This window comes from Mercenaria mercenaria, chromosome 5, assembly GCF_021730395.1.
Source record: "Mercenaria mercenaria strain notata chromosome 5, MADL_Memer_1, whole genome shotgun sequence".
Classification (NCBI taxonomy): domain Eukaryota; kingdom Metazoa; phylum Mollusca; class Bivalvia; order Venerida; family Veneridae; genus Mercenaria; species Mercenaria mercenaria.
The window spans coordinates 42,344,774-42,469,626 of NC_069365.1; the positions used below are offsets into that span (position 1 = coordinate 42,344,774).

The window sequence follows — 124,853 nt, forward strand, 5'->3', positions numbered from 1 at the left end:
AGCTGCCTAGATACAATTTCAAAAGTTTATTGCATGAGGTCATGATTTATATACAGACATTTCTAGATATTTGCTAGGCAAACTGTTGAATGAAACCTGTAGAAGATTGCAAATGGCACTGAAACATGTGTGATTATTTTCCAAGCAACACTGCAATAAAACTTCGCCTGCACAGGGTTAGCTTCAGATCTCTGAACTTCAAAAATGTTCATAGCCCATAATGCAATATTGCAAATAAGTAAATAAGTCACAAATTCGCGCCCTGTTTTTGCTTCCTCGTGCTCTCGTTTCCAAAAGCTTTTCCGCATCGTGTTTAGCAAATACAGCGTTTGCACACTTGCCTGAACACATCTGAGACAGCTTGACAATATTATCAAATGTCCGTAATGTTCAACGTCTGTAAGAATTCCTGTAATGATGTTTGCAATGCACAAAATAAGTACTCCTATAACGGAAATCACTAATAAAGCGTCTTCAAAACGGGACCTTGATCTTGTTCAGGGTAGCGCAGTCCATGCATCCGATGTGGGATAGTGGTTAAAACAAATATTGCAACATCTCCCAAATGGTCCAGAAGAAAAGGTGTATTCATAAATTCGTCTGTTCGCACAAGCACGAAAGGTGTGATGAGAATAATCACGGCAGCCACGAATATTATGATGCCAAAAAACAAGCCTTTACTTGAACTTGAACAATCTACACTCGAGCATTCTTTTGGCACACATTCTTCAGAATTTCGGTCAAGTTTCCAGTCACGTTTGCCCAGATTCAGCCACATCACGAACAAGATTAAAAAATATATCATGACATCAGATTTAAATGTGCAAAATTAATACAAACTATGTAACGTATTCATGATGTGTAGTCCATGATCTAAATTATATATTTCCCCTAATTAAATGGAGTTAACTAACTGGTACGGAATGTGATGATGATGTATAAGGGTACGAATGGGATACATATGATGATCTACAATATACAATTTGGATAATAATAGGGACAATAAATACCTTACTGATAAACATGATGGTACAAAATTATAAAAAAGATTAGAGATAGGTACAGGTAGTAACTAACTGGAACAAAAGAGAAACTTACATGCATATACGAAGAAACTAACTAGATTAATGATACTGTACAGGGTATTATATTGGTACAGAGAGAGACAAGACGAAACTTACTGACACATGATATTGTACAAGATACTACACGGGTAGCGATAGGTACAAGACGATCCTTACTGGAACACATGACGCTGTACATGATATTACACGGGTAGACACAGGGACAAGACGAAACTAACTGACACACATGACGATGTACAGAACATTACACGGGTAGACAAAGGGACAAGACGAAACTTATTATTGCACATGATGCTGTACAGGATATTACACAGGTAGACACAGTGACTAGACGTAACTTACTGGCACACTTGACGCTATACATGATATTACACGGGTACACACAGGGACAAGAAGAAACTTACAGGAACATGTGACCTGTACAGGATATTACACGGGAAGACACAGGGACAAGACGAAACTTACTGGCACACATGACACTGTACAGGATATTACACGGCCAGAATTAGGAACAAAATGAACGTTACTGGCACACATGACGCTGTACAGGACATTACACGGGTATAAACAGGAACAAAACGATAAGAATGTGACGAAACTTACAGGAAGATTTAACAATATACATGATAATACACGGGTAGAGTTAGGGACAAGAAGAAACATATTGGCACATATGAAGCTATAAAAGATATATCACGGTTAGAAATAGAAACTTACTGGCACACATGACGCACTATTGGACAATACATTTAAAAGGTAAGTTATGATGAATATTTTGCTTTATCGTTTTGCATAGTGTCTCGTATGCAATGTCAATATCGACCTGTATACGGAAACCTTTTTCCGGATTATGTACAGTTTCCAATAAATCTCAGCCAGCTTCATAATATTCTAAAAAGTCATCTGAAATATTTTGCATATCGAATCTAATGTCCCTTTTTTTAATTTACGTCAGAATCAACATAAAAATATCATATGCAATGTTACACTGTAAAAAGGAATGGTCTGGAACTCCAACTTGCTGTAAAATATTTGCATTATTTACTTACTCTGTAGATCAAATGACCTTAAAATCAGAATACAAGTACATCTCATCATGACTTACAAGGCAGTAGTCTACTATTGAACATCCCTGTGGCCTGATACATGTAAAGTCATTTTTAACGTAGTTTTTGCCATTGAAGATACAAAAGTTTGCACCAAATAAAAAATCAGTAAAAACATCACTATACTCATTGCACGTATAATCAATTACATTTCTCAATTTATCATAGGTACACGATCAACACCTTCAACGTAATCGGTGTCATCGCCACAACGGCTATTCAAATCACCGCATATACAAATTACATTTTTGTTCTGATATTCATATATGCCACACAAGAGCTTATCATAAAATTTAAATGCATCAAATTAGCCTAGTTGTGTTCTTTGGAGGAACATAACATACACACATATACAAAGACCGATTATTTGCCTTATTTTTTCACCATAGCCAAAATATACCTTCTCCCTTATTATTCTCTACAGATATATCAAAAAAATGAAGAAAGATCACATTTCAACAGAAAATCTACACCACAAGAACGCGTCCAAGTATTAACATGCAAATTGTACCTGTTATTATCGGACCATTTATACTTTTAAAGGAATATATTTCATTATTTTAAGGTGTGTTTCTGCAATGCCTATTATGTCCAAATCAAGGTAGTTAATACAGTCATTTTAATTGGATATTAATGAAGCCCTTATCAGGATTCCATCCATTTAATGAATTTCACTCGAGTTGTTCTTATCAATCCTTTGTGAAGATCATCCGAACTATATTAACCTTCATACATGTGTTACCGTTATGCCGATATATCGTAGTTTGCAGTTGTAGTTTGTACAATTGTTGTTGTACTTATATTTTTCAATTTCATGTTATTATATCCTACAATGTATTTATTAAAAGCAAAGTTATTTTACAGCAGTTACCAGTAATTTAGTTTATTGTGTTCATACGCTATCATTCTCACGACGCCCGATCATGCGAGGAATTACCTCCTTATTATCGAAAACGCAGAAATTTTTCTTCCTTTTATGTGAAAACGCAGAAACTAAACACGCAGAAATTTCTTACACCGTTTTTGGGACCAAAACGCAGAATATTTTGATCGCAGAAATAACCCGATATACGGTATTTACATTTAGTTCATTCTGTCTGTGGTTATTAGCATTACCAAACTTATGTTGATTGCTGACTGAAGAGTTATGTGAATCTACAACACGTGCTCTTAGAACTTCATTCACAAATGGCCTTAACAATTGCACGCCATTTTCCTATCTTCACTGGTTTGATCATTATAGATATAGACTGCACGGCGCTAGCGAGACGCGAGGGGTATTGCGTATTTCATTACCTGTCATGAACAGACTCAGTCAAACCAAGTTTGCTAATATGAAATTAGGCGCTGCCTATCTGACGGGAAAACCTAGTCATACAGATTCTATCTTCTTTCTGCATACATTTTTCTTTTTGATATTTTCAGTTTTGACAGTAAGCCTGACGGTTTTGCTCCTCAGCCTTTTGTTATGAAAATTATGAACAAAGACAAGTGTTTTAAAATGTTTGGTTTAAATGAACGAGATCTAATCATTTCTTCAAATGTAACAAGACTAGACAGACGATGGAAAAATGGTGTTCATCAGTTGAAGATAAGAGATATAGTTGGGTGCACGGAATCTAGTCCCAAAATGCACCAGAGGCCACTAGTCCAGTATATACATACAGTCGGCGCTATGGGCACCAACGATCATGCATTTGCTGTAACAAATAGTTTTAAAAAAAATACACATTAATCCTGCGTAACGTCACGCTCAACCTCATGGCATCAGCACATTTGGATGGTGTGGGTGCAACATCAAGTCAGACGTGACAGTATTCATACTTAATAGCAAACTTAGAAAAATTGTTTTAAAACGTATCTTTTTAAAGAGAAAATTGACACCACAATTAATAGGAAACCAGAATGAATTTAGTTGCTATCTTAATGTCAGAGTTCTCTTGATAAACCAACAGTGCCCTATGAAAATAAAAGAAGTTGTGTTATCGTAAATTAATGGCAATACCTGGTATTACAGATTCTTTTTATGAAGTTTGATGTTCTATTAAGGTATAAACACATGTCAATTGTTTGCATTAATGATAATCCATAATTCCTGAATGTAATATCAGTTTGTTAAGATTCTAAGACTACAATAAAATTAAAACTCAATTTGGCAAAATTTATATTCTCTAGAAAAAGAAGTACGTCTACTACAGCACAAAGATGAGGAGAATTAATTATAACGTTATACGGTTAATCATATTAATTATGATCATAGAAACCAGTTAAATAGAAATTTGTCTCTTTTCGGGTGAATATTTGAAAATAGTGATTTAAATTTTTAATGTAGATATTTAATGTTCTTCTAACAAATAAACTTTTTACATAAACCTGTTATCCTAAACACAGACTATTGCAATTCTTTAAAATGTCATTATTGTCAAATGACATTTTTTAGGACAAATTTTGTCCCGCTAATTAGCTATGGTAAACCTCTTGTGTGGGAGAATGACAAACAACCATTGACACGTTAAAGTCTTATTTCAAATTCATTTAAGAAGTTCTTGACCAGAATTTTATCAAGAACACAAGAACAGTAATCAGTGTATTTAGTTAAATTTCGATCACACTTTGTTTCTACAGTGTAAAATAGTTATTCATCTATGTTTTTTAAATTATGCTGAAAACTGATTGACTGAATAAGTTTGCAGATGAAGTTGTGGAAACCCATTATTCAGGAAGAGCCTAAATTGCACACCTGACAACTTGTAGTATCACTGTATGTTACCTGTATTATAGATTTTAGTGAAGTTTTTTATGGGAGAAAAAAATAGGTCACTAGTTTTTTTATGCGTCTTTAAATAGGACATGCATTCAATGATATAACTTTAGTGTATTCAACGACGCGTGTACGCTTTACAGGAGTTAAAGCGGCTTTCACATCAATTTTGTTTGAAATAAAGTTTTCAAATTAAAAATAAAATGAATTTTATTAGAGTGGTATTCTACAGAATCCCATACCATTTTTTTACAATATCCCTGTATGGTACAAACCATGTTTCGAAAAGATTAATCAGCAGTTTTGAATTTACACACAAAATTTATAAAATGGCTCGGTACTAACGTTTACATACATGTTTTCCCAGTTACCCCGTCTTTCGTGGCTTCTCTGGTTTGTGTAAGGTCATATCGTTGTTTCTACCCAGGTGCTGTTACGTGTCTGATGCGATTTCCAGAGCGGAACTTCGCGTCTTCTTTCACTGAACTAGAATCTATAAAATAACGCTTTTTTTTGGAATAAAAAGTTTTCCTGTGACTAAAGCACACACTTACAAGTTTGCTCTCAGTAATACATTACATATTATATCGAACTGGATCATTTGTAAAATTTTCTGTAAATGAGCGAAGAAGTAGCTTTAACCTATTGGACCTTATTCTTGATTTTAGCTTTGTGCAAATGGTTCTTTTATGACGTATTTGAAATATTTTGCCAAAATGGTTGATGTTTTTCTATTCGGGATTTTCACTGTACTTGCAATTTTCTGGATTCTTAGAAAGAATGGACGGAAAGGAAGAAGGATTCCTGGTCCTAAAGGTCTACCCTTGGTGGGTTGCGTTCTAGAAGTGAAAGAAGAAAATATTCACACGAAGTTCTCCGACTATGCGCATGAGTACGGTGACATATTTCAATTCAAACTAATGAATGACACTATTATTGGTCTGAATTCTGAACATTTAATCAGACTGGCCTACGCGCAAGATGGATATAAGGAATACCTTAACGACAAGCCGGCAACTTTCTACGCGGAAATGTTACTCTATGGCTCTCAAAGTACGGAGTTCTGTAAGGATGGATATAGTGCAGAGCATACTGCTTATAGAAAAGGTTTTACGAATGTAATGAAAATTTATGGAGCCGGAATCGACTCTTCCATTGAGGAAATGTTTATGACAGAAATAAAGAGGGGACTGATGAAGAGAATTGAAGATTACAATGGCAAATATTTCGAGATCGCTTACGAGCTAAAACGTTCACTAGCAAACACGTTGTCCTGCTTGGTAAATATCTCAATTCGGTTATATTATTTTATCTTTAGCCAAAAATAATCTAAGTAAGAAGACCCTTTGTAAGAAATAGAATGAATGGCGAACATTGCAGGTCATGATCAGACTGCACGGATATGCACGGATATGCAGACTGATCACGATCTGCACTGGTCGCAGAGGCAGAATCAATCGTTTCCAGCATGGTAAGGGTTAACTCCATTTTTCAGAATATATTAAACTATAACAACTGTAAATCTATATACGGGGGAGACTTATACGATTGACGATGTCATAGTTAATGGCACTGGCCTCCAGATCGTATGACAAAAAGAAAAGAGAAAAAAATAGGTTTCGGGAAATTAATGCTATATTTCTTAAGAAAGCTTTTAAACTTAATTACTGACAGACTGTATTTTATGGAAAAACATGAGAATTAGCCGTTTACTAATTTTTGCTCTGAAAATTGAAAAGCCTTACAAACGCTTTACTCGAGGTAAACTGCCTTAATTATAAGTACATGTATCGTTTAACACATATTCCTCAGTGGCGGTATTGGTAGAGAAGCGGATTTTTTTTTATTGTCCCGGCGGTTAGGGTTCGATTCCCGGCGCGAGCATTTTTTTTATATTTTTATTTGGCATTTTTAAGGTAGTTCAGAACCAAAAACTCATATTCTTATGTTCATAATATGACCAATCTGATTTTAAAGAAATATCATTTTAGCGAAAAAATCGGTAGGGCAGTGCCTTTAAACAGTATTATTATATCCACCCTTGCATATTGAAATTTACGATATTGCTACAATCCAAAAAATAAATCTATCTTAGCAACTGACAAAGCAATGCACAACAACAACATCTTCGTTTTATTAATTATTGTATACTCTGAAAACGCTTCTATATTCTGTATGTATTTGTTTTTGGGATCATTCAGTTATATTTAGCAATCGGTAGAGTATTTAAGATGTTAAAAGTTCTGAACAGTGTCAAACAGTCTGTTTTGCAAAATTCCGAAAGCTGATTATAACACTAATACCTGGATGGAAAGTTGAAGACATGGACATTGTCCCGTGTTAATGACAATAGCTCTAGTTTTTGATTGTTGTCTAGTACGCCTGTTTGATTAAAAACATCGGGATATGGTGGACAGACATTCACGTTGTCTGACATTTTGAAATTTCGCGCAATATAAACATCATTCGGAACTCGTGATGATCCAAAGGTGATGTACCGAAGGGAGTTAACCGTATACTTCGGGTAAAAACAAACGTTGCTTAAATTAGTGATATGTCTCTATACGACAAGATTTAGTTTAACAAAAGTTCCTTCTAGCGCATATGCAATATTCTGTCTTTAATTTAAAAGAAAATCTGATTTTAGCATCATGTTGCAGATGTTTAGAGCGCCATATTAAAGTAGCCTTCCTGGACCTTTTGTCACGGGATTAACACACACAAACACTTGCATATATCATATAGACACAAAAAATGTACACATATGCATTTATGTAACGTAGGAAAAAGTTCTTGGCTGATTAAAAATGAATGAAAGGAAGCATTTGCAAATTGCATAGATATGTCTGAAGATAGCAAACATCATGTGACCAGCGACTATTTCATTACTTGATTATTTAGCGGGAATTTATTTCTAGATCATGCATAGTGATAATATTAATCTCTAATTAGCCTGGCTCCCTGGCTGCATGGTTATTTTTTTTATATAAATACTGCAAGCAAAATAAGAAAATCTTTAGCCTCTAAAATAGCACATTTTATCTGATGGATGAACCATACCTATGTTCGGAGCCAGGGGCAATAAAAAAAGTCAATGTAGAAACAACCTGCTGGAGTTACTTCCCTCTTAATGAATAAACATATATATGTAGAACAAACATAGGGACGGGAGCCAGTCTAATCTCTAATCTACATTATCAAATATACAATGCACGGGTTAATACTCTATACGAATTATTGTTCCTTGTCGGCCTACTGTTAATAGCTTGCATTTCACAATAGATTGCCATAAAGAAGCATAAGCACACATTGGCATAGAGGCTATTCGTAATGAATATGCATGAGTCCAAGATGGCGGCGCCCTACTGGTAATCAGCTGCCTTTGACAGTATCCTTGTATCTATTACCTGCTCAGTCAAGTGTTCCTTCTCAAGAGAAGGATTTGACTGATTTGTTAAAATTTTATGGAATCTATGCCGATACCCCTAACCCTTTCGTTTTTAATTGTTTTTTTCGAATTCTAGCTTTTTATTATATTCTTGGGTCTATTTTCAAACTTTATGCACGTGCGTACAGGCGTATGCCCGGGTACGCCCCTGAACAGCCTGAAAATATTACACAGAAGTGTTCTGGGCAATTGTCTCCCAAGATTTTTGAAATTATTTCTACTTGTCAAAAACACATGTCAGCTAGAGCTGAAAGAAAAGACTGTCGAAACGCAATTTTCTCCTTACCCACTAGTCTGGTTATCAGGGGTGCAGCTTGGCAAAAGTCAATGTGTAGGCGCCGATACTCATATTCGAGGAAGGGCCTACAGCATAAGTATTATATCCATAAGGCGAACGGGTGGATAAATCACTATTAGGCTGTCTAATTTGAGCGTTTAATTTGTTGTGGGGATTTTTTTCTTGAGATGAAAATTAATGTATGACAAAATTGTATACATGTATTGTAGGCTACAAGTGGCAAGATAAACAGTAAATTATGCAAAAAAAACCGTCTCCATCAGTCTTCTGAGGTCTCAGGAAACGCTCATGAATATTATATTTGATCATTTTAGCTGAAAAGGAAACTGGGAAAGCTTGTAGTCTGACTGTGCTACCCCAAAAGACCTTATTAGGCGGTACTTCAGATCTAAAAGACATATTAATGTACAAAATATATAAAGAAGTTTGTACATGTTCTAGAATTACAACTATGTATTTGACTAACTACAGCAGATATGTTTTGTAACTTACTATTATATGTTATTATTACTATTACTTCTACCACCACTAATAATAATAATTCCCGTCTCGAAAATACGTGTACAAGATATTATTTTCAGTCGAAAATCTCGAAGTAAAACGTCCCTTGGAATTTGAGTTACTGAGTTTAAACTGTAATAGTAACAATTATAATACATTGATCTAGATGCGATTATGTCCTTCGTCGGGAGCATTACACTAGACTCCAACTTGAAACCCTACCTGCAAGACCCTTAGTTTGATTATGTCAGTTCATGAGAGGGATTGAAATATGCAACACCTCTCATTCCTGCTAGCGGTATTATACCGAAATATTAAATGGGCTCCATGATCAAAATGGACCAGAAACCATAATAAAGCTAAAGTTCTTTTTCTCATTTCTGCTATCCATTTGGTTGCAAAACCCGTCCTAAAACATGCAGGCATGTAACTAAGATCCTTATAATTTTCATTCACCATTAGTCACGAAGTGACACATTTCTTCTCGAATTTTGCAATTTTAGCCACTTTTTTAAATTAACTCATAAATGTTTGTTCAATATATTAGGACATGTCTTATATTTGTATTTCAGTTTAAAGGCGAACCTTTCAACGACAATGACCCAAATGCTAGCATCTTTGACGAGTTTTGTGATTGTGTAGACTATTTTGGAAATGCAAGTGTCAACAATGTTTTGACAACGTTGCCTTTCCTTCGTTACATGCCGGGACCTTACGGAAAACAGTTTGCTAAAGCTCTGAAGACAAGAGAAACTATTATCGATATTTTTTTCAAGGAACAAAAGGTGAGAAATACCCTGAATGTCACAGTACACCTTGCATAACCAAAGCTAAAAAATGGTCTTGTACAATTGTTCTTTCACAACACTCAAAGAAACTGAAAAAAACTGTCTCTCTCACCCGACTTGAGACAAAAATTCAGACATAGAGTAATCTATAACAAATTATGTATTATTTTTTTTATGAAATATCTTATTAACATACTCTTAAGACATTGTGAAATAATATTTCAAATATATCGACAAATATTTGAAAAAGTCACACAAATATAAGTTTGGAGTATATTTATATATTAAATTACCTTTGTGACACATTTTTTTTTAAATCTTACTTGTATTACTTTATGTGATACCGTCCGTTCCTTTGTTTGTAATCTAAAAAGTGTAAGTTGACATCTACAAAGACGTGCATGCAGTTTGCAGTCGTTTGGTACTGTAAATGTTACAACAAACAGAAGAAAATCGACACCTCATGCACAAAACCTACACTGATGGCCCAGCCCATTTATGTTATAATACCTAGAGACTTGATGTAACTAAACGTTTGCCACAGAAGTACTTAAAATGTGCTCCTCCTTCCATAACAGAGAGCGTCCTTGAATGTATGTATCTAAAACCTATATAAGTTTTGACACTAGAAAAATGAAAGCTTCCAATTTTTTCTCATTTGACAAAAGATGAACACCCTTAAGCTATTATAAGCCATAATATCATGTAACCTTAGGATTATATTGTACTGTTGTTCCTTTTCATATGATAATATATGTGATGTCCGTAGTCCATCCTCATGTACATGTTTATATATAGAACTAATATAGATGTTGTTGTATGTAGTTTTCCATGTCCTTGTACATATTTGTCATGTTTGTATGTTACGTTTAGCAAATTATTGTATCATGTAACAAGAAACGTTTATACGTTTACGTTACTTAATAAAGAATCTTGAATCTTGAATCTTAAAGATATCGCCTTACTTACGTTGAAGTATAAATAAACTGTTTACCATCACGTGCGTGTGCGATAAACTGTAGCGATCAAATTAATTAATTCGGTGATGATTCCGCGATTGTGAGACAGGATGAGAATAGAAATATTTGTAAACGAGCTTGTAAATCAAACCTTGTTTTATCCATCATTTTATTGTAGTATCCGATGGTTAATATTTATGATTTACAAATGTTGCCATATACACCGTATCCGTGGATCGAACTCGCGAACCCTTTAGTTTAACCATGAATTCACTCTATCTATTGTATGGAGTGACTTCATAACTTGGCATATATACCTATTAGAGTGGTTGAACATTAATTGTAAAATTATTTAGCTTTAAAAAAAATGAAATTTGAACTGACACATAAGTGTAATAAATAATGTACCTTACCCAAATATTCACTTTTTTAGATGTTATCAAATATCGCGTGGGGACTTATATTTGTTTCGTTGTTTTAGTATTTATACATTTCTGATTTGTTTTCTCCTAGAGACTACTCCAATGACCCGACCACTATCAACTGAGTTCAATATCAACCTTTAAATTATATAGATTTAAAATCACTTTTACTCGCGAAAAAAATTATTTCGTGACCGAGCTATATTTTATGAATCTGATGATACCGAGTGGATTTTCCATGGTCAAATTCGATAGATTGTGCTTATCAAATTTAGTTAGTATGATTCAGTTTAAAATAAAATACTTTTTTGTTGTTTTCTTAAATTTATTTTTATTAATGAAACCATATGAAAATACAGAAATGAGCTAACTCAAAAGTATTGATTCGATTAAAATAATGAACTCGTTCGGGTCTCAGTTACGCGTGGTTTCTATGAGTTATATGTTGTCATTTGGTGGTACTTTTACCAGAATCATGCCGTTAAGTTAATACTTAATTTCGATGTATTCCTGTCTGAGGATATTTATTTTAATTATTTTTATCTCTTGGCCTCAATTTCGGTACAGACTTTCAACTAGAAGATTGCATCAAATTATTTATGTCTCATTTTACAACTCGGTGGGTTTAAAGTAGTCCAACACGTAGCATTATTAATATCTAGTACAGAAAAGTCGGGAAAGTAGACAGAGTCACAAGCTGTGACTTAGTGTTTAACGAAGCTCATGTACGACGACATTCGAGCTTCATATTACATGAAAAGACGACATTCTCTCCTGGGTATTACTTAAGAAATGTGTGAACCAGGTTAAATTTCATTTTATGATATTTTCATTTTATTTTGTATTATAAATTTATTTACGGATATCACAAAGTCATTTAATGTTATTATTAGTTTTTTTTTTTCAGTCTTATTTTTATCCCTTTATGTGACACCCTCTGTTCCTTTGTTTGTAAACTTTGAAATAAGCAAATATAGCAATTAGTTAACATTTTAAATAAGTACGGAAAGTCATGTGCTATGTAATACTTGCCAGCTGTATATTTCTGTATATATTGTATGTGTTATTATTACATACTCATTATAAACCCCATTAAATTACAATGGAACCTGAAAGGTTAATATTTTTCCATATTGACATTCAAATTTCATATCGGGTGCGTGACGTCATTTGTGACGTCAGTTTTATGCATGTCGTCGCGTTTGAAAGTTCTTTCACGACGATATTTTAACTTGACTCAGACTGAAGAACAAATCTATATCCTTTATAATATAATTATAAGTGTAATATGTGTATGTAATAAAAAAGATTATTAGATTTGCATCGAAAAATATGAACTCGTTCTTTCGCGGAATAATATTGCGCTCCTAAAGTCGCGCAATATTTCCGCTTCAGAACTCGTACATATTTCTAGACACAAATCTAATAACCTATAATTGTGTGACGATGTACATTGTACAAGTCGTAATTAAAATATTTGTTTTGTTCTGTAATAGAACATTGTATAATGGTTTAGAAATTATGTAGGCTCATCTCTTAGTTGCTGAAATAGGTTAAAACTAATTCCTTTTTTATATTTGTCGTAAGACTTTGTAATTTCAAACCTCCGTGAAAGTCTGCCACGAGGCTAAAATTGACACTATTGGAATATGTTTTCAGTTTTAATTATGCATTACCTCTACAGTTTTAAGAAACAATGTATTGTAATTAAAACGAATTGAGTTACTAAAACGGTTTCATAGTCCGCTTTTTTAAAGATTCGGCATTATCGGGAAAATATAATACACATTTGGAAATAAAGAGCATGTACTATAGAAGTAGTGGCATTAAGAGAAGAGAGACAAATTTCGTTCGTTCACTTTTATTGTGAGAGATGAACATGAAATGAATCAAGAACATGCAAGAATGAATATTCGTTCACATGAAAAGCACAGGAAACGAACCATGAATACTGCTAAAGAGATAAAGAACTAAAATACATGTATAAAAATTTATAGTGAATATTCGCCCTCAAGAAAAGAAAACCCCGCCGTTTGATTTCAAGAATCTCGACTTTTCGCCCAATGCCTCCGCTGTTAAACGAGTTTTCGCTCCGCGTCCCCGCAATTTTAACTTCTCAATTTTCGTGGTTTCTCTTGGCGAGGCCGTGAGGCAAAAGGACGAAAGGCACAAATCAGCACAATATAACATTGATGACCTTTGTTTGCATGTGTTGCAGAAAAGTCATGTACCTGGTGTTATTAGAGGTGTTATTGACAAGTTCCTGGAAGAACAACGGAAAGACAGAGAAGCAGGCCAAGAACCGTTCTTTACAGATGAAAGAATCATCTGCCAAATATTAGAAATAGTGGCTAATGGTAAGTTAATATAACCAATGCGTCCTATAAATGTTGAACAACAGAATCTTATTGTGTCATTGCAAGGTATTGTCCTCCTTTATTTAAACTTTTCATTACTTTTATTCCCACCTGAAACACTAAAATATCATAAAGTTACAAAGCTTTTTACCCATTTCATTTTAGGTATAAGAAAAACTTAAAAGGTTTGATGGATAGTTTTGAGAAGTCTCTGCGTTCTTGTATCATGGCTTTTCCTTGTCTTCTTTCATTCAGTGAATAATGACTGGACATGTTTTATTGTGTTTTACAATTGAGGCTGTCTGCGCGCGCGTGTGTGTGTGTGTGTGTGTGTGTGTGTGTGTGTGAGTGTGTGTGTTTAACGTCTTTTTCAACAATTTTTCAGTCGTAGAAACGACGGTGTCTACTTGTAGCAGTGAGCACAATGCCCAACTTTATAGTGCTGCTTCACTGGAATATCACGCCGTAGACACGTGGCATGATACCCCACCCAGTCACATTATATTGAGAACGGGCTGACCAGTCCTAGCACTATCCTCTTAATGCTGAGCGCCAAGCGAGAAGCTACTAGTACCATTTTTTACGCCTTTGGTATGACGCGGCCGGGGATCGAACCCACGACATCCCGCACTCGAAGCGGACGCTCTACCACTAGGCTACCGAGGCGGTCGAGGCTGTCTGCGATCGAAGAATTCCACAATCATACATTCATTGTTAGTATTTACCTGTGAAAACTGCCGCCTTCATTTAACTGTAAAGTTTTCCGGGAACTTTTTCTCTAGATTTTTATTTCCATTCTGAATCAAGTGTGTTATACTTCTCACACATATACACATGTTACATAATTTGCACTATTTCTACAGCTTTGTTGACAACACGCAGTATCATGCCCAGTACATTTCTTTGTTTGTTGAATCATCCGGAATACCAAGATAAGATGTTTGAAGAACTAGATGCAGTTGCTGGACGCGACAGGGACCTCTGTATAAACGACAAGGCAAAATGCCCTACCTATGAAGCTGTGGAGCTAGAAACTCATCGATATATACCAGTCGCGCCACTAGTTGGTCCTAGGCTGTGTGGAGTAAACTTGGAGTTTGAAGGATACGACTTACCGAAAGGCAGTATGGTAAGTTAAGTTCCAGAATATTCTGTAAATAGATTATATACAGAATGTTACAGATTAATTAATTACCAGTCGTGCCACTAGTTGGTCCTAGGCTGTGTGGAGCAAACTTGGAATTTGAAGGATACGATTTACCGAAAGGCAGTATGGTAAGTTAAGTTTAAGGCATCGCCACAGTCACAACTCAATATCCGTTCATATTTTCAGGCCGAGTATTTTTCTCTTGATAATTGTACTAAAGCCTTAACAGTTGGTCAAATTATCGTCAACATAGAAGCATATGCTGATTTATAGTACATACGCCGCTTGTAAAATGTTTGAGTCTCATTTAAAAGTTTACCCTAAAATATTGAAATCTTACACGCAGTCAAACTCCATTATAACACATACTACAAAGACAAAATCTAGCTCTTTCTTAAGTACAATATGTATACTACAAAATCTTATGGAATTTTGGTCAAAATTGTTTGTTACTGGTTATTGCATTAGACGCAAAAAGACAACCCCATGTAAATTTAATTTAAAATGTTGTTTTGTATATGCATTAATGACCACAGCCAGCTAGGTAAACCAGTACACATCGATGGTTCAACGCAACACTAGGCTAACTACATGTATATTGGTGTATATGGAGATAACATAGTTTTTCATTGAACAGTCTACCTGCTATATCACCTATTTATATACCTGTAAATTGAGTGTACGACAAAATCCCCTGCGGACAAATCCCCTTCGCTCATTTTTGCATAGGCGGACAAAACCCCCTTCACTTAATTTTACAAGGACAAAATCCCCTTCACTGAATTTTACAAGGAGGACAAAACCCCCTTTGCGATTTTCACAAGGAGGACAAAAGACCTTTCATTCTAGTATAAAAAGGGCTAATAATACACTTTTATAATTAAGTGAAGGGGGTTTTTGTCCTCCTTGTAAAAATCACGAAGGGGGTTTTGTCCTCCTTGTAAAATTAAGTGAAGGGGTTTTAAATCTAAATTTGCGTGCATCAGTGAGTTTAAAACTGAATAATTTAGGTTCAAAACCACTTAAAATTTACACTTAATGGAATTTATGATTACATTGAAATTGATACCTGTACCTACTTTAAACAGATTAATCAATTCATTGAAATAGGAACTGCATCGTACATTAACAGATAATATCACTGTAGCAGATAACATCATATGCAGTGTGTACATACCACGTGGTTTGTGACGTCATTTTCGGGTATTACGGCAAGAAAATTTATAAACAAATCCAGGCCTTCTTGGAACCGAAATCAACAGCGGTGTAAGGCACAACAATGTAAAGAAAAGCAATCCTGCATTATCTTGTAAAATACGGGTTTTTCTTGCCGTATTACCCTCCGAGAATTTGCCGAATTTCAGGGTTGGAATCGACCTTTGCAAAAACTGCTTAGAATTTCAGGAAAACTTTGTCTTACGTTTATAGCCCACTATCTTGGCTTGAGCCTCGTAAAAGAATTATTAAAATCGGTGAAAAAATAAAATACTTACGGTGCTTTTAAGTTCTGAATCGACGGATTTGTTTATAAATTTTCTTGCCGTAATACCCGAAAATGACGTCACAAACCACGTGGTATGTACACACTGATATGCAAAGCACATGGAAATACAGCCGCCGTTTTGACTAGCCGTCGTGATTTGACGTTATTTCTTCTATTTGAAATTCTTTGCATATGTAGTCACCAAATAGCCTACAAGTTTCGCTTTATATGCTTTTTTAAAGTATCCAGAATTTTCCGATACCAAAAAAGTGGCACGGTAGCTCTCGTGTCATTTTTTCAATCAACGGAAGTGGATTGAGCCCGGGTTGGAAATGAAAACGCATGCGCACGCCGGGAATTTCGCTCTTTTAACCAGTCCCGGCGGATTTTATTGTTTTCATTGCTAAGCCGGATTCAATCCACTTCTGTTGGTTGAAAAAGTGGCGTCAGAACTACATTGTCATTTTTTTAAAATCATAGGCAAATACTGAACATTTTAAACCAGCATTTAAATTGAAAGCTGTGGATTTGGTGACTATATTTCAGAAAGGAGAAATGACGGCCAAATCACGGCGGGTAGTCAGCGCAGCAGCTTTATGTCCAGCCGCAGAAGTACCTTTGATGCAAAATGAAAACTCCTGAAATTTTGTTATAATTTACAACAGGGAATTTCCGGTTCGAAATTAGTTAATCATTTTCAAATTCTTGACCGCCCAACATCTTTTCGATATGCTTGTCGAATGAACAGTTGAACCGTTATGAGATTCAAGATATGCGGCGCTTAATTTGATACATTAATCAATTGTCCCGACATCGGAAAAATTAAGGTGCATAACTGGTACTTAATCGAAACATAATGCAGCTTTTTAGGCATAAAACTGAAACCTTATGAATTTGACCAAGTAGCAATTCTAAAAAGCCATGTGTGAAATCTAGTTGTTTACTTCGCAATTGTAGTTGACAATGTATGAATTCTAATAGGACTTAGTTTGGCAGTAAAGTCTTCTGTCTTTGCGACCAGTGCAGATCATGATCAGCCTACATATCCGTGCAGTGTGATCATGATCTGCACTGTTCGCCATTCAGTCAGTATAGTTTTGGTATGCACCCCTTTTAACAGTTAATGGTACCGTCTAAATTAAAAGATGGACATGTTCATTATAGAAATTTAGCAGGGTAAGGGTTAACATCAAATGAGAAAATGATTTATACCTCATGAACAGGAGGCGACAATGTCAGTTTGAAGAAATATCCGGCTTTTGGACCACCTGTCGATGACGGTTATTTTTGAGGATATCAAAATCACGCCTTTTCGTAATGAAGATAAAAACATGAAAACGTTAAATCTATCAAATAATATAATTCATAAGAAACCGTCTGTACTAAAAGACTGGTCCCGTGTACATAAAATGTGTTCTTAATATAATATGAAAGTATTATACAGGTAAAATGTCGACTAGATTTATGTTATATGAAATACCAGCTGCCTGATACAATTACAAGAGCTTATTGCATGAGGTCATGATTTATATACAGGAAATAAACACACCTCCTGACTGGCTGAAAAATGTGGTTGTCCTGGCGCTAATTTCTGAATTTCCAAGCATGTTTCCAGATGTTTGCTAAGCAAACTGTTGAATGGAACCTGTAGAAGATTGCAAATGGCACTGAAACATGCGTGATTATATTCCAAGCAACACTTCCATAAAACTTCGCCTGCACAGGGTTAGCTTCAGATCTCTGAACTTCAAAAATGTTCATACCCCATAATGCAATATTGCAAATAAGCAAAAAAGTCACAAATTCGCGCCCTGTTTTTGCTTCCTCGTGCTCTCGTTTCCAAACGCTTTTCCGCATCGTGTTTAGCAAATACAGCGTTTGCACACTTGCCTGAACACATCTGAGACAGCTTGACAGTATTATCAAATGCCCGTAATGTTCAACGTCTGTAAGAATTCCTGCAATAATGTTTGCAATGCACAAAATAAACACTCCTATAACGGAAATCACTAATAAAGCGTCTTCAAAACCGGGACCTTGATCTTGTTCAGGGTAGCGCAGTCCATGCGTCCGGTGAAATGCTAAAATCAGTGAGATAGTGGTTAAAACAAATATTGCAACATCTCCCAAATGGTCCAGACGAACAGCTGTATTCATAAATTCGTCTGTTCGCACAAGCACGAAAAATGTGATGAGAATAATCACGGCAGCCACGAATATTATGATGCCAAGAAACAAGCCTCTACTTGAACTTGAACAATCTACACTCGAGCGTTCTTTTGGCACACCTTCTTCAGAATTTCGGTCAAGTTTCCAGTCACGTTTGCCCAGATTCAGCCACATCACGAACAAGATGCCTATTAAAAAATAGAATGACATCAGATTTAAGCGTACACGATGGTGGAATGTAATTTAAACGTTATAACACAATCATTGCTTGTTTAATTGGTAAACACATTTGCATGTTCAAGTAATGCACAGATTATGTAAAATAACGTCATAATATTGATGTGTTAAGCATGAAACCATCTTTTTAATCCAGAATGCATTTTGCTCAACAGCATAATTCATGGATGGTAGTAAACGGCTTGAAACCAGACTGGGCTAAACTCAATAACCCATATAATAATATACTCTTTATAATGGTGCACAGTTCAATTAATTGTTTCAGAGCAAACTATCATATCTATTATTTATTTATTATTACGTGAAAATTAATGTCATTATTTTTGTTTGAAAATTCCTTTAGTTATAACAATATCTGGTTGATTTAAAAAACTGTTGCATGTACATTTTGATGCTATACAAGTGCCTGACATTACACGGGGATAAAATTAATACAAACTATGTAACGTATTCATGATGATGTACAAGATACTGAAGTGGTCAGGCAGGGACGGGATAACTTACTAGTTCATAATGATGAAGTACAAGGTACAACTAGGATACATTCAGTTGGACATGCGTAACAAATGGGCTAAAATAATGATTTACAAAACAAAATAACATGTACACGAAAACAAATAAGGGGAGAAACCCTTACAAACACAAATAGATGATGATTTACGATACTATAGACAGGGACAAGAATATCAAGCTGGTACAAAATTATTCTAATAATATTTTAAACAGCTATATAACTTACTGGTGTACAGATGCTAATGAACAAGCTACATCAAGCGAACAGAAATACAAAGTTCCTAACTGGTACATATGATGTTGTATCAAGGCTACATTCAAAATTGAAATAGTTAAATACTATTAATATTATTCCACAGCAGACAAGGAGATATGACTTTAAATTATACTCTGTCATAGAGTACGGATTGTAAGCCCCGCCTACACAATGAAATTAGAAGGGAACAGCAGACATATTTCCCATAACTGTTAATTAACTGACCAGTGCAGTTGATGATGTACGATATATAAGGGAAAGGAAGTACGTTTTGTTTCTTTTTTGTTTGGTTTAGAGTCACATCGACACAATCTAGGTAATATGGCGACTTATCCAGTGTTTTGCGCTGAAAATAGATTCCGGGTGCCCTTCAAGGTATTGTTTCAGGCATGAGCCATCGACTGAGTATGACCATCCGCCTTCCGTATGCCAGACGGCTTCTTTACATGTAGACTTCTACATCCCAAGCGAACTTTCGAAGCCATATCGAGGTAGGGCAAGTGATTAAAGGTCAGTGATCTAAACCACATAGTTAACTAACTGGTACAGAATCTTATGACGATGTACGAGATATATCATGAGTACGGATGGGGACAAGAAGTAACTAACTGGTATATGTGATGATGTACATGTACAACTTGGGTAATAATAGGGACATGATGGTGTACAAAATATAAAAGGTAGCGATAGGTATAGTAAGTAAGTAACTGGTACCAAAACAAGAGCTGTCGGAGGACAGCAACGCTCGACTATTCAACAGCCTTGTCAATTGAATGAATACAAAAGTTGAAAAAGGGGCATAATTTTGTAAAATGCAAAGTAGAGGTATTGAACCTCTGTACTGCATGTCATATCACGACAGTGAACAAGTGTGTGAAGTTTCAATCCTTTCCAATTTGTGGATACTGAGATACCAGCTTACATACAAAAACTTAACCAAAAACTGCTAAGTCAAAGGGGCATAGTTTTGTAAAAATGCCAAGTAGAGTTATGGGACCTTCACAGAGCATGTTAGATCATGACAGTGAACAAGTGTGTGAAGTTTCAATCCATTCCAATTAGTGGATACTGAGATATCAGATTACATACAAAAATTTAACCAAAAACTACTAAGTCGAAAAAGGAGCATAATTTTGAAAAAAAAGAGTAGAGTTATGGAACTTGCTTAGTGCATGTCAGATCATGACAGTGAGCAAGTATGTGAAGTTTCAATCCATTCCCATTAGTAAGTACTGAGATACTAGCTTACATACAAAACCTTAACCAAAAATTTCTAAGTCGAAAAAGGGGCATAATTTTGTAAAAAAGCAAAATAGAGTTATGGAACCTGTGCAATGTAGGTCAGTTAATCACAGTGAATAAGTGTGTGAAGTTTCAATCCATTCCCACAAGTGGTTACTGAGTTACCAGCTTACATACAAAACCTTAACCAAAAATTTCTAAGTCGAAAAAGGGGCATAATTTTGTAAAAAAGCAAAATAGAGTTATGGAACCTGTGCAATGTAAGTCAGTTTGTCACAGTGAATAAGTGTGTGAAGTTTCAATCCATTCCCACAAGTGGAAACTGAGATACCAGCTTACATACAAAACCTTAACCAAATTCGGGACGCGGACGCGGACGCCGACGCCGACGCATGGGCGAGTCCAATAGCTCTACTATTCTATGAATAGTCGAGCTAAAAATGAAACTAACTCGCATACGTGTATATGATTCTAGACAAGAAACTACACGAGCAGAGACATAACGAAAATCACCATATGCTCACAAGTACAAATAACGTTGTACAGGGTATTACACGGGTACAGTTAGGGACACAGGGACAAGACGAAACTAACCGACGCATAAGACGCTGTACAGGATATTACAAGGGTAGACTGGGACAAGACAAAACAAACTCACTGGCACACATGACGCTGTACAGGATATTACAATGGTAAACACAGGGACAAGACGAAACGAACTCACTGGCACATATGACGCTGTACAGGATATTACAAGGGTAGACACAGGGACAAGGCGAAACGAACTCACTGACACATATGACGCTGTACAGGATATTACAATGGTAAACACATGGACAAGACAAAACAAACTCACTGGCACACATGACGCTGTACAGGATATTACAATGGTAAACACAGGGACAAGACGAAACGAACTCACTGGCACATATGACGTTGTACAGGATATTACAATGGTAAACACAGGGACAAGACGAAACGAACTCACTGGCACACATGACGCTGTACAGGATATTACAAGGGTAGACACAGCGACAAGGCGAAACAAACTCACTGGCACACATGACGCTGTACAGGATATAACAAGGGTAGACCAAGGGACAAGGCGAAACAAACTCACTGACACACATGACGCTGTAAAGGATATTACAAGGGTAGACACAGGGACAAGGCGAAACAAACTCACTGGCACATATGACGCTGTACAGGATATTACAAGGGTAGACACAGGGACAAGGCGAAACAAACTCACTGGCAGATATGACGCTGTACAGGATATTACAAGGGTAGACAAAGGGACAAGACGAAACTCACTGGCATATATGACGCTGTACAAGATATTACAAGGGTAGACACAGGGACAAGGCGAAACTCCCTGGCACATATGACGCTGTACAGGATATCACAAGGGTAGACACAGGGACAAGACGAAACGAACTCACTGACACATATGACGCTGTACAGGATATTACAAGGGTAGACACAGGGACAAGGCGAAACAAACTCACTGACACATATGACGCTGTACAGGATATTACAAGGGTAGACACAGGGACAAGGCGAAACAAACTCACTGGCACATATGACGCTGTACAGGATATTACAAGGGTAGACACAGGGACAAGGCGAAACAAACTCACTGGCACATATGACGCTGTACAGGATATTACAAGGGTAGACAAAGGGATAAGACGAAACTCACTGGCACATATGACGCTGTACAGGATATTACAAGAGCAGACGCAGGGACAAGACGAAACTCACTGGCATATATGACGCTGGACAGGATATTACATGGGCAGACACAGGGACACGACGAAACTCACTGGCATATATGACGCTGTACAGGATATTACACGGGCAGACACAGGGACAAGACGAAACTCACTGGCATATATGACGCTGGACAGGATATTACACGGGCAGACACAGGGACAAGACGAAACTCACTGGCATATATGACGCTGGACAGGATATTACACGGGCAGACACAGGGACAAGACGAAACTCACTGGCATATATGACGCTGGACAGGATATTACACGGGCAGACACACACAGGGACAAGACGAAACTCACTGGCATATACGACGCTGTACAGGATATTACAAGGGTAGACACAGGGACAACACGAAACTCACTGGCACACATGACACTGTACAGGATTTTACAAGAGCAGACACAGGCACAAGACGAAACTATTCGGCACACATGACTCTGTATAGGATATTTTAAGGGTAGACACAGGGACAAGACGAAACTTAAGGCACATTTGACGCTGTACAGGATATATCAAGGGTAGAGTTAGGAACGAGATGAAACTTGCCGACACATATGGAGCTGTAAAAGATTTTACATGGGTAAAGACAGGGACAATACGAACCTTAGGGACAAGACGAACCTTACTGGCACATATGACGTTGTACAAGATATTACACTGGTGGAGATAAGAACAAGACGAAACTTACTGCCTCATGTGACGCTGTACAAGATACTTAACGGGTAGGATTAGGGACAACACGACACTTACTAGCGCTGTTTACAAGATAATACACGGATATACGAAACTCATTTGTACATATGAAGCTTTAAAAGATATTGCACGGATAAAGATAGAAACAAGACCAAACTTACTAGAACATGACGCTGTACAAGATACTATAAGGGTAGACACAGGGACAAGAATAAAACTTACTGGCACATATTACGCCTTACAAGATATAACAACGGTACGGATAGTGTCAAAACGAAACTTAGGGACAAGACGAAACCTACTCTACTCTGGAAGAGACGGAACTTACTGGCACATATGATGCTATACAAGATACTACACGGGTAGAGATATGGACTAGACATCTCAACAACCTCTCCCATCAGTGAATCCCCTTGGCAGTGAGGAAAACCATACTGCTCTATGACCCTCAGACCACTTGCTGAAATACAAAAATGTTTACCATAGTCTATTACCAACATGAACGTTGACTAATTTATTTAAGTAGAATGCAAATAATACATTTCATTTATAACGTTTTTCAGTCACTTATCGGAATATCAGAAGAAATATATTTGATATATTCACAGTGAAAACTATCAAATATATTTTTACTGGTAAGAAATTATAAAATGGGTAAATTTAGTCAAAACACGAAATAAAAAAATGTTTGTTTTATATGCAAGATCAAAATATCATCTTTCATTTTCACAGTATTGCATCTGGTGTTCACTCGTGAAAGATAGTTAAATCTTACACTGAAACAAACAAATGTCCTATATATTTCACGTTGTTTTTTGTTGTTTGTTTTGTTTTTTTTTTTCAGAGAAAGGGATATCATCTCTGAACATCTGTATGTGAAATGGGTGTCTCGGAGAAAGAGATATCATCTATGAAATGGGTAAGTGACTCGTATTCAACACATGGCCTGATTATATTAAAGAAACACCACGTGAGTAATTTGTTAACAACCAATTACGGGGTTGTACATGTAGTAACTAGAGTAATAATAAGAAATAATAGGAAAGAGGTTTTAATATAAGCTGATAGCTTACACCTCAATCCTATGACATTAATATATGTTTGTATGTAAAGCATAGTGTTTAAGTCAACTCATTAAATTTATAAAAAAATATCTGATTAAACCTGACTTACTACTTAACGAGTACATCTTGTTCTGACCGGCTGTATTGTTAACGACTGTCTCAGCCGAGGCTCTGCCAAGTTCTCTGAGGGTTTCTCTAACAATATCCTCAAACCATACAGCGATATTTGTGGCAATCATGTGCATTAGACCTATTCTTGCCAGGTATCTGTATCGGTGTATCATCATCTATACAAGCAGAATTACACACATCAAAATGTAGTTTTCTTCAAAAGCTGTCTTCATATAAAATGTTATATTACTGAAGTATTTAACACAGGAATATGAAATAATATGTCAAATAACATGTGTAATCAATAAAAAATTATCCTGTCACACTACAAAGGGCCATGAATGTGGGAGGTCAGCAACGTGTTGGGACACACGCATCTTTCAGCCTCCCTCCGCCCTTATTTTCAGAAAAAGATTATCTTTCAGACAACTATAAGAATTTCTCAAGAAAAAATACCAAATTAGAAAATCGAACTTTTTCCAGTTCTAAGCACGAGTCCACAAGAACAAAAATACCAAATTAGGAAATCGAACTTTTTGCAGTTTTAAGCATAAGTCCTAAAGAACAAAAATACCAAATTAGGAAATCGAACTTTCTGTAGTTTTAAGTAAGAGTACACAAGAAGAAAAATACAAAGTTAGGAAGTCGAACTTTTTGCAGTTTAAAATTAGAGTACACGAGCAAAAATACCAAATCAGAAAATCGATTTTTTTGCAGTTTTAAGTAAGAGTACACAATAACAAAAATACCAAATTAGGAAATCGAACTTTTTGCAGTTTTAAGCATGAGTCCTAAAGAACAAAAATACCAAATTAGAAAATCGATTTGTTGTAGTTTTAAGTATGAGTACACAAGAACAAAAATACCAAATTAGGAAAGCTTTTTTTTTTTTTTAGTTGTAAGCACGAGTCCAAATTCCTGAAATATAATGAATGTCAAATTTATTAACTAAAATGAAAAACTGTGATCCTAGTGAGTATTTTTATTTCTATTTTTTTCTCACCTTTGAGTTAAGGAAAACAAAATACAGTTGAATGAATGTAAAGCAGAGGTGAAGGATAGGTCGTATTCCGAATAGCACGTGAGCACAATTTGGTGACGTTGTCATCTCAAAATATTCTCCAAAATGAAGCCCACTCTTTATCATACTTCCAATACCAAACCCTAAAAAATATGTATAAAAAAATCAAATATATTCACTCAGTAAATTTGTCTTTAACAACGATGGGGTTCCATTGTAGTATTTTGATAGCCTAGGTATGTTACTTAAAGACAAAAGAGGTTCAATTTAATGGAGCTTGTCAAATAAATTACATTGTTGGAACATCACTTATTTCATTTCTGAATTTATTCAAGTAGCATCGCGGAAATAATCATAATAGTTCGAACCAAATGAGACTGATACTACCAAAGGTCAGTAATTTTTCTTCTGTGGCACAGAAATATTATAAAAACAAGGTGAAATACTCACCTACTGCCCCCAGTCGGAGGTAGAAACTTCCCGTCTGCTGTTCTATCTCATCAATGCACGTGTTCCTTTTCCGGCTGTGTACAGGTACCGACGAAACTATCGTGCGTCCCCGACGGCCGACGGAGAATGTTCGAATTCTCAGCAAGTATGAATAGGCGTAGACAAGAAAAGCTATGCTCATCACGTACAGGTAAATATAGAAGCCCTGAAATACGAAAGCAACTGTACATACGCGACACATTATTGAAACTTTACAGAAAACTGCATGGAATTTTAACTTAAGATAAGTAAATGGTTAAACTTGTATTGAATTTCAATGTATACTTGTATTGAATGTTGTGACCGGCGGCAGAAGAACAGTTTTTCTTCAGCAAAAGAAATAATTTTCATCATGATCCATGCTACAAACTTCGAAAGCAGCGTAATGACTACTTACACTTGGAATTGCGCGGTCATTATCGTTATTGTAACAGATTTGCATTTGGAATTGCGCGGTCATTATCGTTGTTGTTTCAGATTGGCATTAGGAATTGCGCGGTCATTATCGTTGTTGTTACAGATTGGCATTAGGAATTGCGCGGTCATTATCGTTGTTGTTACAGATTGGCATTAGGAATTGCGCGGTCATTATCGTTGTTGTTACAGATTGGCGTTAGGAATTGCGCGGTCATTATCGTTGTTGTTACAGATTGGCGTTAGGAACTGCGCGGTCATTATCGTTGTTGTTACAGATTGGCATTAGGAATTGCGCGGTCATTATCGTTGTTGTTACAGATTGGCGTTAGGAATTGCGCGGTCATTATCATTGTTGTTACAGATTGGCATTAGGAACTGCGCGGTCATTATCGTTGTTGTTACAGATTGGCATTAGGAATTTATCGTTGTTGTTACAGATTGGCATTAGGAATTGCGCGGTCATTATCGATGTTGTTACAGACTGGCATTTGGAATTGCGCGGTCATAATCGTTACTGTTACAGATTGGCATTTGGAATTGCGCGGTCATTATCGTTACTGTTACAGACTGGAATCAGGAATTGCGCGGTCATTATCGTTGTTGTTTCAGATTGGCATTAGGAATTGCGCGGTCATTATCGTTACTGTTACAGATTGGCATCTGGAACTGCGCGGTCATCATCGTTACTGTTACAGATTGGCATTAGGAATTGCGCGATCATTATCGTTACTGTTACAGATTGGCATTTGGACTTGCGCGGTCATTATCGTTACTGTTACAGATTGGCATTTGGAACTGCGCGGTCATTATCGTTACTGTTACAGACTGGCATTAGGAATTGCATGGTCATTATCGTTGTTGTTACAGATTGGCATTAGGACATGCGCGGTCATTATCGTTGTTGTTACAGATTGGCATTAGGACTTGCGCGGTCATTATCGTTATCGTTACAGATTTGCATTTGGAATTGCGCAGTCATTATCGTTATTGTTATAGATTTACATTTGGAATTGCGCGGTCATTATTGTTACAGATTGTCATTCGGATTGCGCGTCATTATTGTTATGTTACAATTGGATTTGGAATTCGCGTCATTATCATGGCATGATTGCCATTTCGTTTGTTACAGATTTGCATCTGGAATGCGCAGGCATTATTGTCTTTACAATTTGGGATTTGGAATTCCGCAGGTCATTATCGTTATTGTTTGCAGACTGCATTTGGAATTGCGCGGCATTATGTTATTGATGAATTCAATCATGAATTTTGGAGCAGATTAGGTTGATAAAAATTTGGGATTTGGAATTCCGCGTCATTATCATGGCATTTGGAATTGCGCGGGCATTATCGTTATTGTTACAGATTTGCATCTGGAATTGCGCAGGCATTATTGTTCTTGTTACAATTTGGGATTTGGAATTCCGCGGTCATTATCGTTATTGTTGCAGACTGGCATTTGGAATTGCGCGGGCATTATCGTTATTGATGGAGATTGGCAAATGCATGAACTTACCTCAAAGAGAGCAGGATAGGGTTCGGATACAAATACTTCAGCTATGGGCAGAATGAGACCCGACACCACGACAAACAACATGTATAGACCGCTGCATACCACACAAACACTCTCTGTGAAACTGAAAATATTACAGATCTGTAAATCCGTGGTAGAATATATATTTTTCAGGAAAGTAAAAGGCCTAGTTAAAGCTTATTGAACTCTTACACGGATGATAATTATGAACAGACATGTATTAAAGCAGTAAACGTGTAAGGGAAACTAGTGTTCGTTTATTAATTTTTCTAGCATTTCTTTTTATACCTATGACAATGTAATAATTATGTTTTCAAGTATAAAACTTGAAATAGCAACTGTTGGTCGATAATGATTTTTAAATGTGATAAAATAATAACAGTACAACTCTTCCAGGCCAACTATTTCTTCACTATCACCAGCAGACAAGTTGTGACGATAAACAAATGAACATCACGTGTGAAATAACATTTTCTTTAGATTGAATTTTTATATTTTGGTTGATTAACTTTAAATTAATCCAAACTTATAACACACATACATTTCTTAATTAGCACTTCTGACTGAGGAAAATCTAAACTTTTGAAAAACTCTTTTGTGTCAACACTACAAGCCACACAATACATTGTATAATACCTCATATTTTGTCCAAACCTGTGATCACGTGCATTTCTTCCTTTCAGCATGGACATATTGGCACCCCCGGCATTCAGGGTATCGTCACTGGGTGTATACTGTCCGTCCTCGTGACCTAAACCTGCAAGGTACAGGTACGATATGTCAACATGACAACCATTATCATCGCATGAGCGATGCTTCTTAATGAATTTTTATATAATTGCATCCCTTAGTCCATATGTTAAGTTCACAGGAGATAACTTGTTATTTCCCCTTTTTTCCAATTTATCAAGTCAGAATATATGAGAAATAATTTTGAAAAAAAAAATCTAGTCGGTCGCTAGACTAAAAGGTACTCAGCTACACAAAAACTGCCGAACTATTGCTGTTCCGGTAAACAAATACTTATTTTAACGGATATCATTTCCTCATTTTCTCAGCAAATGAACGAAGAGTTGAGACGGATCCACTTTACACCCAAAAGACTTTTTTCTACTGTACCTTTCAGAAAATCCTTTCCTATTTCCATGGCCATTCTGGGTATATTAACAGATCTGAAACAATGCCAGTTTAACAATTTTCCCAATCAAATTATATTCCTCATTACTGTGAAATACGTTCCAAAATCTTTTTTTTAATATTTGGCTGTGTGCTTAGGCACTCTTGAAGTTTCGATCTTACAATCTTTACTGCCTGTATTAACGATAGCATGAGTACAAAACATACATGGAAAATATATTAGCTGCAATATACGCTTCCTCTGAGGGATTTTCGAGTTCAAACTTAGATAAGACATAGATAAACGTTTGGGCTATCCGAATATACCGGCACTATAATTATACACACAAGGCTTAGTTGCAAAATATGCATGGGGGAGGCATTTCTGAATTTTCAGAAAGTCGTAAAGAAAGCTCTCCTGAAGAAAAAGAACATTATATATCTAAAGTAACAACGCTTGAATTCAACCTATTGTTGAAACATAATGTATTCAATAGATATGTATTTATCCCATAATTGATATTTGTAATTGTGGTTTTGGTTGATCAAGTTGTATTTTATACCCGATCAGATGTATACATGAGAAATTCTATTTGAATAGAAAAAGCAAAAAAAGATATAAAAGACGTGGATTCAGGTTCAAAGGATGTATGGAGACTATTCAAATATTTAGTAAGGATATTGCTTTATCTTCTACATGGTATACTATATCTAAATGTGTATAATTTTAAGAATTTAAGTACGGGCAGATACTGGAGAGGGTGGTACAACTTTGGTCGACCAATTTGCATGTGTGTGTGTGTGTATACAATGCAACAATACAATATCATAAAAATAAAGACGGAAGTCTTTTTAATTGCTTCGAATCGACACCTGGACTTTGAATAAAACGACCAACATTTCTCCACCCATATTTTTTGTTAATGGAAAATAGAAATTTCAGATAGTAATAGACGTCAAGTTCCTCGAAAATACACTGATTATGACCAGGATTTTGAAGTATTTAAATGATAAAAAGGCTTTGATATACTATAATTATGAGGCTGAAAAAGAAATAAAATTTATCTGTTTCCGGTCTATATTAGATAAACATTCGAAAAACGTAATGGACTGTTTACAAGTTTTTATCTTTGGTTTATGAACTGTTCGTTTTTTTTTCAGTATCTCGAAGTTAGCATAGGTGTAATACAGTTTCGCCAAAAACTGGAGGCATGTTTATTTAAAAAGCTTCTCAAAGTTTTGCCCAAGCAGCTATCATGTGACTTCAAAGAAAATCATCTAAACTGCTTAAAATTGCAAAATTCTACATGGTGGTTTGAAAGTAGTCCATTTTCTGGCTGTAAAAGTACTATAATCTAGTGACATTTATGTTTGGATGTGCATTTATTTTGATACATCCGTAATAATGGAACGTTTGTACTTTTTTGTGCTGTTATATTTTCTGGTCCCTTGGGATCATGGAGTCCATCCAATACACGTGTAGTAGATGTTAGGGGTCGAAAGGGGTGCTGCACTTTCCATTACCCTTCATAAACAGACTCAATCAAACCGAGTTTGTTATTATTCTGCATTCTTTACTTCCAAAGGATCTTCTTACAGATTTTAATGATCATATTTGTGAATGATTTCAGGAACTGTTTTGTTCGATTACCAAATAATATGAATGGTATCCCAAACCTCCGTACATTTTTTTTTTTACTATAAGCTTTGCAATTTATAAAATACCCCAAAACATGTATACAGGCGTAACACCGATAGTATAATTAAAATGTTGGACAATTTTTTTATCCGATAAATCTGTCACTAATTACAAAAACAACAGAAAATCTTACAAAATCGCCATGTGGTTATTTTTATGTACAAATATATCAATAAATCACACCGAAGTCCGAAGACATAACAGTAATGGTTTACACAAATGCTTTCCAGAAATACCGTAAATCCATACTTATAAATAATCTTTGACAGCCAATCGACATTAATAAGTAAATAAACTTAAGTTAATCTTCAAGACTTGTTGATCATAAAGGCAAACATTGCCCGGTAACACGCCACATTATTTTGAAATATCATCATAGCAGAGGGCCTTTGGTCTGTAAAATAGCAGCGTGCTTATGAACCAGGTAATAATCCCTGAAATATCGTCAGATCTCTGTTAACTTCGCATTATTCATAATTAGTCAATCTGTATAAAGGTTATTATATGTGTAATGTGTGTTCTGATCTCTGAGCCAGATTATTTTTGAACACGGGTAAGGAATGCCTTAAATGTCTGTTATTCGCAAGAATGAGAATGCACGTGTTCTTTCGAGTAAAAGACGCAATTATGGACTGTAAGATAACTGCTTCTAAATGCACGTATCTGGTACAATTTCCAACAATCATGGCACTTGTGCAATGTCGTATGCATATATTTACTATTTTATTGACTTTTATAGTATAACGATTTTTTACATGAAGCTTCAAAAAACCACAAACACACACACAGTTCAGGGCCAGACTCGGTTCTATCATTTGTATCATCAGTGACCCGCTTTATAATCTAGGGCAATCGAAATACTTTTCAAAAACTTCATACAATTTTATAGTATTTCTTTGGAATCATTAAGATTTTCATCGCACACGTGCACGCCCCGTGCGGCTTATAATTATTTCTAGATTGCATCTAGTTCCAAACATTATAGAGATAGATCACAGTAACGCATCTGTTCTCCTTACAGTCACAGTATGAGGTTTTACACGTCAGCTGTGGCATTCAGACATCGTACATTAGTTTGATTTTGGTTCTGTTTGAGGTAATACAGTAGTAAATAAATTTGCTATATGTTCTATTTAAAATCAACAATCTTCTGAGAGCTGTAACACATAGCTAGGCCCATGATTATAAAGGAAGTACTAGTCTTATGTTCTTAAATGACAATAAACCACAAAAAAAACCTTTCTATAAATGCAAAAATCTCCTTGAAAAATGCTACCAAAATGTCAAGTATAGGTCCACAATGAAATAAAAAGAGGAGCTGAACTGGCTTACATAAAACACGAAAATTCCACTTTAACTGGCGAAAAAATGAGTCCGCATCCGACTTCCCAGGAAGTGCTTCTTGATAACCTATTTAGTACTATCATACCTTGATTGCAAAACTTTTGTATATGCAGTGCCAATAGTGTGTCAGACAAAACCTGTATTTTGTCACGGTTGGCGGGGACGAATTCCCTCAAAAATTGTAAAGAATGAAAGCTTATGTGGTGCATTTTCTATGGCACAATGGTGGGCAACATGTGGTATAGAATTAAGTACACGCTTATATTGTGTTACTTATGTCACATACAGGCATATTCGTTACTTTATGATTTGTTAACTCAAAAACTAAATACTGACATTTAAATATCTTCCTTTAAAGATTTCAAAAGTTGGTCAAAGTAACTTTAATTTTCGTCAAATTTGAGTTATTCCTTTTGAATCGGAATGACTACTGTTTTCGTCAAAGCAATTGAAACTATACGTCAGAAATGGTCCTCTTCATTCTATATACATAAGACACATGCAATATAAGTACATATAATGGTACGTAATGTTTCTGCACGAGTTTTGAAGGAATAAAAACATGCTTATTCATTGAAGTTTAAATTGGCACCATACCGATATAATGTCGGATTTTGTTGGAATCTTTGAAATTTGTTCGTATTTTTTCATGTAGAGATTACAGAGGTTTTCCTAGAATCTAGTGTAATATTTAGCTGATAACATTAAAATATGTTTGTTGTTTCTCCGAAAGAAAGATAAAGACGTCATGATCTGGAATAAAATTTTGGCATGAAAATTTCTTTAATAAATCTTGTTTACCTTAGAATTAATGCGAGCGTTATGTTACTTCATGATAATCATGAAAACTGGTTATTAATTGTAGTTTTTAAATGTGTCTATTCATTGCGATGACTTCATAATGTTAAAAGAATAGGTCTTTCTTACTACAACTGTATTCCAATGACGGCATTTGGTATGCCGGGACCCAAATTTCGATATCCGTCTCCCGAAATAATGCAAATGGTTTCATACTGCTATTGTTATTTGTCAAGGGGTGGTCGTATTCGCCCAAGGCCGAGGGTCAACATGAATGCCAGAGGAAAAAAATAATATGGCCAATATAAAATATCTTCATGAATGATAATTTTATCATTCAACTCCGCATTGGCCCTCTCAATTTAACCAGTTTAGATGCTTGAATCCCATATTGGCCCTATGTTTTTGTTTAAGTCATGTTTGTTTCATACTGGCCCTTAACTTCTCATATTGTTTCAGTAGAGTATTGACTCTGACTGTTTGATATGATATGCACAATTTATATAACAGTGTGTCATATTCTGCAGATCTGAATAATAAGTTAATAACGAGATGTAGATCTATCACAGATACTAGCAACTGAATATAAAGTACATGTTAACTAGTAGTTTTGGCCTTTAAAATTTCAAGTATTTCCAAACGTGTATCAGTTCTATAACATGAAAAGTGTACAAAACCCTGAGATACATGAACACGACGCTGTAAAAGCGCCCCATTATACACGTCATTAATTTAATGATGTTACGGTGCTTGGTTGATTCAGCCCTGCATGACCATATTTCTTTCAGAACATTAGTTGAAAAGGCAATTCAGATAAAATGTGTACATGTATAGTAATTTTGTGAAGAAACATCACTGATATACTTGTATTGTGATCACCTGTTAGAACCACTGGACAATAACATGTGAACGCCGGTGCGCCATTCTATGCAAAAATACTTACACTTCTAATGCTTGAATAAAAAATAAGTTCATAAGGTAAGGCAGATAAAATGTTGTACACATATAGTAATTTTTGAAGAAGCGTCCAGACTATAAGCAAGAAGACATCACTGATATACAAGCATTGATTTTTTTCTGTTTGATAACACGCACAGTAACCTAACAGGTCTGATTCTACCGACAAACATGTGCTCACGCAAGTGACTGCAACTTCCCAACACTATAATCAGGATGGACGAATGATTTTAGACACAATGTCTTTTATAATCTCACGAGAATACGCGCCCGGGATCGATCTTCGACCGCTATCGTAGATTGACACTCCTATATATTGAGCTAAGAGGCATGTACAGTGTTAATTTCGTCAAAATTGTTGTGACGTCAAGAAACTTCTGGAAAGTAACGTGGTTCGCCATGCTATGCCAAATACTAAATGCAAAGTTTTCTTAAATTAATGCTCCCTGTTTAATGACAAAAAATTATTAATTAATAATAACTTACAAAAAAAAAAATAACTGTCATATTCTTTAACTTAGGGGTTTAAGAATGAAGCCGAAACCAAAACTCCGCAAGCTTAGGAATGAATGACACTCTAACACTCACCGGAATCTCCATTCGGAACGTTCCTGATATCTAGGGTTATTGTCCCAGTAGTCTCGTCGTGACGAAGCAAACCCAGGCTTACTTGTTTCGATGGTGAAACTCTCTTGTTCACACCGGACGACTGCAGGTTTGACTGCAGGGTGTGCCATGAGTCTCTAGAGTCACGTCTGGCACTGTCGTGCGAGCCTGCTCTGCTGTTATTTTTCTCCATCTGGGATAATACGGAAGGAGATGTGACATATGTTAAACTGCCGGCGCCGGCGGGAGGCAGGCTACTGGCTTTATGTATGTAACTCTGCGGACGGCTTTGATCACTACCGTTAGATGATGTAGCACTTGGTGGCGGGTCACTAGTCGTGTCCTGAACCAGGCGGGCCGACGGCCGTTTGCTTATTGGTACCCAACTGTAAAAAGATAAGTAATAAGGATTAAAATTATATCAGTAATCCTTGTTGCTGTCAACGTGTCTCTCGGTCATTGATACAACGTGTATTTTACCACAAAACATATACATGTACACGGACGCAGTCAAAACGTGGCCCAGTCTCTTATCAGGCCATCTATTGCCTTATATAGAGAAACTTATCCAATGCAACGAAGAATGAATTCATGATATTTAACCCTTACCCTGCTAAATTTCTATAATGAACTTGTCCATCTTCCAATTTCGACAGCACCATTAACTGTTAAAAGGGGTGCTTGCCATAAAGATACTGGCTGAATTGCGAACAGTGCAGATCATGATCAGACTGTACGGATGTGCAGGCTGATCATGATCTACACTGGTCGCAAAGGCAGAATCAATGGTGTCAAGCATGATAAGGGTTAAATGTCTCAAGAGAGATTGGGATAAATTTCTGTTTTTCAGATAGCAAAATATATTGTATGTTGTCTTTTGGACTAAGGTTATTTTAACGTAATATGTAACGTTATTAATATTTTACGTTATAATTATATATTTGGACTTAAATACTTTTGATACTTATTACTTAGTATATATTTTATTTTTTTACATCTAATAATGATTTATATGTATATGTAATAAGGCTGAATATCTTTTCACGACACTGGGGTAATTAAAATAACACCAGCGTTTCTGAAAAAAGAAGGTTCCTTTTACTGTAACATATGGATTGTGTCGTAACTGAATTAATGTCACAAAAATTGTCTTTGTTGTGCACCATGCATGATTTCGGCTTCTGGTCAAACTCTGATTCGTTTTGTCAATAAGAATTTCATTAGGCTTAAATATTGACCACATAAGGTGCTAAGTTGTTTCGGAAGTGTCAAATATGTGGTCCATTTGAGCTCTTTGTCAGTCAACCAAGCATCGATAATCTATCGATTTATCAATGGAGTGTCAGATTTGGGGTCACATTTACTACATGAAATTATATGCCGTTTTTAACAAACAGTAAACCATCTTCGTAAATGTTTACATGTAAACCTTATTAATGTTTTAAATGTAAACAAGGTCATTTTTAAAATCATATTGTATATCACTCGTTCTGATCACTAAATATAAAATGTAGTAATTTTATTCAAAACAAACGATACGAGTTGACAATAAAACTATTTGATGGTATACAATCAGCCCTTCTGGGCGTGTATGTTGTATGCTCGAGTATTTCACCGACAGTGATAATGGTGCAAATACATTTAGATAGTTATCTGTAACTCAAGAAGGGAACATCTGTGTGTTTAACTGTTCTCCCTTTGGGGGTCAAAAGTTGAAAACAACATTGAAACTTTAAATGGCCCTTTTGAAACGGAGTCAGAAAAAAAAACTTCGTCCGCATTGACTTTTAACTCCTGTTTTCAGAGTCAAAATTTTGAAAATATAATTACATGAATTTATAAATTTTCTTACATTTGAGTTTCCTCCGACTCTGACGTGCTTGTTGTGGTTGTATCGTCTGTTGCCTGACCTTGACCTTGAGTAAGCTCGCTCTCCGTACAGCTGTCTGAATCACTGCTCATACCACGGTTAATCCCATTTAAATCTTTATGTATTAAATCCCTTTTGTCAATACCTGACGAATTTATTTTAGAAATTCCATTCCCGACGGGTTGAAGATTTTGACCCAAATCTCTCACGACGCCGGCGCTGAGATCCGTCGGATCGTCATCTTCGTCCTGAGTAAGGCAAACGTCGGTTTCAAAGTTGTCGTAATGTCGGTACGTCGGCTCCGACTCCTCCCCACTCTCGCCAGTATCCGACTCAGGAATGCCAGCACGTAAACAACTACCGTTCCCCGACGACTTGGATCCGTCTGTCTGTTTATCTGAACTCATATCAAATCTTTAGTTAAAGTAAAAAACATAAAAGAAAATAAAACCAACTCCTTGAAACACAACCTGATCCTATCTCTTTATAGCTCTTTATAAATATATCTTTTATGTTCCAGTTTTATCTCAGAAAACATCATCCCACAATAGAAAGCTATCCAGATATCGCGAAAAAACAGCACTGCACTTTGTTACACATCATTTCAATTTGTAAATCATCTCTAAAACATTACATCTAAAAAGCCGCTGCAACGTTATGCCAATACGTTAACATGTTAATCTAGTATTTCCACAAAGTAAAACCACATTTTTCTGCCTGTATCATGCATGCGAACAAAGCCCTGACGCTGAAATTCTACACTCCGTTATAATCAAATTTTTACGCAGGGTCACCGGGTGGCTTTCATTAGTAACTCTTTATTACAGCTACTGGATGAATCACAATGTTTGTGACTGTAACACAAAAACTATCGGAAGCTTATGCTACCGTATCTAAATACCCAGCGGGGGCGTTTGCTAAATGCAACTGATTTTAATAATAAAAATTATAAACAAACTAGATTTCTTTGTTTGATTACCAGTTTTACAAAAAAAATAAAGTTTTTGTTTAAAAAACGTTCTATGTTTTAACAGTAATAGCGCTATGTTTACCATTTGATAATACGAAAATCTGTTTTGCGCAGGTTTTACCTTGAAACTTGCATGCAGTATTCACATCATTGATCAAACATAACAAAGCATGAAACATGTTTTTCTTTCTAACCAGATGTTGTCAAGATGGGTAATTGCAAAGAAAACATTATTTTCGATACATTTATCGCACAGGCGATATGTGCACAACTAATTAAAATCAAATTTTCTCCAGGGTATTTTTGTATTCTGGATGCTGCCGGCAACTTACTATGTCGATATGAGGACATTCATACAAAGAGGGTTCAAGCATGTACAGTTACTTTTTAAACCATCTATACCAGGTAAAAGGTCGTTCCTAAGAGCGAGCAGACGAAAAAAGACCGGAAGTTTAATGCTTCGTAAACCAAAGCCTTAATAATGATTTCGACTTGAAAGTACCAAAACTGTATAAAACAATTACAGAAAACGTAACATCTTTTTTTTTTTCTATGTAAAAGGTAAACTTTTCGCAACTCTACAAAAATATATTGTATATCCTAAGTGTTGTGTATTTTCTGGAGATATTGTACGCACGAAATCTTAAATATTTTTACAACACACATAATACTTCAAGGTGGTACTGTATCTATCCTTTGAAACATTTCAACAATGAAGAATTGTACATTAATCAGTTATATTTAATGTCGAAGTATGTTGTGAAAAAAAATGAAACACACTGGTAAATTCATACGAAAGTCACGGTGTTTAAGATTCTATTATCAATTAAGACTGACTATCCTCTGGCCAGTATAGCAAACACTTTCACCTGACACGATGACCCTATGTTGATCTTATCGGAAACTTGTCAAATCGCTAACTTTTCGTTTCTTTGCCATTACATAACCTATTATGTTCGACCAAGTTTCAATGAGATTGATAAAAGTGCAGCAGTTTAGGTCATGTTTGGATCATATTTTATAACAGTTATAAAAATATTACTAATGGACTCAAATGTAATCACCTTTCACGACAGATAAGTATTGGAAAGACAATGTGTAAACGTATATGAATAAAAAAATACAGTATAGTGTATGAATGTCCATTTGAGGGTAAAACAGAACAAGCTAAATGTGGTTCAAAGAAAATCACGATCTGGTAGCCAGTAAAATATTTGTGCTTTTTTTATTTACTGCCTCTGCATCAATTATTTCATAAACTATGTCATATTTAATGAAAGTAAAATCTGGCTACTGACTACATAATAATTTTTCAAAAAAAAACCCTTAATTTATTTGGCAATGTGTTTTTTCTTCTTTTTTTTTTTTTCGATTTTATTGCCCTCAGTGGCTCTGTTGGTCTGATCTGAGGAGGAGAGCACAAACCTTGAATTTGAATAGCTTCACGAGTTATCTCCCATGAGCTATATAACCATGGGCGATATAAAATCACTATAAAGCACACCAAAATGACCAGTTTGATCCCTAAAATCAAGACATCAGTTTTAATTATGGGTATCATTGAATACTGGTTGACTGGTTGACCGATTGATTGATTTGGGTTTTACGGCGCACCAACACAGTATAGGTTTTATGGCGCCAAACAGAACTATAAATTTTGGTTTCACATCTCATTTACATCGAAATAAAAACATGAGGTATGGAATCGAAACTTTTATACCTGCTGGAATCACAGAATTACAACAAAACCAAGTGTTAAGACCCTATTAGTCGCCTCTTACGATCATGCAAGGATACACAGATCGTCCCAGAACCACATGGGGCCATTGAGTACTGGGTATCATTGTATAAACTATAAAGTGAAACATACTGTAGGTCCAAGAAATGGTACAGACTACAGGCACTTATCCGTCTAAGGTCCATATAGGTCCAAGCTTTCACAGAGCGTATACATTCTAAATGCGACCTTGACATTTTACCCTACATCAATATGGGTCATCTACTGACCACAGGCGATCATTTGAATAAAGTTTGATGGCTGCAGGCCCAAGCAGTCTTCAGTTAACCTGTTTTCAGCCCACAGTCCTTGTACTAGCTCTGTGTGCGTGCGTGCGCGCGCGCGCGTGTTCAGGTTTAACGTCTTTTTCAACAGTTTTTCAGTCATAAAAACGACGGTGTCTACTTGTAGCAGTGAGCACAATGCCCAATTTTTTTTTACTGCCTCACTGGAATATCACGCCGTAGACACGTGGCATGATACCCCACCCAGTCACATTATACTGACACCGGGCTGACCAGTCCTAGCACTATCCCCTTAATACTGAGCGCCAAGCGAGGAAGCTGCTAGTACCATTTTTTTACGTCTTTGGTATGACACGGCCGGGGATCGAACCCACAACCTCCCGCACTCGAAGCGGACGCTCTATCACTAGGCTACCAAGGCGGTTATTTGTACTAGCTATTTCGTTTTCTGTCAAAAAGTCACTGTGACCTTAACCTTTAACCTTCTTAACCCAAAATAAAAGGAGCCAAACACAATTGATTACATGAATTTTGACAGTCATTTGCCCCAGCCCTCTCCAGTTATTGAATAGAAATCAAAGGGTTAACTGGACAAAATAAATGAAATGAGCAAAACATACAATCACTGTATCAAAACAGTAGATTTTAAAAACTGATACCAAAAGGTGAAGCAGGAGATATTTTATGTCACTGATAAACATTCACTATATTTGGTAGTGTTTATTTTCCCTTGCTTGTAACATTTCAATTATAGAATGATGTTGGTATAATCCTGGCTTTGTACAATGTACAACAAAATTTTATCTACAAGAATCTGCAAACTTTCCTGCTAGAGCACAATACCATTGACCAACTACAGTTTTAACATTTTGCCTTGTACCTGCAGATTGTAATTTTTACATCACAGTTTGATAGTGAGCATAATATATATGCATTTGCAGCTAGAATATGGTTTCAGCATGAAACGGGCAACATCTCCACAAGCAAATGTGGTGGAGAATGAATAGCTTAGCACACACTGTCTTTGGAAGAATATTCTTATACTAAGGAATCAATCTCAGAAGTCCTAGAATTAACTGCCAAGAAATTCTCTCATTTTTGTCTGACCAGTCCAAGTGTTTATCAAAATTGAGCCGCGCCATGGGAAAATCAACATAGTGGCTTTGCGACCAGCATGGATCCAGACCAGCCTGCGCATCCGCGCAGTCTGGTCAGGATCCATGCTGTTCGCTAACAGTTTCACCAATTCCAATAGGCTTTAAAAGCGAACAGCATGGATCCTGACCAGACTGCGTGGATGCGCAGGCTGGTCTGGATCCATGCTGGTCACAAAGCCACTATGTTGGTTTTCCCGTGGCACGGCTCAAATGTTGATATTAACTAGTAATAATTTGAAAGCAGCAGTTGTATATCCCATAATAAATTAAGCCTAGCAGTCACTTTTGTGTTTTTATCTTAAAAATAGAGAAAAAAAAAACTCTGTAGTGAAACACAGCTCACTTGAGCATCCAGGGCTCAAGCACCTATGTCTTCTCAAGAAATTCACGAGAATATTTTCCTTGTGTTTTCAAAAACCTGGTATATTCTAAGCTTGAACCCATTGAAACTCTAGCATTACAACCTCCAGTGAAGATGTTTTACTGCTTAAAGTATATGTTCAAAATATATACATATTTTTCACTTTAACTTTGACGTTAATTAATTTGAAATTATACACAGGGGATGAATTTTATAATTAAAAACATCTGGCAAAGATAAATTTCCAAGAATACATTCAATAACTATAACAGACATTCTACCCTCTAATAAGCACAAAGCTGAAATGCAGGTTCTTAAATTTTATTTGGCAAACATGTATACTGTATACAAAAGCTTTTAAAACATCATGTCTATAAAATGGATTTATTGTATAAACATATTAAAGGCTACTTATCCAAGGTATAACATTATTAGTTTTCAATAAACACAATCTGTGAAACTTTTTGAAAATTTTGATATACACTTAGCCTACTTATCCATTATCATGGTAACAACTTTATAAGGGAGTCAGTGGTGCACGTCAGTAGTGCCACTCTGGGCATCATTTCATTATTTTGGCTAGAACCAAAGACCTTCCATAAGCCAGCTGGAGGACTTCCTCACATAATGAATTCTACACCCTGAGGGAGGTTTCGAGCCCACATCAGAGACAGGCATGTGATTCAAAGCCAGCAGCCTTAACCATCTGGCCAAGGAGATCCCAAAGAATTTAGTGCATGGTGATTACTCAAGTTGGTACTTACTCAAGCAGTACTGGCCTAAGACTGAATGCTGGATAGGTAAATATGACAATTTGTTGTGGGCTCAACTGGAAATAAATTGTTCCAACTGTTCCAGGTGGGGGCTTTTGTTAATACATTAATTCAGAAACCTTTACTACTTTTACATGTCATTTATTCTTAGATTTTCCTGCAGATGTTAAATGAAACTCTTATCTGAAGTTTGTATAATTTAATTCACTTAATTCTTTTTATTATTCAATCTACATTTATTGTCCTTTCCATTGGTCTAGATGTAGTCACATGATCAATGATAAAAAGTCGTACTGACTCAAAGGCAGAGCCAAAAACATGTACTGGCCTCCAGCTGTGACGTCATCATGGTTTGACATCAAAACAATGCGATGTCGCACACAATTTACTACAAAAAATGACCAAAGGCTACAGATATTTGTATTTAATTTTTATACTTATAAGTAGGCTGGATTTAATAATAAAACAATAGTTGCCTTTTAGGTTCAGTCGATAGGTGGATTTATCGACCTGATAAAAGCGATATCAACCTCGGGCTGCGCCCTCTGTCGATATTGCTTTTATCAGGTCGATAAATCCACATATCGACCTCACCAAAAGGCAATAATTGTATAATACGAACAAAAACTAAAACTTAAAATACATTTATATTTACTTAGTCATAGATACACAAGAGCTGTCACAGGAGACAGCGCGCTAGACTATTTCGATGCTGGATGGTGAAACTGGGCACATCTGAGGAAACTGGAGCTGTTACTGGAGTGTTTAATGACTCCAATGGTGGATGAAGATATTGCACAATAGCTTAAGTCTGTGTCAAAAATATTAAGTAATAAGAGAGGTAAAGATAAAGTGTATCAAAACACTATACAAGTATAATTCTAAGCAAAAAGGGGACATAATTCATAAAATATTGGTGCAACAGTTATGCACCTTGTGTCTTATGATGTGGGTGATGATGTGGAACAATACTTCAAGTCTGAATCAAATCCATTTCGTAATAACTGAGATATAGTGAAAATGCATCAAAATTAACCGTAAATTCTAGGTAAAAGGGGGCATAATTCATAAAAAATTGGCGCCAGAGTTATATACCTTGTGTCATATCATGTGGGTGATAAGGTGGAACAACTATTTCAAGTTTGAATGAAATCCATTTAGTAATAACTGAGATAGAGTGAAAGTGTATCAAAACTTTAACCTGAAATTCAAAGTAAAAAGGGGGGATAATTTATGAAATATTGGTGCAAGAGTTATGGTCCTTGTGTCATATGATGTGAGTGATGATGTTGAACAACTATTTTAAGTTTGAATAAAATCCATTTAGTAACAACAGATATAGTGAAAGTGCAACAAAACTTTAACCTGAAATTCTAAGTAAAGTAAGTAAGTAAGTAAGTAAGTAAAGACTTTATTTTCTGTGGATTACACATTTGGCATATTTACCAATTTACAATATGGTCCACAACATACTTGTATATACAAAATATAAAATAAATATTATCAACTTAAGTCATTAATTACAATTATGTCTTTTGACAAAAAAATGCTGAAAAGTAGAAAATTGAAATAAGTAAACACAAGTACATATAAATATGAATAAAAACAAAGTATACAAACTTAAATGTCTGAACAGATGAAGATATGATATTTCATCTGCTGTAGAGTGCTAAGAATTATGTACATAGAGTTTTTCTAGGATACATAGTTTTATTCATTACTAAAATGCCATTTGAGATACTCTTGTTTGAATTTTTCCAAGGTGTCAGCTGATCTTATATGATTAGTGATATCATTCCAAATGACAGACCCTGAGTTATATAACGATTTTCGAAAAAATTCCTTTTTTAGGTTTTGGTAAAAGAAGTTCATTATTATCATTTGATCTAAGAGCATAAATTGATGAATTTTTGTGTTTGAATCTAGATTTAAGATATTCTGGATACTGATTGTTTAAAGCTTTGTAGACCATGATAGCTTTTTTGTATTTTATTCTGTCTGGGAACTTCATCCACTTAAGTTGTTTAAACAGAGGATGGGGCAGTATAGTCTTGGTCTAAAATTATTCTTGCTGCCCGTTTCTGAAATTTTAGCAATGTATCTAATTGCTCTTCGTTGCAATTTCCCCATATTGTGCAGCAGTAATCAAGATGTGGCAAGATGTAAGAGTTGAAAAATAGCTTTCGTGAATTTAAACTCAAAAAATGTTTTATTCTTAGTAACAGATAGAGATTTGTGTTGCATTTTTTTAAAGTCTGATCTACTTGGTGCCTCCAGTTAAGGTGTTCATCCACATGTACACCAAGCAGTTTCTCTGAAGTTGAGTATGATAGATTCTGGCCTTGCATTTGAATTGTTCTTGATTCTTTGTGATCATTCAGATGTTGATTGTTATAAGATGCTGTGATGTACATGGCTTTAGTCTTTGATGTGTTAGGAATCATTGAATTGTTTCTGCACCACTCATCAACGGTTTGAATATTTGTCTGTAGTGTAGTATGTACTTGTGATACAGTTTTACCATAAGCAGACATTGTAGCATCATCTGCAAACATGTCGAGCGATGAGTTTGTTATATTTAGAGGAAGATCATTGATATATATGATAAACAGCACAGGGCCCAATTCAGAGCCTTGAGGTACCCCTGCGGATATGTCTTGTGCAAAGGAAAGTTGTTCAGAGATACTAACTCTTTGAGTGCGGTTCTCAAGGTATGATTGGAGCCACCTAATGCTTGATTCACAGAAATTATATAGTTTTAACTTTTCAGTAAGAAGGGAGTGGTTCACTAAATCGAATGCTTTTGTCAGGTCTAAGAATATTGTTCCAACAACAGAGTTATCATTAATTGCATTTATCCATTCATCAATGATGCTAGTGAGTGCAGTTTCGCAAGAATGTTGTGATCTGAATCCTGATTGGTGTGAGTGAATAAGTGTATTTTTTTCTAGGAAAAGTTTCATGTGGTTTGAGACATCTCTTTCTATTAGTTTAGATAGTATAGGAAGAATTGATACTGGCCTGTAATTACTCTTGTCTGATTTAGAGTTTTTCTTGAAAATAGGTGTTATTTTAGCAGTTTTGAATTTGTCTATGAATTTGTTTTGTGAAATACTCAGATCGAATATATTTGTTAAGGGTTTTGAGATTATGTCACAACTTAATTTTAGTATTTTTGAGCCAAGCTCATCTAGACCTGTTGCCTTTGTTTCGTCTAGACATTTTAATTCCTTTATTATGAATTCTTCAGTGACTGGGGGTATCTCAAATGATGTATTTCCCATACTGGTTTTAACAAAGTCCTCAATTAGTTCCTTATTTTCAGGTGTGAGGTGTTCTGGAGGATTTTGTACTGTATTGAATACATTTGTGAAGAATGTATTGAATGTTTCAGCAGTTGTTCTAGGATCAAGTATCGGGTTACCTTCATCATCATTGATGTAATTAGTCTGATATTTTTTGCCTTTACCTGACAATTGATTGAGATGTCTCCAAAGTTTTTTAGGATTTTTCTTACTGTTTTCAATATTTTCTGAGTAAAAAGATTGTTTGCTTAAAAGGGGTAATAATTCATTAAATATTGGTAACAGAGTTATGGGCCTTGTGTCATATGATGTGGGAGATGATGTGGAACAACTACTTTCAGTTTGAATTAAATCTATTTAGGAATAACTGAGATAGAGTGAATGTGCATCAAAAACTTTAACCTGAAATTCTAAGTAAAAAGGGGGGATAATTCATGAAATATTGGTGTGAGAGTTATGGCCCTTGTGCCATATGATGTAGGTGATGATGAGGAATACCTATTTTAAGTTTAAAGCAAATCCATCAAGTAATTACAGAGATAAGGAGAGAAAAAAAAGAAAGTTTAAAAAAACTTTAACCAAGGTGGGGACGCGGAAAGACGCCGACGCCGGGGTGAGTAGGATAGCTCTCAATATACTTTGTATAGTCGAGCTAAAAAGGTCACAGTATTAAAGGTTATAGGTGGTACCTTTAGTGGGTAGTGTTAACTGATAACTTCTCCAAGTCCATCAGAGAGGGACACTTTTGTTAACTCGACATAATTTGTTCAATATTAAAATATACAAATTTATTCGAGTTATGTTAAATTCTAAGAAAAAGCAAGTATATAATCTATGTAAATTCTTGAAATTTGCTTTTTGCCGTAGAGCAGAGTTGTTACAAAACACTTGATATGTGAACTCCATGATGTAACATATGAAATTTCCTTGTTAATACTCTAGAACTATTTTATAATGTACAAATTGTATGTTTGCCATATTCATAATTGTATATTGCCAAAGGCAGATAACAGCCGATTTGCAAAAAAACTTGACTTGACTTTGACTTATTAAAATATTCAAACCTGCAAAGGCAACAACAACTGTACATTCAAAACAATAACAAACAGCAGCAACAATATCTAACATCAATAACAATTCTACATTTATATGCAAGTATTCAAGGTGTAAAATTTCTTCATTATTTATCACAGACCATTATTTTAGTTTTGGTTTATAATCCATTTTGATAGCCTCTAAATACCTGTATAATATAAGTTAACAAATCTAGGACCTGTGGAGTACAGTGGGCACTAGTCTGAATCCAACTGAGAGTTGATTTTAAGCAAAGATTCAGAAAACTGTCAATATATTGAAGTATGTGTTTGAAATCTAAGATAATCAATGTACACTGGTAATAATTAACATAAGTTCACACTAAACAATCATAAATCATGTTTAATATATAAGTAAAATTTTAAGAAACTTTCCAACAAATCTTCAATAGCCTGGCTACTGACTAGAAAATCTCTTTTGTTATTACTTTTATCATTGCTCTTATATATTCAAACCAATCTTTCTTGGCTCTGTTTTGAGAAGAAAAGGGACATAATTATACAAAATTTGAATAGGCTCAGGAGTTATCTCCAGTAAACAAAACATAGGGTCTGAACTAAATCTTCAACTGTGGTGCATTAAGAACCATCTAAATGTTTTGCTGAAATTAAAGTACTCTCAGTCACTCTTTCTGATGTCATTAAAGTTATATCATGGTCTAAACGTCAGAAAATGTAACGAAAGGAAAAAAGGAGGAATTTAATACAAATTTAGTGTTGGGAACTGATAAAAATATCATTCTAACATGGCTCAAATTGATTTCCAGTTAAACAAAGAGGAAAATCAAACGCAGTATATCCTGCGATAAACATCGGTTGACGCACGGACCAATAAGAGAGCATTATGACGTCAATTTTGACGTCATGTAGCCGCCTGACGTCCGATACATTACTCCTCGCGTAAATAAATTCCAGCATAATATTTATTGAAATATATCAACGTGCATGTCAGAATGAAAACAATCAAGGCCTTCTTGTGATTTATCTTCTAATTTACCACGGTTCATCGTTCAGATGCTTCAGTATTTAACCACTCGGGCTAATGCCCTCGTGGTTCAATTCCTACGCATCTGAACTCTGAACCGTGGTAAATTAGACGATAAACAACGCGAAGGCCTTGATTATTTGTTAAATGAAACAATATAGTATAAGCCAGTTTAATTGATCTAAAATAATAAGACTTTAACAAAATAGAAAAACACTATCCTAGTCTTTTTGCATTTCCCTATTTATCATCAAAAAATATTAAACAAACTAATTGTTCTTCAATGCAATAAAACCAGTTTAAGGACTGAACCTGATACTTTTGAAACTTCTATCTCCTTTCCTAAAATTTTGTTTTGGTTTTGTACACTTTTATAAATTCGACTTTAATTGTAATCCATTACAGTAATTTAAGAAATAATATATAACAAAAAACCGTGTTTTAACACTATTTATACATGATGGCCTGTTATTCATTGGGCATAATAATTTCACGACGGCACAGCCCTCATGAAATAATTTCATACGAAGCATATCTGCTCAAGTGTATAAAATTTAATAGTGTTCGATCACGGATTTGCTATAAATTATTTCAATTCTTATATATCTTTTATCATAAAGTTTAGATAAAATATGATAGAACAGTTTATTAGTGCATAAATGGCACCAAATGGTAGGCTCTCACGCTCCTTTGTTTATACCAGAAATGGTGATATGTCTTGCGGAATAGCTCCATTAGGGCGCAAATGATGGCGAATTATTCTGCTCAGCTAATAACTAACTCTGTGTGTGTGTAAATTAATCAAGATAGTAATGCTACATGCCAATTCATTTTAAACATGTTTTTAAGTAAAATATTTCATCAAATTTTAAAGTGCTATTTCTTGATGCCTAAATGGCGCTAAATATCACTTCGACGTGATGTCAACATGATATCATTGCGATGATAAAAGCAGGAATAATTTGAACACTCTTGGCAGATGGTCATGTAAAGACCATTTGTGCGAAATTATTTTAAAATCATGCCAGCAGTTTCATACAGAAGATTTTTAAAGTTTCCACTATAAACATATTATATAGGGAAAAGTGACCACGCCCCCTGGCACCCATGTTTTTTGACGAATCAGAATAATTTGAACAATCTTGGAAGAAGCTCACACAAGGACCATTTGTGTGAAAATATTTCAAAATCAGATTACCTGTTCAGGAGATGTTGTTAAAAGATTTTCTACTTTTCAACTTAGCAGCCCCTATGTGCTACCAAGCGGAACGTTTTGAACACCACACAGTTTCAGAGGAGATTTTGTTTGAAGAAAAGTGTGGACGTAAGAGCACCAGATGAATGGCCGAACGGCGGGCTATTACTGCATGATAATAATTATTAATACACAATTAATTTATATATTTGGTAAATGTAAATATATTTGACATGGATTTTCTGCATTTGAAGTATATACAGTTGAATATCATTACCTCAATAACGGTTAGCTCGATACTCCGGTTAGCACGATGTGTTTTAGTCGGTCCCGATTTTTCTCTATATATTTAAATGTAATTATTTATCATTACCTCGATATGATTAGCTCGATATTTTGTTTAGCTCGATGAGATTTTTCAGTCCCGTCAACTTACCTGTACTGCTTTTACACCTGCTTTCGTCGATATCACAGCTTGTCAAAAAATATCCATGTTATGTGTAAGGTGTGAAAATCAACCTATTGTTGTCCGGCGATGTATTAATCATAATCAAGTTAGTTTGTGTGTTTGTTATTTAATCTTTAAATCCAATTTAAATGTCAGGAAGTTTGCATTTAATTCCCAATAATTAGTGTTATAAAACAGCGTGCAAGCGGGCAAGCCTTCCAATATAACAACTAATTTGGATGAAATATTTTTTCTGTCTGACGGAGTAAAAATCTGCTATTTAGGGTTGAGTAATAATATGCGTATTTAACTGGCAAATTTTCGTTATCGAAGCACAGTCAAAATAACTACTCATCTAGGAACATTACCGCTACATTCAGACTTGTTCTAAGGGAAGGAATAAAAATGCGAATGTCTACACGTATTTTTTGAAAAATTAAAAAGTTGTATGTACGTTACGTCGAACTTCGGATACGTCGATGCAAATATGATTCAGCACTGATGTTATAAAAATACATGATAAAACATAATGATGTGACATCAATCACAAGTAAATATCATCATAACATTGGGTCAAAGAAGAAAACTGCTACAATTTTTTTATATATGAGAACTCTATTGACAGTTGCTAGATTGCTAGTTTAAAATACAATGTACATCTCAAAATTCCGTTACCGAGTGTGAGTTGTAACAGCCAAAGGACTGAATGCTAAAATATAGGTCAACAACTAGTTAAAAACTTTTGCCAAGTTAGAATTGATAAACTGTGTTCCTAGATTTTATCAGTGAATTATATATAGGCAGTAAGTTGTTCCGATGAAAATTATTAAATCTCACTTGTGATTTAATCATCATAAACCAAAACTCCTGATTATTATTGCCTGATAAAATATAGCAGCAAATTTACTATTTCTTTACTCTCTATTAGGTATGACCATCAAGGCTGGCCTCAAAAGCAGTTTTCAGTTTATTCAATTTTTCCTTCATACTATTGTAAGTTCTAGATTTTGATGAAGCCTTTAACAAAGATTTCGCTTGATGCTTTGATCTCCAAATTTTTATAAGTCTATCATCACAGACAGTTATACACGTCTCCTGATCTACTGGCGAAAAAGCTAGACCATTCACCACACTGTTCTCGTGCATGGACATCACAAGCAACGTGTTATCTCCAGTATCGAGGGTCGAGTGGAACAGTCTGCCAATACAAACACGATAATGTCTGTCCCAAAGATATCCCCTCATATCTTCACTACCACTGAAAGCGAAAACAGATAAATTACGTATTGGAAACTACATCATTTTTTAAAAGCTATCGGTGTTTTTACAGACTCTAATGAAGTCATTTTGAGATGTATGCAAAATTGTACCAGGTTAATACTGTAAAATACTTTTTAAATTGAAACAAATTATTTTTCGCAAATTACTCTAATCTGGCCTGTTCTATTTAGATTTTTTCATATTCTCCAAATGTTGAAAAGGCAACAATGTGAACAAGAGGACCATGATGGTCCTGAATCGCTCACCTCTTCCCACATGACCCAGTTTTGAGTATGACATCGTTTTTGACCAACTTTCATGAAGATCCCATGAAAAATGTGACCTCTAGAGTGGTCACAAGGTTTTTCTATTTTTAGACCTACTGACCTAGTTTTTGAAGGCACGTGACCCAGTTTCGAACTTGACCTAGATATCATCAAGATGAACATTCTGACCAACTTTCATAAAGATCCCATGAAAAATGTGACCTCTAGAGTGGTCACAAGGTTTTTCTATTTTTAGACCTACTGACCTAGTTTTTGACCGCACGTGACCCAGTTTCGAACTTGACCTAGAAATCATCAAGATGAACATTCTGACCAACTTTCATGAAGATCCCAAGAAAAATGTGACCTCTAGAGTGGTCACAAGGTTTTTCTATTTTTAGACCTACTGACCTAGTTTTTGAAGGCACGTAACCCAGTTTCGCACTTGACCTAGATATATTCAAGATGAACATTCTGACCATTTTTCATGAAGATCCCATGAAAAATGTGACCTCTAGAGTGGTCACAAGGTTTTTCTATTTTTAGACCTACTGACCTAGTTTTTGACCGCACGTCACCCAGTTTCGAACTTGACCTAGATATCATCAAGATGAACATTCTGACCATTTTTCATGAAGATCCCATGAAAAATGTGACCTCTAGAGTGGTCACAAGGTTTTTCTATTTTTAGACCTACTGACCTAGTTTTTGACTGCACGTGACCCAGTTTCGAACTTGACCTAGATATCATCAAGATGAACATTCTGACCAACTTTCATGAAGATCCCATGAAAAATGTGACCTCTAGAGTGGTCACAAGGTTTTTCTATTTTTAGACCTACTGACCTAGTTTTTGACTTCACGTGACCCAGTTTCAAACTTGACCTAGATATCATCAAGATGAACATTCTGACCAATTTTCATAAAGATCCCATGAAAAATGTGACCTCTAGAGTGGTCACAAGCAAAAAGTTTACGGACGCACGGACGGACGACGGACGACGGACACTGCGCGATCACAAAAGCTCACCTTGTCACTTTGTGACAGGTGAGCTAAAAATGAAACCAGAAATACATTTGAATATACCATAATTTTATATTACTGGCATACTTGTCACACTTTTTACGAAAGCTTTCAATTCTTGAAGAATAAAAATAATGTCCATGTAAATAAGAGTTCTACAGCATCTAACTGTATGTATCGTTGACATGAAGTATTATGAAAGAGTTAGCAATCTACTGCCGGTTTTGAAGTAACAAGCAAATTCACACTTTGGTCAAAATTTCATTTTTGTTTTAAATGAAACACATGATTATCCCTTTATGATGGGAACAAAAATTTACTTCGAAGAATCCAGACATAAACAAATACAAAAATCTGACTGACTGGATTTCGAATTGACTTCAACACAACCAAAGTTACTATAAGTTGAATCTGACTAAAACCTATTGATAATTAAGAAGTAATTTTGAATTTTGTTTCCGAAATGTGTTCACAGCTGCTGCAATTTGAGATAAGAGAATCTGAGATACAAAATTTAAACTGTATAGTAAGTATGTACAACAAAATGTAAATTTCTGAACTTTATACATGTACTTACCTTATGACATGTTTGAACATTTTAACTGAAACCCATGTCTCGTATCTATTACAAAGCTGTACATACATTTCATCTTACAATTGATAAAAGATGATATAATGTAAAAGTGAAAAACAACTTAGTAGGATATCCATAGAAACCACAAAATGCACAATTACATATCACAATAAAAATGTCTTACCTCCCAATATAATCTGGACAAGCATCAAGACATATGTACCAGGCAGGAAATGTAGAAAAACCCAAATGACCAGTAAACTCAATGTCCTTGACCCTTTCCATACCAACAAGGTCAATACAGCCTATTTTTAGCTCCTTGCAGAACACCTTTTCTGATACAGGTAGTTCATCATCAGGGTCGTCTACCTTGTTTTCTGGTGCCGACTTGTCCATTTCCCGGAAGTTAAAGTACAAGTACCTACAACAAGGACAGGATGAAATGGTTGAGATTTCTTGTATTTATACAATATTTTCTACTGCTGAAAATGTTTTGTATTTACATGTAAACTGAACACCATTTTTTTGTTATAAACTGTGGCTAGGTCATGTCACCAGCATTTTTACGTCGGTAGAGACTTATTCTCTACTATAACTTACAACTTCTCCACATGGAACTAGTGGTAGTAGACAAATGACATCAGAGCAACTCTTTTCCATGCCCATGGTGGAAAACAATAACAACTGCAGTAATGAATGAACTTACTGAAATCCATTTACTTTCATTTTTAACTACAGTCTTTCCTGTCTATAGCAGTCAGCTAAGGGACTGAATGAAAGTGACCAATAAAACAGGTGACCACTATATCCAGGTTTTCATTTTCAGACATAATATAAGGTAATTAAAATCAAAATAAGAAAAGTTTTATTATTTCTTACTTTAGCAGGTCCATGCATTTTAAATAAAAGTATAAAATATTTTCATCTGATATTTAAACTTCTAAAAACATTAAAATGTACACATTTTTTAATAAAAACATATTTTAAATGCTATAAGACATAGACATTTTTAAAAGTTTATGAATGATGGCGTGCTATTTGTAATGCAGCAGTGACCGCTATATCACAAATATGGGTCATTTTTGCTGGCCGTTAGCTGCGTTAGACAGGGTTACGCTATATACAAAAAATGTTCATTATATATAGACTTTCATCTGTCGGACCTTAGACTTGCCGTTACAGACAGGAACATGCTATATAAAGGTGTCCGCTAATGCAAGTTAGAGTGTAGTATTATTGAATAAATTTAATGAACATCTGCAAAATAACTCGAATAAAGTCCTATACAGAATGAGAAACACAGAGATAGACAGAAAATATTTGTATATAATCACCTGTGATCATGTGACAGACATAGTCCTGTAATGTAACAGTCCTTCAAATAAAAACTGTGATCTATTTTGTCTATACAGGGCCATCGATCAGGATCTTCCAGGCTATCTTCCAGGCTATCATTATCAGGTTTTTCCTCTAAAACCTTTCTCAATTTTTCTGCAGTAACTTCATGCACTGCTATGACATCATGATTTTTAGTTACAAATGATACATATTGTTTTATATTTTGGCACCGGGGTTCTGTTCTTTCATAAATGCTTACACTTTTATAAGGGTTGTCAGCCTCTTTCTGTGGTAACGTTGAACTATCCATGCTTTCTTTTTCTAGATCAATGTCTGATGTGAAATGTGTACTGGAACTACTTTCTCTGAAACTTCCACAAAATTTACATGTTTCATATCCGCTAGAACTATTTTTTGAGTTATGTGTATCACATACTTCACAGGAACTATTTTCTACAGCATGAATATTACATGGCCTATCGCAAGCCCCTTCTGAAAAATCTGTTCTATATTTAGAATCTTTGACCTTAACCTTTCTAGCTTCTGGAACCTCAAAGCATTCATCATACTGTGGAGTTCTTTTCCGTCTTAGTCTCTCTGAACCACTGTCACATGACATCGGCACATCACATGACCTGGACATGTCACATGATGTAGATGTACATATATCTGACACTGGTACATTTGCAACAAGTAAGTTCATCAAATGGTATCTGTTTCCTTGGAAAGTAAAAAGCCTGAAACCATTTTTGCTGTAAGCAAGTTCCGCAAAAGTCTTGTTTTCTGTCGTAAAAATTACATCTGAGTTATCGGGCGCAATGAATGGATGTGAGACTTTATCGTCTGATACCTAGAAAAGAATAGTAAAAATCAATTTAAAACACACAGAAGATAAAAGCAATCAATTACTGTTTGGATTAATGCTTGTTTAAACTATACTTGTTATATATAAGTTTTCTGTAAACTGTGAACTTAACCTTGTTCCTGGATTTTAGTATTTGGTGAACTGTGAACTTAACCTTGTTCTTGGGTTTCAGTATTCTGTGAACTGAGAACTTAAATTTGCACCTGGATTTCAGTATTTTGTGAACTGAGAACTTAACCTTGTTCCTGGAGAACTGAGTCCTTAACCTTGTTCCTGGATTTCAGTATTTTCTGTGAACTGAGTACTGAACCTTGTTCCTGGATTTCAGTATCCTGTGAACAGAATACTTAACCTTGTTTGATTTCAGTATTCTGTAAACTGAGAACTTCACACTGTTCCTGGATTTCAGTATTTTGTGAACTGAGAACTTAAATTTGCACCTAAACAGTATTCTGTGAACTGTTAACTTAACCTTGCTCCTGGATTTCAGTATTCTGTGAACTGAGTACTTAACCTTGTTCCTGGATTTCAGTATTCTGTGAAATGAGTCCTTAACCATGTTCCTTGATTTCAGTATCCTGTGAACTGAAGGCTTAACCTTATTCCTGGATTTCAGTATTCTGTGAAATGAAGGCTTAACCTTGTTCCTGGATTTCAGTATCCTGTGAACCAAGCACTTAACCTTGTTCTTGGATTTCAGTATTCTGTAAACTTAACTTAACCTTGTTCCTGGATTTCAGTATTCTGTGAAATGAAGGCTTAACCTTGTTCCTGGATTTCAGTATCCTGTGAACCAAGCACTTAACCTTGTTCTTGGATTTCAGTATTCTGTAAACTGTTAACTTAACCTTGTTCCTGGATTTCAGTATTCTGTGAACTGTTAATCTTGTTCCTGGATTTCAGTATTTTCTGTGAACTGAGTACTTAAACCTTGTTCCTGGATTTCAGTATCCTGTAAACTGAGTACTTAACCTTGTTCCTGGATTTCAGTATCCTGTGAACTGAGTACTTAACCTTGTTCTTGGATTTCAGTATTCTATGAACACAGAACCTAACTTTGTTATTTGGATTTTTGACCTATAGTGAAATGTTTACAAGTAAAGGACAACTTCACTGAATGAAACACAGACAGATGGCACTGGCTTTCAAACCATTCCCTTCCATTAAATTGTCAAAGAGAACATTTGTCTGTAGCCCTCATGATTCCTTACTAAGTAGGTGACCCCTTATGAAGAATGCAGTCTGACACTTTTACGGTATAACAAAGATGAATATGACCTTTGTTTTGGTTAAACTATGAACATAAAATAAATTAGTTCTGCAAGTTCTACAAGAAAACCCTTGGCTACTGGACTGCATAATTATCAAATCACTTTTATTTCCTGATTTGGAAAACAACAGCTATATTCATCACGTTAATGTACAATTCATAGCTACAATGTAGTCATTCTTTTTAAAGATAACACCGCCTTTGAATTCACACGTTGCTTTGTTCAAGAAAATAAAACTACAATGTATCACAAACATCACCTTATCTACAACATATTTCCGTAGTATTTCAGTTACATATAGACAGACAGTTTGTCCAAAAAGTGTCCCTGGATTCTGTACCAGTACAAACCTTCCCTTTGCAAGTAGCTGCAACTGCTGCACATAAATCAGAAATGACCAACAAATGATAAAACTGTCAAGAAGAAATTGTCTCTTATCAAACTGATACTCCCTGCCCAAAGATCAGCCAGATAACCATATAATCTGTAGATCTGCTCTCTCCCTACTGAGGTAAGTGCAGGGCTTGACATTAACTCTGTAGAGTACTTGTCCATAAAGCAACTTCAACTATATTTTCACTTACCCGAACCCAGTTTTAGGTTGCCTAAATGTAACATGTTAAGAGAAATTACAATTCAGTATAGCAACAAAAACAGTAGTACATGTTTTTCTGAGAAGTATTTCATGGGTTTTTTCATATATTTCACTTGACAGATCGTCACAGATGGGCAACTGGGTAGGAATTTTTACCTGCCCTGGGCAATATGGCAGTCCTTATGGTTGAGCCCTGAAATGGGTAGGCTCAATACAGTTTAGCCATGCCTAACTCTCAATATATTTAAGACACTGTTGACTGAGGGCAATTCATACCTTAAATGCTTGAATATCCACTGTGTTAGACCTGGAACCAGGCCAGCCTCCCAGAAATACTCTCTCATTGAGCCAGGCACCAAACATGGTGGGTGGGTCCATTTCAACTACAGACACAACCTCTAAATCTATTTTCAAAAAAGCAGAGTACAAATTTCAACACATAAAAGTACTTATGCACCAGAACTGCAATATGTTTTACATTCCATTAAGTTTGTTAAAAAAGAAGAGAAAATGTTTAAAACTTCACATATTAATTATTGTTGTTTCTTCCAACAAAAACAGAAAAAAACTAGAGCTGTCACAGGAGTGACGAATTATACCCCCACAATACAGCCTTGTCACAGAAGTAAGCCAATGTCAAAGTGGAACCTCAAAATCAATAGGGGTCATCTGCTGGTCATGACCAACCTCTCTTTAAAGTTTCGTGATCCTAGGTCCAAGTGTTCTCAAGTTATCATCCAGAAACGGTCTAACTGTTCCGGCTCACTGTGACCTTGACCTTTGACCTACTGACATCAAAATCAATAGGTGTCATCTGCTGGTCATGACCAACGTTCCTATCAACTTTCACGATCCTAGGCCAAAGCGTTCTCAAGTTATCGTCCGGAAATGGTTTAACTGCTCTGGGTCACTGTAACCTTGACCTTTGACGTACTGACCTCAAAATCAAAAGGGGTTATCTGCTGGTCATGACCAACCTCCCTATCAATTTTCGTGATCCTAGGCCCAAGCATTCTCAAGTTATCATCCAGAAACTATTTAACTGTTCCGGGTCATTGTGACCTTGATCCTTGACTTACTGACCTCAAAGTCGAAACAGACCTGTATTTTATGATGTTACACCTGTGTACCAAAATTTATGATCCTAGGCCCATGCATTCTCAAGTTATCATCCGGAAACCGTTTAACTGTTCTGGATCATTGTGACCTTGACCTTTGACCTACTGATCTCAAAGTCGAATTTCACCTGTATTTTATAATGATACACCTGTGTACCAAAATTTATTTAAATCTGTCAAGCCTTTCATGACTTATTGTCCGGAAACCATGAAAACCAATGACCGACAGACAAGCTCACTCCTATATACCCCTCAAACTTCGTTTGTTGGGGTATAACAAGATAGAACATAGAAAGTGATCTCAAATTTGCACAACTTTTGTCTAATACAGTAAATACAGCCCTTTCACTAGCCCTGTTTTCTGTATCGATATCCTATCGTATATTTATCTGGCATAATAAATACAGCCCTTACTCTCGCCCAAATATTCTTAGTTACAGTCTATATCCTATTGCACATTTACCTGGTACAGTGAATACTGCTCCCACTCCTGCCCTGTATTCTGTATCCATATCGACCTGAATGTCATCGTAACTCTTCACACCACACACAAGTATAAGTGAATCATCAGGACAGAAGGTGGAGTACTGAGACAGCTGCCATCTCAGGAACAATCCAGCATCGAATGACTTTACAAGTGATGTCTGTGTTCCTAATTTCCACATCTGAAAGAAAATCAAATAAGCCATAAACGTTTGGTTTACTACTTTCATAATTTACATTAATATAAGAAATAATCCAAAACAACAAGTGACAAACTAAAACCCTATCACTGGTTATACGACATGTGAATTCTTAAAGCAATTAGATATACATTACCATCAGTTATTTGAAAAAATAAAAGATCATTAACAAAGAGCTGCTGGAGGACAGTTACAATAGACTATTCAAAAGCCCTGTCACTGAAAAAAAAATAAAGTAATGAAAATATTATCAGGAAGAAGTGCAAAAAGGGCAACAAAAAGAAACTTTGAGTCACAGAACTTCCTCCTTGCATGTCAGATTATAAGGCAAGTGTGTGAAGTTTCAATGTATTCCAATTAGTGGATACTGAGATACCAGCTTACATACAAAACTTAACAAAATTGTGAGACCAACACCAACAACTGGGTGTGTGCAATACCTCTACCTATTCTTCGAATAGTCTTGAAAGCTAAAAATGAATGCAACTCACAATAACAAGTGCATCCTTGGAGCAGGTACAGAAATACTCCCCACTATGAGATATTGACACATCAAGCACTTCATCTGTGTGTTTCTCTATAGTCTCATAGCATACAGTAGGTACATGGTAGGTCAGTCGCTTCACTTCCTCATACCATGACAACTTCCCTGGTGCCAGCCCTCCTACAATAAATATTGTAATACAGCAAATTATACCAAACAAAATAGTAATCAATATGTATGTAAGTATACAAAGTAATATTAAAAATGACATACTGTGCTAATTTAGAAGTTGACTGTTTTTCTGTGATATTGCCACCTGTTTTAATTATAATGCAGCTTACCTCACCAGTACTTTAAGACATTTTACAACTTGAATGGCCTAAAATGCAAGTTATACTATATACTAACTGAAGGTAAACATATAATCACATGCATGCTTAGAGACTCAATATTTGAAAGTCACATTATCAAAATCATTCGGTTCCCTTGTTTGTTTGTGTTATTGGAGTGTACACACACTAACACAATTTATGTTTAAACATGTTAAATATATGGCAACCTTTCTGCTTCAACAGTGGAAAAGATCTTTGGTGCCCCTTAAAACAATTACAGACACTCCCATCTATTTCTTAAAGACTTTTTTCTTGGAAGTAGGCCACAGTAGCCTAAGAAATCCCAGATCAAAGCTTCTATCTATTATGAACAATTATTTTAAATCAGTCAATACTACAGGGTATCACTTTCAAACTTATTGGTTGTTATAGGCAAATGACTTGGATCAATCCCCAAAAGATAATTTACAGTTCTAGTAGACTACAGTATGTGATCATTTTCAAAATTTGAAACTAATTTTGAAAATAGATCTAATTATTGTGTGAAACACAATACAAACATAATTATGTACACATTCTGAAAATGAAAATCTACAAAACATATAAATTGTGTGAATCTTTTTAATTTGTAAACCAGTCAAATTTGCATAAAATTTAGTGATAAAATGTGATAGCGGGGTTCACTCTGCCAATCGCCACCTGAGCCATTTGCTACAGTTTCATGATTTTCCCTAAAACTTTTTTCATGTAGTCCTTAAAATCAAATTCTTTTCTTTTGTAAAATTCTAATTATACCATTTTTTTTTTGGGGGGGGGGGGAGGGGGGGGTGCCTCTGTGGCTGAGTGGTTAAGGTAGCTGACTTCAAATCACTTGCCCCTCATTGATGTGGGTTCGAGCCTCACTCGGGGCATTGAATTCTCATGTAAGGAAGCCATCCAGCTGGCTTACGGAAGGTCGGTGGTTCTACCCAGGTGTCTGCTCGTGATGAAATAATGCACGGAGGGGCACCTGGGGTCTTCCTCCACCATTCAAGCTGGGAAATCGCCATATGGCCTATCATGTGTCAGTGAGACGTTAAATCCAACAACAACAAAAAATATATATACCATTTTTGCACTGGAAGTGGCTAAAAAAACTTCTGAGCCAGTGTGACTGCTGTATTAGCTTGATTTGCATCTCATCTTTTATACATGTATTCCAGAGCTTCTTGCCTATATTCTGCCATAGAAACTCTCACCTTTTATATTCCAGGAGCTTCTTGCCTATATTCTGCCATAGAAACTCTCACCTTTTATATTCCAGAGCTTCTTGCCTATATTCTGCCATAGAAACTCTCACCTTTTATATTCCAGAGCTTCTTGCCTATATTCTGCCATAGAAACTCTCACCTTTTATATTCCAGGAGCTTCTTGTCTATATTCTGCCATAGAAACTCTAACCTTTTATATTCCAGAGCTTCTTGCCTATATTCTGCCATAGAAACTCTCACCTTTTATATTCCAGAGCTTCTTGCCTATATTCTGCCATAGAAACTCCCACCTTTTATATTCCAGAGCTTCTTGCCTATATTCTGCCATAGAAACTCTCACCTTTTATATTCCAGAGCTTCTTGCCTATATTCTGCCATAGAAACTCTCACCTTTTATATTCCAGAGCTTCTTGCCTATATTCTGCCATAGAAACTCATCAGCAACAACTCTCCTCCATGTTGTACACACTTGTGCAGCACAACCTAATCCTTTTATGTCAAGGTATGAGAAAATGTCCAATAATAAACTGTCAGGAATAAAACTCTGCCATGCTGATTCCATTTCACAGTGCTAATCCATACATTGATCAAACCAACTGAAAACATAAAATAAACACTGGTTTGCAGCATCTGACTTCTAATTTGATCCACAATATTTCACTGTCTGTTTTGAAACTGGGATTGTTTGGAGGCCATGCAACAAGCTGGATTTTACAGGTAACACCTCTGCCTTTCCCCTAAAGGCAATTATTTCCATAGACTGTGTAACACAAGTCAGGAGGAAAGACCTCATTGTTATAATGACTGAGACGCGCCATGAGAAAACCAACATAGTGGGTTTGCGACCAGCATGGATCGAGACCAGCCTGCGCATCCGCAGGCTGGTCTGGATCCATGCTGGTCGCAAACCCACTATGTTGGTTTTCTCATGGTGCGGCTCATGTTTCTTTTCAAATAATCACAACTTTGTACCAGCAACATTGTCAGGATTTTCATTTTCAAGACAAAATTTCTTATGCCGCCATTCTTAGCAAAAGGAACATGACGATTTTGATAGAACTTTTCGCTGACAACTGACAAGCAATTCCATGATGTAATACAGAGAATTTTGACCTGGAGTCTAGAGATCCAGTAATCAATATACATGAACTATATTATGTACTGTATTACCAGTGTATATGTTAATTGCTGGTAAAAGTTATTAGTTGTCATAAAGTTGCTGTTATCATGGTTATTACGTGATTTTGTAAATATTTTATTTTTAATTAGCTTTCATTCGTGTTTATGAAATTTGAATTTTTCCTGTAGTCACTGTTATTTATTTACCCAAGCAGTAAAATAAATTCAACAATTCATGAGCACAGTCCATGTCTTAAATATAATATTAAAGAAAACATAAGTTTATTATTTTAATTCATTGGTCCCGAGAAAAACAAGAATTTGAAAAAGTTTCTGATTACGGCGTACAAATTGCTATTTATTATTTATCAAATTTTTGCTGTTTCCTGTCACATGCAAATTATTATGTATTTAAAATGACAAGAAAAACACAAGAACAAACTTCTGAAATCATCTCCAGTTTTTAAACGTGCTTAAACGTTTTAAATGTGCTGATTGTTCTTTTACTTGCATATTTCCTTTCTTAACATTAATCTTAACATTATAATTGCAGCTTTTTATACAATTGTTTTAATATATACTACTGTTTCGAGTCGTAAATTTGGCCAGGTCATAAATATTCGGCCACCCACTTTAAAGCATTTTCGGAGCCAGATGCTTGAGAACGCATCTGTGTCATCACAAGCGCTTGTTGAGGTGAGTAGAAAAAAGTTGTCCTTACCTAAAGTTGCGTACTCTAAATAGCAAATATTTTGTCTAGTGGGTCGCGTGAAGACATCGCATGAGCTCGATTATGCTGAGGTCCGGCAAAGGTTAATTCAAATTTATAAACATGAAAAGGACATGCGCTAACTAGCATAAAATGCTTAAAAACCAGGTAAATGAATATATTGTCCCTCAAGGTCATTGAATTTCCATGATATGCGCGGTAATGTCTACATTGTTTTTTCAGGCTGACGTCATTTCCTTTTGAATTATCCATATTGAGGCCGTAATACGTTTACTCTTTGCCACGAAACGCGTATACATAAAAAGATGTTATTACAGCACATGAGCATGAGAATCTTTCTGTTAACACAACACGTTTACTCTCCTGTTAAAACACCCCGAAAAGTGACGAGAACAGCAGTCTTATGCTAGAATGTGTAATAAATAGTGACGTAAAAATTAAACTACGTCATGCCGGTGCGAGAGGCACTTTTAAATATCTGTTGGCAAATATTTCCCACGAGGTATGCTATTGAAAATTGATTGTAGTTTGTTGAAAAAAGAACGATTTTTTAGCATCAATTTATTTTCAAGACAATGTTGAAAATATAACCAACTTTATGTTTAAAAAGTGGCTGAATATTTACAACCTCTAGAAGGTAAAATGTGGAGGCTAAACCTGCCATTATTTTAAGCGCAGTTTTATTGTTTACCATACTGTAAACGGCCGTTATTGATAACAATCAATGTTGCTTGTATTAAAGCACATATTTAAGCAATTTTGTAAAAATCCGTTGTAAAGAGAAAGAAATATTTATGAAAAACCGCAAAAAGTGGCCGAATTTACGACTCGAACCACTGTATGTTATTCTGTAGTTGGTTCAAAAGCTCACATGAGCTTATGTTGTACTTGTTTGCTATCTTGCCGACTTTAAATAAATCTTATCTTAAAGATAAAATAATAAAGTCTTCTCTTTGTAAATACAGTTCTCAGTATTGGTATTGATTACCAGACCTCTAGACAGCCCTGTAGGGGTTGTCTAGACCTCTAGACTCCGGGTCTAGAGGTGCTTACCAGACCCCTACCCATTGCCTTTTATTTTTGGTACATTTTGGTTTGACCTGTGCCCCTACATCTATAAGGAATCTTTCAAACATGGCCAAATGTCAAAAAAATAATTGCCTTTGAGTTTACACAAGCCAAAATAGTGCTTTTATAACATGATAGTTATACTAACATAAGGAAACACACAGAATTATACATCCGAAAAATAAGTGTCCGTAAACTACAGCACAGTTATGATTAAACATATATATATATTTGTACCTGGAACTGACAGAAGTACTTTGGCATTTATTTATATTATGCGATTATTTATATATTACACGAAAGCGCCTTCCTGAATTATTTACTGTCGTTTTGGGCCAGAAAAGTGGAAGTGTGTAATTTTTGCAATATTAGACTTTTGCAAATAATTTATCACGATGTGTTTCTTTCATGATCGGTGTTACATTAGAAATTACCGTCCCCCAAGAGATTAAACTTTAGATCCGTAGTCGTGCAACCTAGCATTATAGTAAGATGTTACTAGTTTATTTTCAAGTGTAGCGTGTAGCTTGTAACCTTTACGTTATGTAATTTAACAGTCTAAAGCGTGTCAAGTTACTGTAATCTATATATATATTCAATTATGCAAGTGCCAAGTTGTGGTTCCTGGTTACTTCCCTTAGTTTCATTATAATCATAGCAGTAGGTGGGCTCTGTTGTGTACCACGATTTCGCCCAGTACACCCAGTAACCGCCTCAATAGCTCAGTGGTAGAGTGTCCGCTTTAAGTGTGGGATAGCCTTACTCATTTGCCTTATCGGGATGACTTATTTTATGATCTGATATTTTATAGTTGTCATCCCTCTTAAACCTTACTTGTATAGATTGCATTTTACTGTTAGGGAAACGAAGACTTTAAAAAATCCAAAAAAGTCATAATATACAGTATTATATACAGGTCATACTAACATGTAGTTGAACTAATCCGACGTAGACAGTTTGTTTTATGGCAGTGGCTAGAGAACCGGAATCGGTTCCCTAGACAGCGAACTTATTAGTCTGGAACCGGTTCTCTAGCCAAATTACTGAGCATAGGCTAGGGAACCGGAATTTTATTTCTCTGCATAAAGTTGTCGAAATTCACTTTGTTTCTTTTGGAAAGTGTCATGCATGTTATTATCTTAATTTTTTTCACCATTTCAGCAAGCTAGATATATGCCCTTTCATTTATCTGTGTTTACTATGGCTCCAAAAGTGTACTCGCCGCATACTGTCCGCCATATTGGAAGATAAACTTGTACGAATGAATGCGGAAACCGTCGGCATTGGAGCAAGCTGAAATAAACTTGAAATTTAAACTTAGAAGGTACAAAACAATAAAAGAAACAATTAAAACAAACTAAGTAATTTCTGTCAATTTGTATCGTTCACATATTTTTGAACGTGTAATGCCGAGGTGTTACAAGCCAGTATATAAAGTGATCAGATAATCTGCAAGAAGTTTTAATCCCAATTAAATTTGTTTGTACATCTATAAACCTGTAATGACGCAAATACAAATTAATACTATTCAAAAAAGTAATTTAAACATTGTAAATGTTTAAAACAAATAACATTTAAAAACGACTAAGTAGTTTTCACGCATTCATTTTGTACTGGTTTACATCATTCTAATTAGGAAGTGGCTATTCCTACGGTCCCGTAAGAATAGCCTCACAGGCTATTCCTACGGCTCTCCCGTAAGAATAGTGAAATAGCCCGCAGGTGGCTATTCCTACGGATCTAAAGACAGTTTTGTAAGTCCATCTTGTATTTTTATCAGGTCTTGGAAAGTGGCATATTTACAGATTATCTGTAAATTTACAGATAATCTATAATTTTACAGATTTTTCGATCTATAAATTTACGGATCAAATGTTTGAAAACTTCTAAAATCATACTTGGACTCAAAATTGCAGCTTGAAATTAATTGATTTAGGCCTACTTATGTACTTATGGTACGGATTAATAAAGGTCAATTGTAACTTTCAGTCATTTCTGTTGACTTTTATTTTTTGAAAATGCCAAAAATTCAGAGTCAATAAAAATGGCTGAAACTCACAAATGATGTTAATTTGTGCATACTGTAAATAAACCAATTAATTTCAAGCTGCGGTTTTGGGGATAAATGTAATTTCATCAATTTTCATACACACAATCAGTAAATTTACAGATCAAAAAATCTGTAAATTTATAGATTATTTTGTAAATTTACAGATAATTTGTAAATGTACCACTTTCCTAGACCTGATTATTCGATATCACTTCCTGTTCTCTCGATGTGATAGTGAAAAGTAAACAATTTCTTCGGAAATATACCATCTGAATTGATTAAGTACAATGCAATTCAAAATGGACATACAAAACTGTCTTTAGAGCTGTAGGAATAGCCACTTGCGGGCTATTTCACTATTCTTACGGGAGAGCCGTAGGAATAGCCTGTGAGGCTATTCTTACGGGACCATAGGAATAGCCGCTTCCTTCCAATTAATATGGCGGACATGGAATGCGGCGAGTACACTTTTTTGAGACAGTAAACGCAGAAAAATGGAAGGGAATGGTAAAATTAATTAAGATAATAATATGCATGATACTTAGATCTGCTTATAGAAACAGAATGAATTTCGGCAGTGTTATAAAATTCCGGTTCCCTAGCCTATGTACGATATTTTGGTTAGAGAACCAGTTCCGGACGAATAAGTTCGCTGTTTAGTGAACCGATTCCGGTTCTCTAGCCACTGCCTAGTTTTATATTGTGACGGTCAAACTGTAACGTCGCGATGGCTGCAGAAGTCAGAAATTAAAAAGCAGCCGCCCAGCGACAGTAAGCTTGTATAACTAACTTGCTTTAATAAATTGAACATTGATATTCATGTAGATACTTCATATGGGTTGAATTTAATCCATAATTTTAAATAAGAGACTTAAATCTTCGAAAATATGACAGGTGCGAGGAGATACCTACCCTGACACCAGTTTCTGAATAACAGTACACTGCCGATATGACTAACTTACAGAAATAAAACACATATACATTCATAAAATGTCAGCGAGGCAAGTTTATGCTTTAATGTCAACATCCTAAATTCATTATCAGAGATGTAATAATTACAAATACTTTGTACATGTACCAGAAAATGTTCCCAATGGATTTTCATTGGGGATTTCCTACCAGAAATATGCAGAATAAGTTTGGCGTGATGGAGATAATGACAGTCAAAAGTTATCACACTGTCCCGAAACATCCTATTATTTGGACTAAGTGTGGGAAATCTGGGGTTTGATTCCAGGCCGTGTCATACCAAAGATGTGAAAAATGGTACTGGTAGCTCCCTTGCTTGGCAATCGGCATTTAAATAGTGTAGTAACCAGGGCTTAAAGCCTTTTCATCCTTGTGTAACAGAGGCCGATATTCGGCGTCTTCCCAATTGAAAATAAGGTCATTTTTTCCCAACTATGGCAGAGGAACTTCCCAAATGTTAAAAAGATTTTTTTTTTTTTGGCAATTATATTTCACAAATAGGAAGCAGTGAGTTCATTTATGATTAGGAAACCACAAAATTGTATCCTCTGTTACATACATCTTTTGCTGAAGGAAAAAAGACCCTGTTTCAATAAAATGCTCTTTTCCCAAAATGAGCAATTATCGCGTATGAATTTCCCAATTTGAAAGGCCAGGGCCTCTTCCTAATATCCTTAGTTTGTCGTACAAGACCTGGGGTCTAGAGGTCCGGTAAGTTATTATGTACTGTGTACTGTTATGTACTGTGTTACAAGAGTGTATGATAAATGCTGGGGAAGAGCTATAATTTGTTGTCATGAAGTTGCTTTTATTACATTTTTATGCCCCCGAAGGGAGGCATATAGTTTTTGAACCGTCTGTCTGTCGGTCTGTCCGCAATTTTCGTGTCCGGTCCATATCTTTGTCATCGATGGATGGATTTTCAAATAACTTGGCATGAATGTGTACCACAGTAAGACGACGTGTCGCGTGCAAGACCCAGATCCGTAGCTCAAAGGTCAAGGTCACACTTAGACTTTAAAGGTCATTTTTCATGATAGTTGGGCGTGTCCGGTCCATATCTTTGTCATCGATGGATGGATTTTCAAATAACTGGGCATGAATGTGTACCACAGTAAGACGACGTGTCGGGCGCAAGACCCAGGTCCGTAGCTCAAAGGTCAAGGTCACACTTAGACTTTAAAGGTCATTTTTCATGATAATTGGGCGTGTCCGGTCCATATCTTTGTCATCGATGGATGGATTTTCAAATAACTTGGCATGAATGTGTACCACATTAAGACGACGTGTCGCGCGCAAGACCCAGGTCTGTAGCTTAAAGGTCAAGGTCACACTTAGACGTTAAAGGTCATATTTCATGATAGTGCATTGATGGGTGTGTCCGGTCCATATCTTTGTCATTCATGCATGGATTTTAAAATAACTACGCATGAATGTGTGGCACAGTAAGATGACGTGTCGCGCACAAGACCCAGATCCGTAGGTCAAAGATCCTAAACTCTAACATCGGCCATAACTATTCATTCAAAGTGCCATCGGGGGCATGTGTCATCCTATGGAGACAGCTCTTGTTTTTTTAAATATTGTTGTAAACAACTTTCACTCTGGTTTGAGACATACTGAATATGAAATTTTATTGGCGATTACCGTAAGTCACTGTTATTTACTCTAGCAGTACTCAGCAGGAGCACAAATCCAAATGCAGGTTTAAAGGATTATAAAATACTTCTTTTTCCGGTCACTTGGCTTTGCAATGTATTTAAAACATTGAAAACAAAACAAGATCATCACCTGTTTTTGACTGATAATTGAAAGTTTCCTGCCTGCAAATACCATTTCATATTGATCACTGGACATCTAGACAGCCCTACACAGGTTGTCTAGGGGTCTGGTAACCTAAAAGGTAAAATTTGAGCCTGGTTATTTGGTGATAGCATAGTACACTAGTTTGTTACCAGTAAATCATGGAGGTAGTATAGAGATGGAGTGCCAACAAGATAATTAGTTCTAAATTAGATAGTAATAATAACTGAAAGAATAATGAGGGTTGTTGCTAATTTATCCAACATTCACCAAACTTGGTCACAAAGTTTGTGACCATAATATTTCGTACAAGCTCAGTTACCAGCTAGATAATCCCAGGCACTCTCATAGTTATTACACTTGAATTACTTGAAATTGCAAAAGTTGTCTGTGTCAGCTTTCAGTTCTTATCCTATATTCACCAAACTTGTTTATGGACATGTTATCTTGGCTAAGTTCAGTAACCAGCCAGAGTCACTTTGGAGTTAGAGCCCTTTAATTAGTCAAAACTTAGAAGATAATCAACTAGTTTGCTCAATTTGTTCTAGGGTATTTTAAAGTTAAAAGTAATTTGCTGTGACATCATGACATGTGTATAATGTGTCAGCCTGGTACACATGTTCACTGGAGTACTTCTCTACAATTCTTAGCCAAACTAACTTAATTTTTTATTTACTATTTCCACAGCTATGACACAGTTGTTTCAATATGCCTTCCTGCTGTTGATGCTATCTGGCACAGAATCTCTAGACAATGGTCTGGCGCTTACACCACCAATGGGCTGGATGCAGTGGGAGAGATTTTGGTGTAACACAAACTGCACAAAGGACCCACACAACTGTATTAGGTAAAAAAATGGTCTAGACTGATTTCATCAACATTTTAAGGTAGCTGTGCATAGCAATTGACATATAGCATCTATCATGTGGAAAACATAGAATAAAGCCAGTTTTAAACTTGCAAAAAAGTGAATTATACATATCAGACATAAATGACAACCAGTACTGATAAGTTAATTGATAAAACTGGCAATGTAGTTAACATGATTAATGTCTAACTGAAGATTTTATTTCAGAATTAAATGCAATTTTTTGTGCGTTTATAAACCACAGTTGTTATTCGCCTTTAGCTAAAAATACAGTTCCTGGTTTCTTTTTACAGATTTTATTGATTTATAGAATTGTTAAATCCATCGAAAAATCATATAGTTGTGTCAATTCAGTTTTGATAACTTTATTGTAAGAAAAGAAAAAGTTTTAGCTATAAAAAAAAAATTTTTTGTTGAAATTTTAGTGCCAGTTTTTGAAAGAATTTTCAAATGATGCCATTTTGTTCATGTTTTGTTATAAATGACATCAGATTTTACATGGTTTCTCATGGATGGAGAAGTTAGGACCATCTTTGATATTGTTATACCAATGTTGTTTATACGAAAATAAACATTTTTTTTTTCATACAATATAAGTAGTAAATGTAAATACAAAATGTATATAATGATAATCAGCATGAAGTTTGCAGACCTCTTTATTCAGGGGTTAAATATCCCAAAAATAAGCACATGGACCTATACAAAAGTCATGTTATTTAGATATGAGATAGATAATATGTCTATTTGTAACTTTGAAATGTTTCATTAAAATCTGCATAGATGATAATAGACTTTTCAAAATAAAGGCTGTCATAAATTTCATATCCAAATTTTTCATGTCAGTCAAGCAAAAAGCGTTTTTCTCAAAATTCTATCAAATTATTGTTATTCTAGTGAGAAACTGTTCAAAGAAATAGCTGATGTGATGGCATCCGATGGTTACCTAGCTGCTGGTTACAGGTACGTTGCTATTGACGACTGTTGGATGGCACCAGAGAGGGGACCTGATGGAAGACTAAGACCAGATCCTGACAGATTTCCAAATGGCATGAAAGCTTTGGCAGACTATGTGAGCTACTTTCATACTACAGTAAAACACCAATCACTAAAGGTTGTAAGAAGATGAGCAAAAAGCTTAAGTTACGGTAGATTAGTTGATATTCACAATGAAATAATTATGTGAACATTGCTTAATATGCAACACATAGGATTTTGAGACATCCAAACATGGAAAAAAATACGGAAAAAAGCTCGGAACCACATGAATTGCTATAGAGGGACAAGGTACTTGAGTCATCAATGCTTTAACAAGCAGTGTTTAACCTTTAGCATGCTAACATTCAATTTGGGCAATACCATTTATTATTTAAAGGGGTGTTCACTGAAAATATGCTGACTGAATAGCGAACAGTGCAGACCATGATCATCAGCCTGCATGGACGTGTAGGCTGATCTTGGTCTGCACTGGTCGCAAAGGCAGGCTAAAGGTTAATCTGTATCTCCTAAACCCCTTGAAGGATTTTAATATGACTTGGCTGTAATATTCCCCTTATCAAGATGATATGCAGAACTCAAAATTCACCAATGCCAGGTCAAGGTCAAGGTCACAACTCAAATGTTTGAGCCTTAAGTTTCCTGTCCCCTCCTTTTCTGCTAAACCACTTGAAGGATTTTCTTGAAACAAGTGATCACCATATTGAGATGGTTTGCAAAACCCATGAGTCAGCCATGCAGGCTCAAGGTCAAGGTCACTATGAAATATACACTTCCACCCAATACCATCATTCCTTTCCCTATCCATAACAGTGGCGAGGGATATAGCTGTCTTTCAGACCGCCTTGTTCCTGTGGTATTTGGTGATCTTTAAAGTACTGCCTGTTAACCAAAGAAATGTTTATAAATATTTTGTGCAGGTTCATTCCAAAGGTCTAAAGCTGGGTATATATGCCGACATGGGAAACCAAACCTGTCAGAAGTTCCCAGGTAGCAAGTTTGACCTAAAGCTTGATGCTCAGACATTTGCTGACTGGGAAGTGGATATGCTCAAACTGGATTGTTGCCATTCTGGCAGCCACAGTGACCTTCAGGAAGGTAATTGTCTCCTTGGCAACTATTTACAATTTGACTTTGATCTTTAACCCTACTTACAATTATAGTGCAGTATCTATATGAAACCGCCCATGTAACTCATCCACATTTTCAGGGGAATTTTATTTCTCAAAAATCAATAAAACCTGGCAGCTGTAAAAGTGACAAGTGGTATAAATAAACATACAAATTTTGTAAGATGTCCTGATAAATTACCAAAAATAATGTTCAGAAGGGTGTAAATTCTAATTATCTTACCTTGCCATGGTAAACAAGAGTAACATCAAAAAAGAATAAGTGTACCATTTTAATGTTATATTAGCCTGGCAATTGTGGGTCAGGTTAGCAGAAGGATGAAAAATAAAATTGCACGCCACATTACGAAAGTACGAAAAATCTATTTCAATTAAGCGTGTCAGTAAGATATGAGAAATATTGTATATACAATAATTTAAAGGGATTCATTTTTTGTCTATGATTTTACCAGTATATTCCTTTAATTTCTTAATAAATTGATTCATTATTTGTTACAAACATGTAGTGACCTTGATAAATATCAACCAGAATGTTCAAATCATTGCTCACTCAGCTACTGGACATTCCAAGAGAATTTGATTGTAAATGAAGGATATCAAATTGAAAGTTATTTTTGTTTTGTCACTTTGATGATATTGTATCAGTTATTCTTGCATACCAGACGGGGATTTCTGGTGATTTCACCAGTGCTTGAAAACTCAATCTTACACCCTGGGGTGTAAGATGACTCTCGTGCTGCAAATGACGTATAACGAACTACATATGTACAGAAGATGTGTGTAGTAATAATAATGTTTTTCATAAAACGGGATAAAAATTCAATACCTTAATAGTTCCTCTTTGTTCCTTATAATATATTTCTCGATTCAAAAAACGTTATTTTAAGGAAATAACATAACATTTCATTGCAGATGATAAAACAAAACCGGAACTCTTACATTGTAACCGCCTAAACAGTTACCCTCGAGACCGGAAATTCCCATCTGCACCTACAACCATTGAAAGAATTTTATATGAAAATGGGGTTAGCCCGGCAAGTCTTCACATAACACTGGTGTAATATACTATTTTTGCAAGTTTGTCTTATACGAGAACAAACATAATATGAGCCGTGTCATGAGAAAACCAACATAGTGCGTTTGCGACCAGCATGGATCCAGACCAGCTTGCGCATCTGCGCAGTCTGGTCAGGATCCATGCTGTTGGTTAATGGTTTCTCTAATTGCAATAGGCTTTAAAAGCGAACAGCATGGATCTTGACCAGACTGCGTGGATGCACAGGCTGGTCTGGATCCAGACTGGTCGCTAAACCACAATGTTGGTTTTCTCATGGCACGGCTCAATTATATGCCAACTGAGACTAAAAATCATTATTGATCATAGAGGAAATGTCTTAAGTTACCCAAGGTAGTTGACTACTGAGACATAATTATTAATTTTCTTTTGATAGGTTTTCAAAACATGACAGTATATCTGAACCAAACAGGACGACCAATTCTCTATGCTTGTTGCTGGCCAGTTTGTGCAGGGCCAAAGGTATGATACAACCCATTTATCACACATTTTTAGCTGATCTGATTTTTTGAGAGAGAAAAATGATGAGTTATTGTTATTTGATCGGCGTTGGCACTGACATTGACGTTGGTGTTGGCATTGCCAGGTTAAGTTTTATGTTAGGTCAACTTTTCTCCTAAACTGTCAAAGCTATTGCTTTGAAACTTGCAGTACTTGTTCACCATCATAAGCTGACTCGGTACATTGAGAAACATAACTCTATCCTGCTTTTTGAAAGAATTATGGCCTTTTATGGACTTAGAAAATCAGATTTCTTGGTTAAATTTTGTGTTTAGGTCAGCTTTTCTCCTAAACTATCAAAGCTATAGCTTTAAAACTTGCAACACTTGTTCACCATCAAAAGCTGACTTTGTACAGCAAGAAACATAATGCTTTTTTTGCAAGAATTATGGCACCTTTTAGACTTAGAAAATATCAGATTTTTTGGTTAAGTTTTGCGTTTAGGTCACCTTTTCTTCTTAATGGTCAAAGCTATTGCTTTGAAGCTTGGAGCAGTTATTTGCCATTCAAAGCTGACTCTGCACAGCAAGTACCATAACTCTACATTGCTTTTTGCAAGAATTATGGTCCCTTTTGGACTTAGAAGATCATGAGTAGGACAATATTTCTATTATACAGAGACAAAAAAATCAGATGAGCATCTGCACCTGCATGGCGGTGCTCTTGTTTAAACTTTTCTGTTCAAAAAGTAGGTAGAACTATTTCCCTCACTCATTCGTGGACTTTGGGTGTCCCAGAAAGTGAATCAATAAGGTTGAACATCACTAAGTCCGGCTGTTCTTTATTGCATGTAAAATCCATTTAAAAACAAGAAAACAAAAATCTTGTACTTGTTTAGATCTATATCTTCTTTGTTCTACATTTTTTGTGACAGGGCTTTTAAATAGTTAAGTGTTGAATTCCTCCACCAGCTCTTGTTAAGAAGTATGGTTGATTTCTTTTTGTCATCATAACCATAAGTTCCATCCATCAAGGCACCTGAAAACTAGGACTAGAATGATCAAAGGAACTTCCAGGAGTACATGTTTTGTTGTACAGAAGAGATTATCCAAATTTTAACACTTCAGACTATTTATCTATGTAGGATTTCCAGCAATGCGCCTATTGTGGAATCGAACATAAAGGCAAATACTGTGTGCATGTTGCTGGATGGCTTGTGAAGGTTACCAACATCAGGTACTAAACTGGTTGCCATAGCAACTACTATATTGTCTCTTTGCTGCATGTACCGGTTGCCATAGCAACATCTTTATTGTCTCTTTTCACTGCATGTACTGGTTGCCATAGCAACAGCTGTATTGTCGCTTTTTTGCAGCATGGATTGGTTGCCATAGCAACTTCTGTATTGTCTCTTTTCACTGCATGTACTTGTTGCCATAGTTACTGACATATTTCTCTGTTTTCTACATGGACTAGTTGCCATAGCAACTGCTATTTTATCTGTTTCTGTTTGCTGCATAGACTGCTGTAATGATCTCTAACTTGGTTCTGCATAGGATAGTCTTCTTTCTGTCTGTGTATATATATTTGTTCTGTTTTACACATAATTCCTAGATTACCTGGAATTTCAGAGTTGTGATGAAAAAAAATCAAGTTTTATTGGTAGGACTAAATCTTAAATCCACAGAGGATGAAGACTTATTTATGAAAGCAAAATGAATTTGAAAGAATTTATATTGCATGAGGTGTTTACTATCTACACCAGAGGTCATTGTGGCAGACCTAAACGGTGCCCTAAGGATAGCATATTTTTCTGGAAGTAGGTCCTAATGGAATCCAGTGAGACCATTTTTAGCTGGACTATTCATAGAATAGTAGAGCTATTGGACTCGCCCATGCGTCTGCGTCCGCGTCCCGATTTGGTTAAGTTTTTGTATGTAAGCTGGTATCTCAGCAACCACTTGTGGGAATGGATTGAAACTTCACACACTTATTCACTGTGATGAACTGACTTACATTGCACAGGTTCCATAACTCTATTTTGCTTTTTTACAAAATTATGCCCCTTTTTCGACTTAGACATTTTTGGTTAAGGTTTTGTATGTAAGCTGGTATCTCAGTACTCACTAATTGGAATGGATTGAAACTTCACACACTTGTTCACTGTCATGATCTGACATACACAAAGCAGGTTCCATAACTCTGTTTTGCTTTTTTACAAAATTATGCCCCTTTTTTCGACTTAGAATTTTTTGGTTAAGGTTTTGTATGTAAGCTGGTATCTCAGTATCCACTAATGGGAAAGGATTGAAACTTCACACACTTGTTCACTGTCATGATATGACATGCAGTGCAAAGGGTCAATAACTCAACTTTGCATTTTACAAAATTATGCCCCTTTTTAAACTTAGGAGTTTTGGGTTAAATTCTTATATGTAAGCTGGTATCTCAGTACCCACTAATGGGAATGGATTGAAACTTCACACACTTGTCCACTGTTATGAGCTGATAAGCAATATGCAGGTTCCATAACCCTATTTTGCTTTTTTTAAATTATGCCCCTTTTTCGACTTTCGTATTCATTCAGTCGACAAGGCTGTTGAATAGTCGAGCGTTGCTGTCCTCCGACAGCTCTTGTTTTACAGCTTATTTGATATTCTTATGGATAACTTTATAAAAACAGTGACGGGAGATGGGTAGTCCAACTGAAAGAAAATATACAATGAAATAATTAAATTTTGTGGTTTTGGACAAAACAAGTTGAAAGAAAAAATGTAAAGAATTTTTTTTGGGGGGGAGGGGATTTAATATCATGAACATGATGAATACATGTATTTGTCTGTCATGAATATTAACTTTAGTTTGAACTGTACACATATGCAGTAAGTATGAATAGCATATTACAATATATTCTCCCTAAATAAACGAAGACAGAACAACAGCCTCTATACAAAAAGCACAATTTAGTTTCCCATGTGATATGTGCTCGTAAAAGGTTGCCCAGAAAAAGGATAGTAATTCAGTCGAAAATGTGCTTCCGTGGTATAGCCAAAAGAAGTCTAATGTCAGTAGATCCTAATCTTCCCATTTTTTGTGCAAATTCATGTAGAACGAGTGCTTTTAATCACACTTTTTCACTGCTAGAATACATTATTCCTGAAATGAGATGGTTTTCATGTTTATACACCCTATATGGCAAGTTTTGCAGATCGAAACCGAAAGTAGTGGTATATTATGTGGACAAGAGTAAAATTGATGTGCCATTTCTAGGTTAGCAAACCATGACTGACTGGCATTTCACTAGGAACTATTCAAACACTTATTTTCTTTTCATTGTTTCATTGATTTATGATAGAACTTTCATGAAAAACTGGTTTAGGAAAAAGTGATGTTCTATAAAGATACATAAAGACAACCTGAAGTACAAAATGTAACAAAGAAGGATTTGAATGACTGACCTTTAGCCTGTATATTTTTGTTTTTTCTCACCTCATTGTCACAAAGACTTAAAGCCTAAAAGGGAAAGGCAATGTTGTTGTTGGGGTATTGTTATTTTTTGTCTGATAGGAATTCATATTTCATTTCAGGAAGTGATTTTTTGTAAATTGCCTTAAAAATGAAAAAGTTATGAAAATTTTACTATTTTATCAAAATGGCAGCCAATTTGTTTCAGCAGCATCAAACGAAATGGCAGAGTTATTATTTTTAGATACTTGTTTTATTCTGAAATATTTTCTCTGTTTTTTTTTTTTCTAAAGTAAAACTCAAGAAATTATCAGATTTTACATCTTTGAGAAATTTTAGAAAGGAATCTATTTAAAGGGTATTTGCTAATTTGCTAATTGCATAATTCAGCAGTATATAAATGTAAATAAGGCTCCCCCACTGACCACCAAATTTCTAAAAGCTTAGTATTGGAAATTACATCATCTTTTTGACACATCAGTTTATAATTTTATTTTTTTTGTATATTTCACCTCAGTTATTGCAAATTTCAGAAAGACTATAAGTCATTTGCTCAGCACTGCAACATGTGGAGAAACTACAGGGATGTTAGGGACTCGTGGGAAAATGGTAAAAGTTTTTTTCCATTCTTCTATGTTAACTTACTTTTTATGCCCCTGAAGGGAGGCATATAGTTTTTGAACCGTCTGTCAGTCTGTCCGCAATTTTCGTGTCCAGTCCATATGTTTGTCATCGATGGATGGATTTTCAAATAACTTGGCATGAATGTGTACCACAGTAAGACGACATGTCGCGCGCAAGACCCAGGTCCGTAGCTCAAAGGTCAAGGTCACACTTAGACGTTAAAGGTCATTTTTCATGATAGTGCATTCGTGTCCGGTCCATATCTTTGTCATCGATGGATGGATTTTCAAATAACTTGGCATGAATGTGTACCACAGTAAGACGACGTGTCGCGCGCAAGACCCAGGTCCGTAGCTCAAAGGTCAAGGTCACACTTAGACGTTAAAGGTCATTTTTCATGATAGTGCATTCGTGTCCGGTCCATATCTTTGTCATCCATGGATGGATTTTCAAAAAACTTGGCATGAATGTGTACCACAGTAAGACGACATGTCGCGCGCAAGACCCAGGTCCGTAGCTCAAAGGTCAAGGTCACACTTAGACGTTAAAGGTCATATTTCATGATAGTGCATTGATGGGCGTGTCCGGTCCATATCTTTGTCATTCATGCATGGATTTTAAAATTATTGGGCATGAATGTGTACCACAGTAAGACGACGTGTCGCGCACAAGACCCAGGTCCGTAGGTCAAAGGTCCTAAACTCTAACATCGGCCATAACTATTCATTCAAAGTGCCATCGGGGGCATGTGTCATCCTATGGAGACAGCTCTTGTTCTCTATTTCTTAATTCTATCATAAAACAGTATATAAAGCAAAACGATGAACATTTTGAGGGTTACAAAGTGCATCTTTATCCAATGAGCAGCACCATAAGAAAACCAACATAGTGCATTTGCGTGGATCCAGACCAGCCTGCGCATTGGCAGTGTGTTGTTATTTATTTCTCCTATGCCACTTATTAATATGGGAATGATTTCAATAACTTGAGGTCATGTTTGTAAAATGAAGCATCCAGGAACACAGGTTAGGTTTAGTAACTACTGTTTTATAACCAAAATACAGCTGAAAGATAGCTTGAAACTTAATTTCAAACAAACCAACAAATGCTTGAATGAGCTATATGTATATACTTTTGTGATTTTGCATGTCTGTGTTGCAGTATATGGAACAATTGATTTCTATGGAAACAACACAGGTCATTTTCAGGAGATAGCAGGTCCTGGAGCCTGGAATGATCCAGATGAGGTATGCATAAGTTTGTGTTGCATGTATCTCAAAAAGTATTTCATCCAGGATTATAAAACATTGCAGGAAAATAATTCATCATGTGAAGTTGTGCACCTGTGGTTTTGTTAGAGATATTACTCAGCCAGACCAGAGTTACGACCCATGACTTAGTAAAAAAACTTATAAAAGGGCATAAAAGTTTGTGTCACTTATATCTCAAAAAGTATTTGACATAGGGTCATGAAACTTCATAGGAATATTATTCAGCATGTGAAGTAGTGCACCTGAATTTTTGTTATGAATTTCTGTCTGTCAGACCAGAGTTATGGCCCTTGATTGTCAAAAATCTGCATAAAGGGCATACAAAACTGTGTTGCATGTATCTCAAAAAGTATTTGACTTCGAAAACATTAGAGGATTGAATATCATGTTAAGTTGTGCACCTGGTGTTCTGTTTTGGATTTTCAGCAGACATTATAACTGATTTATGATCCTTGACTCAGTGAAAAATACACAGAAAGTGCTTTAAAGTTTGTGTTGTATATATCTGTTGAATATCTTACATATATTTCACATAGAGTCATGAAACCATGTATCATGTTCAGTGCCACTTCTTATTTGTATTAAATATAAGATTGGCAGGTCACTATATTTCTGTTTCAAATCCAGTTTCATATAATTGTGATCTTTTCCATATAAACCTGTACTTTACTTCATTTCAGTTAGTTCTTGGTGATTTTGGACTCAGTTATGACCAGGAACGTGCACAGTTTGGGATGTGGTGTATGATGGCCTCCCCTCTGTTTATGTCGGTAGATCTGCGCAATATTCGACCGAGGTCCAAAGATCTGTTACTAAACAAGAACCTTCTGATAATACACAGTGATGAGCTAGGTGTACAAGCTTACAGAGTCTTTAAGGTATTTTAACAAGCTGCATGCCTCAAAATTGTTGTCAGATTCTTTTGACCTTTACCCTGCTAAATTTCTTACATGGACTGGTCTACCATTCGATCAGGCAGGACCACTTATTATTCAAAGGGGTGATCACTGAAAATTTACTGACTGAATTACTGGCAAAATCACTTGCCACCAGAAGGCTAAAGGTTAAGAAAGGATATGCAGTAGAAAGAAATTTTAAAGTGATTCCTTACATTTTAGATTTTTATGCCCCCACTTTTGGGGGGGGGGGGGGGGGCATGTAGATTTGCCCTTGTCCGTGCGGTCATCCTCCGTCCGTCCGTCCTTCCGAGAATGTTGTGTCGTGCCTAGCTCCAAAAGTATCCATTCATTCAGTCGTGTAGGAGTTATGGCCCCTGACTCAGTAAAAAATTGGTCATTTTAATGTTGTGTCGCACGTAGCTTCAAAAGTATTTGACCTAGAGTCACCAAAGTTTACAGGAATGTTGGTCAGCATGTGCAGTTGTGCGTCTGGGGTTTCGCGTCCTGATTCATTCAGTCATGTAGGAGTTATGGCCCCTGACTTAGTTAAAAATTGGTCATTTTAATGTTTAGTCGCGCCTAGCTCCAAAAATATTTGACCTAGAGTCACCAAAGTTTACAGGAATGTTGGTCAGCATGTGCAGTTGTGCACCTGAGGTTTCGCATCCGGATTCATTCAGTCATGTAGGAGTTATGGCCCCTGACTTAGTTAAAAATTTGTCATTTTAATGTTGTGTAGCACGTAGCTCCAAAAGTATTTGACCTAGAGTCACCAAAGTTTACAGGAATGTTGGTCAGCATGTGCAGATGTGCACCTGGGGGTTTCACGTCCAGATTCATTCAGTATTGTAGGAGTTATGGCCCCTGACCTAGGAAAAAATGTGTGTCCTTTGTCATGTAGTGGGGGCATCTTTGTTTCATGGACACATTTCTAGTTTTTCATCTACAACAATACTGATCTGGAGTTAGAGTCAAATTTTGTTCGCTTGAACTCAGATGATTCAAACACCACTCTTGGCTTGAAATCATCATCGGGTCCAGGCAAACATAATAGATTTTGTTTGATGGCTCAAATTAACGATACCTCGAATAAATGTTGCCGGTCCCGTCGAGTTCAAGCAAAGTCCCGTTATAATTCTACAGATCAGTTTTGTTGCCATTTGTTGTGTATACATTATCTTCTGTAAACCATTTTGAAACTTGAAAAACTATTTATCAGTTCCTACTGTTGTTTAGTCTTGAAAACATATTTTGATTTGATAGCTTGAACACAATAATTTTGAGGTTATATACAGTCATACAGAAACCTAAATGCTTTTATCTGGCATTAAGATGCAGTAAATATATTCAATACAGTGCTACATTAATCTTAACCCATTTCTAAGAAGAGGAGTATAATGTTCTGCTAATGTCTGTCTGTCCATCCGTCCATAAGAGACCATCTAGTTTCAGATCAATCACTAGAGAATGCTTGTGTCTACAATTTTCAAATGCCTTTGGTCAGTATTTCAAAGTTCAAGGTCATAGTGACTTTAGTAATTAAACAGCTTGTAATCAATATCTGCAGAATGGTTTGGTCTGCAGCTGTCAAACTTAATAGGATGATGCATGTGGTCAATAAATGACCCTTATAGTGTCAGGGGTGAGAAAGTCAAAGTTCAAGGTCATGGTCTGGTCAACAACCTGAAAACAGTTCAAATTAAGACCTTTCAATGGCAAAGGGTTGATTATGGTCAGTAGATGGCTTCTATTGTTTTAGAATTAAGGACATCAAAGGTAGGGTCACATTGACCTGAAACTGAAATACATACCCAGTTACCTCTGACAGTTCAGCATAAGGCAGATAATTGAGCCGTGCCATGAGAAAACCAACATAGTGCGTTTGTGACCAGCATGGATCAAGACCAGCCTGCCCATTCGTGCAGTCTGGACAGGAACCATGCTGTTCGTTTTCGAAACCTATTGCAATCAGAGAACCCATCAGCGAACAGCATGGATCCTGACAAGACCAGCCTGCGCATCTGCACAGTCTGATGCTGGTCGCAAACGCACTATGTTGGTTTTCTCATGGCGTAGCTCATATGTAAACAATAAGTACTTAAGTTTGTGTATTATTTATGAAAAAGTTCAGATTATTTTTGTTACATACGTTATAGATAAAATATGTATTTTGAACAGGGGAATGGTTTAGATGTGTGGCTAAGACCTTTAAGGAGCAAGTATTTCCGCGCAGGAAGTTACGCAGTGGCAGTTGTAAATTACATCGACCATTCTGGACCTGTACAGTTCTCCTCAAGCCTGCAGGATCTTGGAATGCACATTACAGCAGGGTATAAGGTTACAGAAGCTTTTGAGGGCAAAGATATGGGAAAACTCCTACCCGAAGACTTGTTGATGTTTAAAGTGAATCCAACAGGAATATTTATTGTTACAGTAGTCCCTGTTAGTTAAGTGGTTCAGGAATAAATGATATTCAAGAAATAATTTATCTCCAACAGTGATTTTATCATGAATGAAATCATGGTTTGGAGTTAAGATGCAAGGAATTATTTCATGGGGGCATAGCCCAAATGACAGAACTGTCATTGTTTGGAAACTTTGTATCTATATATGAACTGACAAGTTCTGACAGTACACCAGTATATAAATTTAACTCATATGTAAATAATAGGACAGGAAGAAATAGTTCCATCTGAGTAACACTTTTTGCCCATGTATTGTTAGTTATTATGTTTACTAGATATATTCATATTGTGTTGAATATGTAAAAGAAATATTTTTCTCTTTTTTTTTTTTTCTTTTTTTTCTGTTTTGCCATTATTGTCCATTTTTTGACTAAATCAGTATTTAAAAATTCTGTATTGTTACATACAGACTTGAGCATATCAATACATTGATAACACAATAAACAGTGACGGTTCTAGAGAGTGAGATGATTACATGCATCTGAACACCAAGTAATAATTTTATGCAAAGAAGAAATCACTGTTTGAGATACCGTACATTATTTGAATCAAACACAACATCTGCACAAAATTTCCCAAATAAGTTGAAGTAGATTTACTACAAAGTACAAACAATAACTTTATCACTTTATAATGTCATACTTAGAATAGTCATTAACTACTATACTAGGCTGGTTTTAAGAAATTACCCTTTTACTGTATTTATATTTGATACTGTCTCATGGAAATGTTTAATTTGATAAAGCTAGGTAGTGATATCAGTATGTATTTTAATAGCACGGACAAAGTACATAAATGTATGACTATACTCTGTAATAATTAACTAGCTAAATTAACTGCTAAAACCTGCTTCAGTAGGCTGAAAGTTTACTTTCATACTTTCTACAAATAATTTAGTTACAGCAATGGTTTTTATAGACTGCGCATAATTGAATATTCTAATATTTTGTATTTAATAAAAATGTTTATTATTAAATCTATATTTATAGTCATTTCCATTGTTCTAGATATAGTCACATGATCAATGATAAAAAGTCGTATTGACTTGAACGCGAAGCCAAAAACATAATTATATTTACCTCCATCTGTGACGTCATCACAGTTTGACGTCAAAATAATGCGACGTCGTGCACAATTTACCATGAAAAATTACCAGTGGCTGCAGATATTTATATTTAATGTTTATATACCTATAAGTAGGCTGGATTTGATATCAAAGCAACTGTTGCCTTTTAAGTTTGGTCGATATTTGGATTTATTGACCTCACCGAAAGGCAATAATTGTATAGTAATTTTTTTGGATAATTGGAATATCGAGGACCATGGAACAGCATGTGTTAGTCTCTAAACGATTTGTGATTAAACTTCCATAAGATCTTAACAATTGTAGAAAAATATATTGTAATTACTAATAGGTTATTTAAAAACATTTGTGAAATACTTTGATATATTAATTTTGTAAGAGTACCCATTCAAAGAAAGATATTGGAAGAGCCTATAGGCTCAAGTATGTTTTCAGGGTTGGTACGAGTCCAAATATATCTCGTATTGTACAGGTCAATGTTAATGACATATACAAAACATCAAGGCAAGAATTTTTGATATTCATGCCGATGCTTTAATCAATCAACAGCTTTTATCCGTAGTTAATATGGATATCCAAGTTAAATTCTTGCAACATCCATTATAGAATATATTTTATCCAATACAGAAAATGTTGCAAGGTGATGTGGTACAAATGCAAATCAGAAAAGCCAAAAAATGCTTGTGAAATATTTTCTGTGATAAATTTATTTGTACTGTGATAAGTTTTAGTAATATCCAATGTTTGTTTCCAACAATTCATTTTTTAAATGGATGTACATTAATTTTCATCTCTTGTACATGTTTTTGTGAGTTTTTAGCTCACCTGAGCACAAAGTGCTCATGGTGAGCTGTTGTGATCACACTGTGTCCGTTGTCCGTCCGTGCGTCAAGTCATCCTTCCGTCGTCAACATTTGTGTTTAAATGATATCTCCTTCAAAACCAATGAATGGATTTTGATGAAACTTGGCCGTGATGTTCCTTGGGTGGTCCTCTACCAAAGTTGTTCAAACCGTTCCGCTTGGTTGCACATAGGGGCTGCCAGAGCTAAAAATAGAAAAAACTTCAAATGACATCTCCTCCTAAACCGATGGTCCGATTTTGAAATAATTTCACACAATTGGTCCTTATGTCACCCTCTACCAAGATGAAACTGCTTGCCCAATTTTAGAATAATTTTACACAAATGGTCCTTGTGTGACCCTCTACCAAGATTGTTCAAATTATTTTGATTCGTCAAAAAACATGGCCGCCATAGGACATGGTCACTTTTCCTTATATGTATATAGTGGAAACTTTAAAAATCTTCTTGTGTGAAACTGCTTGTCCAATTTTAGAATAATTTTACACAAAAGCAAAAGGTCCTTGTGTGACCCTCTACCAAGATTGTTCAAATTATTTTGATTCATCAAAAAACATGGCCGCCAGAGGGCGTGGTCACTTTTCCCTTTATGTATGTAGTGGAAACTTTAAAAATCTTCTTGTGTGAAACTGCTAGCCCGATTTTAGAATAATTTTACACAAATGGTCCTTGTGAGACCCTCTACAAAGATTGTTCAAATTATTTTGATTCGTCAAAAAACATGGCCGCCAGATGGCGTGGTCCCTTTTCCCTATATGTATATAGTGGAAACTTAAAAATCTTCTTGCGTGAAACTGCTAGCCCGATTTTAATATAGTTTTACACAAATGGTCCTTGTGTGACCCTCTACCAAGATTGTTCAAATTATTTTGATTTGTCAAAAAACACGGCCACAAGAGGGCGTGGTCACTTTTCCCTATATGTATATAGTGGAAACTTTAAAAATCTGCTTGTGTGAAACTGCAAGCCCGATTTTAATATAGTTTTACACAAAAGGTCCTTGTGTGACCCTCTACCAAGATTGTTCAGATTATTTTGATTTGTCAAAAAACACGGCCACCAGAGGGCGTGGTCACTTTTCCCTATATGTATATAGTGGAAACTTTAAAAATCTTCTTGCGTGAAACTGCTAGCCCGATTTTGAAATAATTTTACACAAATGGTCCTTGTGTGACCCTCTACCAAGATTGTTCAAATTATTTTGAATCGTCAAAAAACATGGCCGCCAGAGGGCGTAGTCACTTTTCGCTATATGTATATAGTGGAAACTTTAAAAATCTTCTTGTTTGAAACTGCAAGCCCAATTTTAAAATGATTTTACACAAATAGTTCTTGTGTGACCCTCTACCAAGATTGTTCAAATTATTTTGATTTGTCAAAAAACATGGCTGACAGGGGGCATGGTCACTTCTTCTCAGAATCAATAATAGCTAGAGCCTTGATATTTGGCATGTGATATCAGATTTGTAATGTCTACCATAATTGTTCAAATTATTGCCCTAGGTTCAAAAATATGTGTGACATGTACATGTATATAATATAGGCTAACATAGAAGAAACCTATCTCTGTACTTGTACAAACACACTTGAAGCCTTGTACACAGTGAGCGCTTTAGGGTCAATGACCCTCTTGTTTTATAATGTACACATAATTAAGAGGCATTAATAAACTCAATTCTAGAGGAAATGGTTATTAAGTATAATGGTGCAAAATTTGCAAATATGTAAGTTTATGTTGTTTGACAAAAAATATTTTTGTTGACTGAAGTTAACAATTATAAGCTGCTATATTCGAAACAGTGATATAATTTTCATGTATCTGAATAACAGTGTATTTATACTAAACATTTATATACATTCCTAAGTTATTCAGTGGGACATGTTACTTCCCCAGTTTTAACACTGTTAATTCACAGTTACAGCTTGACGTAATGTCAGCTTACTATATTTGTGCCATACATGTGCCATGAAACAGTGCTTCCCTTTATTTACTTGTTTATATAAAAGACATATTATCAGAGTCAAAATAATTTATATCAGAAGCACGTATTGTTATTTCTAAACAGTGCAAATTGGTTATACACTGCATGTGTAATTCACTCGGGCTTTGCCCTCATGAAATTGTTCTGTAGACATATAACCTCATTATAATGTTTCCCTGTAGTAAAACATGGTTCTGCTATATATGAGCCGCACCATGAGAAAACCAACATAATGCATTTGCATCCAGCATGGATCCAGACCAGCTGGCGCATCCGCGCAGTCTAAGGGTTTCTCTAATCTGTTCGCTAAGGGTTTCTCTAATTGCAATAAGCTTTGAAAGTGAACAGCATGGATCCTGACCAGACTGAGCAGATGTGCAGGCTGGTCTGGATCCATGCTGGATGCAAATGCATTAATATGTTGGTTTTCTCATGGTTCTGCTATATATTATTTCTGAATTATTTGCCAAAGATCAAGCTGATAATAGGTCTAACTTCGTGATTTTTTATGCCCCCAAAGGGAGGCATATAGTTTTTGAACTGTCAGTCTGTCGGTCTGTCAGTCTGTCGGTCTGTCCGCAATTTTCGTGTCCGGTCCATATCTTTGTCATCGATGGATGGATTTTCAAATAACTTGGCACGAATGTGTACCACAGTAAGACGACGTGCAGTGCGCAAGACCCAGGTCCGTAGCTCAAAGGTCAAGGTCACACTTAGACGTTAAAGGATAGTGCATTGATGGGCGTGTCCGGTCCATATCTTTGTCATCGATGGATGGATTTTCAAATAACTTGGCATGAATGTGTACCACAGTAAGACGACGTGCAGTGTGCAAGACCCAGGTCCGTAGCTCAAAGGTCAAGGTCACACTTAGACGTTAAAGGATAGTGCATTGATGGGCGTGTCCGGTCCATATCTTTGTCATCGATGGATGGATTTTCAAATAACTTGGCATGAATGTGTACCACAGTAAGACGACGTGCAGTGCGCAAGACCCAGGTTCGTAGCTCAAAGGTCAAGGTCACACTTAGATGTTAAAGGATAGTGCATTGATGGGCGTGTCCGGTCCATATCTTTGTCATCGATGGATGGATTTTCAAATAACTTGGCACGAATTTGTACCACAGTAAGACGACGTGTCACACGCAAGACTCAGGTCAGTAGCTCAAAGGTCAAGGTCACACTTAGACGTTAAAGATCATTTTTCATGATAGTGCATTGATGGGCATGTCCGGTCCATATCTTTGTCATTCATGCATGGATTTTAAAATAACTATGCATGAATGTGTGACACAGTAAGACGATGTGTCGCGCGCAAGACCCAGCTCCGTAGGTCAAAGGTCCTAAACTCTAACATCGGCCATAACTATTCATTCAAAGTGCCATCGGGGGCATGTGTCATCCTACGGAGACAGCTCTTGTTTTATAGGTGTTTAATCTTTACATATTGCATTACATTCCTAGAAGTTATTTTGGTGATATTTTTTTGTATTATTATGTGCATGTTTTACCATACCTTACATTTTGCCTTTTATATATTAAATACATTTTACTAATTTTTGTTTGTAACTTTTGTTGCAACATACTGGGCTTCTTTAAGTACCGGTATGTTTTGTTTTTTGTACTTTTTAAGGATGCTCATTTAAAGTAACTTTATATGTCTTTTAAAATTCTATTTTTGATAGAGTCTCAACAATTGTTTACAAAGCTAATATACTCATACCAGCTTGCAGCTATAATTTATAATACTCATTTTTCTTTGTTCTGTCCCCTTTTGAGAAGAGGGGATAATTAGTTTTGCTCATGCCAGTAAGTCTATCTGTTAGTGGACACTTTGGTTTCCAATCAGTTACTAGAGAATGTTTTGGCCTACAGTGGTCAAAGTTCATAAGATAATTTTGTGTGGTCAGTAGATGACCCCTGTTGTTTTGGGTGTAAGTAATCTAAGGTCTAAGTCACAGTGACATTAAGACTGAGAATATTTTCCGATTAATAACTGAAGACCACTTAGGCCTTTAAAACGCAAACTTCATAGGATGATTGTATATGGTCATTAGATGATATCTTTCGCTTTTGGGATCAGTAGGTCAAAGGTCAAGGTAAAAAAAGTAGTTCCCTATCGGTGAATAGAGAGGGGGTTAAGGTCACTGACTTCAAATCACCCCTCACCGATGTGGGTTCAGGCTTCACTCAGGGTCGTTGAATTCTTCATGTGAGGAAGCCATCCAGCTGGCTTATGGAAGGTCGGTGGTTCTACCCAGGTACCCACTCCTGATGAAATAATGCATGGAGGGGCACCTGGGGTCTTCCTCCACCATCAAAGCGGGAAAGTTGCCTATAATTGTGCCGGTGTGATGTTAAACACAACAAAAAATAAACGATTGGAGAATGCATTGGTCTAGGACAGTCAAATGTGATAGGATGAGCGTCAGTGATCTGAAATGTTCCGTATTGCTTTTATGTCAGTATGTCAAAAGTCAGACTCACAATCAGTAACTGGAGAACACTTGAGCCTAAAAATATCAAACTTCATAACATGATTGTATATGGTTGCTAGCTGGCCCCTATTGCTTTTTGGACCAGTAGGTTAAAGGTCAATGTCACTGAGACTAAAATGGTTTTGGGTCAATAACTTGAGAATGCTTATGTCTGTCATAACAGTATTGGTTAGTAGGTCAAAGGTCAAGGTCACAGTATACTTGAGACCAAACATTTCACACCCATTAACAAGCCATCGTGGCCATTGAGGCATATATGTTTTGCAAACAGCTCTTGTTTAAACTATTGTGCCATAATTTTTTATTGCATATTTGTGTGTTAAAGTATTAGACTTAGTATTTTATAATTTAGAAGTTGTTTTTTTTTTTAATTAGACTTTTATTTTATTTGCTTTTTGTGTAATTTAACATGTATAAGTCAGCAATCTCAGTGCTTGTACAAAGTTTTGTAACAGCCATTATACTGTGCCATTTACCGGTATAAGTTTTCATTTTAAAGAAGTGGACCTGTAATCATGAATTGCCATGGCAATTTCATTGTAATCACTTGTTCCCATATACTGTTTGCTATATAAATGTAAGTGTCTTTTCTTAACAACCAAAGAATGGCAAATACCATAATTGAGCCGCGCCATGAGAGAACCAACATAGTGGCTTTGCGACCTAACAGTTTCTCTAATTTCAATAGGCTTTGAAAGCGAACAGCATGGATCCTGACCAGGCTGGTCTGGATCCATGCTGGTCGCAAAGCCACAATGTTGGTTTTCTCATGGCGCGGCTCATATGAAGAGGACTTGTCCACTATTTTAGATAGAATTTAGCTAGTTTGGATTTTTTTACTTTGATTAATCATTATATCAAAATAAATAACCTACCAGAGTGTCAGACATGTTCTTTGTTATCTTTTATATTTCGAATGTCAGATGTTTAAATAACACTACACATTATAGTGATCTATATATAGCTTCATGTCCAAACTGACCAATAACACTTGTTTGTATTGAGACTTTATTTTGTGTGCCAACTATAAAGCACCCATACACAAGACTCTTTATCAAAATGTTAGTTATTTTTTGTTGGAGCAGCGGGGGATCAGACTCGCAGCGCCTGATTTCGTACAACTGCACCACTGCGTCTGCTGTCCAATTTGTGTTTTGTTCAATTTTTTTTTTAAAAATGCTCTGCTATGTCCTTCTAGCACAACTTGTAGATATGTATTTTTATATAGAATAGAAAGGTTGGGGATTGTTTCTGCAATCACTGTGATCAAGGTCAATTTTATGGCAGCAACACAGTTACTATAAACAAGAGCTGTCAGAGGACAGCAACGCTCGACTATTCAACAGCCTTGTCGATTGAATGAATACGAGTCGAAAAAGGGGCATAATTTAAAAAGAGCAAAATAGGGTTATGGAACCTGCATAGTACTTATCAGCTCATGACAGTGGACAAGTGTGTGAAGTTTCAATCCATTCCCATTTGTGTGTACTGAGATACCAGCTTACATATAAGAATTTAACCCAAAACTCCTAAAAGTTTAAAAAGGGGCATAATTTTGTAAAATGCAAAGTTGAGTTATTGACCCTTTGCTCTGCATGTCATATCATGACAGAGAACAAGAGTGTGAAGTTTCAATCCTTTCCCATTAGTGGATACTGAGATACCAGCTTACATACAAAAACTTAACCAAAAATTTCTATGTTGAAAAAGGGGCATAATTTTGGGCGAGTCCAATAGCTCTGCTATTCTATGAACAGTCGAGCTAAAAACAATCGATAGAATAAACCTGTTTTTTGGTGAAGTTCAACGTTTCTTGTTTAAACTGTGAGAATTCTACGTAGATCTATATTTCTCTCATATATTCCAATAATTCACTGGAAAAAAACAACATGTAATTAAAAACGCTTACCTACTGCAGTCCATAGAGCAATATGAACAAATATTTTTCAATAAAATGCTCTACAAACATAAAAAATCAGTTTCTTCATTAACTGCAAGTAATTTAACTAAGACAAAAGTGTATTTCTAAAACTTAAACCTGTGTACATTTGGACCAAAACCAAATTTTAAAATGCTTATCAAAAACATAAATGGTAGACAGAGCATGGCTACATCAAACTGAAGAAATTCCAAATATAATAAAATACAACCTTAAATTTGTTGGATAAAAAAAAACACAAGAGGTTAATACTACAATATGAAAATTTAAAAGCCCATAACCAGTTGAATTTTAAATGAGCTTGACAATGAATGCATGTTTACATGATCATATACAGACAGTCATAATTCTTTTTCATAAAAGTGTTTTGCTATAAATAGAACAACACATATCTAAGTTTTAAAAGACATTTTTATTTATAAACATGTACAAATAGTAAGAATCATCAATCACATCAATTCTCAACAAAAGCTAAAAAGTCATATATATATATATTTTGCTTGGAATTATTAAAATATAAATCAAAATTTCAGCAAGTAAAATCAGGTCCTATCAGTTTCTTTTCATTAAACTTTTGGATAGGTCTGAAGCCTTAAGTACATAAATTTTACATTTTCATTTAAAGCTTTAATTTAATGCCCAGTATTTTGCAAGAACAGATAAAAAGATAAAAGCGTAAAAAGCTTAACAATCATTACAAATTGAATTTGAAAGCTTTATATTAGAATTTATAGACTGTGCAAAATAGTATGATAAACATTTGGTTACTTACTGTTTATTTATTTATTTATTTATTTATTTGGGTTTTACGGGGAACCAACACAGTATAGGTTATATGGCGCCAAACAGGACTACAAATTTTGGTTCCACATCTCATTTACATCGGAATAAAAACATGAGGTATGGAATCAAAATTTGCATACCTGCTGGAATCACAGAGTTACAGCAAAACCAAGTGTTAAGACCTTATTAGTCGCCTTTTACGATCATGCAAAGTTAAGGCAGTGGTTCCAATTCTTTTCATACATAGATCGTCCCAGAACCACATGGTTACTTACTGATTAAGGTCACGACAGATACTGTAAAATCAGAAATTTAACAGGATTTATTTTCCCTATATTCGCAAACAATGTATTTTCATGAAACTAAATGTTTGTGCAAAAGTGATAGAGTCGACTTAAATGGCACATTATTACAAAACTATGAGACTTTACATGTCATATCATAACAATCGCAAAATGTAGACAAGGTGTAAAACTATTTCTGGTAAAAATAGCATGTCTATATTACATATATTTGAGGAAAATAGGGCATCATTATCTAACCACTAGGACTGTATACCTCTGAAGCAGACTAGTTCAACAAATGAGCCATGCCATGAGAAAACCAATATAGTGGGTTTGTGACCAGCATGGGTCCAGACCAGCCTGTGCGGATCAAAGCCTATTGCAATTAGAGAAACTGTTAGCAAACAGCATGGATCCTGACCAGACTGCGCGGATGCGCAGGCTGGTCTGGATCCATGCTGGTCGCAAAGCCACTATGTTGGTTTTCTCATGGCGCGACGCAAATAATGAAACACTATCTACATCTTGCCATTTGTTAATACAAATTGATTATTACCACACTGAAGTACCATACAGTGTAAAAACCATAATAAATATCTGAGTTCCTTACTGCAATCAGAATCGCAGATATAAGTCTGGATTGGAATGGAAAGATGAAAAGTAACGTTCTAAAAATAGAATTCTTAACATCTGCTGCAATAGATTTCAGCAGTCTAAGGTTTCAATCGTAAGCAGGCAGCAGTACAAGTTGCTCTGGTATATAGTTACACATTAAATGAAGCCCTTCCATAGTCACAATCAAATTGAAATCTAACGTTTTGATATGTTGATAAATGTAGATAGCACTTAAATGTTTAGGTATTGATTTCATACTGAACTAATATTGGACAAAGACTAGCAAACTGAGGCAAGCATGTATAATGATCAAATATATCAAAGCAATGAATTCTTAACTTACCAGTCAGTCAAATGTGAAAAAAATATCTGTATTCGACTTTCTTGGACTTCCTATGGTGGATAGCAGCAGGACAGGCTGAATCAAATGTTGGAATAAGATGAAACCCAACCTGTTTGCTTTATTATATCTTTGTAACATTTTGCATTGTTTCTATATTTAAATATATGGTTAGTAATACACATTCTATACAATAAAACAAATAACTTTAAATTGAAAGAAAATTGGGCGTATTTTAACATGTTCACTGATAACATATATGCAATATAGAATCTCATGCTGTCTTTATTTGAAGACACAGATGGTTAGAAGATGACATGTACAAACAGTCCCAGAATACTAGGCAATAAAAGTCCTAACTTTATTTGTGTATATTGTAAGTTTATGTTACTCTCTAGTCTTAATTATTCTGACAATTTTAATCTTTCTTTATCTTTTAGTAAGTAAATATTGGATTTCATATTGATCTTACCTACCCCAAGTCCATAAAAATTCATACACAATTAAAAAGTAAAAGTTCAAGAGTTCTACTGATATTCTGAATAGCGTTTCATTACGCTTAGCATCTAAATATGCAGTAAACTTAATCAAAAAACTTTTAAAGGATAAAAATTTGGTCAAAGACAGACGGCAGACGATTGTGATCACAGTTCCTACCATCACACCTTCACAATGTTTCTCTTGCTATCTCTTTTCTGTGTCAGTTTGATTTTTCTCTTCACTGAAGTCAATAAGTGAATCTTCTGTTTCTTTTTGTGACTCCTCTATAACTGTTCTGTTTTCACACTCTGAAATTGTGCCAGCTTTTGTATTACTTTCAAATGTATTGCTTTCAAGAAACACTGAATCAGACTGATTATCGTCTGCTGTTTGATCAGAGTCATTACGATGCTTGGTCCTCAATGAATCTCGATCCTCTGGATGCTCAATACCTTGTGAGTGAATAGACTGGTTATCTATACTAGTTGAAAGATCTAGGTAATTCTGCATGCTTGATGCTATAGACTTTGTCCCTTGTTTTTTATTTGGAGACTGCCATCTGTCCACTGATATTGTGTCATCCCAGTCAGAAGTTCTGCTTAGAGCATCTGGCTGGGCCTGGTATCCAGAATGGTTGATATCTGCTTGTGTTGTCTGCAAATAATGATAAAAGTAATTTTCATTACAATAAAACAGAATAAATGGCATAAAAAAATGTATTAAATATGACAATAAAACTTTCTTGAAGCAACATAAAATGAGAGATCCATGAATCATCATGTTCTTACATTGCCTTTCAATTAATAGAATTTGTGTGATATATTTAGCCAAAAAATATGTTTGAAGAAACTTGTCACTTTTAAGACAACCTCTGATTGACCATGAGAATGCTCAGTAGTCAGTATTTTGAAATATGTCTCATCTTTATCATTCTGAAAAAAATTCTGATCAGGCTCCAGATAAAGTATTGAACTGTGTATGTATAAAAAATAATTCATATTTATCCCTAAAACAATGAATTGTCTGTAATTCCTTGATTAACAAGGGCACTGCCTTCGAGTGCCATCGCTCATCTGCAAGTACTGGTCAGTATGTAAGAAAAGTGTTATAGTTCAGAATTTCTAAATACAAAAGGGCCATAATTCTGACAAAATGCCAGTTAGAGTAATGTTTCTTGGCCTACAGAGTCGACTGATAATGGTAAACAAGTGTGCAAAGTTTCAAAGCTTTTTAGAAAAGGTGGACCTAATCAAAAAATTTAACCAAGAAACTCAAATTTTCTAACTACAAAAAGGGCCATAATTTTAGCAAAATGCATATCAGAGTTATGGTTCTTGGCCTACTAAGTCACCTAATGATGACAAACAAGTAAGCAAAGTTTAAAAGCTGTAGCTCTTATGATTTCTGAGAAAAAGTGGAGTTTAACAAAAAAATTTAACACATCAACACCAGCACTGATGCCGATGCCAAGGATTAAGTGAAACAATACCTCGTAGATATTTTTCAAAAATCAGAGGAGCTCATTAAATAAATATATGTTCCACATCTCTTCTATGTTTACAATAAACAAAGTTCTTCTACAAATGTATGCAGAAAGTTCACATTGTATGTTTACCTGAACTGAAGAAGTATAGTCTTGATTTTGATGATCATCTGATGCCATTTGTAGTAATGGAGTAGCTTCTGTGTCGTCTGCTTTAGATCGGAACTGACCACTTACAGTCTTCTTCATTGTCGTGGAGATGACCTTCACATGTTCCACAACATCATCCTTCACATCAGAAACATCCCACATGGATACAAAGGACTGGCAACAATTTCCTGTGAAGAAAAAACAAATGGCTCAAATGGGCCAAGTCGCTCAGCAATTGGGGACACTGAGCATTTGATCTTGTTTATGACCAAATTTGGTAACATCTGATAAGTAGTTAAAGCTTTTTTTATCTTCTGATTTGACGTCCCAAAATGCATAACTTTAATAGCAAACCTCAAAGAGGTCCAATCAAAGATGCTACAGATCTAGTTAGATTCACCAAATTCACACGAAGTTTTTGGAAGATTTTTCTATTCTACGGTACCCCTACCTATAACCAAGTGGATATAATTAAAAATTAATTTGAGAAAGGTAAATAAAATGATGTGTCATACAGAAAAAATAATAATAAAGTAACTGTTAGTAAAGTTGTGAAATACAGAATGATATCTAAAGTATTTGCAGTTTCATAATCATATGAAATGCGAAAAAACAAAACAATTTATGTTGTTTAGAAACTGGCATGGTATTTAGCTCCATGAAGAACATTGCACAATATACTGGTAGATTTAACATTTTTAATAAATTACCTTGTTCTGCACTGTGATCAATGAAAGGTTTATGAGAGAATGCAAAATAATGCATGATAGCTGCTAGGAACATCTCTATACATATACAGAAGTCCTGAAAATATAAATACAAAAATATCATAACAGGAATATACTTCGAGACATAAATAAAAATAAAGAAACTCTTTTTATATTTGAAAAAAAACAGGAAAATTCATTTACTTGCATAAGAAAAAGGTATAACATTTCTCTATTTTTGATTCATTGGAAATAACTACGTATTCATTTTATCTGATTGCATCTGAGCATGTATAACATGATTACTACAGCAATACACATAGCAAGTATTACAGCTCTGTGATATGTACTCTGCCTGTAGCTCATAGCTCATAAAATCTTGTTACTGTCTCTAACATGTCTCTATGGCATGATTGTATCTCATTTTTCTCTCCTAACTACAACAGGATGCTCTCCCATTATTCCAATTTATTAACTATTGCATGGTGTTCTCTGAGACTGCAAATTACAGTAATAATTATCATGCAGTAAAATAATAGTTTTCTCCTGCATTTTTTTTTAACCTACCACTTTTGCAACAAATTCTGCAAACATCATTGCCCACATAACAGCAGACATGTCCCATTTCTTTTAGATACCTTTAATACCAGTAATCGAACCATTTTCTTGGTATACTAACCTGTAAAGCTTTAGCAATATCTTCAACATTATAATCATAGAACTCTGTCTGTGGGATCAAATCAAACTCGGCAAATGCTGCTATTATTACAGCCTGCCTACAGAGAAATAGAGAAAATGGTTCAAGGTTAGAGCATGGTACATAAAATGAGCTGCGCCATGAGAAAACAAACATTTAATCAAATGCACTATGTTGGTTCTCTCATGGTGCAGCTCATGTAAAATTGCATTATGTATATCTAAACAATGAAAGACTTACACTTTTGTCATGCAGCATTTTCTACTCATTAAATGAGTGTGTTTCAACCCGACATTTAATACTAAAAAGACTCCTTTGTCCTTATTCCTTCTCTTTTTATAATAAGAATAATAAAGAATAATACAATTTTAAATATTCTACACTTACCAAAATGAGAAGAACACCACAAACTTTACACATAGAAACTTTGGTACAGGCTTTATAGGGGCCAGCATGTCTTTGGTAGCTTGGTAAAATAACACCAGGCAGTACATAGCCCACTGAAAAAATATTGAACTGGTAAGAACTTTACTAATGTATTTATATTATTAATAAGATTAGCTGATGAATATAGAATAGTTTTCATTACTAGATATCATTTGAAGGAATACTTATAATTGGTGCAACTTACCATGTAAATGACATCAGACAAGGACTATCATTGTAAATATATGTATATGCTTGTTATCATATTCCACTCCCTATAAACCCATCCTAATTTTACACACTCACAATCATTGCTTATAGGTATGATTGTTGCTACATCACATTATCAAGTACCAATCCATTAATGATAATCAACCACAAACTCATCTCATATAATCTTTCACTGAATGCTGGACACCAAACTATGCAACTTTCTGAGTTTGCATTCACTTGAACTCTGATAATTTACCACCATTTGCTAAAACTCATCGTCAGGTCCAAGCAAAATCCCTGCATCAACGACTTTAAGGCTCCAGCAAAATCCCTACATCAAGGACTTTAAGGTTCCAGCAAAATCCCTACATCAACGACTTTAAGGTCCAAGCAAAATCCCTGCATCAACGACTTTAAGGTTCCAGCAAAATCCCTATATCAACGACTTTAAGGTTCCAGCAAAATCCCTACATCAACGACTTTAAGGTTCCAGCAAAATCCCTACATCAACGACTTTAAGGTTCCAGCAAAATCCCTACATCAACGACTTTAAGGTTCCAGCAAAATCCCTACATCAATGACTTTAAGGGTCCAGCAAAATCCCTACATCAACGACTTTAAGTTTCCAACAAAATCCCTACATCAGCAACTTTAAGGTTCCAGCAAAATCCCTACATCAACGACTTTAACTACAGAGAACTCACACAATTTTGTTGGTCACGTCGAGTTTGAGCGAACAAAATGTAACTGTATTTGTAAAGTGATATTGTACCTGATGTGAGCATTACTGACACATTAACAGTTATAATTAACATACTAAAAGTAAGAACAATTGTATAACAAGAGGACCATGATGGTCCTGAATCGCTCACCTGTCCCAACATGACCCAGTTTTGAACTGAGTATGACGTCGTTTTTTTTCCTATTATTTGACATAGTGACCTAGTTTTTGAGCTCATGTGACCCAGTTTTGAACCTGATCTAGATATCATAAAGATGAACATTCAGACCAACTTTCATACAGATCCCATGAAAAATATGGCCTCTAGAGAGGTCACAGGGTTTTTTCATTATTTGACCTGCTGACCTAGTTATTGATGGCATGTGACCCAGTTTCAAAATTGACCTAGATATCATCAAGGTGAACATTCTGACTAACTTTCATGAAGATCCATTCAAAAGTATGGCCTCTAGAGAGGTCACAAGGTTTTTCTATTTTTAGACCTAATGACCTAGTTTTTGACCGCAGCTGACCCAGTTTCGAAAATGACCTAGATATCATCAAGATGAACATTCAGACCAACTTTCATGCAGATCCCATGAAAAATATGGCCTCTAGAGAGGTCACAAGGTTTTTCTATTATTTGACCTACTGACCTAGTTTTTGACAGCACATGACCCAGTTTCGAACATTCTGACCAACTTTCATGAAGATCTTGTGAAAAATATGGCCTCTAGAGAGGTCACAAGGTTTTTCTATTTTTAGACCTACTGACCTAGTTTTTAATCACAGTTGACCCAGTTTCGAACTTGGCCTAGATATCATCAAGATGAACATTCAGACCAACCTTCATACAGATCCCATGAAAAATATGGCCTCTAGAGAGGTCACAAGGTTTTTTCATTATTTGACCTACTGACCTAGTTATTGACGGCACGTGAACCAGTTTCGAACTTGACCTAGATATCATCAAGGTGAACATTCTGACCAATTTTCATGAAGATCCATTCAAAAGTATGACCTCTAGAGAGGTCACAAGGTTTCTCTATTTTTAGACCTAATGACCTAGTTTTTGACCGCAGCTGACGCAGTTTCGAACTTGATCTAGATATCATCAAGATGAACATTCAGACCAACTTTCATACAGATCCCATGAAAAATATGGCCTCTAGAGAGGTCACAAGGTTTTTCTATTATTTGACCTACTGACCTAGTTTTTGAAGGCACGTGACCCAGTTTCGAACTTGACCTAGATATTATCAAGGTGAACATTCTGACCAATTTTCATGAAGATCTTGTGAAAAATACGGCCTCTAGAGAGGTCACAAGGTTTTTCTATTATTTGACCTACTGACCTAGTTTTTGAAGGCACGTGACCCAGTTTCGAACTCGACCTAGATATCATCAAGGTGAACATTCTGACTAATTTTCATGAAGATCTTTGAAAAATATGGCCTCTAGAGAGGTCACAAGGTTTTTCTATTTTTAGACCTACTGACCTAGTTTTTGATCGCACGTGACCCAGTTTCGAACTTGACCTAGATATCATCAAGATAAACATTCTGACCAATTTTCATAAAGATCCCGTGAAAAATGTGACCTCTAGAGAGGTCACAAGCAAAAGTTTACGCACGGACGCACGGACGGACGCACGGACGGACGCACGGACGACGGACGCTGCGCGATCACAAAAGCTCACACTGTCACTTTGTGACATGTGAGCTAAAAAGGTAAAGAAAAATAAATGTATTTACTGAGAGAAAAAAATACATACAATTTGTGAAATATTGTTGATGATGACAAGGTATGACCAGGCACTCTTGAAATTAAAGTCTCCCTCATCATATTTATGGTTCAGCTCACAAATTCTGGAAAAAAAATCAACCTCTAGGAAATGTAACATGTAGATTGTTCAACATAATCCTGCCTTATGAATCAAGTGCTGTAATTGCCAGTTGAACACAATATCTACATACAATACAGAATTTATTAATGAAATATTACTTAAAAAGTTTTAAATGTTACTCTTTAAAGTGTAAACTTTTGAACACAATATTAACATAGCAGTTTATCAATTGTGTTTTGTAGAACACCATGTTTATTTACATTGATATCACTACTGTTACCAGTCTTACAACAGTTACTTTACTGTGAACTGTAGAACACCGTGGTTACTTACAATGCTATCACTGTTGTTACAGGTCTCACAATTGTGTACTGTAGAACACCATGGTTACTTACAATGCTATCACTGTTGTTACAGGTCTCACAATTGTGTACTGTAGAACACCATGGTTACTTACAATGCTACCACTGTTGTTATAGGTCTCACAATTGTGTACTCTAGAACACCGTAGTTACTTACAATGCTATCACTGTTGTTACAGGTCTCACAATTGTGTACTGTAGAACACCGTAGTTACTTACAATGCTATCACTGTTGTTACAGGTCTCACAACTGTGTACTGTAGAACACCATAGTTACTTACAATGCTACCACTGTTGTTACAGGTCTCACAATTGTGTACTGTAGAACACCATGGTTACTTACAATGCTACCACTGTTGTTACAGGTCTCACAATTGTGTACTGTAGAACACCATGGTTACTTACAATGCTATCACTGTTGTTACAATTAGGTCTCACAATTGTGTACTGTAGAACACCATAGTTACTTACAATGCTATCACTGTTGTTACAGGTCTCAGAATTGTGTACTGTAGAACACCGTAGTTACTTACAATGCTACCACTGTTGTTACAGGTCTCAGAATTGTGTACTGTAGAACACCATAGTTACTTACAATGCTACCACTGTTGTTACAGGTCTCACAATTGTATACTGTAGAACACCATAGTTACTTACAATGCTATCACTGTTGTTACAGGTCTCACAATTGTGTACTGTAGAACACCATAGTTACTTACAATGCTATCACTGTTGTTACAGGTCTCACAATTGTGTACTGTAGAACACCATGTTTACAATTCTGGATCATAGTACTGAAAGAAATATAACAACTGGAAATAATATGTTACCAAAAATTTAAGTAGAATAATGACACTGCTTAGAGACACAAAGTTATAATAGTATTTCAACAGAGCTTTCTCTATGAATGACCAAAGATACATGTGGTAGGGTGACTCAGAGTTCAACAGTTCATAAAAAATATGGGTAGTATAAGAAAAATCAGTAATATGAATAAGAATTATAATTTGTTTGGGCAAAATAGTATTTTTCACAACATTTGGTCTTTGATAAGCATTTTTTTTTGACATCTGACCTTGAATTTGACCTTGACCTTGTATTTAAATAACTCAAAATAAATATCATTTTTAAAAAATGTTTATGTATAGAGATTTTGAGTTTTTTATATTTGTTAGAATTAAAAATGTGTAATAAAATAAATATTAAATAAATTTCGGTTGCAATTTTAATTTTGGCAGCCATCTTGGCGGCCATCTTGGATTTCTCGAATTGCCACGATCTATGCCAATTTATGCCAGTGGTTTCATAAACTGTAAAAGTTAACAAAACATTTTGGTATATAACATTGCTTGTTGCAATAGGTGTCCCGGTCCTCTGATTGTCACCCTACCAATGAATATACTAGCCACTACTGCTTGTTTGGCTTTTACCATACTACCTGCTCTTAACCCTTATCATGCTAGATACGATTGATTCTGCCTTCATGACCAGTGTAGATCATGATCAGCTTGCATATCCATACAGTTTGATCATGATCTGCACTGTTTGCCATTTAGTCAGTATCTTTTGGTAAGCACCCCTTTTAACAGTTAATGGTACTATCCAAACTGAAAGATGGACAAGTTCATAACAGAAATTTAGCAGGGTAAGGGTTAGAATACCCACAAAATTTGTTTTAAAATTCTAAAGTAATCTACTATTTGTTGTCAAATGAATAAAAAAAAACAGGGTAGTACATTGTTCTGCTCTAGTACCCAGCACTATAGAGATAAGCCATAGATGATAGGAACCGACATCTTTTTTCCATTGTCGTGAATATTTAACATGTGGTTGTTCTGACTGCACCTGATTTTATTTAGAACAGCCAGCTCACATTCAAAACATTCCGGAACACTATTGTTTTTACTCCATTGACAAAGAGTATGTGCAGAATATTTTGAATTATAAGTCAAGGGAATATGATCTATATCTACTTGTCTATCAACTAACCTTCCCATTGGCCATACTGGCAGACAGCAGAATGGTATGATGTGCTTTTGCTGTCGTTTCCTCCGTAAAGCAATTTCCAGTTGGGGATGTTGGGTCCAAAGGTAACTCAGCAAATATGCCATGAAGTTATAGATAACATAGGCCTCGTAACATTCTCTGATAGTGTCCAGATAAATAGCTGTTTCCTTGAATCTCAGAGCAAACCACTGAAAATCAGTTATATAACTTAAAACTTACAATAAATGTATGGTAAGAAGGGCACTATATGAATTGCATATTGTGAACATAGGCTTTAAGGTACATGTAGTTCTGCACGTTTGGATCAAACTTTTTTTCTTGACCTGACCTCCAACTTTCAAAGTAACATGAGGCACTAAGAAAATTCTGTCCATAAAAAGATTACCTGGTACATATTATCTATAATACTTTCAAATAAAATGTAAAGGTCTGTGTGCTCAGCTACTGCACTATATTTAAGATATTTGTACATAGCTAAAAAGAACTTTCGATTTTAACCTAATATTTGTACTTTTTTTGGAATTAAACAAGCAGAACAACCTAAACTATATGAAAAATAGTCAAATACTGAATATTTAACTGAATCCTAAAATATTCATAGACAACCAGACAGGTAACCTGTATTAAATGTGTTTGCTTTAACTAGTAGATTATTATCAACTGTTGAGCACTCTTTGAGATAATCTGAAGATAAACTTTATTCTTATGGAGAAATCAGTACAGTTAAACTTGTGCTTAAGACTATTTTATTAACATGTGCAGTGTATCTTTACTTATGAATAAAGACCATCTACAAATAACTCACTTTTTGACTCTTTTGAGCATTGACTTTGTAGACAGGTTAAACACTATATATTTATTACTGTACAGACTGAACAGTTACATTAGCTGAATATTTATATACTCACAGCATTTAAAGCATAGATAGGCACCATCCAAATAATTCTGAAAGAAAACAAAACTAATGTTTATTAGTCATATATTCCAACATACTACATTAGTTTCTTGCCAAACTTGAAAGCACAGACTTTGCAAATATAATTAGTAAGTAAGTAAGTAAGTAAGTAACAACTTTATTTAAAGTGGATAACATATACGGCATTGGATACATTTTTCAAAACCGATTAACATTATATGGTCCACTGTATACAATGTATAACAATGTACAGAACATCAAACATACATGTAATAAACTATATACAGATATAACAAACCTGAAAGGAGAACATTATAATATGGAAAGAAGCAAAAGGCAATGACAATGAATCAATTTTATGTAAAAATGTACAACCTAAACATTTAAAATATACCAAGTCAAGAAAAACTCAAAATATTACATGTGACTATTAATATTGCCTTGTATTCTAATTATATATATCAGAGAAGTGCCACTGAAGATATGATCTTTTGAATTTTTCTATCGTATCTAATGAGCGTATATGTACAGGAATGCTGTTCCAAATTACATATATATAATATACATGTACTTGTCTTCTTGTTAAAAGGCATGATGCAATGCAAGTAAATGGGTTTTTGGCTAGCGAACTGTCAATGTGATTTCTAAAAAATTACTGAAGTTTAAGACATTCCGTGAAATTCATTTGTCATTTACTGTAATGTGGTCTAGAAATACATCAAATTCCTTCCTTAAGCTATATGATATCATTATAAACAAATGTAGTCTTAAATCTTAACTATTTTTTATAAAAATGTATTTATTTATATTGTATTCACTAATTCTGAATATTATATCTAGATGTAACCGACAGCTACATTATACTTCTTTATTGATGTCTCACTTTTTTATTTTCCATTTTATGTCTGTTAATAATATAATGAAGAAGGTCAAAATATTGAATGTTGCAAAATGGCAAATTTTTCATGTCTGGGTGAAAGATAATGGGTGTGCTACATAAGTACACTGTATCTCTATCACCTATTAATTTTATCATGTCCCAGTTACACCATTTATCACGTCCCAGTTACACCATTATCAAAGTTTGTGTGTGAGAGAAACAAAAAATACACTGCAACCTTAACGTTAATTAGACAATTAATTAGATGATATATCATTATCACCATCACTCAGATTTATCAAATAAGTACAGTACTTGCAACACTTTTATTCCTGCTAATATTCAAAGTTATTGTGACATGTAGATTAAAAACTCTCATGATAGTATGTTTATTTCTAGTTTCAGAGCCAAAATCCCCCTCCCCCACAGACTTTTTTTTAGGTTTTTAAACCAAGCAAAGAAGTATAAATACACAGAATGGCAACTGATGATAATCTCGCTTAGGCACGTGTCACCACATTAACCGGTGTTATCTTACTAAAGCATTTGCTGACTTGGTCACTCCAAAGAATTATAAAATACACAGAATGGCAACAGGAGATAATCTTATCTAAGCTCATGTCAGCACGTTATCTTATTGAAGCGTTTGCTGACTTGATCACTTGTGATCAAATCAACAGACGCTTATTAAAGTATGGGATTGGCGATACGGACGGTACCTAATAAACTGAATCGGGTCCAATTTTTAAATGACAACCGTTGATTTCTCAGACTACCAATCATAAATTCATTCCTTCCCTGTGTAGAAAAAACTAATAACAATAAAAAAAACACCATTATCATTATAAAGAAACGATCTGATAGAAAGTTTTTCAAAACACACATTTTTATCCTTCTGCTGTCTGTTTCTTACGCTGGTAAAACGAGATCTCATTCAGTTCCCACGTGATGTTGGCGAGATTTACTCTATATGCCTTTCAAGTTGCCGATCTATTTATTTTTATAGCTCTTTGATCACTCGTCATCAAATCAACAATTCCAAATTTAGATATTTTACTATGAATTTTTTCGTAACGATCCCAACCCCATTCCCATGTCAGTGCGGTGGGGGGGGGGGGGGGATATGTAGTACTGTACCAGTTAAGACACATTTTAAAAAATGAAATCATGTGGTTCACCTGATAATGTATTTCTGCAGATGCGGTTGTGTATAATTGATAACATGCAGAATGATTTCCCAGAGTGATATTGGCACAGCAAGTAGTGTAAAAACTCCTCCTGTAAACCAAGCCTTCACATGTTTGTCCTTCTGGTGATTGGTTACTTCCACAATACACAATGGTACAGCAATCATCATTAAAATAAAATAAATCATCATGGCCAAAGGACGAATCCAATTCTTCCAATGTGCAACGAAATCCATTTTAAGTTCTTCTTAACTTTCAGCCGCAAGTAAACTGCTTATAATCTGTTTAAATGTTTAATTAATGGCAAAAACATCTTCCTCTCAAATTTATGCTTGTCTGCCATTTTGGTATCATGTGACTTTAGGCCGATTCGCAACATCTTTCACAATTGATTCACACCATAAAAACAAAATAATCCGCATGAGCCGCATCTAATTTGTTTACTTCCGGGTTTGACTCAATATCATACAACAATTTCAAAATACAGGGAAGGATTTTTATCTGCTCACTACGAAAGTATTCATCGAGATCATAAGATTAGCAGCATCTTAATCAGATTACACTTGTAAGTTTATTTTTAACAAACTGTCACTGTTTTTTCCTGCAGCGACAGTGTCTAAATGCAGTACCAGTATCAATTGGAATACTCTTCATCTGCCTGGTCCCCTAACATCCAGTATAATATTGAAAAAAAAAATGAAAAAGTCCGACGTAAAGTTGTGTTAAAAGTAATTATTCATATCAGGGTAGTAACCTCAATGAAAAACGAACTCGGGTGGCAGAGATTAGAAGATTGACAAACTGAGACAGTTTAGACATAGACCCTCTATTAATTTTTACAAAATTGTTTACCATCTAGTTGAAGTCCCTCTGCTGTCAAACCTTGAGGGCCCCATGAGAATGACCTGCCATATGCTCCCCTATTATATAGACAGGTCCATACCTCTGCCAATTATTTCCAGTTTTCTTTTTTCCCTTATACGGTGGTGATACAGAACAGCCTCCTTCATATGTCGATCGTCTTGCAACCTGATCTTGATAGATTCAAGCAGGCCCTCAGCACTCTTACTACAATCCCTAGATAGCTGAAGCAGTGTTTTTAATCTTTTAACTCACTTGATTATGTGCTGTCATCTTTAACTTCTGTCACTTTTGACAACTCTTGTCAGTTATTTTTTAACTTTTTCTCGCACTGACACACAGCTGCTAGTAATACTCAAAAGGTGAGTTGAGCATAATCAATAGATAGACAGATAGATAGAATTTTAATATCCAGTAGCATTGATTGTAAAACTATTATTATTTTTTACAAACACTTAATCAGATCATCTGCATATTGAAAGAGTGAATCTTAAAGAAATTCTTAACCCTTTATAATCATGCTTAGGGATTTTTCTAGAGTGGAATAGCAGGGCGCCCTGCCCTTTTTTAGTGGCGACTTTTTGCCCGAATCGCCGCCCTTTTGCCTTTCTTCAGCGCCCTTTTGCCCTTTCAGCACTGCCCCTTTGACCCTTCAGCAGTTAATTATTTCTAACCAAACTGCCCGTCAATCATCTGTCAAAATATCTGATAAGACATCCCAAATAACTGTCACTTGATATGCAGATATGACACTCGCCGACTACACACAGGTGCTGTGTATTTGACTGAGGCGTGTATGCAGTAACGTAATTAAAAACGATTAAAAGATGATGGCTGACTGGATCTGTATGAAAGTTGGTCTGAATGTTCATCTTGATGATATCTAGGTCAAATTCGAAACTGGGTCACGTGGGGTCAAAAACTAGGTCAGTAGGTCTAAAAATAGAAAAACCTTGTGACCTCTCTAGAGGCCATATATTTCATGAGATCTTCATGAAAATTGGTCAGAATGTTCATCTTGATGATATCTAGATCAATTTCGAAAGTGGGTTACGTGCCGTCAAAAACTAGGTCAGTAGGTCAAATAATAGAAAAACCTTGTGACCTCTCTAGAGGCCATATATTTAACAAGGTCTTCATGAAAATTGGTCAGAACGTTTATCTTGATGATATCTAGGTCAAGTTTGAAACTAGGTCACGTGCCATCAAAAACTAGGTCAGTAGGTCAAATAATAGAAAAACCTTGTGACCTCTCTAAAGGCCATACTTTTCATGGGATCTGTATGAAAGTTGGTCTGAATGTTCATCTTGATGATATCTAGGTCAAGTTCGAAACTGGGTCACCTGCGGTCAAAAACTAGGTCAGTAGGTTTAAAAATAGAAAAACCTTGTGACCTCTCTAGAGGCCATATATTTCATGAGATCTTCATGAAAATTGGTCAGACTGTTCATCTTGATGACATCTAGGTCAGTTTTGAAAGTGGGTCACGTGCCGTCAAAAACTAGGTCAGTAGGTCAAATAATAGAAAAACCTTGTGACCTCTCTAGAGGCCATATTTTTCATGGAATCTGTATTAAAATTGGTCTGAATGTTCATCTTGATGATATCTAGGTCAAATTTGAAAGTGGGTCACGTGCCTTCAAAAACTAGGTCAGTAGGTCAAATAATAGAAAAACCTTGTGACCTCTCTAAAGGCCATATTTTTCATGGGATCTGTATGAAAATTGGTCTAAATGTTCATCTTGTTGATATCTAGGTCACGTTCGAAACTGGGTCAACTGCGGTCAAAAACTAGGTCAGTAGGTCTAAAAATAGAAAAACCTTGTGACCTCTCTAGAGGCCATACTTGTGAATGGATCTTCATGAAAATTGGTCAGAATGTTCACCTTGATGATATCTAGGTCAAGTTCGAAACTGGGTCACGTGCCTTAAAAAACTAGGTCAGTAGGTCAAATAATAAAAAAAACCTTGTGACCTCTCTAGAGGCCATACTTTTCATGGGATCTGTATGAAACTTGGTCTGAATGTTCATCTTGATGATATCTAGGTCAAACTTGAAACTGGGTCAACTGCGGTAAAAAACTAGGTCAGTAGGTCTAAAATTATTAAAATCTTTTGACCTCTCTAGAGGCCATATTTTTCAATGGATCTTCATGAAAATTGATCTGAATGTTCATCTTGATGATATCTAGGTCAGTTTCGTAACTGGGTCACGTGCGGTCAAAACTAGGCCAGTAGGTATAAAAATAGAAAAACCTTGTGACCTCTCTAGAGGCCATATTTTTCATGAGATCTTCATGAAAATTAGTGAGAATGTTCACCTTGATGATATCTAGTTAAAGTTCAAAACAGGGTCACGTACCTTTGAAAACTAGGTCAAATAATAGAAAAACCTTGTTACCTCTCTAGAGACCATATTTTTCAATGGATCTTCATGAAAATTGGTCAGAATTTTTATTTTGATAATACCTAGGTCAAGTTCAAAACTAGGTCACTATGTCAAATAAGAGAAAAAACGACGTCATACTCAAAACTGGGTCATGTGGGAAGAGGTGAGCGATTCAGGACCATCATGGTCCTCTTGTTTTCCTTTCATAGAATTTTTTTAAATTCACATTATATGATAGGAAAATTTGTGCTGAAAACAATGAACAAATAAAAACAGTAGGTCACCAGGCTTGTTTTTGTGAAAAATTGTTTTGAACACACCCACTGTTGCTGAAACTGCCAGCGATTTTTCAACATTTTCATAATTTTCTGCTTTTTAGCTCACCTGTCACATAGTGACAAGGTGAGCTTTTGTGATCACGCAGCGTCCGTCGTCCGTCCGTAAACTTTTGCTTGTGACCACTCTAGAGGTCACATTTTGTGTGGGATCTTTATGAAAGTTGGTCAGAATGTTCATCTTGATGATATCTAGGTCAAGTTCGAAACTGGGTCACGTGCCTTCAAAAACTAGGTCAGTAGGTCTAAAAATAGAAAAACCTTGTGACCTCGCTAGAGGCCATAAATTTCACAAGATCTTCATGAAAATTGGTCAGAACGTTCATCTTGATGATATCTAAATCAAGTTTGAAACTGGGTCACGTGCCATCAAAAACTAGGTCAGTAGGTCAAATAATAGAAAAACCTTGTGACCTCTCTTAAGGCCATAATTTTCATGGGATCTGTATGAAAATTGGTCTGAATGTTCATCTTGATGATATCTAGAAAAAGTTTGAAACTGGGACATGTGCGCTCAAAAACTAGGTCAGTAGGTTTAAAAATAGAAAAACCTTGTGACCTCTCTAGAGGCCATATATTTCATGAGATCTTCATGAAAATTGGTCAGAATGTTCATCTTGATGATATTTAGGTCAAGTACGAAAGTGGGTCACATGCCGTCAAAAACTAGGTCAGTAGGTCAAACAATAGAAAAACCTTGTGACCTCTCTAGAGGCCATATTTTTCATGGGATCTGTATGAAAGTTGGTCTGAATGTTTATCTTGATGATATCTAGGTCAAGTTTGAAAGTGGGTCACGTGCCTGTAAAAACTAGGTCAGTAGGTCAAATAATAGAAAAACCTTGTGACCTCTCTAAAGGCCATATTTTTCATGGGATCTGTATGAAAGTTGGTCTGAATGTTCATCTTGATGAAATCTAGGTCAAGTTTGAAACTGAGTCACGTGCCTTCAAAAACTAGGTCAGTAGGTCTAAAAATAAAAAAACCTTGTGACCTCTCTAGAGGCCATATATTTCACAAGATCTTCATGAAAATTGGTCAGAATGTTCACCTTGATGATATCTAGGTCAAGTTCGAAACTGGGTTACGTGCCTTCAAAAACTAGGTCAGTAGGTCTAAAAATAGAAAAACCTTGTGACCTCTCTAGAGGCCATATATTTCACAAGATCTTCATGAAAATTGGTCAGAACGTTCATCTTGATGATATCTAAATCAAGTTTGAAACTGGGTCACGTGCCATCAAAAACTAGGTCAGTAGGTCAAATAATAGAAAAACCTTGTGACCTCTCTAAAGGCCATATTTTTCATGGGATCTGTATGAAAGTTGGTCAGAATGTTCATCTTGATGATATCTAGATCAAGTTTGAAACTGGGTCACGTGCGGTCAAAAACTAGGTCAGTAGGTCTAAAAATAGAAAAACCTTGTGACCTCTCTAGAGGCCATATATTTTACGAGATCTTCATGAAAATTGGTCAGAAGGTTCACCTTGATGATATCTAGGTCAAGTTCGAAAGTGGGTCACGTGCCATCAAAAACTAGGTCAGTAGGTCAAATAATTGGAAAAGCCTTGCGACCTCTCTGAGGCCATATTTTTCATGGGATCTGTATGAAATATGGTCTGAATGTTCATCTTAATGATATCTAAGTCAAGTTCGAAAGTGGGTCACGTGCCTTCAAAAACTAGGTCAGTAGGTCAAATAATAGAAAAACCTTGTGACCTCTCTAGAGGCCATTTTTTTCATGGGATCTGTATGAAAATTGGTCTGAATGTTCATCTTGATGATATCTAGGTAAAGTTCGAAACAGGGTCATGTGCGGTCAAAAACTAGGTCAGTAGGTCTAAAAATAGAAAAACCTTGTGACCTCTTTAGAGGCCATATTTTCATGAGATCTTCATGAAAATTAGTGAGAATGTTCACATTAATGATATCTAGGTAAAGTTCATAACAGGGTCACATACCTTCGAAAACTAGGTCAATAGGTCAGATAATAGAAAAACCTTGTGACCTCTCTAGAGACCATATTTTTCAATGGATCTTCATGAAAATTGGTCAGAATTTTTATCTTGATAATATCTAGGTCAAGTTCAAAACTGGGTCACATGAGCTCAAAAACCAGGTCACTATGTCAAATAATAGAAAAAACGACGTCATACTCAAAACTAGGTCATGTGGGAAGAGGTGAGCGATTCAGGACCATCATGGTCCTCTTGTTTATAAATACCAACCAAAATTTACATCAAGACAGCACAATACGTTTTTTTTCTTTTTACAGATTTTATTATATACTTATTTGATATCATAGTCATATTTGTAATACTCTATCCTTACAATAATGGGTACAAATGAAAAAAAATATTGTTTCATATTTACTTTTGTGAACTTTTTTCAATGAAAAATACCCATAGTGAAGAATATTTTTGTAAATTTTGAAAAAACTCTTTCATAGAATTTTTTCCTGTTTTTCTTGTGTATAGATAATTGTATTGTGAGCATAAAAATGGCTAAAAATGTATGGGTCACCAGACTAAATTTTATGTTAAGACCGCTAGAATACAACACCTGTTCGGACGGAAATGGCGCGAACCTGGCCAAATTGATTACATGTATGTCTGCTAAAAGTTAAAAAAAAATTAAAAATTCTTAATTCTTTCAATAATTGAATACTAAATAACCTGAAAGGTGATATTGTCTTATCAGTACTAAGTCAATTATCTTACATTATATAAACAACACTGTCTTTGTACTAAAATGCGATGTGAAAACACAACCACAAAAATAGCAAGATACCTGTCAGGCATGATATTTGTCAATACAACATAAACCAGTATCAACATTTGATTACTGATAAAACTTATCAGAAAGGTTATTTCATTCAAGATTCTTCATATTTAAGATTGTCTGTAACATGTTTCAACAGATGTTGACTTCAGTTCAGTTTTCCATAGAAAGTGTCGGCTGCGCAGAAAGATGCGCATAAAAAACTATAGGAATTCCCTTTAAGTTTTAAAATGACTTCATGTATATACTTTGCAGTCAAAGGCTTTTCTTGGTATTTTTATTTTTGTCTACATATCAAGTTCTGGAAAATAATGATATTGGAGATGAGTTTTTATTAAAAAATAAAGAAAATTTGATTTTATTGTTGATGTGTTTTTAGAATAAATATGTATCAAGTGACTATAGCAAAGGCAGAATTACTTGCCACCAGCAGGCTAAATATTTTTAGGGGCACAAAGTTCTATGCTTTTGGGCTAAAACAGCTATTTTCGTGAGGATTTAAATTTTGAACATGAAGTGAATGGGAATTTTCTTAATATCCACAGAGTTTTAATTTTGTGGATAAACTCAGCCCCGCAAAAATGAGTCCCTCAGGAAAATTTATGATTTAAAAAAGATGATCTTTTCTCGTTTTTCAAAACCCTTTTCTGACTGTTGCCTGAAACCAGAGATTATATTTTATGGTAATGATGTAGTTTGACCAATTGCAGAGTTTGTGCATAAGACAAAATATACAGTCGAATACCGTTACCTCGATATTCAAGGGACTGTAAAAATTGCGTCAGCGTATCCGAAGTTCGATGTAACGATATTGACGATATTTGGGACTACTTTGTACTTCCGCCGGACATCTATATTGTCATTATATCCAATGCTTTTTCCAGAGGGTGTGAAAAGAGAAAGAAATAATATAAAATGTAAATACGATTTTAATCTTATTGACAAATAAAGCATTTTAATCTATTTAAATACATACATACAACTTTTTAATTTTTCAAAACATGCAGTTAAATAACATTTTTATTCCTTCCCTAAACAAGTCTGAATGCAGCAATAATGTTCCTAGTTGAGTAGTCATTTTGACTGTGCTTTGATAAAAATACGCATATTGTTATTCAATCCTAAATGGCAGATTTTTACTCCGTCAAACAGAAAATATTTCATCAAAATTAGTTGTAATATTGGAAAACAGCTTTCCTGTTTTTTTTATACAAAGAGTTATAAAAATAAATTTTATTATGTCTACTCCCCCTCTGGGGGAGACATTGTTTTTGCCCTGTCCGTCTGTTCGTACGTCACACTTCATTTCCGATCAATAACTGGAGAACCATTTGATCTAGAACCTTCAAACTTCCTAAGGTTGTAGGGCTGCTGGAGTAAAGGACCCCTATTGTTTTTGGTGTCACTTCATCAAAGGTCAAGGTCACAGGGGCCTGAACATTGAAAACCGTTTCTGATCAATAACTAGAGAACCACTTGACCCAGAATGTTGAAACTTCATAGGATGATTGGTCATGTAGAGTAGATGACCTGTATTGTTTTTGCAGTCACTCTGTTAAAGGTCAAGGTCACAGGGGCCTGAACATTGAAAACAATTTCCGATCAATAACTTGAGTACCACTTGACCCAAAATGTTGAAACTTCATAGGATGATTGTACATGCAAAGTAGATGACCCCTATTGATTTTGGGGTCACTCTGTTAAACAAAGGTCAAGGTCACAGGGGCCTGAACATTGAAAACCATTTCTGGTCAGTAACTTGAGAACCACTTGACCCAGAGTGTTGAAACTTGATAGGATGATTGGTCATGCAGAGTAGATGACCCCTATCGAATTTGGGGTCACTCTGTTAAAGATCAAGGTCACAGGGGCCTTAACATGGAAAACCGTTTCCGATCAATAACTTGAGAACCTCTTGACCCAGAATGTTAAAACTTAATAGGATAATTGGACATGCAGAGTAAATGACCCCAATTAATTTTGGGGTCTATATTAAAGGTAAAATCATTTCCGGAAAATAACTTGAGAACCACTTGACCTAGAATGTTGAAACTTAATAGGATGATTGGACATGCAGAAGCAGATGACCCCTATTTATTTTGGGGTCACTTGATCAAAGGTCAAGGTCACAGGAGCCTAAACAGTGACTTGAGAACCACTAGGCCAAGAGTGTTAAAACTTAGCGGGATGACTGGACATGCCAAGTAGATGATCACTATTGCAGCCAACCATCAGTGTCTCTTTGACTTTTGCTCCTGACCCCTATTGACTTCTTGCCTATACGACTTTGCATTGGGGGAGACATGCACTTTTTTACAAAAGCAATTTCTAGTTTTTGTCAGTTAATTATCATTTTGTTTCTAGAAAATATTTGGGTGTGCTGACAGCAAGTGATGTATCTTTTGTTCTCAGGAAGTTCAAAGACATTTTGGTTGAAATTCTCTACTTTTATTAATAGAGAACACTGAATACTAACTAGTATATTTCTTTAAAGAAATGAACCTTTACAAATTTCTGCTGGATCTGGCATTTTTTTTTCCATTGTTATCTAGATAAAGTCATAAAGTTATAGATTTATAGCATGGTGCTTTATAGATTTGTATAAAGTTCTTTTTCTGTTCACAAGATACGTTACGTAATGAACATTTTGTTTTCCACAAATTCCTTGATATCTCAATGAATTTTCATTACTTTAGTTTACCTATACAGCTTTTGGTAATAAAGAAAGCTTTATATTAATTCTGTTTGAAATATTTTTTGTAAAACAAGAATAGTTTTAATACATTTCTGTTTTGTTTAAATGGTCTTCCTTGTACAGCACTAAATCTATGTCACTTTATAGTAATCCCATGGTATCAACATATTAGTTCTTCTTTAGTTTCAAAAATGTTTTGTATAATATTGTTGTGGTTGAGATTTGGTATAGATTCATCTTCAGTAAAGTGACAACATACTGAGTTTCATATGTATGTTTTGTATCACTGACTCTAGCAAAAAAAAATGTGTTATCCAAAACCTGAACGTGTGAACATGATCAACAACTCAGTTTGATCAATCATTATTGAGCGCGCCATGAGAAAACCAACATAGTGGGTTTGCGACCAGCATGGATCCAGACCAGCCTGCGCATCCGCGCAGTCTGGTCAGGATCCATGCTGTTCGCTAACGGTTTCTCTAATTGCTATAGGCTTTGAAAGCGAACAGCATGGATCCTGATCAGACTGCGTGGATGCGCAGGCTGGTCTGGATCCATGCTGGTCGCAAACCCACTATGTTGGTTTTCTCATGGCATGGCTCAAATTTTCATTTATAATTGTAGTCCTCCTTTCTATTGGTCTTAACACATTCTCATGAAGAATGATGTTCCGGTGTGCATTTGGATCCAAAAATATTGTAAATGTTTTGTGAACACAAGACCTGATATTTCAAATTCAAATGAAACAAACATTTGTAGGTATCCCTTTGTGTCTCTGTCAAAACTGATTGGTGACTTGACTGCTGTCTTACTGCTCACTGTGACTTAGTCCAATCAGTGACCCTAGTTACCTCTCCTGACTGTCCGTCCACTGAGTCACAAGACTGAAATGGAAGTGATAATTATGCCACAAGTTGGACTTTATCATCTACGACTGAACTAATATAATCATGTTTGCTGTAATTCTTCTAGTTTATTATGGAAACTTTGCCTAGGGTGTTTCCTTCTCAGCATGTTGTAATATATAAATAAAATGAAAGTTTATGTCATTTGTCTATGTACTATTATCCAAATGTACTATTGAAACATAGGTCAAAATGTTTTAACAATTATTTTATCTTCAGATTTAAATTGTTACCCATCAAGTGACTTTGCACATTGTTTTATTTTTTCGAAATTGATATTTCCATGTACCTCAATGGAAATTTGTGCTTATTTGTTTGAAATAAAAAATGTGTCTCTTATTTTGTTGTTTTCATTTTTGTAGATCATGGACACTTCAGTGCTGGAGAGACACTAATCTTATGTATATTGTTATTACAGTTGTGAATTTACACTGATATATTTTAGGGACCTAAACCATGATTTATTAAATCATAATTGTGTCTCCCACCATAAGGTGGTGTGGGAGACATATTGATTTACTCTTGTTCGTGTGTCTGTCACAAATCTTGTCCGCACTCTAAGTCAAACATTTCTCATCCAATCTTCACAAAACTTGAACAAAATGTGTGACCAAAAGTGCTCGGCCAAGTTCAATAACTAGCCAAATCTGCCCAGGCACTTCAGAATTATGGCCCTTCAGTTACTGAAAATTGGCCTTTTTACCCTTGTCAGCGCTGCAAGTCAAACTTTTCTCATCCGATCTTCACCAAACTTGAACAAAATGTTTTTGACCATGAGTCCTCGGCCAACTTGGAGAACTAGCCGAATCGGCCCAGGCACTTGGGAATTATGGCCTTTGAATTACCAAAAATCGGCCTCTTTAGCTCCACTATTCTGAGAATAGGGGGGCTATACTACTTGCCCCGGCGTCGGCGTGACCCTTCTTGGTTAAAGTTTTTTGGCAACCTTTGTTTTTCTGTCATATCTTTGTTACTAATGCTTATATCTTACTGTAACTTCACATAAACATTGTCCTGTATACAAACAAAGTATTGTAGGGGCTGAGCCTATTATACCCAAGGTCAAGGTCACCAAGGTGTTATACTTAGGTTATTTTTAAGGTTAAAGTTTTTCGGCAACCTTTGTTTTTCTGTCATATCTTTGTTACTATTGCTTATATCTTACTGTAACTTCACATAAACATTGTCCAGTATACAAACAAAGTATGTGTAGGGGCTGGGCCCATTATACCCAAGGTCAAGGTCACCAAGGAGTTATACTTTGAACTATTTTCATGTTTCAATTTTTTTCGAAAGCTTTGTTTATAGACATATCTTTGGTACTTTAAAAGATAATGACTTGAAATTAAAGTATTTGTTTATAATCATCTGCATGTGTGGCTACATACCCAATAACTCTTGATTGTGTTTTTGATAAAATTATGCCCCTTTTTGTACTTAAACTTTTTTGCAATCTTCGCTTTCTGGATACTGACTTTAATGCAATATAAGATAAAGACTTGAAACTTAAAATGTATCTTTATCATCATCGTCTGCATCTCAGTATCCACTAATGGAATTGGATTGAAACTTCACACACTTATTCACTGTGATAAACTGACCTTACACTGCATAGGTTCCATAACCCTGTTTTGCTTTTTTACAAAATTATGCCCCTTTTTCGACTTAGAAATTCTTGGTTAAGGTTTTGTATGTAAGTTGGTATCTCAGTATCCACTAATGGAATTGGATTGAAACTTTACATACTTGTGCACTGTCATGATCTGACATGCACTGTGTAGGACATAACTCTACTTTGCATGTTTTTAAAATTATGCCCCTTTTTTGACTTCTGTATTCATTCAATTGACAAGGCTGTTGAATAGTCGAGCGTTGCTGTCCTCCGACAGCTCTTGCTTACCTTAAAATACACTATTTTAGTGAAAGCTGCAAATTGAATATCTTAAGATAAATCAAGCTATTGATGTCCCATCTGCCTACTTATATATTATTGGGACCAAGACCAAGAAATAGGTCTACAATATTTGATCCAGTATTTTATTTAATCAAATAATTTATAGCAGAAGAACATTTTAATGAAATTAAATACATTTGCCACTGTTTATCAATATTTTTAAAGGTATAAAAGACCCAAATTTCACATTTGAAAATACAAACAGTTACTACCGGTACATATAGTTTGTGTAAACATAAAATTAACAAATTAATGTGTATGGCCAGTACCATGCATTAGGTTTAAAATAGAACACACTTCAAGCATGTGTAGCTAAACTCGGTATAAATGTGTGTGCGCAGGGTCAGTAACAATTGTGTCCATGCCAGATAACTTAAACCCCTTGAAGGATTTTCATGAAACTAGGGTCAAATGATCACTTCATCAAGACAATGTGCAGAACTCATGAGTCAGCTCAAGGTCAAGGTCACAACTCTAGTTCAAATGTTTAAGCCTTCCATTTTATCTCTGATCTTTATCTCCTAAACCCCTTAAAGGGTTTTCATGAAACTATGGTCAAATGATCATCTCATCAAGATGATGTGCAGAACTCATGAATCAGCCATGTTGGCTCAAGGTGAAGGTCACAACTCTAGGTCAAAGGTTTGAGCCTTCCATTTTGTGTCTACTCTGTAACTCTTAAACCCCTTGAAGGATTTTCATGAAACTAGGGTCAAATGATCACCTCATCAAGACAATTTGCAGAATTCATGATTCAGCCATGTCAGCTCAAGGTCAAGGTCACAACTCTAGTTCAAATGTTTAAGCCTTCAATTGTGTGTCTGCTCTGTATCGCCTAAACCCCTTGAAGGGTTTTCATGAAACTTTGGTCAAATGATCACCTCATCAAGATGATGTGCAGAACTCATGAATCGACCATGTTGGTTCAGAGTCACAACTCAAGGTCAAAGGTTTGAGCCTTCTATTTTGTGTCCGCTCTGTATCTCCTAAACCCCTTAAAGGATTTTCATGAAACTTAGGTCAAATGATCACCTCATCACGACAATGTGCAGAACTCATGAGTCAGCCATGTATGCTCAAGGTCAAGGTCTAAGGTTTGAGCCTTCCATTTTGTATCCACTCTGTATCTCTTAAACACCTTGAAGGATTTTCATGAAACTAGGGTCAAATGATCACTTCATCAAGACAATGTGCAGAACTCATGAGTCAGCCATGTCAGCTCAAGGTCAAGGTCACAATTCTAGTTCAAATGTTTAAGCCTTCCATTTTGTCTCTGCTCTTTATCTCCTAAACCCCATAAAGGGTTTTCATGAAACTATGGTCAAATGATCATCTCATCAAGATGATATGCAGAACTCATGAATCAGCCATGTTGGCTCAAGGTGAAGGTCACAACTCTAGGTCAAAGGTTTGAGCCTTCCATTTTGTGTCTACTCTGTAACTCTTAAACCGCTTGAAGGATTTTCATGAAACTAGGGTCAAATGATCACCTCATCAAGACAATATGCAGAATTCAAGAGTCAGCCATGTTAGCTCAAGGTCAAGGTCACAACTCTAGTTCAAATGTTTAAGCCTTCAATTTTGTGTCTGCTCTGTATCTCCTAAACCCTTAAAAGATTTTCATGAAACTTAGGTCAAATGATCACCTCATCAAGACGATGTGCAGAACTCATGAGTCAGCCATGTATGCTCAGGGTCAAGGTCAAAGGTTTGAGCCTTCCATTTTGTATCCACTCTGTATCTCTTAAACACCTTGAAGGATTTTCATGAAACTAGGGTCAAATGATCACCTTATCAAGGTGATGTGCAGAACTCATGAGGCAGTCATGTCGGCTCAAGGTCAAGGTCACAACTCTAGTTCAAATGTTTAAGCCTTCCATTTTGTGTCTGCTCTGTATCTCCTAAACCCCTTGGGTTTTCATGAAACTATGGTCAAATGATCACCATCAAGATGATGTGCAGGACTCATGAATCAGCCATGTTGGGTCAAGGTCACACCTCGAGGTCAAAGGTTTGAGCCTTCCATTTTGTGTCCGCTCTGTATCCCCTAAACCCCTTAAAGGATTTTCATAAAACTTGGGTCAAATGATCACCTCATCAAGACGATGTGCAGAACTCGTGAGTCAGCCATGTCAGCTCAAGGTCAAGGTCAAAGGTTTGAAGCCTTCCATTTTGTGTCCGCTCTGCTTGAAGAATTTTCATAAAACTAGGGTCAAATGATCACCTCATCAAGACGATGTATAGAACTCATGAGTCAGCCATGTCGACTCAAGGCAAAGGTCATAACTTCAGATCAAAGATTTGAGCCTTACATTTTTTGTCTGTTCTGTATCTCCTAAACCCCTAGAAGGATTTTCATGAAACTTGGGTCAAACGAACATCTCATCAAACCATTTGCAGAACTCATGAGTCAGCCATGTTGGCTCAAGGTCAAAGGTTTTTGAGCCTTCCATTTGTGTCCATTCTGTATCTTCTAAACCCCTTGAAGGAGTTGTCGTCATACATGGACTATAAAATATACTAAACAACGCCAATGCTTCCACTCTATACCATCAACACTTTTGCTATCAATAACAGCGGCGGGAGATATAGCTGTCTTTCAGACTGTCTTGCTTTTTTTATGTTTTAGCTACTTCTCTTACACCATTGGGCAGGTTTCCACAAAACCTTACAGGACTTATCAGTGTCGCGTGTAGTTATGTATGTCTTGGGCATGTTCTGGTTCAGTGGTTCACAGTGGAGTTGTGGCCCTTAATTTGTCATATTTTATTGTGTTTGCACTACTTGCTGTAAACCACTGGGCTAAATTTCACCAAAACTTGTGAGTGATCAGTGTGGGGTGATTTTCACTTTGGTAATGGCCCTTAATTTGTGGCGTTTTACAATGTCTGCATGTTAAGTGGTGTTGTTTTTTTTCATGAAAAACTATCTTAAGTCTGTTTTAGAGCTGTGGCCCTTTTCTAGACTTCGAAATAGTGAAACTACATCAGGATATTGTGTACTCGACTCATCCTTCGTTTTTCATCCAGTTGAAATGTAACTTCCTAAAAATAAAATCGAGATGCGCATATTATTGGGACTTTTATGCCTAGTGTTTTCTGGGTGTGGACTTTATTTATTTGTCCCTATCAAAGAAGAGGGGGTACATTATTTTGCTCATTGACTATGCTTATATAGCCTGTAGGTCGGTCAGTAGACTGTTTGGTTTCCAATCAATAACTAGAAAATGTTTGGGTCACAATCATTATGGTCAAACTTCACAGAATGATTGCCTATGACAAAAAAAAAATAACTCCCTATTATTTTGTACATCAGTAGTTCAAGGTCAAGGCCACATGCACAATTTTGGGATTGAAAACAGTGCCCTGCTCAATAACTAAAGAATGTCTTCGCCTACTATCATCAAATTTCATAGAAAGATTGCCTGTAGTCACTAGATGAACACTATTATCTTAGGCTTTTAAGATTACAAAAACGGTTCAGTGTACACACTCTAACTAAAGGACTCTTTGACCTACAAACACAAAGCTTCAACTGATCATTGCCCGCGGTCAGTAGTGGCATCGCACTGCTTTTTACGGAACATAGTTTGTCATAGTGATGTCAAGACTGAAAATGGCTCCCTCTAAATAAACTAAATAATGTTTTGGCCTACAGCGGTCAAACTTCATAGAATGATTGCCTGTTGACAGTAGATGAACCTCACTGCTGTAGTCACTTAGCACTAGGTCAAACACAGACTCACATGTAGACTGAAAATGGTTTCTGCTAAATACCTTACAAATTAATTGAATCCCTTGAGCTTGCTGTCAGTAAATAAGGCCTACCTTTTGTGTGTGTGTGTGTGTGTGTGTTTTTTTTGTTGTTGTTTTTTTTTGTGGGGAGGCCATCTTGGGGCTTACATGTTTTACAAACAGCTCTTTTTCCGGCAAGCATTTTAGGAGGCATGTTATCATACAATGTTGTTCAGGACTAGGAATTGCCATTGTAACTGTAAATACTGTATACGGTGTAAAATATTAGCTTTTTCAATTTGAATATATTGGTAATGTTTGATTCTGGTGGAACTTAATTAGACCGCAACTAAATTTTCTGCAGCTGGGAGGGCAAGAGAAACAACTGTGTGCTTGTTCTGCAAACTCCAACACAGTATTACTTCCCCTTATCGGCGACTATTCCTGCAGAGATTTACAAATGTTGCCTCTATGCCAACTACGATATTCTGAAATTTTTATAATAATCTATCAGCAAATTTTGATTTTTTTTTCCTAAACTTACAGTTAAAAATTACTTCATCAAAAATGAGCTTTTAAAAAAAATCGGTATTACCACCCTCGGGGTTCTGTATGATCAGCAGGTATGATGTATAATCTCAAAGGTATTGTAAAACAAACTGAAGACTGACAGCAACACTGTCTGACTTCGAAGCCTGGAGTCGTTCGGCACAGCCTCCGGTTACCACCAAAACAGTTGCTCTTAAACCGAATATACTACAGGTATTATGCTCGGAAATTGAAGCTTCTTCTGTATTTTGCACTATCCTCCTAGTAACACTGCATGAGTCGTCCATGATGGTAACCAGTGGCAACTATACAGAAGCTTACACCGAACAAGCAAAAACCAACAGTTGGCAGATGCGGCGGAATCTGTTTGGCTGTGGATGTAGGATGCTGTTGCAGCATTGTTCTGCAAGGTCATACTAAAATTTTGATTTTTTTCCACACACAGTTCATGGCCTCGGGTGATTTATGCTTTGTCCATAAAAAAACATACCAAAACTCAACGTCGGCGCTGACTGTAGGAAGGATTCAGACAAACTGGATTCTAAAGCTACACATACGCTCGATACGTATGTAACAACTATGGTCAAACAAGCAGTGTCACCCAAATGCTGGCAAACCTTTTCGTTTTTATAGGAAATTGAACAAAACTTCTCTAATATATAGTACTAAGAAAAAGAACATTTAGCTAACAAATGGATTTTTATGCCCCCGAAGGGAGGCATATAAGTTTTCAACTGTCCGTCCGTTAGTTCGTTCGTTCGTTCGTTAGTTAGTTCGTTCGTTCGTTCGTCACAACGTTAACTTTTTGCATGAAGGCACTTTACTCGCGAACCACTGCACCCAGGACCATCAAACTTCACATGCTGATAGTACTTATTGAGTACATGACCCCTACTGACTTTTGGGTCATAGGTCAAGGTCACCAGATCAAAGGTCAAGGCGCTGCGGGGGCATTTGTCACCATTAGTGACAGCTCTTGTTAATTCTGATATTCTACGGGATGCACTCGTTTACCGACCTTTTTAGATCGCGGGTCTTGGCAGGGGCTATATTTTACTGCATTCGTGAAGGGCAACACCAAAACAGAACGATCCTGCTGGCGAAAAAAAAATGCTGTAGAATTGTTTTCCACATATGAACATGGGCGAAATGAATAGATGGACAGACGAACGAGATATGAATTGTTACTTTAGTTTATACTAATTTATTTCAGCTCGATTGTGATCGAAGTTTAGTGCTTATTTGAATCTTCCTGCAAAAACCAGTAACTGATGTCATATGAGAAGACACGGTCGCGACCCTAGTGGGGCTCGAATCCCCAACCTCGAGGCTGAGCAGACGACACCTTAACCGCTACTCCTCTTAATAAGTTGCTGTAATGGTTATAATGAAGAAACAGGCATGGAAGATGAATAATTTCAGACATTACCAGCATGGATCCAGACTAGACTGCGCATCCATGCTGTTCGCTAACGGTTTCTCTAATTGCAATAGGCTTTAAAAGCGAACAGCATGGATCCTGACCAGACTGCGCGGATCCGCAGGCTGGTCTGGATCCATGCTGGTCGCAAAGCCAATATGTTGGTTTTCTAATGGCGCGGCACATTTTTTTTAAATTTTGAAATAATGTATACAGGACAGACAAATCAACACTATCCAAGAGGTTTGAACAGGATAGGGATACTTTCAGTGAAATCAATTTAATTATATGGAAACTATGATACATAACGAACTGTGTACATAATTCTTAAGAATCTTATCCAAAATATTCACACCAAAAAATCAAGGTTGATAGCATTTTATGACCGCATTAATAGTTTTTTATGTAATTACTCCATGAGCAATATGTCATTCGGATGTCACAAAAGGATTAGCGGCTATTGCGTTGTTCATTCTTTCAACACACCTGAACTCACAGGTGCTCGTCCAGTCTTGGTGTCCATATATAGGTCCCCCATAAAAATGTTAAAAACTAGTTTTTAATCCTAAAACGAAAAAAAATAAATATTTTTTTTACTATATACTGATACATTCAATATATCAGTATATAGTAAAAAAAATTTTTAAATATATATATATTTAGGACCAAGACTGGACGAGCACCTGTGCCTGAACTGTGTAGATACCTGTATAATCACTTTATATGGAAATTCACATACTAGTAACTGCTACGCGAATTACAGTATGATCCGTGTGTTTACACTCAGTGAAATTAGAATCATATTACCCCATCTCTCCTTACGTATGTATTAATTTTGCTGATACATTTGGCTTACAGTTCGAATTTCAATTTTCATGACTTGCCAACATAATTAGCTATATTACATCCGCTCTATTTAGAAGAATTCCTATACATGTACAAAGCATATCTCATTTCGAGGGCTCAATGTGAAACTAGTCTATTTCTTTCTATTTCTATATACACTTAGACTAGCTTTGCGTTGAGCCCTCGATTTGCTCTACCTTTCATTATGTACAGTCCGTCAAATCTAGTCTGTTCCTTCATCAAAACAAGTCAGTTTCTTCATTATATCTCGTCTGTTCTGTCACTGCAGCCCGTTTGTTCCTTCATCATATCTCGTCTGTTTTCGTATCATCTGTTCTGCCACTGCAGCCCGTCTGTTCCTTCAGCGTGTCTCGTCTGTTTTCATCATTATATATCATCTGTTTTGTTATTGCAACCCATCCGTTCTGTCATCATATCTCGCCTGTTTCTTCATTATGTCTCATCTGATCCTTCATCATATATCGTCTGTTCTATTATTATATCCCGCCTGTTGTTTTTTTTTATCAGTATATCCCGTTTGTCCCACCGTATCCCGTGTGTTTTATCATTATACCTCATCTGTCTAACTATTAAATCCGGTCTGTTCCATTTTACCTCGTGTGTTCCATCATTATAGTTTATTAGAGTCCCATCCACATTTACATAATATGTACATATTCACAGAATTTCAATCGAATATTTTATGTGGTCATTCTAATAAGAATTACAAGAGACTATAAAATGTTCTACATATATAGCATTATATTCTAGGAACATTACTACTAAAAAATAAGCTATGTTTGCTAATCATGACACATTAATTTATTAATGCATCTAAAACCTGACTAAAAGAATTGATAAATAAACTAGAGCTGTCCGTAAGACAGCAAGCCAGCACGCTCGTCTTTTCTCAGTTAGAGCTTTGCCAGTAAAATGGGCATAAATCTGTCAACATTCTAATCAGAGTTATGGGGAATGTTTCTGATGGTGTAGCCTTTGATAGTAAATAACTATTTTAAGTTTCAAGTCAACAACTTTGATAGTAACAGAAATATTGGACGTTATATAAAACTTTAACCAAAAAATTCTAAGTTAAAAGGGGCATAACTCTGTCAAAATTCAAATCTAAGTTATGGGGATTGTTTTTCCTGTTGTAGACTTTGATAGACCATACTAATTCAAGTTTCAAGTAAAAAGCTTTGATAGTAACTGAGATATTTGACTTTATCAAGAAATTTAACCAAAAAATTCTAAGTTAAAAAGGGGGATAAATCTGTAGAAATTCAATCAGAGTTATATGGATTGTTTCTACAGGTGTAGACTGTGATAGTTAATAACTATTTCAAGTTTCAAGTCAAAAACTTTGGTAGTAACAGTGATACTTGACTTTCTCAAAAAACTTTAACCGATATAACAAGATTATTTCTGTATTATATCCATTCTGTTATATCACTGTGTTTCAGTCTGGTTATGATGAAGTCAGAAGCGCGGTGGGATATGATGTTTGCTTGTTTTTGGTAAAGCGACGTTTTCCACAGTATTTACTTTATGTAAAAAAAGGTAGCTACCTGGATTATATACCAGTACTATAGTCCGTTCTCTGCATGTAACTGACAGCTACTCCACATGAATCAAACGTAGAGGACGACTAATTTCAGAATAAGAGCGTCACAGAGAACAAACGCTTCGACTGGGTAGATCCAGCACAAACTATAGGCCATTTTATTATGTTCTCTGTAACTATTTAATAAAAGACATTATGTCTGAAATTATTCATCTTCCATGCCTGTTTCTTCACATTACAGCAACTTATTAAGAGGAGTAGTGGTTAAGGTGCCGTCTGCTCAGCCTCGAGGTCGGGGATTCGAGCCCCACTGGGGTCGCGACCATGTCTTCTCATATGACATCAGTTACTGGTTTTTGCAGGAAGATTCAAATAAGCACCAAGCTTCGATCACAATCGAGCTGAAATAAATTAGTATAAACTAAAGTAACAATTCATATCTCGTTCGTCTGTCCATCTATTCATTTCGCCCATGTTCATATGTGAAAAACAATTCTACAGCTTTTTTTTTTCGCCAGCAGGATCGTTCTGTTTTAGTGTTGTCCTTCACGAATGCAGTAAAATATAGCCCCTGCCAAAACCCGCGATCAAAAAAGGTCGGTAAACGTGTGCAGCCCGTAGAATATCAGAATTAAAAACCCATTTGTTAGCTAAATGTTCTTTTTCTTAGTACTATTAGAGAATTTTTGTTCAATTTCCTATAAAAACGAAACGGTTTGCCAGCATTTGGGTGACACTGCTTGTTTGACCATAGTTGTTACATAGGTATCGAGCTGCAGTTCGTTGCACTCGTTCAATTTTGTATGTGAGGGATTTTTGCCAAGGGAGCCAACAGTATTCAAGATGTGGGTTAACATAAGTGTTGTAAGCTGTTTCTGACAGTTGAACCAGTAGCACTCTTTCAAAACTAGCCGCAACAAAAACCTAAGTTGTGGTTTAGAAAAATGAACAGTGTCGTACACAATATGAAATGTCGCTAGACAACACCGCATGTTCGGTTGAATTGTTATCATTGTGTAGCAGGTAACGGCTAGTGAATGTGTAGAGAATAGCGAATCACGTGACATTTGTGTTACGCGTGAACTCGTGTTCACTCTCAGTCAGTTGTAGGCATAGGCCCCATCTAACGGTATCCTTATGGTATAGCATTATATAGTAAGAAAAGAAAAGGTAGGACACTTCCGAAACACCAAATCTGATTTGAAGCTAATATAGAACGTACGGTTCAAACGATACACTTAATTAATTGATATTATTGTAATAAACCTACGGCATAAGTTTAACCTTTATCACTACAGTATTTTTAAAGAAATAAGCGATTTTCCACGAACTTCAGATTTCTACATCTTCCCTGCTTGTATACATCCGGTTTGCAACGGAGTGAATTTGTAGTCCTTATTGCGGTGGTCAAAAAAAAACCTTCGGTATCGAAGGTATAAAATTTCGTGAAAATAAATCGAAAAATTTATATTCTGTACCGGCTTGGCCCGATGTAATAATGTTGTGGTCACGCTTAGCAGCGCTCCTTAGTTGTTCTAACTGAATTGACATTTTTGTTTATTATTGTTTGTCGCTATTTTTTCATTCAGTTCTATTGAAGTAATGATGATGAAGGTATATAGCCGAGGTATATCGATTTTCCCGGTATCTGTCAAACTATACCTATTAACCAATGAAATCGCAGAGGATATTCGCACCGTAGATCCGGAAACAGCGGAGCAAAGCAAATGTTGGACTCGATTCAAAATGT

The 124,853-nt window shown here is 35.7% G+C and overlaps 5 protein-coding genes across 6 annotated transcripts; 2 read left to right on the forward strand and 3 right to left on the reverse strand.

Annotated features, from left to right (window-relative positions):
- Positions 1–5,668: 5,668 nt before the first annotated feature.
- LOC123558347 (cytochrome P450 2D4-like) lies at positions 5,669–10,023 on the forward strand. The gene is made up of 2 exons (XM_053544567.1): positions 5,669–6,232; positions 9,772–10,023. The coding sequence occupies exons 1-2, from the start codon at positions 5,669–5,671 to the stop codon at positions 10,021–10,023; spliced, it is 816 nt and encodes a 271-aa protein (XP_053400542.1).
- Positions 10,024–17,700: 7,677 nt separating this feature from the next.
- Positions 17,701–37,205, reverse strand: LOC123557017 (proton channel OtopLc-like). The gene is made up of 9 exons (XM_053543339.1): positions 36,250–37,205; positions 34,380–34,783; positions 28,514–28,634; positions 27,860–27,980; positions 25,891–26,095; positions 25,423–25,583; positions 24,418–24,595; positions 23,573–23,704; positions 17,701–18,712 (listed from the first exon to the last, which is right to left on the reverse strand). The coding sequence occupies exons 1-9, from the start codon at positions 36,672–36,674 to the stop codon at positions 17,940–17,942; spliced, it is 2,520 nt and encodes an 839-aa protein (XP_053399314.1). The 5' UTR covers positions 36,675–37,205; the 3' UTR covers positions 17,701–17,939.
- A 3,877-nt stretch (positions 37,206–41,082) lies between these two features.
- Positions 41,083–62,932, reverse strand: LOC123557020 (F-box/WD repeat-containing protein 5-like). 2 transcript variants are annotated; one of them, XR_008370968.1, is made up of 9 exons: positions 62,792–62,932; positions 60,028–60,233; positions 58,063–58,235; positions 57,352–57,553; positions 56,047–56,174; positions 53,036–53,889; positions 51,886–52,122; positions 42,140–49,835; positions 41,083–42,060 (listed from the first exon to the last, which is right to left on the reverse strand). XR_008370968.1 is itself a non-coding variant. In XM_053543340.1 (8 exons), exons 2-8 carry the CDS (start codon positions 60,197–60,199, stop codon positions 49,502–49,504), a joined length of 2,100 nt encoding a protein of 699 aa, XP_053399315.1. In that variant the 5' UTR covers positions 60,200–60,233; positions 62,792–62,932; the 3' UTR covers positions 41,083–49,501. The 2 variants fall into 2 exon arrangements, 1 of the variants encoding a protein (XP_053399315.1); XM_053543340.1 differs by having other exon boundaries at positions 41,083–49,835.
- A 46-nt stretch (positions 62,933–62,978) lies between these two features.
- On the forward strand, positions 62,979–87,918 carry LOC123557021 (alpha-N-acetylgalactosaminidase-like). Its single transcript, XM_045348198.2, has 9 exons — positions 62,979–63,041; positions 68,064–68,223; positions 69,139–69,313; positions 70,158–70,335; positions 71,819–71,904; positions 75,882–75,957; positions 77,134–77,219; positions 77,924–78,121; positions 80,321–87,918. Exons 2-9 carry the CDS (start codon positions 68,066–68,068, stop codon positions 80,591–80,593), a joined length of 1,230 nt encoding a protein of 409 aa, XP_045204133.2. The 5' UTR covers positions 62,979–63,041; positions 68,064–68,065; the 3' UTR covers positions 80,594–87,918.
- A 1,447-nt stretch (positions 87,919–89,365) lies between these two features.
- On the reverse strand, positions 89,366–103,443 carry LOC123557023 (transmembrane protein 184C-like). Its single transcript, XM_053543344.1, has 10 exons — positions 103,061–103,443; positions 100,995–101,031; positions 100,069–100,274; positions 98,799–98,873; positions 97,646–97,739; positions 94,899–95,011; positions 94,494–94,590; positions 93,818–93,911; positions 93,090–93,295; positions 89,366–92,128 (listed from the first exon to the last, which is right to left on the reverse strand). The coding sequence occupies exons 1-10, from the start codon at positions 103,303–103,305 to the stop codon at positions 91,679–91,681; spliced, it is 1,617 nt and encodes a 538-aa protein (XP_053399319.1). The 5' UTR covers positions 103,306–103,443; the 3' UTR covers positions 89,366–91,678.
- Between the last annotated feature and the right edge of the window lie 21,410 nt (positions 103,444–124,853).

Excerpts from the sequence above, each read along its gene's own strand:
- LOC123557020 (XM_053543340.1), bottom strand. The coding sequence starts at position 60,199 with ATGGAATCAGCATGGCAGAGTTTTATTCCTGACAGTTTATTATTGGAC. Across the intron at positions 56,175-57,351 it reads AGCAGTATTCACTGTACCAG|ATTTAGAGGTTGTGTCTGTA; the intron begins GTAAATGTGCAA and ends TTTTGAAAATAG. Across the intron at positions 52,123-53,035 it reads TGTCTGTCACATGATCACAG|GTACTTGTACTTTAACTTCC; the intron begins GTGATTATATAC and ends TCCTTGTTGTAG.
- LOC123557023 (XM_053543344.1), bottom strand. The coding sequence starts at position 103,305 with ATGGATTTCGTTGCACATTGGAAGAATTGGATTCGTCCTTTGGCCATG. Across the intron at positions 100,275-100,994 it reads CTATCTATGCTTTAAATGCT|TGGTTTGCTCTGAGATTCAA; the intron begins GTGAGTATATAA and ends ACTGATTTTCAG. Across the intron at positions 98,874-100,068 it reads CCAGTATGGCCAATGGGAAG|TACTATGATCCAGAATTGTA; the intron begins GTTAGTTGATAG and ends TATTTCTTTCAG.
- LOC123557017 (XM_053543339.1), bottom strand. The coding sequence starts at position 36,674 with ATGAGTTCAGATAAACAGACAGACGGATCCAAGTCGTCGGGGAACGGT. Across the intron at positions 25,584-25,890 it reads CCTCCGACTGGGGGCAGTAG|GGTTTGGTATTGGAAGTATG; the intron begins GTGAGTATTTCA and ends CATATTTTTTAG. Across the intron at positions 23,705-24,417 it reads CAAGATGTACTCGTTAAGTA|CAAGTGGTCTGAGGGTCATA; the intron begins GTAAGTCAGGTT and ends TTTGTATTTCAG.
- LOC123558347 (XM_053544567.1), top strand. The coding sequence starts at position 5,669 with ATGGTTGATGTTTTTCTATTCGGGATTTTCACTGTACTTGCAATTTTC. Across the intron at positions 6,233-9,771 it reads CAAACACGTTGTCCTGCTTG|TTTAAAGGCGAACCTTTCAA; the intron begins GTAAATATCTCA and ends TTTGTATTTCAG.
- LOC123557021 (XM_045348198.2), top strand. The coding sequence starts at position 68,066 with ATGACACAGTTGTTTCAATATGCCTTCCTGCTGTTGATGCTATCTGGC. Across the intron at positions 71,905-75,881 it reads CAGTTTGTGCAGGGCCAAAG|AAAGACTATAAGTCATTTGC; the intron begins GTATGATACAAC and ends TGCAAATTTCAG. Across the intron at positions 78,122-80,320 it reads AAGCTTACAGAGTCTTTAAG|GGGAATGGTTTAGATGTGTG; the intron begins GTATTTTAACAA and ends TATTTTGAACAG.